The following is a 124,324-nucleotide window of genomic DNA, read 5'->3' as shown; positions in this document are numbered from 1 at the left end:
CTCCCAATCTTCTCTCAGTTGCCTTCAACTTGTGCAAAACGCTGCAGCCCGTCTTTTAACCAACGCAAACAGACGAGAGCATATCAGTCCTGTTCTTAACTCCCTTCATTGGCTTCCTGTCCAATACAGAATTGACTTCAAACTTTTAATGTTTGTTTTTAAAGCTCTTAATGGCCTTGCACCACCTTATTTATCTGAGCTTTTAACTGTTCGTGAGCCAGGTAGAGCCTTGAGGTCATCCAACCAACTCCTGTTGGAAGTGCCCAGGTCAAAATACAAACACTGGGGTGACCGAGCCTTCTCCATTGCTGCTCCCAGGCTCTGGAAGAAGCTCCCCGCTGAAATACGTCTGGCTTCTGATCTGGGACTCTTCAAATCTAGATTAAAAACCTATTTATTTAGGATGGCTTTCACAACCCAGTAGCGTGATGACATTAACTTTGTTTTAGTGTATGTTATTTATTGTATTTTTTTCTGTTTGGTTTATTGTTTTATTGTCTCTCATTGTTTTTACTCATTTTATTGTAAAGCACTTTGGTTCACCGAAAGGTTATTGCAAAGGGCTGTATAAATAAAGCACATTTACATAAATACAAAGAATTCTGTGTATTTATTCTATGTATTCAGTGACAGCTGGTGAAAAACATTCTTGGTGGGGCTGGTGTTCCAACAGATTTCCCTGCCTAATCTATCATAAGCATTCAAATGAACAGTCGGAAAATGACTACAGTTCAACAATAATAATTTAATTTCACAGTTTCAAAGAAAAAGTAACAATTTACAGCTATATTAGACTTTATGCTATCAAATACTATACAATACAATCAAGGGATAAATTCAGAACAAGGGTATGATTTCAGCTCAATCTATACAAATCAACAGTGTGAGTGAGTGGAGGGGGGAAGTGTCTAAGGTGAGTGTGGGTTGAGTTATTATATGAAGAGAGAATGAAACAGAACATTTCCTATTAAAAATGCAACATATACAAAGAATTGAGAACCAAGTTCAAAAATTAAACATAATGATTTTATTACCCTCTCTAATCAAGAAAAAAATGCAACATTTACTTGGAGAAAATACCATCAGTGCCATAGATGCAGCAAAATTTGTCACTGCATGTCACAGCCTGAGAGAAACAACAAAGCAGTCTGCACAACTATATTATTATTACATACGTTTTTTATCTACCTCTTCATTGTGCCTTCTTACAGCCATGCGGTGCCCATCATCTAGCTGCGTTGCTATGCTAATCTTTCCGAACACAGCTAGCTTTACGCAGTTTTCCATGTGAACTTTGGATCTCTCATCCTTCTTGATCCACTCGGAGAGGTGCTTTAAGTCGGTTAGTCCAGTCTTCGTCCAAGTCGAATCACATTTGTCATTTCTGAAGAGGATACAGGGAAACAGAAAAGTGCATAGGCTGCACCACAACTTGCCAGCTACGTCTTACAGTTGAACCAGCTCCAACAAAAACTCTGTTTGTACAGTTTATCTTTCTCCTTGGTTTGCTGGGAAATGTCGATTTCAGGCTTGTCAGGTCCCAGCTCCTTAACGACAAGTTTTTCCTCCATTGTCCGTCTCGCAAAAGGGTACATTAATAATGATTTCACCGAATTTGGTGGAAGCTGGCTCCTCACATAGCTCTAGCAATCCTAAACCTTCACGCATTTTACGTAGCAGTTGGGGCTACATTTCCAGCGCTCCACAGGCGTTAAATTTGGCAACGTTGATAGGCCAATTATTCATAATTTTTCCCTTGCAACCATAACCAGATATTTTATGCTATTTAGCTGCAAGTCAGGGCACTTTGTCGAGCGCCCCGTGAGACAATGATACACTGTCTGTCAGTGGAAATTCACTTTTTAATGACTGTCAGTTGGTGAAAGTGTTGTTTAAATGGTTTAAATTGCATGTAGGCACACACACACACACACACACACTATTAAGTAAAACTGACATTGATTAAAAAAAAAATAATAAAAAATATCTCCATCCATCTCTGCATCACAGATGGAGTGTTGTCGTGTAGACTATTGAGATTTTCTATAGTATTGTGCCTCATTTCATCTTAGCTCTGAGTTTCTGGGTAGTATTACCTCCTCTCTCACTGCTGAAGTACTACAACATGTCTTTGTCTGTTCATAGATGCCACAGCGCCTGTTAGGCTACGTTCCCACCAAACGCCTCAAATCGTGCCTCAAATGAAATCGCGTCGCGCCAGACGCTCCAGTTTTGACACTGGTACAAAAACCCCTTGCGGCGTCATCACGGCGCGCGACAAGCCCGCCCAACAATTCTCTCGTCGACTACGTCCGTACGTCAGCACGTCGATGACGATCTCAACGCTGATAGGCTGTCGCGGCGCGTCTTCACGCGAATCCGCCGCAAAAGTTCAATAATTTCAACTCGAGCGATGAAGCGATGGCGCGATGGGACGACACGATGAGAGCGATTTTCGTGGCCAACGTGTCCATCGCGCCGCGCAATCGCGGCCATCGCATCGCCCGGCAAAATGACGCTTCAAATCGCGTCTTTGCATTGACTTTGTATGTAATCTTGCGGCGCGATCTTGTTTCATCGCGTTTGGTGGGAACGTAGCCTTAGGGTGGTGGTGGCCCTGGACCTCACACCCCAGCAGTTCCATCAGGCACTCCAGGACAACATTACTGGGGTACGCTGTAGCTTTTCAGTTAGCTATTTTAAGAGTAATTACCTAACACCAGTATGTGTTCTGAAATATCAGCAGAGACTGAGACAGGAGTTGGTTAACAGTGAGATTTCTTTATTCCCAATGCCAGCAGCAGTACAAGCATACACAATGTCTTGCAGTGTGCCCTGGAGTAGCAATGTGAAGAAGGGCTTTCTGCAGAAAGGCTGACCATCCATTTGAGTCTCTGCACAGAGACTGAAGACTGCCTTCAGCTCCTTGTTCATTTTTCCAGATCTGAGGGACCAAAAGGGCCTCCTCTTTCCAGTGCATCACTGTGACATCAGTTAGCTAATCAGCGTGGGGTGTCTGCCCACAGAGTGGTGTCAGACATCTCTCTTCAGCTAATTAGAAGTTTTGATCTAATTCATATTGGTGGAAACCCTTTTTCCCCTTAGATTAAAATAGAAAGAGTATTGGGCTTTAATGTTTACCAGTACTCTCAATTGACTTCATACAGCTATCTTATTGTTTTAGTTGTTTTATCTGAGGGTTCTAATGGCATGTTTCAGACACTTTCACTTTGTGAGTCATACTTGACTTCAGTTTCCTATTGTTGTTAATTCTGCAGAAGGTCCTTCCCCGCCTGCACCTCCCAAGGCACACACAGACACTCCATGTACCTTACTGTTACACACCAGGTACCATATATGGGCTTTTCCTGGTACCATATATGGTCCTTCTCGCCCTCTCCTTCCTTTGGCCTTTCATGCCATCATCATGTGTAGGCACCTTTACACCATTGTCTTGCTTATGTGTTTACTGCAATGGTCTTTCATAAACCTATGGTTATACCAGTGACATTGCAGTAGATGGCACAGGTGTTTTTCTTTCCTATCAGCTATCCAAATTCTAATGATAATTTGTCACAGGTGCCTGATGAATTCGAACTTTGCCGGGTAAATGGACAGCGGGAGGTGGTGCCCCTCACACAGCAGTGCCCACTGGACATTCATACCCATCGGGCACTGCAACGGTCCAATTTATACCTTCGGCCAAAGGTCAGCTAATATATCACACAGTAAAGTGAGGGTGGGTGGTATGGCAGCATGGAAAACGTGACCTTTGTAATCATAGATATAATCACACACAACTGCTGAAGATGGATAAATTCTCTTCATTACAATGAAATGTCTAAGTGACTGGTCTGAAGTCATTGAGCTCACAGGGATTTTTAGGTTGGGTTATTTAATGTCCCCATGGGGGTAATTGCTTTCACACATCAGGCAAGGTTACATGTTACAGGGCAGCGTAACAAATAACAAACCCTCTCCCATACATACCACAGAAAACCATATAAGCATAAACATTCAATTCAATTCAATTTTATTTGTATAGCAAGCACTTGGCGACAGTGGCGAGGAAAAACTTCCTTTTAACAGGCAGAAACCTCGAGCAGAACCAGACTCTGGGTGGGCGGCCATCTGCCTCGACCGGTTGGGTGAGAGAGGAAGAGCAAGAGAGGGAGAGTGAGACAGACAGACAGACAGACAGACAGACAGACAGACAGACAGACAGACAGACAGACAGACAGACAGACAGACAGACAGAAATGCAATCAGAGAGAGACAGAGACAGAGACAGAGACAGAGAGACAGACATGCAGTCACAGTAACAGTGACAGTGGATGTAATAATAGCAGTAGCAGTTGCAGTGGATGTCAGGCAGGGCCAAGGCAGGAGATGCAGCTGAAATCCACAATCCAGATTCAGCAACTGTCCATGGGAACCTGCAAGACGACAAAGCACAGAGACTCCGGGGAAGGAGCTAAGTTAGTACCACGCCGTGGTAGGACATGAGAGCGTGCGGATGGAGAGGGACAGAAGGACAGAGGAGCTCGGTGTATCTTTGGATGTCCCCCGACAGTCTAATCCTATAGCAGCATAACTAGGGGCTGTTCCAGGACAAGCCTGAGCCAGCCCTAACTATAAGCTTTATCAAAAAGGAAAGTTTTAAGCCTACTCTTAAATGTAGAGACATGACATAGACAGTGTACAGGGGTGAAATATCAGGTCTGCATATTTTTGTTAAAGGCTTTGATGGTTGAGAGGACAAAACTTCTTTTAAAATGGGCCTTTTTCCAGTCCAGTACTCTATATCTGCGGCCAGATGGGAGAAGTATGAAAAATTGGTTCGGGATGGTCAGGGCTGATTACTATTGCATGTGCTACGCAGGTGATGCTGAGTTTATTTGCTTCATTTGCTACATTTTTTTTCTTTGAGATCAAAATTAGACATGCTCTGCAATTTTACTTTGAAGACATGCTGACAGGCATTAAGCAACAAGAACAGGGCTATAAAATTAAAATCCTTTCCTTCTTACAGAAGTTGCTTGATTGCAGATATTCTGACATTGGTTGTAGAATTCTCACAGTCACAAAAAAACTTACAGCTAGGGTAGACAAACCAAGAGTTGCTCGAAAGTAGTGGCCTACTGTTTACACTTTGTATTATGTAATGTAATATGTAGTGCATTAAATTACTGCTGTTAATTTCCTTTAGAATTCCACCAGTGAGGAACTCACAATGAGGCAAGTGTTTGTTTTTTTTTTCTTGTTGTGGCCTACTTCACTTGTTTGAGTAGTCACATTTGTTGCTGGTAATAAGGTTATAATCTGACTCATGACTCATTGTTATTGCTCTTCAGCAACTCCACCACCACAGAACACCTCGAGCCACCCGGACCTATAAGAAAGTAAGGAGTACTTCCACATGTTGAACTATGTAACTTGTAACATAGACAAGGAAATGCCTTTGAATTAATATCTAGAATCTTTGTTTTCTTAGTCCTGCCCCTGAGGATGAATTATCCCCTGCCATCCCTGAGATCCAGCCTACAGTATCATTTTCTACTCTCTGACTGTGGGTTTGAGTTTGTTACTGTGACCGTACTTTTCCCCCTACCATAGCAATGCATCTTCAATCCATGGAGGAGATCATGGAGCTATGCTAAGGCAAGTGATTATAATTCTATTCTAATATCTTCTAATGGTGAACACATAAATGAAGTCTCAAGTGTTGGTGTTGACTGCCATTATCATTGGCTGCATACTACACAGAAAGATACTTGATGAGACAAAGGGAAATGGGTAAATTGATTTCTACTTTTTGAGAATACCATTGTTTTATCTGTCCCAACTTGTCTCAGTCTGTCCCAAGCTCCCCATTGCAAACACCTACAGTTATATTTATTTTCTAGTATTGGTTTTATTTACAGATAAAACGTGATGCACATGAAGTTACAATTTGTGTTTCATCCAGATAGTCTTCCACAACAACAAATTGTGCTGTCTAATGCCTTGTGTGTTTGTCACCATGACAAAGTCTTTGACATTTATCTGTCTATACATGAATCTTTTCCCTTTTTTAGAGAGGACATTATCATGTTTACGTCTGATGAGGAGGTGGGGGAAGTCTTGCTTGGATCCCCCAACAGGAGTGATCCTGATGTAACCACATAAACCAGCATGTTGTGTTATTATACAAAGTGAAATTGTTGTTTGTTGTGTTGATATACTGTTAGGATCTAGAATGTTTTGGTGCTTAGTTCCTGTTTTATTTGGTAACCTTCTCTCCTGTGTCTTAGTTTTCTTTACTTCCTGTATGTGTCCCACCTTTGTGATTGTGATTGTGTCCACCTGAGGATGTTTAGTTCCCAGTCTATTTAAGGTGTCGTTCCTTTGTCTCTGTGGGATCATCCTCTTTATGTGTGGTTTTACTTGTTCCCTGTGACACTAAATAAGTAATCTGGTTTAGTCCTTTTTTTCCCTTTTGTTAAAAGTTGGTTGTTTTCCTAGTACCGCTTTGTTCTTAAATGTTGGAATGGTGGATTTTTGGTTGCCTCTATTTTTTGTCATAAAGTACTTGGACAGTTCCTGCTCAGCCTTTGGTTTGTTAAGTCTGCACTTTGGGTTCACTCCTTGTTTGTTGCTTGACCACAACCCATAACATATACAATGTGAAATTGTTATTTGTTAAACTTAAAGCACATACTCACAAAGTGCTTGATTCCATGATAGGATGATGTGGACCTCATGGCACTCCTCAACACCTTCAGACAGGGCAACGTAGATGCACACGACACTTTCACGGTGATTGCCAGGAGGCGATATATCTTGAGAGGTGCCTGTGCTGCACTGTCAAAAACATACTTCACTGGATCAGTGGAGTTTTTGTCAGAGATGGCAGCTGACTACGGTGGGCCTAGGAGGGAGTTTTTTTTAGGTGAGCAATAACTATTGATTGAAATTGCAAATAATGGTATCATGAGTAAGCATCATTGTGGTTTCATGTCATTTCATCCCTGTCAGGATTTTGGCCTAAATTCTTGTCTTTGACTTTTTGTTAGTAGTTTCTCATGTGTTTCTGTGTCTGTTCTTCCTGTCATTTCCTTTGTTAACCATGTGCTCATGTTTATTGTATTGCGGTACATTTTATATTGTTGTACATTCATTGAGTGGATATTTCTGTATATTTGTATATATTTACATATATCCTTAGTATTAATATTCTGTTTCTTTTATATTGCCTTTATATATATATTCCTTCTCGTCCTTCTTTCTAATTTTTATTCCAATCTATAATTCTGTTTTGCATGGAGCACTGCTAAAAACAATTTCCCCTCGGGGATAAAAAGTAATTCTGATTCTGATTTACCTTGTGTTCATGCCCCTTGTGTAATTCCTGGTTTTGTCATGTGATGTTTGTTTCCTGTCTCAGTTCCTGGTTTCCTTGTTTCACGTGCCTTGGTTAGTTTTCTGATTCCTGTGCCTTGTCAATGATTTCAGCTGTTTCTTGTTATTGTGTATTGTCTGCTTGTTTTCTGTATTGTGCTCACCTGTGCCTTGTTGTTCCTGTCCAATCATGTGTGTCCATTGATTAGTTTACCCCTGTTTTTAAGCCCCTGTTCATTTTGCATGTTTGTCACTACCTGTTTCTGTGCTTAGTAAAGTAAAGTTTTGTCTGGATTCACAAGCTAATTTTGTCCTGCACTTGGGTCCTATCTGCAAGATCATGACAATCACCCTATCATGTATGCAATTTGAAACAAATGTCCCTAAACATTTTGTTACAGGTTGCTGATGCTCGATGTCCAGAGCTCCCTGGGGGTCTTTGAGGGGAGGCCTGGAGAGCTGTTTTTTGCTTATGACCTTCAAGCCCTTGAGCAAGAGAAATTTTATACAGCAGGAAAACTTACGGCCTGGTCAATCATCCACAATGGACCAGGCCTCCGATGTCTAATCGGTTCTCTTTTTGCACTAATGTGCAGCCGGAAGGTGGACCTAACAGACTTTGACTTTGGCTGGTCCAAACTGAGGAAGAGACCTGGTGCAGGATAGACCAGTTAACACCATGAGTTCTGATGCACATTCACATTTTCTAGTGCAACATGACAATACAGGAAAACAACAAAATAATCTGCAATTCCCAATGCTCACCTTCTATGCCCCCCCCCCCAAAATATGTCAATCTCACTTCCTAAAGATTAAGACCTGCAGCACAGAGGAGGACCTGGAGGCCCTCAAAGAAACATGTGGAGACTGGATTACTGGCTGTGGTGTGCCAACGGTCTACACAGCCTGCTTACAGGTTCTCCCAGAAATACACGCCAGAGTTGTGGCTCATTTCATTTTTCATCGGTAAGATAGTATTACACTACTTTGTGCAAAATGACAGACTTTTTACATTATTGGGAGGTGATGGCCTGTATATACTTCCTTGAAAGGGTTTGTTGGTGTGGCCTGCATGTTTTACTGCTATTACTTTGTTCAGGAAAGTGTGGGTGGAATAACTAACTTCCACAGAGAACGTGACCATGTTTTTGTGTTTTCTTATGCTTTTTTTTAGTTAACTCTTATGAACTCATGAAGTAATGTGCAGTGGTTTACAAATACAATTTGTTGTATAATTACATGACCTTGCATGATTCCAAAATAAACTGGCTAACCATTTCTTCAACAGGGTTGCAAGCATGATTCAGCAGTTCATTGCTGGCATGAATGCATGTGGGCAATTCTGGGAGCTGGTAAAGGCCAACTGGAGGCAGTTCATTCCAGTGTTTACCAACACTGGGGAAAAACTGACTCGCCAGAAAATTCGGGCGCTTTTCAAACCTATGAGGAGTGAAGAAGGCAGCAACAGGTGGGAGATGGAGGAAAGCACCCTGTACTTGTTTGAGGACTGGCTGGTGGCCATTGAAGGTGCGTGGTATTGTTAATTTCAGAATCACTTTGTTGCATTGTCATTTAACTTTCGAGGAGCTGCTCATCTTTGTCACTGGAGCAGACCACCTCCCCTCTTGGATTTCCCAACCTGTGCTCCATCGAGTTTTATGATCAGGAGCCAGGAATGAAACGCATCCCGTTTGCCTCCACCTGCAGCCTCTCTCTGTCTCTCCCCAGGGGCATGGACTGTGAATCAGAGTTCAGAGAGTTAATGTGTCTCGCTCTGAGGGGGTCGCTGGGTTTTGGGAAGGTGTAAGTGCATGTAGCTTGTGGTCTTTTTGGTTGTACATAAGTTTGATTAGTATGTCCATGTTTGAGATTTCTGTCTTCTGTTTGTTTTTTGTTTTTTTTTGTTTTGTTTTTTTTCCTGTTCATCATAAAAATGGATTTTTCTTTTCTCACCCTTTTTCCTGTTTTTCTTTCATGGGTAGTGGCTTAATTTCTGTTCTCTACGTTGTTTGTTCAAGAAAGTTTATATAAATGATTTTTTTCTACATCAGTCATGTTTGGCCCAATTTTTCTATTACTATGACAATGGCAAAAACATTTTCTTATGAAGGTGCCTGATGGCACACTGCCCAAGAATATTAGAACTACCCTTGCAGATCAACTCCATTCTTCCTGTAACTTCAGCTAACATCAGTACATGCATGTTTTATACTGTTTATGGAGCAAACCTGATCAAAATGTAAGAATGTGGAGTTTACCATGTCGATGTTTATAGGCTAAGAGTAGTGCCATAAAAGCCTAAACTAGGATCATTATAGCAGGCTACACCTTTATTGTAATAGGAGTTTCTATTCAACCCTAAAGGTCTGATTTACATAGGCCAAATGATGACCATTAATAAACAATGTAGGGGGCTATCCTGTGTAGATAGTCATTGGAATGCAATTTACACATGTAAGCTAGGAGACACTGTTCAGGTGCACAGCCCTAATGGTCCGATTTACATAGGCCGAACAATGGCCATTAATGAACAATGTAGGGGGCCATCCTGTGTAGACGGTCACTGGAATGCAACTTACATATGTAAGCTAGAAGATGCTATTCAGATGAACACCCAAAGGTGTTAATGTGCCAAAGGGGCCCTACCTGCTCGGCCAGTGATATATATAGCATGCCATTTTTTGTCTTGGGTATTTTTTGGACAACAGTTTTGGGAAGGACTACCGCTAGAGACATATAGGCTACCTACAACAGAAAATTATGCCTCGGAGAATGTTCATCTTGCGTTGCAGGAACATTCTGAACGACTGCACTCGATATCTCCTAATGGTGTTAAGATCCTGGCTTCCTGTCTTTCCCTGTGTGTCTCCTCTCCCTTTTCCCTGTGTGTGTGTCTGTCTGTCTACCCCTGGATCCGTGGCTGGGCAGCCCCTCACCTGCTGCAAGCTCCTCCCACGGCAACTCACCTGCACTCACTCTCCCTGATCAGGGAGAGCATTTAAGGCATGGACCTGCTCCTCTCCTTTGCCGGATTATTCCTCATACTCCATGTCGGTGTCTGGTCATTTGGTTCTTAAGTACAAGTCTTTTTGTCTCCCTCTCTTGCTCAGAGAATTGTCATTTTTGTCCATTGTTTTCCAGCCACTAAGTGTGCTGTGTTTTTCTTTGTTTCACTGTCTGCCTGCCGCTTCCACGCGTGCCTTGTGTCATACCGCTTCGTCGGTGCTCCTTCTGTTCATCCACTCCGTTTGAGTGCGTCTTTTGTTTGTTTATCATTCGCTCGTTGAGCGTGTTTTCTGTTTCCCTTTTTATTAATAAATTCGTCTTGATTTTACACAATACCTGTCTCTGGTTCTGCATCTCTGGGTCCAAATACTATTCGGCTATTCAGCCTTAACAAATGGACGATGTTTGGCCTCATGCACTTCAATCAGTATTACACAGGTATTTGCTCAGATCTTTGATCTTGTTGGTAGTCCTCTTATTTGACATCTGAGGTGCAGAGAACTCACTGTCAACTTAAGGAAATTAGATTGTTGATGTTCTGCATAGTAAAAAGTTATTTTAAGTTATCTAGGGTGGTCAGACAGTCTTTTCAAGGTCTTTGTCTGATCCACAGTGCTCTATTTTCGGGACATTTGTCCGCATTTTAGACTTGTCCTTCAGAGGTAGTCGTAGTAGACCTATTGTAATTATTTACCCTTTTCAGTGCCTGGCTGGTGGTCAACCTATAGGCCACATGTGTGGATTAGGCCTGCAAAACACACTCTGTCATAATGTTGAAAAGTTGTAAATACCTGTAACATATATTTAAAAATAAACTTTTGACCTATTGTACCAGGTTGGAGATAATGCAGAGGAGCCTACAGTGGGCAGGGGGAACTTTGTTAAATGTCCCAGATGCTGACCGAATCCTAAGTGACCTAACAGAACTGATAGAAGAAGTCAGAATGGCTGGTAATCAAGGAGAGCAAGGTAATATACATAACATTTGTCATACATGATTGTAACGCATGTAGCTTGAACAGTTGGCCTCTTCTTGCTCTTCATGATAATGACCTATGATCTGTTAAATGACACATCGGTAAATCCAAGCCCAAAATTGTACGTGACCTCAAAAATCCTGTAACAAATTCTATAATATGTCTTGAAGCAATGTTAAATGACCCAAGTAACGTGTTGTTTCTGACGTGTTTTAATGCATTTCATTTAAAGCGTTTTATTTTTAAATCTGAAAACCGGAAGTCGAATAGAGACGAAACGGGAGGCGTACTAGACAAAGTAAACATGAAAAACGAAGTAATATTTCTGTCTAATATAGCACCTGGCTGACGAAAGCACAAGGTTTGTCAATGCTTTATTTTACATTGCGTGCATTTTGAGTGGCTTTATTATGCGTCTTTTGTTTGAGAGTTTGAGAAATGTGCAAGTTAAGCTAGTATATCGCCATATTAGCCCTGTTGTTAGCGTTATAAAGGGTTTTGTCTATATGAAACGCCTCTGTTTAAGAAATATGTAATTTCCAGTGGCAGAAATGGATTTGATATGAAAGAAGAATTACGAAGAAGTAGTAATTCATGCATAGCAATGCTGTTTCCTACATGTTAAGTTAACATTTTCTTTAATGTGAATAAATATGTAGAGGTAAAAATGTGTAGGACATTAAAGCAAAGGGATTTTAAGAAAACATAACAATTTCATTGTTGTGTGTAATTAAAATATTTTGTTTTGCTTTGTCACTTGCTCTTACAGTGTGTTCTAGTTGTGTTCATGGTATTCAAGGACAAGTTGTGGAACGATCAAATGATTATTAAAGCACCTTTGAACCATCAGTCAGAGAGCCAGACCATTATTCAGCCAGGGATGCTACAGCAATGATTATTAAGTTGATTATTGTATGTGGTTAGGAAATTGTGGAGATATATGTATTGTTTGTAAAATCTTCTCCCAAAACAGGATTAACAAGCTTTTCCTGTTTTTGCAGGTGGTTTGGGGAGGAGGGAGAGGAGCACCTAGTTTGTCCATCACTCGACAACAGCTGTTGTTTCTGAGGTCTTGTGGCTTCAGCGTACCTCAGATGGCTGATGTTCTTAATGTGTCTGAACGTACTGTTCATCGACGTTTGAGGCAAGTGGCCAAATCATGCTTAATTTTCTGTATTTGTTTTGCTCTGTCATTATGTGGTAAAGCTTTCCATCACTGCATTTCAATTTGTGTATGTATCATACATATACACACACAGATATACACACTAAAACAATCAATATTGATTGATAATGTGCTAAACATATTTTTTCCTTCTAATAACAGACAGTTCAGCCTGACCCAGACATTTTCAAGTATACCAGAATCTGAACTGGATGAACTAGTCACAGAACCGGATGGCTCCCAATGACATGGTGGGTCCTGAGTCTGTAAGAGCGGCGCTGCATGCAAGGGGACCCCGTGTACAACAAAGAAGGGTGCAAGAAAGTATGCTGCGTACAAACCCTGGGGCAGCCGCACTTAGATCTTTACTGCAGAGGGAACAACCATGGGCTAAGGACAGAAGGTCACATGAGTCCATTGCAGATTTTTGTTCAAGGGTGTCTCCAGCAGCAGGGAAGAAATTCATCTGCCATGCAGAACATTTTTGGAGGAACTGCACCTCCTCATGCTGCTGGCCCTCCACCTCCTCAAGCTGTTGGCCCTCCACCTCCTCAAGCTGCTGGCCCTCCACCCCCTCATGCTGCTGGTGCTGGCGCTCCAGCTCCTGCTGCCCCGGCTGCTGCTGCAGCTGATGAAGTTGCATGGCTAGTAGACTGGCCAGAGAGGGAAACTATGCCTCATATAGACTATCCTTTGGAAGGGGCAGTAATGGAGCACATTCAGTCACAGTTTGACCCTCTCAGTGGCCCCAGGGGACATCATGGAATACTAGTCATTCGGGGCCTGGTATCCTTTCTTTTTCTTGTGATAGGAAAAAGAAAAACCCCAACTCAGCAGGCCACTGGAGGTTGGGCAAAGTTACTCAAAGTTGCCTTGCAGGCCATTTTCCCAAAATTGCAATGTGCCTACTGTCCTTCTCTATTCTATTGCACCGTTCTCACATATTTGGGCCTATAATCAAGTTCCTGGGTTCTTTGGAAAGCTGAGACTCTGTAGATCTGCATGTAACAGACAGAATAACTGTGTCTAGTACACTAACAGAGGGACAGAGGCATGAATGTTGTTTTTCTCTTCCTGGCGTTTACAAACATTTTAGTAATATGGGTAATATAGGTTATGTAGTCATCTTAGAAACACAACTGAGCCCTAGCCTCAGACCTTGTAAATGTCTATGTCAAAGTAGATCAATAAGGAATGAAAAATGAAAATCTGGCGCATGTAAAAGTATGTCCAGTGTATTTTTGAAGATAGAAAAAAATACCCATTTACCTACAGTTCATATTGTAATCAAATAAGAACCCCTTTGAGTACAAGTACATTACCATCTTGGACAATACTGTTCTTTGCTGCAGCATGCCGAGGGAGCAGAATCAGAGCCGGTGACACCAACAGACTGAACAAACTGATCAGGAAGGCCTGACTGACTGACTGACTGCTCCAGCTTTGCTGTCACAAGGACCGCCTCAGGAAATCATTCCTGCCAGAAGCCATCACACTGTACAACAGTAACTTAAACAGTTAACCCACCAACCTCACAACCCCAGTGCTTTGCATTTTTATCTGCACTACTGCAATATTGCACAACATTTATTTATATTTACAGTATATTTCCATTTCCATTTAGTTTTATCTTGTATACACTGCTGCTTTTTCTGAATATATTTTTTTTGCCATTTTTTTGTTTCCTTTTTTTTTAAAATTCTTGTATATATTCTATGGTCGTCTGTATGTTTTTTTTTTCATTGCTATTGCAACAAAACAATTTCCCAGATTGGGATCAATAAAGAAGCAGTCTAAAGTCTAATACAGGACACCCAAATGGTCAAGTAAAACAGGGTCCCATCAGACAACAGCTTGATCCGGGGTCCATGTAGGGCTGTAGCCAAGAACCCAGCAAAAGGAAAGGGAAAGCCATGGCTGAGTTCCTGAAGCCCTACCTCAGTGGAAATGGTCAGTGTACAGTGTATACCCAGGAGGTTGACAATATAGGAGCCTGTAGGGTTGGCAGCAGCATAACGGTCAGGTTGCAAAGATGTAATGGGGCTACAGGTGGTAGAAGTTATTCAGCAACTGAAGGGTAGCAGGATTGAGTCCAGCCCAACACAGTCAAACTGTTTTAACAAGACACTGCCTTATCTTGATATCAATATGTCTACAAATCTCTACATAAAATGTAATGTGGCCCATTCTTATATTTGTGATCGTTTTCACTGGATCTGCTGCCTCATGCCAAATCACAGCTGTGCTGACATAACAGTGCCCCTTGTGATGTTATACTCTTGTGATAATTATTGAGTATTATTTTTTTGAAGATAAATTGGACTATGTTGTACATTTATACAGTGGCGGACTATATTGTACATTTGCTCAAAATTACAGGATGGAACATGGAAGAAAGGTGAAGCATTTTGGAGAAACAATCCAATTTTATCACTTTTAAGAATATATTGTTAAAATTGACCAAACACACGCACACTAAATATATGTCTATATATTCTAACAAGGCATGGCAGGGGAGTTTAAACAACGACAGAAATGAGGAGTGCACACAGGTTTCTGCCATCTTGTTTACTGACACAGGGCTGCAAAGTCAGCAGGTTTATATCCAAACAAATACATCACAATATAGCAGCGTGGTGCGTGACAGAGTAAAACAAACAAACAAAAACAACCAAAAAACCCCATGAAGGGTTCAAGTAAACAATGACACTCACGGGATTCGTACTTGCAAGCTAAAATGGTTTCTGCTTCAAAGTCCAGGGCCCTAACCACTGTACAACTTTTTCACTTCATGCTACAAGGAGTAACCCGTGAAAATTAACAATGACCTAAACGCATTGACCAGAAAAAAAATAAGCGATGCATGGAAGAGGAATTTAAAATAACAACAAAGTTAATTTATGGGATATTTTCCTGCTTATCACCCAAAATTAACCTACAAGGAACTACAAGGTAGGTTAGGACACACTTTGCCACAAAGGAGATCTGCGCTCCACTGATTTGGTCTGCTTGTCTTGATCAGCGATTGGGCGCAGACACTTCAAGTTGAGTGGCTGAGAGAAAAGAAGGGTGGAGATTATTATCATACTAGGAAAATGCCATTTTTACGCCGTTTTGTGCATCACAACCCGCATAAAATACGCGCGTTCTCTTCATTATGGCGTAAAAAGCTGCGTTCTTTTTGCGCATTACGGCGTAAAAAACGGCGTAAAGTATGAAAAAAACGTTTTTACGCCATAATGCAGTTGAAACGCGTCTGATTGTGGTGTATTTTTGGCAGGAACGGCTTGCCATATATTCCAAGGTGGAAAACAGGGGACAGTAAAACTCCGTGTTGGAACCACACTTAACCCTCTGGCTGACGTGCTGACGTGCTGAGGTAAGCGTATCGTCTCACTTCCTGTTTCTGGTTGCTGCCTTACGAGTAGTGTGCGTTTGTCGCTCTTGTTCCTCTGAGTGTAATTTGCTCTGTGTTTTGTTACAGCGGCCTTTTATCCGCGCTCTTGAGTAACATTAGTTCTGCTCAAGCACCCATAAGTCTGTTTATTTAGCAACCGTCAATTTTATTTGTCTACGCGCTTGTCTGCTCTGCTAGCTATACCAGCCTAGCTTAGCAGCTAGCGATGGCTTCTCTCTGTCCCTCTCCAGCTCTCTCCTGCTCGGTGTGTCACATGTTTAGCTACTCCTCTGCCTCCTTTAGTGATACTGGTACGTGTAATAAATGTAGTTTATTTGGTGAGTTGGAGGCAAGGCTTAGTGAATTGGAAGCTCGGCTCCGCACCATGGAAACAAAACCATTAGCTATAGTTAGCCAGGCCCCCGTAGCCGGTGCGGACCGACCAAGTGCAGCTCCGGCTAGCCGTCCCTCGACAGCTCCCGAGCAGCCGGGAAACCAGGGAGGCTGGGTGACTGTTCGAAGGAAGCATAGTCCCAAGCTGAAGCCCACAGGTCACCACCAACCGCTTCATGTTTCTAACAGGTTCTCCCCATTCGGCGACACACCCACTGAGAAACCAACTCTGATCATTGGCAGCTCCATTTTGAGAAATGTGAAGTTAGCGACACCAGCGACCATAGTCAAATGCCTGCCGGGGGCCAGAGCGGGCGACGTCGAATCAAATTTGAAACTGCTGGCTAAGGATAAGCGTAAATACCGTAAGATTGTTATTCACGTCAGCGGTAATGACACCCGGTTACGCCAATCGGAGGTCACTAAAATTAATGTGGAATTGGTGTGTACATATGCTAAAACGATGTCGGACTCCGTAGTTTTCTCTGGACCCCTGCCAAATCTGACCAGTGATGACATGTTTAGCCGCATGTCATCGTTCAATCGCTGGCTGTCGAGGTGGTGTCCAGCAAACGGTGTGGGCTTCATTGATAATTGGCAGACTTTCTGGGGAAGACCTGGTCTGATTAGGAGAGACGGTATCCATCCCACTTTGGAGGGAGCAGCTCTCATCTCTAGAAATCTGACCGATTTTATTTATGAACCTAACCCCTGACAACTCAGAGTTGAGACCAGGAGGCAGAGCTGCAGTCCTACACGCTTCTCTGCGCCTCCATTAGAGCAGTTACCCACCCAACACTCCATAGAGACTGTGTCTGCCCCCCGACCACGTAAACTAAGTAAACCAAAAGTACAGAGAAGAGGAGTTAAACATAAGAATCTAATTAAAATTAGAACAACCTCTGCAATAGTACAAGATAGGAGAATGAAATGTGGACTCCTTAACATCAGATTTCTGTCCTCTAAAGCTGTTCTAGTAAATGAGTTAATATCAGACCATATTGTTGATTTATTTTGTCTGACTGAAACCTGGCTGTGTCCTGAAGAGTATGTGAGCCTAAATGAAGCTACTCCTCCGAGCCATATTAATACCCACATTCCTCGAGGCAGCGGCAGAGGAGGTGGAGTTGCAGCCATTTTTGACTCAAGCCTTTTGATCAACCCTAAACCTAAACTCGACTATAACTCATTTGAAAACCTTGTTCTCACTCTTTCTCATGAAAAATGGAAAACAGTGCAGCCAGTTTTATTTGTTATAGTATACCGCTCTCCTGGTCCTTATTCTGAATTTATAGCTGAGTTCTCTGAGTTTCTATCAGGTTTAGTCCTTGAAGCAGATAAAGTAATTATTGTAGGTGACTTTAATGTACATGTCAACGTTGATAATGACAGCCTTAGCACTGCGTTTATCTCAGTATTAGACTCAGTTGGCTTCCGCCAGAATGTACATGAACCGACTCACTGTTTTAACCACACCCTCGACCTTGTTCTGACATATGGCATTGAAATCGAAGACTTAATAGTCTCCTCACAGAATCCTCTTTTATCAGACCATCATTTAATAACTTTCGAATTCATATTACCAGACTACCAGCCAGTAGGCAAAAATTCTTATACCAGACTCCTGTCTGATAGTGCTGTAGCTAAATTTAAGGATATGATCCCATCAGTATTTAATTCAATGCCATGTCTCAATACAACAGAGGAGTCTTTCAGGTTCACCTTAGTCCCTCCCAGATTGACTACCTGGTTGATAGTGCTACAGGATCGTTGCGTATGACACTTGACTCGTTCTACCAATTTGGAAGAATTTCGGTCCGCCTGGCAAGACAGTCTTAAAATATACAGGAAAGCCCTCCGCAGTGCCAGGGCAGCCTATTACTCTGCACTAATAGAGGAAAATAAGAACAATCCCAGGTTTCTCTTCAGCACTGTAGCCTGGCTGACAGAGAGCCATAATTCTGTTGAACCATGTATTCCTTTAGCTCTGAACAGTAATGACTTCATGAGCTTCTTTAATGATAAAATTCTAACTATTAGAGACAGAATTCATCGACTCCTGCCGTTAACAGGTACTGTTTTGTCTTCAAACACAGAAACCGTAGGAACTGTGACTGTGTCTGTCGCAGTTTTAGACTGTTTTACTCCTGTTGACCTTCACCAACTAATTTCAATAATTTCATCATCAAAATCATCTACCTGTATTTTAGATCCTATCCCGACTAAGCTGTTTAAAGAAGTATTACCTCTAATTGACTCTTCAGTATTAGACATGATCAATCTCTCTTTATCAACAGGCTACGTACCACAGTCCTTTAAAGTACCTGTGATAAAACCGCTACTTAAAAAGCCTACTCTTGATCCAGGGGTTTTAGCCAACTATAGACCGATATCCAACCTTCCCTTTCTCTCAAAAACTCTTGAGAAAGCAGTTGCCAATCAGCTGTGCGACTTTCTAAACAATAATAGTTTATTCGAGAATTTCCAGTCAGGATTTAGAGTGCATCATAGTACAGAGACAGCACTGGTTAAAGTTACAAATGACCTTCTAATTGCATCTGATAAAGGATTTGTCTCTGTACTAGTCTTATTGGATCTTAGTGCTGCATTTGACACCATTGACCATGGCATCCTATTGCAGACACTGGAACATTTCATTGGCATTAAGGGAACTGCGCTAAGCTGGTTTAAATCCTACTTGTCAGATCGCTCTCAGTTTGTACGTGTTAATGATGACTCCTCTGTGCTCACTAAAGTCAGCTATGGAGTTCCGCAGGGTTCTGTGCTTGGACCAATTCTATTCACCTTATATATGCTTCCTTTAGGTAAGATTATCAGGAAGCACTCAATAAATTTTCATTGCTATGCAGATGATACCCAGCTATATTTATCAATGAAGCCAGAAGAAACCAGTCAGTTAACTAGACTACAAGCATGTCTTCATGACATAAAGACCTGGATGACCTGCAATTTTCTGATGCTAAACTTGGACAAAACTGAAGTTACAGTAGTAGGCCCTAAACATCTTAGAAAGTCACTTTCTGATGACATAGCAGCTATGGATGGCATTGCGCTGGCCTCCAACACCACTGTAAAGAATCTGGGAGTCATCTTTGACCAAGACATGTCCTTTCACTCCCATGTAAAACAAATTTCAAGGACTGCCTTTTTTCACCTATGTAATATCGCAAAAATCAGGCATATTTTGTCTCAAAATTATGCAGAAAAACTAGTCCATGCATTCATAACTTCTAGGCTGGATTATTGCAATTCCTTACTATCAGGTTGCCCAAATTCGTTGCTGAATATTCTCCAGTTGCTCCAGAACGCTGCAGCACGTGTTCTGACAAAAACCAGGAAGCGAGATCATATTTCTCCAAGATGCCCAAACTTTTCCCAAGAGGAGACTGACATCCGTTTGTATTACTTTGCACACCCGTTTGTATATACTGTTTATTTTTTCTCAGTATAAATATATTGTTTTATATTCTGTTCTATATTTTGTGGTATATTTTGTTTATATATACATATATTCTCAATATAAATATTTTGTTTTTATATTTGCTTTATATATATATATATATAGTTCTCTCTTTTCTTTCTTTTATTTTCTTTATTGTAATTCCATTCTTGTAAGGAGCACTGCAACAACCTCCTCCTCATCCACCTCAAAGCAATGATGTACTCCATCTTTGTAGATAATGTTAAGCATTACTATGATTACATTTGTATTTGGAATGAAATGACATGGGTAATAGCGGACAACGATCATCACTTAAGTTTTTTCTATCTGTCTGTCTCTATCTCTGGAGTGCTCTGAGATAGATGCTGTATATATGCTCTGTAGGATTCCACGGCTGTTTCTGGTTGGCACAGCGACATTAATTGATTAGTTCGCGTCCCTGATTCAGCATGTGTACATTCGGTCAGGTTGAGTGACCATTACGAGTGTCGAACGCGCTTGCGATGTGGTCAGATGAGATACGGATCAAAATATATAAATATAGGTCTGACTGTATGTGCTGACTCAGATAGTTGCATTGAATCATGGCTGTTGCTAATTATTGATCGCAGTGAAATGCCAGACACTGTGGAAACCTGACTGTGAGGTGTTGGTGACGTGAGCTCACTCTACCGGTTTACGAAAATCCACTTGCCTGGCGGTGCACCGCTGGCACACAGAGTTGACCAGGTCTGGGGTGGTGAGCTTTCAGCGCACTTTTACGCAGCCGGCGCAGACCAAAATGGTCGAAAATCCCAATGCGCGGCTCATTATGCCAACACCCCCGCCCTACTGCGCTGCAACGCCCATCCTGGCGCACCTCTGTACGCCTTGGTTTACCAAAGTATCAAGTGCGCCGTGCGCCTGCCTGTGCTGCTCGAAAATACCACTGTGCTGGAGGTGAAGCCTGCGCCGCGCCAGCGGTGGAGTCGAAAATAGAGCCCCAAGTATTCATTTTTTTTGTCATCTGTTTTTGACAGTGTTAAATTGTGCGAGATTTGATTTATTTCAAATGTGAATGACTGTTCAAACTGAGAATGTTAGCGTGAAATATAACACTACACGTTGTTGTTTTTAATAAAAAACATTTGCACAAAGCAAGCCAATCCACTTTTCCATGTCGATAACAGTATCAAAATGATAATTCATGGGACATTTAGAATAGTTAAAAATGTGCGATTAATTTGCGATTAATCACGAGTTAACTATGACATTCATGACATTAGTCGCAATCAAATATTTTAATTGATTGACAGCACTACTTAGTGTAACCGTGGGGATTGATCTAGCACACAGGGGCTTCAGTTAAGAAGGCCACAACGGTCAGTGTGGGTCAATCATAGGCCGTTTATTTTACAGCAAATAAAACTCTAAGAAATACAGACAATGAAAGACAAGAGGACAGACATATCACGGCCGGGAAGCCAACCAGTCACTGCCTAGGACACAGGGAGTATACTAAATACCCAAATGAAATATAAACCCCACACACTTCAAACAAAAACACCACACTAATTCAACGTGTAACCACAAGCCCTATCACCATCTAGAGTGAACTCCCTGCGTCTTAACCACACTGGTGAGTGGAGGACCCCACCAGCCGCAACACTAGAAACAAAGGAGACAGAATGTTAAAATCCTAAAACTAACAACCTCAAGTCTAAAATAATAAGAAACAATAAAATCAATATGGTTCAACTATAAGCTAAAATAAACGGCAGTCAGTGCTATGCCTACAAACAAATGACAGACCCACAATTAAAATAATTAAAATACAGGCACCTCAGGGTGCATGCATGCACCCCTACATTACCCTAACAATTAAAATACTCATGATTATAAAACAATGCTAAAAACCCGAAAGGTCCGTCTTACCACGCAACAGAGAGTCCACAGTCACAGCCACGAGAGCACACAAAGGGTTTAAGGAGAGTGGCTCCTAACTTCACACCTGCTACTAATCAGCTTCTCCCCCAGCCCCCATCTCCTCTGATTGGTCTCTGCTCTCTGCTGCTTCCTGGTGACCCACTGCTACATTACAATACAAGAAAGTAAAAGTATTCTTTATGCATCCAATACCTAATTCCAGAATAATGTTCATTATGTTACTTTAATGTTGCAACTAGTAAAGTTGGAGCAATTTATTTACTATATACACAGCAGGGTAGCTTGTGAATTTCCCCCTGGGATCATCTTAAACATAAAATTACTTCATAATTTAATTTTTGCTGTGGGAGCGGTCTCCTTACTCTCCAAAATTAACTCAGAAAAATGAAATTGTAATCAATGCCAAAAAACTTTTGAGAGCTACACGTGTGGTGATGAGATCGAAGAGTGTCACAACTCTTTTTGTCTGTGCTGCTGGCCAAGACCATCAAGAAGAAGAGGAAGAATGTGCTCCATGCACAACCCCCTCATCGTCATAACTGAGCACCGCAGGGCACTAAAATGCTACAGAGAGGCACTGATTTTCTTCTCTCAAAAAGTTCATGAATACTGTCAACAAAAGTCATTCATTCCTGCTACAAGCTGTTAAACCAACTTTTTCTTGGTGGTCTAGCTTCCCTACATTTCCGGTCATGGAGAAAGCAAACCACTGCTCCTTTGTTTTTCCATTCTAACAGAACAATTTGCTTTTGAAATGGAAAAATCCAGGAATGCAAAATATATGGATTATTTATAGTCATATAACACTGTAGAATAGCAATCTTCACCAGGGTCAGATATATTCTGATTCCTGGCCACATGATTAATGAATGCAATAAGCACTTCAGAGGAAACTGTCTTCAGAAGTGAGTGAAGAGTAGATTTTATTGCCTTGAAGCAGGTCCAACAAAACCTGGTCACAGAGAGCAACTGAATCAGAAACAAAAATCACATTCATTCATACACACTTTTAACTTCTCCTAATTTGGAGCTTCAATCTGAGGTCATTCCCATCAATATTTGCTTTCGGCCTGACAAGCCACTATTTCACTTTAGTTGCTTTTCTCTGCCCTCAGAGAAAGAAGAAGCAGGTACACACTGCCGCACTCCTAGGTTCAAGACACCACTGTATTCAAGGGCACACTCATAGCATCAAACAAATTAATAATTATTAATTAGATTAATAATAACTATTAATAAGAATAATCATAGCAGTTGAGGTGACAATATAATTGTTTCCTGCTCAGTTTTACACAACAGCCAACACACAGCCTTCTAACACTGTTAGGCTGCAACTTGAACTTATCTAGACACCTTTTTCACTGTTTTCAAAAAAGTTGGGACACTGTAAACTGCAAATAGACACAGAATGTAATAATTTGCAAAACATTGAAACCCCCATATTTGATTGAAAATAGCACAGACAACATATGCTCAACATAGACTTAATGTAAGTTTGTTCCTTCTGTCGTTCCTAAAGAACTGATTTTCTGTTGTTACTTTATAAATCATTGTTTTTTGCCACACTCTGCTACTGGGTCCTGGTGTCCTTTGTGTGGCCGTAACAATTTAAGTGCTCATTTATTATGTTGAAAGTACTTTGAGTTGTAGTACTCCCACAGCACTAAGCTCATAATTTGTATGGCATTAATGCCTTTCCTATGTTCCTAGCCTGTAAAATGACAAAACTATGATCTTGCTTCTCATAAGTGTTTTTGTCCAGGTTTCTACCATGGAACCATACTGCCATCTAGAGACTAGAAGCGGTTAGGTTTCAAATACGTGACATGAGACAGTTATTATTAGTAGTGCTTAATTCACCAAATATAATCTGCCTTTCCTTGTTTTTTATGCTATTTAGTTATTTATACTATTAGTTACCATATAAGTTAGTATTGAAGAATGTTGCCATAAATCAATGAAATGTGCCTGATGTACATATATTTGTGCCAACATACATACCGTAAACAATGTTGAAGTTGAAGAAATTAAAAATTAATCATTTAAACTCTGCGACTGACCATAGCGAGAAGCAAATGAGTTCATCGCACACAACCGTTAGTTAATGTTTTTTGAAATAACAGCGTTTACCTGTATGTTATTCTAAAGCAAAGAAGAAGGCCTGGTTGTCACAGACAGAGTGCCAGAGGCTATATTCCCTGCAGCCCGCAGCAAAAATTCACTTTTACTTTTCTCTTGACTTCAGTTGTTGTTTTCTCAGTTGTTGCATTTACTTCACGTCTAGTGTTTTCCTCTTCTCTTCAGAAAAGCATTGACAAGGCAAATGAACTTTTTCCAGTCTTCTGGTAACTTCAATTTTTACTCACCACGTTAAACCGCGTAGGTTGATGGGTGTGAATATGCAAACGTGCTTGCTTGTTCTGGCTCGTATAGCAGCACCAGAGACCCAAAATAACACCCCAAAGTGAGTTTTTCATAATATGGGACCTTTAAAGGCTTTAAGGCTTTTTGGCTTTCTTTTGAAAATATTCAACAAGCTGGCTCCCCTGAAATCTATAGGTAATATGTTCCAGAGTTTTTGGGGCATATGTGCTCTCTCCTCTTGGCTCTGGGCCAGGAAATAGTGCATTACAATAATCCAGTTGGCTTGAAATAAACGCATGTATCATCTTTCTCCAAGCATTTTTATATATGTTAGAACCTGGCAGTGTGTCTCTCCGTTGTGTTTCCTTTTCTCTTTTCCCAGTGTGTTTTTGTCTGTCTGTCTTCCCCTGCCTGTGCAGCTGGATGTGTCCTACACCTTGCCAGTTCCGCCTACCTGTGCACACCGGCTGCTCATCAGGCTCATCAGGCACAGTATATAACGAGAGCTCTCTTCAACCTGTTGCCAGATTGTTCCAGTCTCCTTCCTCCCGAGATCCTTCCAGGCCTGTTTGTAATCCTTTATCGTAAGTAATTTCTTGTCTAGCTATTGTGAGCGTGCTATTGAGTTTGTTCTCCACCTTTAATGGTGTGCTTCTTTTGTTCCAGTTGCCTGTCTGCCACTTCCACGCATGCCTTGCCTCAGACCCATCATTCGGAGCTCCCTTAGTTATTTCTACTCTGTTAGAGTGCGCTTTTCGTTTGTTGTTTGTTCCACTCTTTTGAGTACGCTTTTTGTTGATAATAAATTTGTGTTATTTTTACCTGCCTTCTCTCTGGTCTGCATCTTTGGGTCCTGTTCTGAAAACCTTGGTGAAAACTGTAACAATATAAATGGTTGCATGTTTCTAAGGTGGAAAAATAAATTATTTTGCCACCTTGTTGGCCAGAGCTGCAGTCATCTCCAGTCCCTGTGCTGCAGCAATCCACTTGAGTTGCAGTTATCTCCTATGCCATAGTGCAGCCATCTCCTGAGCCAGAGATGCAGCTCCCTCTTGTCCTGCTGCCCAGTCACTGGCCTCTTGTCCTGCTGCCCAGTCACCAGCCTCTTGTCCCGCTGCCCAGTCACCAGCCTCCTGTCCTGCTGTCCTGTCACCAGTCTCCAGTCCTGTTGCCCTCTCACTAGTTTCCAGTCCTGTTGTCCTCTCACCAGCTTAATGCTTATGCCACATCTCCACTAGCGCGGCTCGACTCAACTCTACCCGGTTGTTTTGTGTTTCCATTAGGGATAGTACCTGGTACCCGATACTATTTTTAGTACCTGCTCTGGCGAGGTTCCAAGCGAGTAGAGGCGATACTATATGTGTGATGTCAACAGCCTGTCGGCCACTGATTGGCCGGAGAGTGTCATCACTGGTCTGCGATGTCCAACACCGGAAAAACAATCCTGCCCCCTCCATTGTAACGCTGGGCAACAGTACTTTTCTGTGATCTTTTTTCTTTTTTTTTTTTTTCAGTGTTCTGCCTTGCAGCCCAAAGCCTTTTCTGGATTTCTTCTCTTGCTTTGTGTGTGACAAAAAGCCACAAACCGAGCAGCAAATACAACATCGCCTCAATGTCCTCCATTGTTTGTCGGCTCTGTTTGCGTCGCGTACAAATTGATGTCATGGCAGTTTCGCGCAGCCGTGGTATGACGACCCCGCCTACGTTGAGGAGGTACTATGAAGTACTCAATTGTAATGGAAACTCAACCAAACCAAGTAGAGTAGAGCTAGAACTAGAGCCGAGTCGAGTAGAGCTGGAACTGTGTAATGGAAATGCGCCATTAGGTTCCTTGCCACTGGTTGTTGGCCCAGAGACAGCTTTTTCACCAGCTTTTAGAGGGGATCTGCCTATGCCATCAGCCTCCAGCCTGACTGATTTTACCTCAAGGTTTCAGCTATTGCCGCCAGTCTCCAGGCCGGCCTCCAGAGCAGTTCTGCCCTCGCTGCAAGTCTCCAGGCCAGCCTCCAGAAAGGACTGGCATTTGCCGCCTATTCAAGAGGGGTTCTGCCTGCTCAAGGAAAAAGGGGCCTTTCTGTGTGGAGTTTGCATGTTCTCCCCGTGTTGACCCGGGGTTTCCTCCGTAATAACCCCCACTAAAAACATGCAAGAAGATCACCACCTGACCAATGGTGACGAGAAGGGATGGGTCCCCGGGCGTGGGCACCAGCATCGGCTGGCAGCTGGCAGCCCACCGCTCCTGGTCTGCCGCGGAGGACCGACAGACTGAGGATGGGTCAAATGCAGAAAAATAATTTCACGGAAGCATGGCGTGTGCATGTAGTGTGTGCAACTATGTGTGATAAATAAAGTACATTTCTTCTTCTTCTTCTTCCTCTTCTAAAGGTCGCATGAAAAAATCACTTTTTTCTGGGATTTGAGGTGTTATTTTGGGTCTCTGGTGCTGCCACATGCATGCAAAGTGTGAAATAAGACCATCCATGCTTTTTTGAGTGAGATACAGATTTCTGAAAGCAACCTGTCCACAGCTTCCAATTGAGCCGATCAGATTCGGCGCTAATATATATATAAGCCGTGTCTCCCCTCTCTCATCATGGGCAACGTGCGGTCGCTGGCGAACAAGGCGGATGAGCTAACAGCACTCGCCAGGAGTCAAAAGGAGTACCGGGAGTGCAGTCTGATCTGTTTTTTGGAAACATGGCTGCATCAGGACATACCCGACGACAACGTCTCCATCAGTGGCTTTCAGACTGTTCGGGCTGACCGGGACTGCACGCAGAGCAGTAAGCGTAAAGGAGGGGGGCTTGCCGTTCTAGTCAACAACCGTTGGTGTAATCCTGGTCACATTACCATCAAGGGACGTATTTGTTGCCCGGATATTGAACATGCTATCATCGTCGCTGTTTACACCCCGCCCTCTGCCAACCCGATAGTGGCATGTGACGTCATTCACTCCGCCGTGGCCCGTCTGCAAACCCAACACCCGAGTGCATTCATCGCTATCTCGGGTGACTTCAACCACGTCACCATGGCAAGAACACTGCCCAATTTCATGCAGTATGTGAGCTGTCCCACAAGAGAGGAAAGAACCCTGGACTTGTTGTATGCTAATGTCAAGGATGCATACAGCTGCTCCCTCCTCCCCCCTCTGGGCAGGTCAGATCACAACCTTGTGCTCCTCACTCCCTGTTATGTGCCTCTGGTGAAAAGTCAGCCCACAACCACGAGGACAGTGAGGAGATGGTCAGAGGAGACATATCAGACACTGCAGGGCTGTTTTGAGGTGACAGACTGGCAGGCACTCTGTGAGCCGCATGGGGAGGACATTGACGGGCTCACAGAGTGCATCACGGACTACATCACCTTCTGTGTGGACTCCACTGTCCCATCCAAGACTGTCCATTGTTATCCAAACAACAAGCCGTGGGTGACAAAGGACATCAAAGACATCCTCAATCAGAAGAAGAGGGCTTTCAGAGCTGGCAGCGGGGAGGAGGTGAGAACAATACAGAAGGAACTGAAGGTGAGAATCAGGGAGGCTAAAGAGAAATACAGGAGGAAGCTGGAGTGGAAACTCCAGCAGAACAACTTGAGAGAGGTCTGGAGTGGTATGAGGACCATTACTGGCTTCAGGACGGGTGGCAGAGGAGTTGAAGGCAGCATTGACAAGGCAAATGAACTGAATTTGTTTTTTAACAGATTCGATGCTTCAGGCCTGGCTCATGCTGCCTCTGGCTCCTCTGCTGTCTGTACTGGATGACCATCATCACCCACTCCCCTCTCCTCCCCTCCTTCTCCTTCTCCCCCTCCTCCTTCTCCTCCTTCTCACACCCCCCCATCTTCCTGTGTGAGCCCTCTTCACACCTCTGCAGACTGCCAGACTATCCTCACTCACAGACCAGAGGATTACACTACACCTCCCCTACCTATCACCTCCACAGTGTGCTTCACTGCAAACCAGGTGAGAAGACAGCTGATGAGACTCCACACAAACAAAGCTCCAGGCCCTGATGGTGTCAGCTCCAGGGTGCTCAAAGCCTGTGCCCCCCAGCTGTGTGGAGTTATTCCACATGTCTTCAACAAGTCTCCAGAGGGTCCCCATGCTGTGGAAGACATCGTGCCTCGTTCCTGTGCCAAAGACATCACGGCCCAGGGACTCAAAGGATTATAGACCTGTGGCACTGACCTCCCACATTATGAAGACTCTGGAGAGACTCGTCCTGGAGCAGCTCCGGCCCATGGTCAAGCCACTGTTGGACCCCCTCCAGTTCGACTTGGAGTTGAGGACGCCATCATCTACCTGCTCAACCGTGTCTACGCCCACCTGGACAAGCCGGCAAGCACTGTGAGGATCATGTTTTTTGACTTCTCCAGTGCATTCAACACCATTCGTCCCGCTCTACTGGGTGACAAGCTGACAGCAATGCAGGTGGATGCCCCCCTAGTGTCCTGGATTGTGGACTACCTGACTGGCAGATCAGAGTAACCTGCAACACTGTGTGTCAGACAGAGTGGTCAGCAACACTGGGACCCCTCAGGGGACTGTCCTCTCTCCCTTCCTCTTCACCCTCTACACCACAGACTTCAACTACTGCACAGAGACCTGCCATCTTCAGAAGTTTTCTGATGACTCTGCGATAGTTGGATGTATCAGCAAGGGCGATGAGGATGAGTACAGGGCTGCTGTGGACAACTTTGTTACATGGTGTGAGCAGAACCATCTGCAACTAAACGTGGCAAAGACTAAGGAACTGGTAGTGGACCTTAGGAGAACCAAGACACCGGTGACTCCTGTTTCCATCCAGGGGGTCGGTGTGGACATTGTGGAGGATTATAAGTACCTGGGGGTATACATGGACAATAAACTGGACTGGGCTAAGAACACTGATGCTCTCTACAGAAAGGGCCAGAGTCGTCTCTATTTCCTGAGGCGACTGAGGTCCTTCAACATCTGCCGGACTATGCTCAGGATTTTTTATGAGTCTGTGGTGGCAAGTGCAATTCTCTATGCTGTTGCGTGCTGGGGCAGCAGGCTGAGGATGGCAGATGCCAACAGACTCAACAAACTGATCCGCAAGGCCAGTGACATTGTGGGGATGGAGTGTGACTCTCTGACGGTGGTGTCAGAGAGGAGGATGCTGAAGAAGCTAAGGACTATAATGGACAACGTCTCACACCCACTTCATGATGTGCTGGTCAGTCACAGGAGTACGTTCAGTGGGAGACTCATACCACCAAAACTCAGGACTGAACGATACAGGAAATCATTCAATTCAATTCAATTCAATTCAATTTTATTTGTATAGCGCCAAATCACAACAGAAGTTGTCTCAGGACACTTTCCATATAGAGCTGGTACAGACCAAGCTCTTTTATCTACAAAGAAACCAACAATTCCCCCATGAGCAAGCACTTGGCGACAGTGGCGAGGAAAAACTTCCTTTTAACAGGCAGAAACCTCGAGCAGAACCAGACTCTGGGTGGGCGGCCATCTGCCTCGACCGGTTGGGTGAGAGAGGAAGAGCAAGAGAGGGGGAGTGAGACAGACAGACAGACAGACAGACAGACAGACAGACAGACAGAAATGCAGTCAGATAGAGAGAGAGAGAGAGAGAGAGACAGAGACAGAGAGACAGACAGACATGCAGTCACAGTAACAGTGACAGTGGATGTAATAATAGCAGTAGCAGTTGCAGTGGATGTCAGGCAGGGCCAAGGCAGGGGACGCAGCTGAAATCCACAATCCAGATTCAGCCACTGTCCATGGGAACCTGCAAGACGACAAAGCACAGAGACTCCGGGGAAGGAGCTAAGTTAGTAACACGCCGTGGTAGGACATGAAAGTGTGCAGATGGAGAGGGACAGAAGGACAGAGGAGCTCGCTGTATCTTTGGATGTCCCCCGACAGTCTAATCCTATAGCAGCATAACTAGGGGCTGGTCCAGGACAAGCCTGAGCCAGCCCTAACTATAAGCTTTATCAAAAAGGAAAGTTTTAAGCCTACTCTTAAATGTAGAGACAGTGTCTGCCTCCCGGACAAAGACTGGAAGATGGTTCCACAGGAGAGGAGCTTGATAGCTAAATGCTCTGACTCCTGTTCTGCTTTTTGAGACTTTAGGAACCATAAGTAGACCTGCATTATGGGAACGCAGTGTTCGAGTAGGGCAATAAGGTACTATGAGCTCTTTAAGATAAGAAGGTGCCTGGCCATTTATGGCTTTGTAAGTAAGGAGGAGAATTTTAAACTCTATTCTAAACTTTACAGGGAGCCAGTGCAAAGTGGCGAGTATTGGAGAAATATGATCTTGCTTCCTGGTTTTTGTCAGAACACGTGCTGCAGCGTTCTGGAGCAACTGGAGAATATTCAGCAACGAATTTGGGCAGCCTGATAGTAAAGAATTGCAATAATCCAGCCTGGAAGTTACGAATGCATGGACTAATTTTTCTGCATCATTTTGAGACAAAATATGCCTGATTTTTGCGATATTACGTAGGTGAAAAAAGGCAGTCATGAAATTTGTTTTACATGGGAGTGAAAGGACATGTCTTGGTCAAAGATAACTCCCTTCAGCTTGGATTCAGCTTGGTGCTGACGTGCTGAGGTAAGCGTATTGTCTCACTTCTTGTTTCTGGTTGCTGCCTTACGAGTAGTGTGCGTTTGTCGCTCTTGTTCCTCTGAGTGTAATTTGCTCTGTGTTTTGTTACAGCGGTCTTTTATCCGCGTTCTAGAGTAACATTAGTTCTGCTCAAGCACCCATAAGTCTGTTTATTTAGCGACCGTCAATTTTATTTGTCTACGCGCTTGTCTGCTCTGCTAGCTATACCAACTTAGCCTAGCAGCTAGCGATGGCTTCTCTCTGTCCCTCTCCAGCTCTCTCCTGCTTGGTGTGTCACATGTTTAGCTACTCCTCTGCCTCCTTTAGTGATACTGGTACGTGTAATAAATGTAGTTTATTTGGTGAGTTGGAGGCGAGGCTTAGTGAATTGGAAGCTCGGCTCCGCACCATGGAAACAAAACCATTAGCTATAGTTAGCCAGGCCCCCGTAGTCGGTGCGGACCGACCAAGTGCAGCTCCGGCTAGCCGTCCCTCGACAGCTCCCGAGCAGCCGGGAAACCAGGGAGGCTGGGTGACTGTTCGAAGGAAGCATAGTCCCAAGCTGAAGCCCACGGGTCACCACCAACCGCTTCATTCCTCATCATTCCTGCCTGTGGCCATCAACCTGTACAACTCCTCCCTCTGAATGGCCCTGGGACTTCACTGTCACTGTCTGTTCTGTTGTATATCTTACTATTTCAGTTTTTGCACATTCAAGATTCAGTACATAGTACATAGTACATAGTAATTCTAATATATATTTTACATCTCAATTTTGCACATCCAATTGCGGTACATTTTATATTGTTGTACATTCATTGAGTGGATATTTCTGTATATTTGTATATTTCTTATTTACATATATCCTTGGTATTAATATTCTGTTTCTTTTATATTGCCTTTATATATATATATATTCCTTCTCGTCCTTCTTTCTAATTTTTATTCTAATCTATAATTCTGTTTTGCATGGAGCACTGCTAAAAACAATTTCCCCTTGGGAATAAATAAAGTAATTCTGATTCTGATTCTAATACTGACGTAAGAAGCCAGCACATTTGAATATTCCCACGCACCAGGCACCACCCCCCTCCCCATCTCCCCTCCCATCAAAGGAATAAGTGCGGTGTCTCTCCACCCATAGACATATACACATAGACTCCGCATTGAGCACTGGAGTCCTACGTCAACGTCGCCGTCATATTGAATGTGGCAAGAGCGAGCAGAGAAGATGCTGCATTCTTGTGCAGCGTGGAATTGTACCAACAGGTTTACACTCCAAACTCGATCGCAAGGGATTACCTTTCACAGGTAAGAGTGAAAAAAAAAAGTTTGATTGTATGTGGCCATTATAACATAACTTTACGTACAGAATATGCTGACTTTGTGGCTATAACATAAAGTCCTGCATATAAATACTGTGGATTCCAGCGCAAAACCAGCCTCTGAACAACATCTTTCCTGAATAAAGTGGCCCGAAGTAACTACGCTTGTTGTTAGTTGGTTAACTTTTCATATACTCTGTAGGTTTCCCAAAAATAAAGAGCTCAGAAAGAAGTGGGAAACAGCTGTCAGGCAGGACAGATTTTCTGCTAGTCAGTCATCCGTGCTCTGCAGTGAACACTTCAGACCAGAGGATTTTGACAGGACAGGTCAGACAGTCAGGATCAGAGACGGAGCTTTTACTTCTGTCTTCAGTTTCCCAGCTCATCTCCACAGGGTAGGTGTATAGGCTGTAAGGATTAGATCATTCAGTGCCACACTGATGTATTTAGTTTTACACTGTGAGACCATTTATATATTACATCCTTCACTTTAGCCCTTGGCTACCAGGACATCTCAGACCTCAAAGAAGGCACAGGAGACCTTGTCACCGCACTGTTCCCAGCTTGTCCAGGAGACCGAACCCCTGCCTGTGCCCAGTGTTGTGAGTAATAAGTGCTACCTATGCTTCAAACAGCTGCAAGCTTGTTATATTCAAACTTCTTGTCACTCCCCTGTGCCCTTACAACACCTACTACTCTCTGTCACTCTTTCAGACAGACTCACATACACATATGCACATACATTGAAACATGCCAGTATTGAATCTGCAATTGAACCTTCACACACACACTAACATGTGTGCAAACACACAGACACTGCTGGCAGTACAATTGAGCAGAGCTAAAACTAAGAATGTAAGAATGTGAAATATTGGACAGCACATTGTACTTGTAAAGATGTTACGGACTGTCACTGAGTGATGTAATGATGTACCATTTTCATCCTTGTTGTTCAAGCTGTTAAATTGGCCTTGATCAGTCACTTTGTCCAGGCTGAGATTGGTTCTGAGGATGTGTTTTTTCAGTTCAGTTCAATTCAGTATTCCTTTATTCGTCCTGCGAGGGGAAATTCCAATTCCAATTCCATTTCCATTTCCATTTCAAGATACAGTTTGGGATTGATAACCACCATTTTGCGCTGATGTCATTAGTCGTGTCTGTCTTCCATAAACTAAGGCTGCACCACATTGCCAAAATGAACACTCTTCAGCTGCAGAAAGGCAACACACGGAAAAAGCTTTGCAAGACCATTCTTTTCCAAGGCTTTTGGCTTATGCACAGACACACACACAGACACACACACACACACATACACACACAGTATAAATGTATAGATTGATAGATATATGTATGTATGTATGTATGTATGTATGTATGTATGTATGTATGTATGTATGTATGTATGTATGTATGTTCATCAATGCCACCCCTGTACAGATATATGTATAGATATATGTATGTATATATGTTCAGCAATAATTGAATATGAAAATGAATAATCAAAATCAGTGAAATGTAAATGTTTGTGCTCTTTATTCAGAAAACCCACATGTCACATTTAAAATTCAGGATCTGGTTATTATATATAGATGTTTAATCCATCCATCCATCCATTTTCTATGCCGCTTATCCCTTTCGGGGTCGCGGGGGGGGCCAGAGCCTATCTCAGCTGTCAGCGGGCGGGAGGCGGGGTACACCCTAGACCAGTCGCCAGCTGATCACAGGGCACATACACACAACCATTCACACTCACACCTAGGGGCAATTTACAGTCACCAATCAACCTAATGAGAATATTTTTGGTCTGTGGGAGGAAGCCGGAGAGCCTGGAGAGAACCCACGCATGCACGGGAAGAACATGCAAACTTCACACAGAAAGGCCCAACCCAGGAATCAAACCTGCAACCTTCTTGCTGTGAGGCACGCGCACTACCTGCTGCGCCACTGTGCAGCCCCAGATGTTTAATATTTCAATATTTATCATCACAATAACAATGTTGCATACATTGATAGCTGTAACAACTTAAAAAACATACCCTGGTTTGGTACTTTTGTACTCTAACGAAAAAAGGTCTATAGGAATCCTATCTCTTTAGTATGTATAATCAAGGTTTAAGGTCCATAATAGTTATTTAATACCTCTATGGTGTTCTATGGTACTGCTACCATCCCTGTATAATACTTCAAGGCTATAATTTGTTTCCTCCCGAGTGTTCCTGTGGTACAATCTTATATTGCTGTAGTAAAATGTCGCAAAATACTATAAGATTATAACCACTATCACAACACATTAAAAGTTACATATGATGTTTTTGATGCCTATTTGTTTCCAAGATATATTAGTGTGTGTGTGTGTGAATGGGTGAGTACAAGGCATCACGTTAAATCAGTTTGTAGAAAGCGCTTTATGAAGTTCGGTCCATTTCCTTGCATTAGTTTACGGAGCAAATCTGCCACATCCAATATGGCGGACACGCTGACGTATGCAACAACGGTCCAACCAGTTCAATGCGTATGTCTATGGGCGTCCACGTGTATGGTTTCACGCACGTACTCCCAGCACAGCAGATCCAAGTTAATAACATCCGGGGTCGCACAATTACCTAAATTTGTGTAAACGCGGTGGTTGCCCAAAGTCCTTAGGAATTGTCCTTCGTATCTTTGCTCAGTGGTTTTCGGCGCCCATCAATAACAAACACTCGATCGTCCGTCTAAATAATTGTCATAGAGCGACATTCTTTAGGAAAGATGTACTTTTTTTTTAAATGCACGATTTTTCAGCCATTCTGCTAGATGACACTTACACGAAGGTGTAGTTCCTTCCTTTAACGCAAACTGTGCAAACACTCAAATTGGGCAAAACTGCTGACGCAATGGCGTACAGATTTCTGTTGAATGACGTAAGGACGTGATATTGGTGCGCTTTCCTCTAGTGCTAACTATGCTAGTTAATGTTAGCACGTGCAAACTTGAAAGTTCGGCTTAATTTAAAACGTACGTTCTCAGTAAATTCACATTGGAATATTCACACCCACCGAAACACCATGAGCACGTTATGGATGGGGAACGTGAGTGTTTTACTTTCAACCTTTAGTGCGAGAAGTCATTGAGTTTGACCACCATGTTATTAGCGTTAGCTGTCTCAACATACAGTATGGCCCATACGTTATATGAATGGAATTTAACTGGAGACTTTAGAAAACCAGCCCTTTAATATTGCCTTGTTCGTTGTGTGTATCGAGTAGCTGAAACACAACTAGTCTCGGTTATTTGGCACTCTAAGAATGTAACACGGATCACTTCATTCCAGTAACGTTTTCAGTTGGTAAACACTTTGGAGTAGATGAGATGGAATTTGTTATCCAGTAAAGGTGCAGATCAAACCTAATTGTACTTATTAATCAAATCTGCAGCAAATTGGCATTTAGATTATCAAAGACCCCTTTGTCAAACCTGTATTCTGTTTGTGAAATCAATGATTTCTATGTAGATCAGCCTAATATTGTCATAAATAAATAAATCACTGAAATTGACTTTTTCAGTTACAGCATATACAATAAAAGATTGACACGTGTGAAATGGGCTATAACAATGTTAAGGCTGTTCTAATGATGTCTAGCGCCTGTTTCAGAACTACTGTTTATGTTGTTTAGTGTGGCGAAACTTCCCACTCTTTTTGCAAATTGGAGTTTGTGAACTGAAAGCCAGCTTCAGTCTAGGATTAACCAGTACTGTAACCGAATGATTCCTGAGCGCGTTTTAAGCAGTATGTTTTTCTGTTGTTCTGTAGCTAGAGTCCTACATGGATGAAAAGTTTATCACCCGAGCCTTTGCCACCATGGGTGAGCAGGTGATTAATGTGCGGATCATACGCAACAAGATGACAGGGTAAGAACTCAATTTACAAGCAGTTGTTTTTATTTTCAGTTGTTCTATTCTGATGTTACACTGTGTGTTCTCACCCAGGGGTGCTCTGGGTTACTGTTTTGTGGAGATGACAGACGAAGCCACAGCTGAGAGGTGTCTCCGCAAAATCAATGGAAAAGCCTTACCAGGAGCCAGTCCAGTATGAAGATAATTTATTATCCACAAAGGCCATGTTTTTTTTCTTATCACATTTGGTGGAGAACCCTGAGAAAAGGTGTCATGGATTTTAATGTCTTTTTCCCCACAGCCCACAAGATTCAAGTTAAACCGAGCCACTTTTGGGAAACAAGACAGCGGGTGAGTACAAATGAAGAAGCAGGACATCAAAGATAACTTGTCATCTTGTCTTGTCATTACAAGACAAGATGTCAGCTTCATTACAAAATTGGCATTAATTCCTCTTTTCATTGACACATTATATGTCTTCATGGTTGCGCAAAAAAAAAAACAGCTGCTGTTTTTTCTGTTGTTGTAGTCAGATGTATTCTCTATTTGTGGGAGATCTAACTCCAGAAGTGGATGATGGAATGCTATATGAGTTCTTTTACAACCGCTACCCTTCCTGTCGTGGTGGAAAAGTGGTGCTGGACAGCATGGGCAACTCCAAGTGAGTATTAACATGTCACAACACAATGTGGAGAAATTATATAACAAATGTAGGTATGTAGATATGGCCAGCATTGATGTAGATACTATATGTGTTGCCACCTTCCTCAGAACTTGCACCAAGTGGATTAGTTTCCATGAGACATGAGTCTCATCTTACGCACTTCACTTAACACTATCTGTTCTGCTCCCTTCAAAGCCTTTCAACTTTTAAACAATATTTACCTGAATTTTAACCCTAACCCTTAAATACTCTTCACACACTCAGAGTGTGTGAGGAATAGTCCAATTCAGAAAAATCCAGAAACTTTGAATATTCAGTTTTGTTTCACATGATATCCCCTGCTTCAGTGAAACTTCAGGTTTTCCCATTACACTTTTGTAAGTTCCATAATAGTAATGAATGACAGACGTCACAAAATTCTGCTGGTACATCTAGAAGTTATCCTGAGATTTACAGTGAGCTCAGAGAAATTTTCCTCCTTCAATAGATGAATGTGTAAACAGCCTTCTAGTTTCAAACTCTACACACACACACACACACACACACAAGCTCAGTTAGTTATATTATTCCAGTTGAGGAATAATATGGAAAATATTCTTGAGGGGAGAGAAACAAATGCATTCTTAAGGTAAGTTGGTAAAATAACAAAGAAATAAATAAAATAAGATGAAAATAAGTTCACTCATTCAGTCGTACTTCAAAAGTAAGGTGATTCCTTTGTTAGCTCGGTGTTTTACAATGTTCTGTCATGAATGTCAGAACAACCAACACTATCAGGAGCAGAGAGAGACAGGCTACGTTTACACTTAGGGAAAACGCATATGTTTTCATGCGTTTTGGCCTCTTGTTTACACGCAAACTGAGTTTTTTTTCACGGAAAACGATCAGTTTTAAAAACTCCGGCCAAAGTGGAGATTTCTGAAAACGCTGGTTATGTGTTGGCGTGTAAACAGGGTTAAACCGCGTTTTGGGTTCCGAAACGTCACAACATGCAACTGAAAATACTTAACATCATGTGAGCAACCTATGTTTAAATTCGCACCCATAGGTTTAGCATTTATAATGCATTTGACAGCGTATTTATCCGGGTTCATGTAAAGACAACATTTTTGAAAACGATGTTGCCAAAATATCCCTGCTACGTATAAACCCCCCCTCCCCTGTAATTTGAACACTGCGTGTGTGTTTCACTGTAGAGGCTGTGGCTTTGTTCAGTTCCCTGATGAGCGACTGCAGAAGCGGGCGTTAGAGGAGTGTCAGGGTGCTGTAGGACTGAGTGGTAAACCTTTGAGACTAAGCCTGGCTGCCAGCAAGTGAGTTCTCAAGTATTTTGCTACTGTTGTCCACAAGCAGGTTTATTTGTGTCTGGAGCATAAGCTAAATGATTGGTGGTATTCAGCAGCGTGTCTCTTCCTCCCCCTTGAGTTTAAGGAACAGGCAGCAGCAGCAGTCAGAGCACAGATCATGGCAGTCCAGCTCAGGATACAGAAACAACTATGAGCAGTACAATCAGTACCAGCAGCAGGCTGATCCGGGGTATTACTCCTGGGGCTACGACCAGCCTGGAGGCGGTTATGGCTACACCTATCAGCAGTATGATTACACACAATATCCCGCACTACAGGTAAGCTCTCTCTGTTGACAGCCAGTGTTGAAACCCTTCAATTTGTCACCATGTCAACAGACATGAATCATTAATTAATTCATTCATTTAGCCTGTTTTTTCTTTTTAGGAAAGTGAAGCAAGTCAGGATGATGGACTTGAAGGTGGGTACAAATTGCTGGTATTTTCATCATTGATTTAATGATTTTTATTCAGATTTTATTCATTTTTTTACTGGGAAAAACTGCTGTCATATTTAAATCTCTCTGGTCATAATGACTGTTTTCAAAATCGTATACAATACTAGCAGTAAGTACTGGCGTGGCCAAACTGTAGCATGTCATATGCAGTATGCAAACCTGCATGTCGTGCCAATTCAGCAAAAAAATCTCCAGTATGCTTTGGACCAGTCTACTGCGTGTGCTGTGTCCCACAATTCAAAGTGTTTCATATGCTATTTCATAACTAAATGCACTTCTATATTCAAATATTTTTATTGAATTTTTTGAAATATGAATACAGAGATAAACAACCTGGTCACAAACAGTACACGCCTATAAACATATTACATACATACCTGTTTATACACACACGTATTAAAAGGAAAAAAAAGAAAAAAAAAAAACCTACAACATGGAATGAGGATGGGAGTAGGGGTGGGGGGTGGGGTTTAATCTTGTGCAGGCATATAGTTCTTGAAATAATCCACGAATGGTTGCCACACCTCATAGAATTTTTTAGTTCAGCCTTGAGAAGAGTACCTCAGTCTTTCCAACATTAAATGGGCCATTACTTCCTCGAGCCAGCGGAAATGTGTTGGAGCCTTAGCCCTATTCCAATTGACAAGAATTAATCTCCTGGCAAGGAGTGTAGTGAAAGCAACAGCATCTGCTTGATTTGTTGAATTTGTAATCCCTTCAGGTGTAATACCAAATATTGCTGTTATTGGGCTAGGGTTAATTCTGGGCTTAAATTCCGAAGGAGCCCACAATTACTGGATTATTTGTGTGATGCTGCTTACTAATCGCATTGCTGCACATGCCAGGGCAGCCAATGAGCTGGGTAAGCTAGAATGATGCTCCATAAGTAACCACACCGGCGCCTCAAGTTCAGTGATGTCAGATATCCAGATGCATGAATGTTAGCTGCCCAGTAATAATGCATCAGGTTTGGTAATGCTAAACCTCCGTTCTCTCTCGGCCTCTCAAGAAATGCCCTCCAAATTATTATTCAAGGTAATTTTTTTTCATTTATTTTTAAGTCCTTGTATTTCTCAGTAACATGGACACCTAAATACATAAAAGAGTCATATGTAACCTTAATAGGGAGCATGGCAAATGAGCTCTGCTTTGCAGATGCACTTAGGGGGAAAATGAAACTATATAAGTTTGCTGGCGCGTTCTCCAGATTCATAGTAATTTAAGCGGGACTTCTGATGGAGGTCCTCAGCCCAGTCAGTCATTATGATGTCATATTTGGCTTGTAATGAAATCCTTTCCCAATATTGATTTTCAGAGGGTGTCAATGAATGTTCTTGATCAATGGCGTGAATTTTCATCTCTATTTCTGAGAGACATTTTGTTTTCTCCTTGTTAGCACTAGCAGTAAAGGATATTATTAATTAAATTCACTTCTGACAATTTTTGAAGCGAGAAATCAACTATGAAGATTTTGAGTATTGGTAGTTTTGCAAAAATTGCTGGCTAATTAAAAAAGTATTTCAATGTTTACAGTGTGAAGCTCAACAAGCACCTGCAGGGGTAGCTACCTAGCTAGCCAGCTGCCCAGGCATGCTTACAACCGGCTTACCCCACAGTCACACAGACCACTGCAGCCAACACAGCAGCAGAGGAAAGCCAGGCCCACAACTGAAAGATATTTTATATCTAACCAGCATGGGCATTAACACCAAAAAAAATACCATCAATCAACAAGTTTTAAGAAAAACCACCCAGTTTGATTGTAGCAGGCATTACAAGGATAATGTTGCGTTTCCAAAGCAAAGGAAATACTGCAAGATTGCATTTGACAGTGAAGTAACGTGACAAAACGCTCGTGAATCTGGTTCCTTTCGGTCGTCAGGTAGATGTTAACCAACTCAGAGGTAAATGTTTGTCTTTAGTAAAATTGTGAAAATCCACATATATAATTTTGTCTTTTTTTACACCATGAGGAGATGCTGCACAGAAGCAGTGGTTTGCCATTTGGTATGTGATTGTTTACTTCTGGTTTCCAAAACTTGAAACCAGCTAAGCCAGGCCTTTAAAATCCTTCATCGAACTTGATGAACCAATATTGAACATTGTGGAACCCCCATTAACAGACATAAAAATACAGAACTATTATTTCCCCAAATCACACATTGCTGTTTATGAGACAGGTTTGAAACCATTTACAGGACATACCAATATCACAGTGTCCTCTGCAGGAGCATAGCATGATTAAATACTGTGATTGCATGTCTGTCTCTCTCTATCTCTCTCTATCTCTGTCTGTCTGTCTGTCTGTCTGTCTGTCTGTCTGTCTGTCTGTCTGTCTGTCTGTCTGTCTCACTCCCCCTCTCTTACTCTTCCTCTCTCACCCAACCGGTCGAGGCAGATGGCCGCCCACCCAGAGTCTGGTTCTGCTCGAGGTTTCTGCCTGTTAAAAGGAAGTTTTTCCTCGCCACTGTCGCCAAGTGCTTGCTCATGGGGGAATTGTTGGTTTCTTTGTAGATAAAAGAGCTTGGTCTGTACCAGCTCTATATGGAAAGTGTCCTGAGACAACTTCTGTTGTGATTGGCGCTATACAAATAAAATTGAATTGAATTGAATTAAATCAGATACTTTTATTCAATGTACAGAGGGCAGCACAATATTTTCCTTTGTCAGTGACAGATACAGTATCATTTGTAACCAAAGTAATACAAGTGACAGCACTGTCTTTGTCTCTGAAAACACATTGTGGTGGACCTAATACAGAATTTCTTGAGAGGAATGATTTGAGCTGATTTAGCAGGACTTAAGCATGGTATGACAATTTGGAAATTGACAGATAATTGTTAAGATCTCTTGTCACCACCCTTTCGCAGCAGAATGACGTGCAGATTTCCAGACCTGAAGGATGAATGGGATACAGGGCTTTAAAAAAAGTGAGGGTCCAGTTTATCCTTGCCAGTTGCTTTTCTGCAGTCCATAGCTTGAAGTGCTTCCCTAACAGCAGACAAACACAGGCCAACAGCTGACTATTAAAAGCAACAACAGCCCAAAACATGATCAATTCACCCCTGTGCTTGACAGTTAGGGAGGTGGTGTTCTTATGGAATTCTGCACCTTTTTTTCTCAAAACAAACCTTTGCTCATTGTAGCCAAAAAGTTCTATTTTAACTTTTAATCAATCCACAGGACTTGCTTCCAAAATGCATCAGACTTGTTTAGATGATCCTTTGCAAATGTCTGACACTGAATTTTGTGATGAAGACAATGTTTTCGTCTGATGAGTCTTCCCTGAAGTTCATGTATGTACATGTGTTGCTGCACAGTGCACCACTATTACAGAGCCTGCTAAATCTTCATGAAATTCTTTTGCAGGCAAACGGTTAATTTGCCTTTCTAGTAATCCAATGAGCAGTTCATAAGAAAGAAAGTTTTCTTGACCTCCACCTTTCCTTACAGAAACTTACATTTCTTAATTGCATCACAGACTTAGGAAACAACTACCTGAAAATGCTTTTGCTATCTTTTTTTGTGTTTTAATGTTTAAGAGAATGTTTCACCAATAACTTTATAACTTTTGGAGATTAGTCGAGTTTCTATTCACTTAACTATTCACAGTAACAGAAATTTTGACCAGGGGTGCCAAAGGTTTGCATGCCACTGCATTCCTTAGTTGTCTAAAAGCCAGCCAGTGTGCTGTGTCACAAGTATGCCCAGACTTTATCTCTTGCTTTGAACATCATTGATAATTTTACTAAACCACGAGCTTGATCTATCTTTAACCCTAAGCTTTTTAAAAGTCGCATGTCTATCAACGATTGCAGGCAATAAATTTGTAAGTTATTACAGTGCCAAAGCTACTTCTGGTATTTCAGATGTGTTATGTATATTACTGTGAGCAAGTTCTCCCAGAAAAGCCTGTTCATTGTTATTTTTTATTTTAAATTTCTTTTTGATAACAGTTCTAGACCTTGAGCTTTCTTGTTAAGTACTTTTAATGCAGGCTACAGAGCAGTGGTCTGTAGCAAAAACTCCAGAAGCAGTAATTTTGTCTTTCCTATTGCACAGAATCAAATCTATCAATGTTGATTTTGAAGGATCTTTCAAAAAAAAAAAAAAATTAGGTCAATCAGCTGTGATAGATTGAGATTGTCACAGAATAGTCTAAGAGAGCTACTGGACTCATTTGTCTACCAGTTTAGGTTAAGGTCACCTAGTATCAGCATGTCTGAGTTACTGTACTGAGCAAGTAAGCCTGTTAATTTATTAAATGCACTGGAGACAGCAGACGGTGGTCTCTGTACACCCACCACATTAATTGAATTATGACTAGATAAGTCAATTTTCAGTGCAAATTCAAAAGAATGAGGTACAGTGATGGCATTTAAAACAGGAACAGATCAATATGACTTCACATACACATACACATATTCACTGTATCTAACTCGTCCACCTCATGTGTTGACCCTGTACCCACAGCATTTTTGCAAGTGGATGTTTGACAGTGCTTCAATTCATGTCCTGGAGATGATAAATACATCTCTGCAAACGTCTGCCGTAAAACTTTTGCTAAAGCAACCCAACTTGGATAGTAATGCACTCACCAACTACAGGCTGATATACAACCTTCCATTCATCAGTAAGATGCTGGAAAGACAGTTTCAGAGCAAATTAATTCCTGTCTTGAAGAAAACAAGATCTTTGAGAATTTCAGTCCAGCTTTGGAACAAACCACAGCACTGAAACTGCTCTGGCTAAAGCAATCAGTGACCTCAGATTAAATTCTAATGAAAATAAGGTCTCAGTTCTTGTCTTCTAATACTAGTGCAGTATTTGCTATGCTTGACAATGATACCTTAATCAAGCATCTTGAACAGTTGGTTGGTCTTTCTGTTTCAAGCATACATCAAAGGTGTAGGTACATACTTAAGTTGCGTCATGTAACATTAAATCAACCCTTACTTTGGTTTTAAGCAAGACACGAACCCCAGCCTGCTTGGTGAAAGTCCTGTTTTTTACCCATCCATTTAATGATTTTCAATTGGAAAAAGTACGTTTTTGTCATTCTCACTCTATTTTCATATTTTGTCTTTAATTTGTTTTATGTTTGTGTGACTGTGTCTTTTCTTTGTTTTAGCTCCTCTCATATCTGTGAAGCACTGTATAACCATTCAATTGTCGCTATGTTGCAGATCCCAGTCTTGAGCTGGATGTGGTGGAGGCCAACAGAAAGTTCATGGAGCTCAGTGAGGAACTGTATGATGCTCTCATCGAGTGCCACTGGCAGTCAGCAGAGTTCTGTATAGAAGAGGACTATATGATCTCCAGCCTACCAGAGCCCATTTATTGCTAAAACTGAACACATTTTCTTCTCTAGAATTTACCTCATTTTTACTTCATTTTCAGTCATGTTGTCATGCTAAAATGACAGTATGGACTGTGTTTGTAAGGACATATAATGGAAATTAGTCAGGTAATGGATCTTTTTCAAGTGTATAAACCGATTGAAATGTATTGTAAGTGCACACAATTCTGAGTTACAGCAAAAGATATCAGTTTATTTATGGAGCTTCAAAACACACTGAATCCAAAGGATAACATGTTAAAGTAAGGAGTCTTATTTCCAACATAGTCCCAAATGTTAAGAGACACAAAAAATATCATGAATAATTAAGCAATCAAATCTTTAAAATCTTAACTGACATTGCAGCTCCCATGTGCAGAAAATGTGTGTGATTATAATAGCACATTATAGCATTCATTGGTGAAAATTGGTGCAGACTGTCTTGATTTCAGCCCATTCATTCTCGTATTGACGTCTCTTTTGATACCGAGTCACTAAAGGATAGCTGCTATCAACAGCGGATATAATTTAATAGGTAAGTAATGCCAATGCTAGTAGAAAATCAGTTAGGCCAAGTATCATTTTGTTTCTACACTCCTGACAAGTTCTGCCTAAGTGTTAATGACAAAATTGGCTATTTAGTAAAATAGAGTAGAGTTTTAAGAGTCAATCTTAAATATAGTTTGATACACAAAAGAAACCGTACCATTACTGTAATCTGTAAGACTAATGGAATCAGAAAACATGCACATTTTGACATATAAATCTGTCATTTAAACATTAAAATGAATGAAATGTGGCATTGCATACGAGAATTGTATGTGATTGGATTGAGTGCTTCATAGTATTTAATCCCTAAAATTGAATCTGCTGTATGAGAGATTTTGGCAGTTTTAAAAGGTTCCAAAATGTGTAAGGTGGGTTCTGGGCATTAAATGCACAAGTGTGCTTCTGCAGTGAAAAAACATTGTCTGCAGCCATAGTGCCAGCTAATCATCATCAGCACTCAGCTGATCAGATGTGTGGTCATTTTGTTTAAATCAAGAAATAAAGTGCGGTTATTCAACACCTAACATATGCGGGCCGCTTGAGGTAAGGATGCTGCAATATTTATATGGGGCATGATTGTGAAGTGGTGCACGATGAAATTAACAGCAACGTTATGCGAAAATCTAGAAGAAGCCAATTGAACGAAGTGGTGAAATGAAAAATAAATCTTTGTTAGTCAATTTAAATGTTAAGTTTCCCATTAAAATATCTCCTGAAACACTTCTGTCATCTGCCTGTTACAGCTTCTCTTGTAGACAAACACCACAGTATATATTATAAGGGTGTCAAAATCTTCAAAATATCAACTTTTTTTTTTATTTTAATAAAGAAAAAGAAAATCCAGCCAGAAATTAGATTTTTTTCAATAATGGTCAGTGATGTGATGGCTGCAGTGGACAGAGAGCTGGCCTGACATCTTAATGTATTTTTATGGGTTGTGTCCTCCAGGCCAAGTACCCAGAAAGAATGAAATACAATTTTGAGTTCATTCACAAATTCTCCTCCAGTAACAGTAAAATAAAGGTTTTGCAGACTGGTAGAAATTGTCGCCGTCGTCGTCGTGCTAGATTTATATTACATTCGATTTTTCTTTAAAACGTGTTAAAAAATAAGAATAAGATAAATAAGAATTTTTGGAAATGCGAAAAAACAGCAAGCACAAAGCACACTATCAATGAACAACATAAATAATCCATGTCCAAAAAGGAGGAAGAAAAAGTGAATGACAACAAAATGAAAGAGTTTGTATGAACAATAAAATGCTCTGAGACACTGTACAACTTTTCCAAGTAGAGAAATGTTTGTGAACGTTTTTATGTTAGATGTAGTTTTATTGAGTGTGAGGCATTTCCAAAATGAGACTTTTAGATTAATTTCTAGTTAACACTTCTAGTAGATAAATGTGGAGACAGTGAAAACATCCAAATGCATGGTTTGGTTCACATCAACTTTGGAGCATATTTACAGCAGTATGAGTAATTACATTGACATTATAGCATGTTGTACACAACCAAATCTATAGGTTCCATACACAAATGTTTTGTCTTTTCATTGCCCTTAACAGTAGTAATGTAAAAACGTCAAAATTAAGTATAGAAAGTTCAAAGTATAGTTCAAAAAGTCATTGTAAAAATCTGTCAACACAATTGAACAGTTTTTGTTTAACAATGGTAAATTCAGTATGTCAGTGTGCTTGCACCCTCTGAAGATCGAGCGGACGCTGCCATAATCCTCCCTCATCATTGGGGACTCCATTGTGAGGCACGTCCGCATGAGGGGGGTGTTCACCCTGTTCTTCCCCGCGCACCGTCATGGACATTACGGGGAAAATCCCGGACATCCTGAGCTTGCATCCGCAGGCGAAAAGGATTATTATCCACGCAGGAGCGAACAACATCGTCAGGTAGCAGTCCGAACTTTTAAAGCGGGACTTCTGTAAAGTTCTTGTTTGTCCAGTAATAAAACATAAAATAGAACTTTATGCTAGCTTCAGCTAGCTGTTTATTCTTGAACTCACGAGGGATGACTCATATGCACTTCTTCCTTGCTGTCACAACATTTCTCTTCATGTGGCCTACTGATGTTATAGTGCCACCTATGGGTCACACCTTTGTTAGCACTTATCATTACAACTTAGCCCTGCTTTTAGAAGAAGAGTCAGAGGGTTTGCCCTTTATTTGTCACACAACACTTGCACATGCACACACAGGCCAGGTCTAACAGGTGACAGGTTATAAAAGACAAATATGACAGGACAACCTGAAAAGAAAACTTGAAATGCAAGTGCCATGGCCGATTTTGCACTATTAGAAGATTTGCAAAACCGTGTGCTCCGCAGGGAACATGTTTTCAAAGAGCATGCTGATCTATTCAGCAAGAGCACAGACTGGCTTGTCACCAGGTACCGCTTCCCAAAAAATGTTCTCATGTTGAGAACGTGAGACAAAAACGCACCAAAGCCATCGTGGTGCACATACAGCTCCTGTCTACCCTGGGATTTTTGGCCACCAGAACTTTTCAGCAGGAGATTGGAGACATATGTGGCATTTCGCAACCAACACTGAGCAGAATTATGCCGGCAGTGTTGAATGCAATAATTTCTCTGGCCCCAACTTACATCCAGTTCCCATACAGACCTCACCAAGAAGCCGAAATTAAACAAGGATTTCAAGCCATCTCCGGATTCCCAAACATAATTGGAGCCATGGATTGCACTCACATCTCAATAAAAGTACCATCACACAATGAATTCAGCTATGTGAACAGGAAAGGATTTCATTCAATCAATACACAACTAATCTGCGATGCACATATGTCTCTGTTAAATGTTTGTCGCACAGCGGAGGTTTAAGTTATCCTTTGTGTAATTATTTTGTTGTATTGTGCATGATTTTACATTCTTCCGCATGTTTTTGTGTTTTGTCTGCATGATTTTGTATTTTGCTTGCATGGTTTTATTGTGTTACTAGTTGTAGTGATTTTGGCTATATTTTGTTGCATGGTTTTGGGTTGAAGGGATTTTGAGTTTGTGTTACTTCCGGCCGGGGCCTTTTGTCATTATATTTGATAACTTGCACCTGTGAAGCGCATGACCGCTGTATAGGCTGACCAATAGAACTGGAGAACTTAACGGTGAGCAACCAACTGGGAACGAGGAAGAGGGACTTCACGGGGCGCACACGGAAACAAAGGCGCGACAGGGGAGCAGGTGGAGCAGGGGAGACAACACAGTGAAAATACATGAGCGGCAAGCGCGGACAGGAGGACAACAATACCGACACAGCAGGCAGTGGGGAGACCAAAAGAGGTGGTAGCAACAGCCGAGCCGAAGGAGTCGGGAGTGTTACGACGCGACCTTACGGCAGCGGCAGAGTGAGGAGCTCTGCCTAGCCGCGTAGTTCAATTCAATTCAATTCAATTTTATTTGTATAGTGCCAAATCACAACAGAAGTTGTCTCATGACACTTTCCATATAGAGCTGGCACAGACCAAGCTCTTTTATCTACAGAGAACCAACAATTCCCCCATGAGCAAGCACTTGGCGACAGTGGCGAGGAAAAACTTCCTTTTAACAGGCAGAAACCTCGGGCAGAACCAGACTCTGGGTGGGCGGCCATCTGCCTCGACCGGTTGGGTGAGAGAGGGAGAGCAAGAGACAGACAGACAGACAGACAGACAGACAGACAGACAGACAGAAATGCAGTCAGAGAGAGAGAGAGACAGAAATGCAGTCAGAGAGAGAGAGAGAGACAGAGAGACAGACATGCAATCACAGTAACAGTGACAGTGGATGTAATAATAGCAGTAGCAGTTGCAGTGGATGTCAGGCAGGGCCAAGGCAGGAGACGCAGCTGCAATCCACAATCCAGATTCAGCCACTGTGTAACCTGCAAGACGACAAAGCACAGAGACTCCGGGGAAGGAGCTAAGTTAGTAACACGCCGTGGTAGGACATGAAAGCATGCAGATGGAGAGGGAGAGAAGGACAGAGGAGCTCGGTGTATCTTTGGAGGTCCCCCGACAGTCTAATCCTATAGCAGCATAACTAGGGGCTGGTCCAGGACAAGCCTGAGCCAGCCCTAACGATAAGCTTTATCAAAAAGGAAAGTTTTAAGCCTACTCTTAAATGTAGAGACAGTGTCTGCCTCCCGGACAAAGACTGGAAGATGGTTCCACAGGAGAGGAGCTTGATAGCTAAATGCTCTGACTCCTGTTCTGCTTTTTGAGACTTTAGGAACCATAAGTAGACCTGCATTCTGGGAACGCAGTGTTCGAGTGGGGCAATAAGGTACTATGAGCTCTTTAAGATAAGAAGGTGCCTGGCCATTTATGGCTTTGTAAGTAAGGAGGAGAATTTTAAACTCTATTCTAAACTTTACAGGGAGCCAGTGCAGAGTGGCTAGTATTGGAGAAATATGATCTCTCTTCCTGGTTTTTGTCAGAACACGTGCTGCAGCGTTCTGGAGCAACTGGAGAATATTCAGCAACGAATTTGGGCAGCCTGATAGTAAAGAATTGCAATAATCCAGCCTGGAAGTTACGAATGCATGGACTAGTTTTTCTGCATCATTTTGAGACAAAATATGCCTGATTTTTGCGATATTACGTAGGTGAAAAAAGGCAGTCCTTGAGATTTGTTTTGCATGGGAGTGAAAGGACATGTCTTGGTCAAAGATGACTCCCAGATTCTTTACAGTGGTGCTGGAGGCCAGCGCAATGCCATCCATAACTGCTATGTCATCAGAAAGTGACTTTCTAAGATGTTTAGGGCCTACTACTATAACTTCAGTTTTGTCTGAGTTTAGCATCAGAAAATTGCAGGTCATCCAGGTCTTTATGTCATGAAGACATGCTTGTAGTCTAGTTAACTGACTGGTTTCTTCCAGCTTCATTGATAAATATAGCTGGGTAGCATCTGCATGAGTGCTTCCTGATAATCTTACCTAAAGGAAGCATATATAAGGTGAATAGAATTGGTCCAAGCACAGAACCCTGCGGAACTCCATAGCCATAGACTTTAGTGAGCACAGAAGAGTCGTCATTAACGCGTAACGTGTAAGTACCCCTTGGGACTAGTAACACTCCGAAACGAGGAAGGGAGGCATCTTAGTTTTCTGTGTTGTGTACCCCCCCCACTGCCGCTGTGGTTGATCTGTTCCATTGATCTGGTCGATGGTCCGTCCCCCTACGGAGTGAGACAGGAGCAGGGCCGTGCAGAGACCTTTGGAGGGACAGGTGCTCAAAGTTAAAAGGGGGCACATGGAGCACGAATTTGAAACACCATACAGAAACATACCTTGCAATATAACTGGTTAAATGGTAGCAACCCATATTCATAAAGAATGTAACATGGAATCACAACACACCGTCATTGTCCACACCTCATATATCTGTTTGAGGCCAGTGCAAAGCAAAATTAGTCTCTGTTTTACCTGATGGGGTACATTAAACAGCTTCTGTTGAGGGGGTTGGTGAGGAGGCTGCTGCTGGTCCGCCTGGCAAGACAGTCTTAAAATATACAGGAAAGCCCTCCGCAGTGCCAGGGCAGCCTATTACTCTGCACTAATAGAGGAAAATAAGAACAATCCCAGGTTTCTCTTCAGCACTGTAGCCAGGCTGACAGAGAGCCATAATTCTGTTGAACCATGTATTCCTTTAGCTCTGAACAGTAATGACTTCATGAGCTTCTTTAATGATAAAATTCTAACTATTAGAGACAGAATTCATCGACTCCTGCCGTTAACAGGTACTGTTTTGTCTTCAAACACAGAAATCGTAGAAACTGTTACTCAGTCTGTCGCAGTTTTAGACTGTTTTACTCCTGTTGACCTTCACCAACTAATTTCAATAATTTCATCATCAGAATCATCTACCTGTATTTTAGATCCTATCCCGACTAAGCTGTTTAAAGAAGTATTACCTCTAATTAACTCTTCAGTATTAGACATGATCAGTCTCTCTTTATCAACAGGCTACGTACCACAGTCCTTTAAAGTAGCTGTAATAAAACCGCTACTGAAAAAGCCTACTCTTGATCCAGGGGTTTTAGCCAACTATAGACCGATATCCAACCTTCCCTTTCTCTCAAAAACTCTTGAGAAAGCAGTTGCCAATCAGCTGTGTGACTTTCTAAACAATAATAGTTTATTCGACGATTTCCAGTCAGGATTTAGAGTGCATCATAGCACAGAGACAGCACTGGTTAAAGTTACAAATGACCTTCTAATTGCATCTGATAAAGGATTCGTCTCTGTACTAGTCCTATTGGATCTTAGTGCTGCATTTGACACCATTGACCATGGCATCCTATTGCAGACACTGGAACATTTCATTGGCATTAAGGGAACTGCGCTAAGCTGGTTTAAATCCTACTTGTCCGATCGCTCTCAGTTTGTACGCGTTAATGACGACTCCTCTGTGCTCACTAAAGTCAGCTATGGAGTTCCACAGGGTTCTGTGCTTGGACCAATTCTATTCACCTTATATATGCTTCCTTTAGGTAAGATTATCAGGAAGCACTCAATAAATTTCCATTGCTATGCAGATGATACCCAGCTATATTTATCAATGAAACCGGAAGAAACCAGTCAGTTAACTAGACTACAAGCATGTCTTCATGACATAAAGACCTGGATGACCTGCAATTTTCTGATGCTAAACTCGGACAAAACTGAAGTTATAGTAGTAGGCCCTAAATATCTTAGAAAGTCACTTTCTGATGACATAGCAGCTATGGATGGCATTGCGCTGGCCTCCAGCACCACTGTAAAGAATCTGGGAGTCATCTTTGACCAAGACATGTGCTTTCACTCCCATGTAAAACAAATTTCAAGGACTGCCTTTTTTCACCTACGTAATATCGCAAAAATCAGGCATATTTTGTCTCAAAATGATGCAGAAAAACTAGTCCATGCATTCGTAACTTCCAGGCTGGATTATTGCAATTCTTTACTATCAGGCTGCCCAAATTCGTTGCTGAATATTCTCCAGTTGCTCCAGAACGCTGCAGCACGTGTTCTGACAAAAACCAGGAAGCGAGATCATATTTCTCCAATACTCGCCACTTTGCACTGGCTCCCTGTAAAGTTTAGAATGGAGTTTAAAATTCTCCTCCTTACTTACAAAGCCATAAATGGCCAGGCACCTTCTTATCTTAAAGAGCTCATAGTACCTTATTGCCCTACTCGAACACTGCGTTCCCAGAATGCAGGTCTACTTATGGTTCCTAAAGTCTCAAAAAGCAGAACAGGAGTCAGAGCATTTAGCTATCAATCTCCTCTCCTGTGGAACCATCTTCCAGTCTTTGTCCGGGAGGCAGACACTGTCTCTACATTTAAGAGTAGGCCTAAAACTTTCCTTTTTGATAAAGCTTATAGTTAGGGCTGGCTCAGGCTTGTCCTGGACCAGCCCCTAGTTATGCTGCTATAGGATTAGACTGTCGGGGGACATCCAAAGATACAGCGAGCTCCTCTGTCCTTCTGTCCCTCTCCATCCGCACGCTCTCATGTCCTACCACGGCGTGTTACTAACTTAGCTCCTTCCCCGGAGTCTCTGTGCTTTGTCGTCTTGCAGGTTCCCATGGACAGTGGCTGAATCTGGATTGTGGATTTCAGCTGCGTCTCCTGCCTTGGCCCTGCCTGACATCCACTGCAACTGCTACTGCTATTATTACATCCACTGTCACTGTTACTCTGTCTGTCTGTCTGTCTGTCTGTCTGTCTGTCTGTCTGTCTGTCTGTCTGTCTGTCTGTCTGTCTGTCTCACTCTCCCTCTCTTGCTCTTCCTCTCTCACCCAACCGGTCAAGGCAGATGGCCGCCCACCCAGAGTTTGGTTCTGCTCGAGGTTTCTGCCTGTTAAAAGGAAGTTTTTCCTCGCCACTGTCGCCAAGTGCTTGCTCATGGGGGAACTGTTGGTTTCTTTGTAGATAAAAGAGCTTGGTCTGTACCAGCTCTATATGGAAAGTGTCCTGAGACAACCTCTGTTGTGATTTGGCGCTATACAAATAAAATTGAATTGAATTGAATTGAATTGAAAATTGAATTACCTCACGGACAGAGCGACCACAATGAGCCGGTCCTGAGCGGAGGGCGAGCAACACCAGCCCCCGTCAAACAATGCTGCGTACTGCGGACACACAACACGGACGAATAAGCAGTGTGTGTTGGCGATCGGACGAGCAAAAAGGGAAACGTGCTTGCCGTCAACAATGCCAGACCCCCTCTATTAAAGCAAGTGCCCCACGAGCAGACCAAGCATCCCACGCTGCCACCTCACCTCGACCGAGCCACACCACTGTACAGGCTTGAGTAGTCAGATATGTAACAGGTGTGTGTCAGTGCGTATATATATATATATATATATATATATATATATATACTGCTCTCACAGCGCCGCCTACTAATTAAGGTGCCAGCTGTGAGAGAGAGAGAAATAGAGAGCAAGAATGAGAGAGGGCAGAAAGGACAGAGCAGGGCATTCCATTCGTCCTGCTACATAGAGGAAAGCCAAACCCGTTGCCCAGCGTGGTTCTGGGCACCAGAGTGCAACGTCTATCTGCTACCCTCTTGTTGAGCTCGGCGGTGCGTAGAAGAGCTGCCCTCACATCCCTCCAAACCTTGCGGCACTGGCCAATGTGATTCTGGGCTGAAGTCACCGCAATCCTCGATTCCTGATCAAGAAACAGTGGAGGTTGAAACCCCAATGAAGCTTCAAATAGAGAGAGGCTGGTTGCCGAGTTGGTCAGGGCATTGTATCTCTATCTTAAGGGAGATGCTCCGCCCAGTAGGAGGGCTTTTGGGCTGCCACACACCGTAACGTAGCTTCCAGGTCCTGATTAGCATGCTTGGTCTGTCCATTAGAATGTGGATGATAACCTGAGGAAAGACTTTCAGGGGCACCAAGAGCAGAGGAAAAACATCTCCAAACCAGAGAAATAAAATGTGGGCCTCTGTCAGAAACAATATCAACAGGAATTTCATGAATGTGGAAAACCTTTTGGACTAAAAGGCCAGCAGTTTCTCTAGCCGATGTAATGCCTTGCCCTGGCCACAAACTGCACATGCAGCGACAAACTCCTTAACATTCATCTCCATGAAGGGACAAACACAAATGATCAAGGAAGTCTCTCAAGACATCAAAGCCTGGAAGACTGGGGGGGCGTTAGTCATTCCAAAAGGCATAACCAGGTACTTACAATGCCCCAACGGTGTATTAAAAGCTGTCAAAAAGAAGTGACAAGGGGTATTTCTTTTTGATGGTTATGTTGTTTAACAAGTTTGCATGTTCTTCCTGTGCATGCGTGGGTTCTCTCCGGGCACTCCGGCTTCCTCCCACAGACCAAAAAACATGCTCATTAGGTTAATTGGTGACTCTAAATTGCCCCTAGGTGTAAGTGTGAATGTGAATGGCTGTCCATGTGTATATATGTTGCCCTGTGATCGACTGGCGACCGGTCCAGGGTGTACCCCGCTTCTCGCCCCTTGACAGCTGGGATAGGCTGCGAGGCAATACAATGAAAGCTGTATTTCATTTGGATTTACTTTTACTGGGGCTGCAACGACAGCGATTCTGTGCTTGGTGTGTGGTGAAAAGCTATCCAACAGTGCTATGGTCCCAAGTAAGCTTAAACACCATCTCCAAACAAAACACCCTATGCTTCAAAACAAGAATACGGACTATTTTGTTCACCTGCGTGAACACATAGAGAAACAGGCAACTTTTATGAGAAAAACAGCAAAGGTAAATGAGAGAGCCCTTAAAGCTAGCTACCACATGACTGAACTTGTAGCTAGATCAAAAAGGTCCCACACTGTGGCAGAGTCATTAATACTTCCCGCCTGCAAAGCCATTGTAAATGAGATGCTCGGACCTGAAGCAGTTAAAAAAATAGCCAAAGTCCCTCTCTCAGATAACACTTTTTCCAGATGTATTGATAACATGTCTGCAGACATCTAAAGTGTGGTTTTGGAAAAGATCCATATCAGTAGGAAATTTGCGTTGCAACTTGATGAGTCTACTGATATTAGTGGACATGCTCAACTCTTGGCCAATGTGCGTTTTGTGGATGGAGACGCAATCAGAGAAAACTTCCTATTTTGCAAGGCACTGCCAGAAAAAACAACAGGAGAGGAAATTTTTCAGGTCACATCAGAATATCTAGAAAAAGGAGGACTGAAGTGGAAAAACTGCACAAGTGCCTGCACTGATGGAACTGCAGCCATGGTGGGGCGCACCAAAGGCTTTGTAAGCAGAGTAAAGGAAGGAAACCCAGATGTAATTGTTACGCACTGTTTTTTACATCATGAGGCCCTTGTAGCGAGGACTTTACCAGCAGACTTAGTTTCTGTGATGGACGATGTTGTGCGCATGGTAAACTTCGTGAAGACACGACCTGTGAAAAGACGCATATTTGCATCTTTGTGAGAGGAAATGGGAGCGGAACATAAAGCCTTGCTGTTCCATATGGAGGTCCAATGGTTGTCGCGTAGCAAGGTGCTGGACCGTGTGCATGAGCTGCGGGAGGAACTTAAAGTGTTTCTGACAAATGAGAAGTCCGATTATGCAAAACTGCTTGCAAGTGATGAGTGGTGTGCAAGGCTGGTATACCTGGCAAAATCATGATTTAAAGCTAAGCTTTGCTGATCTACCTTTGAACAGTTTTTGTTTGGCTGCTGCCAAGGAGTTCCCCATTCTGGCAAACAAAGCTATTTTGACATTGCTCCCATTTTCCATGGCATATCTGTGTGAGCTGAGCTTCTCAAGCCTGACTGCTATAAAAACTAAAAACAGAGAGAGACTGAGAGCTGTTGAGGAAAATTTTGTGTGTGTCTTTCTTCAATTCCCACCAGGATATCAGCTCTGTGTTCATCCAAACAGGCCAAGTGAGTAGAAATATGAAAGATCATAAAAGACATTTTTCTTTGTGTTTATTTGATTCCTGTTCAAGACACTTTGAAAACTAAAAAAATAAAAACAAAGAGAGACTAAGAGCTGTTGAGGAAAATCTTTGTGTGTGTCTTTCTTCAATTCCCGCCAGGATATCAGCTCTGTGTTCATCTAAACAGGCCCAGTGAGTAGAAATATGAAAGATCATAAAAACCTTTTTCTTTGTGTTTATTTGATTCCTATTCAAGACACTTTGACAAGAATGACTTTATATACAGAGTTTAATTCTTTAACATTTTTGGTTGGTGGTGTGCCTTGTGATTTTTTCAATGAAAAAAATGTGCTTTGGCTCGAAAAAGGTTGAAAAACATTGGGTTAACCTCTTCAGTACCAGGCATATTTTGTCTGCCTCTTCTCCCAAATGACCTACCCAAAATAAATAGAGTATATCTTCACAACTACAAGGGCTGTATGAATAACCTTGGTCTCAAAGAAAGCTAAGACCTGTGAGATTACTACAGAAGTGTCAGAATCAAAATATATGTTACTATGTCAGAGTAAATTCATCTTGAACACAGTAGAAATTATTAATAAAAAAAACATTATTTTGAGTAAAAACCACCTTTAAATCATGCGATGAAGGCCAAATTCTTCCACGAATTAGTAAAGTCATATCTGATGAGTAATTGTGCAAAAGTATATGCCAAAATAATGAACCTGAGCAGTTTTATGGAGGTTTTCCCACAGGCACTCATCTGGAGTACTGGAGTACTGTTATCTGTCTAAAGGCTCTCTACCAATCTTCTCTATTGCAGCTGTTTTCTTTTTTCTGTTGTTTTTATCCTCATGAAAGGACGAAATACAAATAAAACAGTAAAATAACACCTCAGCCTGCTTAGCAGGGTCGTCTGTGAGCCTCTGTAGGCGCTCTGCCTATTCACTTGTGAATGACATGGAGAAGTGAAACTAACTGCGCACTTAGTCAGTAGACAGTAGTCAGCAGCAGTCAGTACAGGGATGGAGCGTTTTATCTTTTTTTTTTTTTTTCAACAAAGGAAAACCCATCACCAGGTGGAGAGGAAGAGGGCTGAATGATGCCTGCAGCCAATCTCCAACTAATCCACATAATAATAATAATAATAATAATAATAATAATACATTTTATTTATAACGCACTTTACATTCCCCGGAATCTCAAAGTGCTACAGCACACATTACAGTAAAAACATAAAAAATATAAAAAGAGCACTTTAAGTATATTAAAAGCCTCTTTAAAGAGAAAGGTCTTTAAGTGTTTTTTAAAAGCAAGTGACTGGGCAGGGAGTTCCACAGACATGGTGCAGCAGAGCAGAAGGCCCGATCTCCCATGGTTCAGAGCTTGGTTCTGGGAGTGTGAAGGAGGTCTTGATCTGCAGAGTGGGCTGGGGTTTGCTGGGTGAGGAGTTCTTTAAGGTATGGTGTTGCGTTTCCATAAATGCACTGCTGGGTGATGAGAGCGATATTGTAATTTATTCTGGCAGTGATGGGAAGCCAGTGAAGCGTGCGGAGTACTGGGGTGATGTGTTCATGTTTCCTGACTCTGAGTAGGATCCTGGCAGCAGTGTTCTGAATTAGTTGTAACTTGTGGAGACTTTTGCTGGGGGTCTCAAAGGTTAGGTGAGGGTCCAGTCTCACACCGAGGTTGATGACAGCAGATGAAATGGGGATATTTTGTCCAGAAAAGGTGATGGTGGTTGTGGAGGATGATTGGACCTGGTGGGGGGTGCCAATAGGTATGGCTTCAGATTTAGAGCAGTTGAGATGGAGGAAGCTCTGACTCATCCACGCCTTTATCTCCTCCAGGCAGGTAATGAGTGTTGAGAGTGGTATTGCTGTTAATGGTGACAAACCAGTTGAATCAGTCCTGAGGTACAATTGGGTGTCATCAGCGTAGCAGTGGAATGAAATTCCATACTGCTGATGACATGACCAAGGGGGAGCATATATATAATGAAAAGTAGTGGACCAAGTACAGACCATTGAGGGACACCGCAGATGAGAGGAATGGTTGCAGATTTTGCAGAGCCCATGCTGACAAAGTGGGACCTCCCAGAGAGGTAGGATGTAAACCAGTCCAGGGCAGAGTTTGAGAGTCCAATATTTTCACGAAGGCGCTTGAGGAGAATGAGGTGGTCGATAGTGTCAAAAGCAGCTGTCAAGTCAAGGAGGATGAGGAGGGAAGGAGAGCCAGCATCCGCTGCCATAAGAAGATCATTTGTGACACGGATGAGAGCAGTTTCAGTGCGGTGAGCAGAGCGGAAACCTGATTGGAATTTTTCATACAGGCCGTGAAAATGCAGATGGTCTCGAAGCTGAGCTGCTACAACCTTTTCTAGCACCTTTGAAATAAACAGGAGGTTGGAGATGGGCCTGTAGTTGGCTAGGACTTACGGATCAAGGGAGGGTTTTTTCAGGAGTGGTTTGATGACAGCTGCTTTGAGTGCAGATGGAACATAGCCAGATTTTAAGGAGAGGTTTATGATTGTAGTGATGAGAGGACTTATAGCAGAGAGGTTTGATTTGATCAGTGTTGTGGGAAAGGAGTCCAGGAGGCAGGTGGTTGGTTTCATTTTCTTGATGAGAGCTTCTATTTCATTCTGCATGACCTCAGAGAAACACTGGAAAAGATGAGGGACTGTAAGCTGTGAGCCGGATGACAGTGTAGCTGGAGCTGGATCTTAGAAAGATGAGAGTGAATGGTGTCGATCTTAACTTTGAAGATGGAGAGGAATTTATTGCACTGCTCCTCTGAGTATTCTGCGTGTGTTTGGGACTGGGGTATAAGGAGAGGATTTATTATAGAAAAAAGCTGCTTTGAATTTCCAGGACTGCTATTGATGATAGTTGAATAGTAATTAGACCGAACATCCTTGAGTGAGTTGCCATAGGCTTTTTGATGGTCTTTAAATGCCAGCCTATGGACAGTAAGACCAGATGCTGTAGCACGTCACTCAAGGACACGGCCGGCAGTCTTGAGTTTCCGCAGCTCACAGGTGTACCAGGGTGCTGAGCGTGAGAAAGTGACAGTTCTGTTTTTAAGAGGAGCATGGAGATCCAGGAGATTACTGAAAGATTTGTTGTAGTAGTCCACTGACTCATTGATTGAGGAGAAGCTGGCAGAGGCAAGATGCAGGAGATGTGAGGACAGGACATCAGGATTGATGTTTTTGATGTTACGAAAATGGATTTGGCGTTTTGGCTTGGAGGTGGGGGGCAGAATGGAACCTCGAAGGAAATGTCCTGAAATGGTCTGAGACACCAAGGTCATACACTTGAAGGTTCCTTATGGAGGCAGAATCTGAAATGACAAGATCAAGGATGTGTCCCTTAGTGTGGGTAGGGGCATTAACATGCTGCTTCAGACTTAGGCAGTCCAGTACTTGTAAGAATTCAGCAGCTTGATGGCAGGGGGGGGTGTTGATGTGGATGTTCAGGTCACCAAGAATGATAGTATTTGCAGGTGTTGAACAGAAAGTAGAGAGGAGGTCTTGTATCTCTGGGATAAAAGCTGAGTTCAGTTTGGGTGGCCGGTAAATAAGCAGTATTGTTGTGGGGAAGGGGGGCTGACATTTGAAAGCAAGGCATTCAAACGAGGAAAATGCCAGAAGAGCCAGAGGAGACAGTCTGAGTTCATTTTGGTGGATTACCAACAGGCCTCAACCACAGCCAGTGCTGCGTACTTTCTGCAGGTTCTGCAACTATAGCTAGGAGGACAGGCTTCATTCAAGGTGGAATACACATCAGGCTGGTGCCAAGTTTCAGTAATGCACATCAAGTCAAGCCCCTTGTCCAGAATGTGGTCATTGATGAGGCATGTGCATTAAACAGTTCCATTTTGATGTGCGAGATGCTGGGGGATCTTTGTAGAGGTCTGAGTAGACTGGAGTCCACTCTGCGTTTTCCAGCCAACTTAGCATGTAATGGGCTCGCGCTACTACCAGGTACAATAGTTCCAACAGTGGCAGCGTTCTGATGGCATGTTAGAGGTGTGACGGTGCGACCGGCTGACCAGATACACAGGATGGATTTGCTCCCGTGCTGCAGGTAAACAAACTTGCACTGGGAGCTTCTGTGCACATATCGTGGTCTGCGTAGGAGCCCAAGAAGCTTGATGTTTTCAATACACTCTGGGATGGAGCAGTAGTTGTATTTCAACAGCTGTGCGGTGGAATATGTCAGCATGGTTTCAGCCACAGAGGGTGTTAGCCTGGTGCTAGCCACTAGCCCCGAACAAGATGACCAGAGATGGAAAGCCAAGCAGAAAAGGAGGATCCACAGCATGGCAGAGGGGGATGACACTAGAGAAAGAAGTTCTCCAGGTGGACTGAAGAACAGTTGGTAGACTGGCCATGGTTATTGAGAAGCGTCGTCACCGTCGTTCTGTTTAGCGGCGCCCAGAGATGGAGGACCGTGAGGTGGGCAAAATGTCAGGTAGGAATCAGTTTCAACGTTTGGTAGCTTTGTGAATATCTTGCTGGCAAACAAAGATATCACAGGAACACAGTCCAAACAACAAAGATATCACAGGAAAAAAAAAATCACTAAGACACAAAAATGTGGACTGGAGAAGCGGCGAACAAACAGCGCCAGCGTCCTCTCCAAACAGCTCCATAAGACTTAGACTTTACTGATCAGGACTAGATTTGTTGTCATAACTGGATATCACCAATGGGATTTTAAAAAGTCTAATTTTCAATTTCCAACCCAATTCTCTCCAAGTTGGGCTACTTAAACATTTATGCCACGATAGCCAAGACCCTCCCCAATCCTCATCATCAATTATGCTGTTGAGTTCCAATTTCCATTTGCTCGTTATATCTAATGTATTGTCAGATAAATCCATACCTATCCTATTGTATAAACAAGACATAATTTTCCTTGAGTATATTTGGTTTTCACTATCCCAATCCAGTATTTTTCAAAATTGTTTGGTAATTTTGTCCCATTCCTTGTGTGTCACTAAATAATGTTGTATCTGGAAATATCTAAATAGTTAATTTGATGCAATGCCATAATTGGCCTGAAGCTGAGAAAGGGTTTGCAAATTTCTATAGACAATTCATACAGAACTACAGCTCCATCACTGCCCCCCTCACAACCCTCACATCCTCTAAGGTGACTTTCTAGTCTACCCCGATGGCTGAGAAGGCCTCCCAGACTCTCAAAGCCCAGTTCACGTCAGCACCCGTTCTCCAACTGCCCGACCCTGAGTGCCAGTTTGTCGTCGAGGTGGATGCTTCAGATATGGGAGTGGGGGCAGTACTGTCCAAGCAGTCAGCCACCAATCAGAAACTCCATCCATGTGCCTGTTCTTCTTGCAATGCCAGTTTCTCTCAGGCGGGGGCCTGAGAGAAACTATGACATCTGCAGCCAAGAATTGCTGGTGGTCAAGATGGCATTGGAGGAGTGGCATCACTGGCTTCCAATATCCCAAGGGAACACCACCATTCTGATGGTGGTGGATCGATATAGCAAGATGGCTCACTTTGTGCCTTTGCCCAAGCTCCCATTGGCCGAGGAGACCACCAAAGTTATGCTACATCACATCTTCCGCTTCATGGCCTCCGAATTGATGTAGCTTCTGACAGAGGGCCTCAGTTTTCATCCATCTTCTGGAGGGAGTTCTGCAACCTACTAGGAGCCATGGCCAGTTCATCCTCTGGGTTTCATCCCCAGTCCAACGGCCAAACTGAGTGGATGAATCAGGGGATGGGGACGGCTCTTTGCTGTTTGGTCTCACAGAACCCCTCCTCTTGGTCACATATAGTACGCCCACAACATGCTGATCACTTCCACCACAGTCCTGTCGCCTTCCAGTGCGCCTATGGGTTCCATACAGGCTCATCACCCACTTCCACCAGCAGCATCCAGATCAGCCCACTAGAACCCCTGCACTCTCGAGAGGGAGGCATCTGAGGACTATCATGACACCATTGTCAGACTCCTCAGATGAAGAGGAACTGCCCTTTGATGAGGATGAACCCAACTCTGACGAGGAGGACATGGAACTGTCAGAGGAATATTGCTTTCTTTGGTGACAACATTCCAATTAGCATTACTAGTGCCTTTGTTTTATTCTGTAAATTAAACAGGGAGTTGTGTACTGGCCAGTGGGGCTTAATTCATGTTCACTAAGTTTCGGTTAAGATTTGATAATTGTGTTGCAAATATTTCACTACATAACACTACACAGGGCATTACAGCTTTACAGTTTTAGTTCTCAGTTTTAGTACAATATTAACATAATGGGCTCTATTTTCGATTCCGGTGCAGCACAGGGTGCACATCCCGTGCAGTGGTATTTTCATGCAGTGCGGGCACACAGTGCACTTGGTATTTTGGTAAACTGAGGTGCACAGAGGTACGCCAGGATGGGCGTTGCGGTGCAGTAGGGGGAGGTGTCGGCATAAACAGCCTGCGGATTTGGATTTTTGGTCCATTTCGGTCCATGCCGGTGGCGTAAAAGTGCGCTGAAAGCTTGCCACCCCAGACCTGGTCAACTCTGTGCACCAGTGAGTCGTGTGCTCACGTCACCAATACCTCACAGACATGTTTCCACTGGCATTTCACTGCGATCAATAATTAGCAACAGCCACGATTCAATACAACTATCTGAGTCAGTACATACAGTCAGACCTAAATTTATATATTTTGATCAGTATCTCATCTAACCACATGGCAAGCATGTTCAGCACGCGTAATGGTCACTCACCTGACCGAATGTACACAGGTGAAACAGGGATGTCTGGTGATCTGTGACTCAAATTGACTCTGGTGACAAACGTGTATGCCGTGTATGCCAATTTCCCTGGGTTGTATGTATGTATGTATATGTATGTTTGTGTGTGTGTGTATACACACACACATATACATATATATATATAGAGAGAGAGAGATATGTACATACATATATGTATAGAATTTGTGTGTGTGTGTATACACACACACATATACACACACACACACACACACACACACACACACACACACACACACACATTATGTTGTGTGTGTTGTATTATTATTGTTATTCATGAATTTTCAAATTTACTGATTTACAATAAAACTGAAAAAATAGTAAAGCACATTATTATTTCTTGACTAATATGTCAAATTATAGTTATTTACTTGCATTCCTGAACAAAAAAAATTTGTTTTAGTGGTTGAATGTTATGCTCGATTAATTTCTGACATCTCAGAGAAGCCCAGTGAGCCAGCTCAAATTTGGGTATAAAAAGGTAATTTCAGTTCAGAAATTCAGAAATTCCTCATTCCTGTTCAAAATGGTAAAATGTTGAGAGCTCACTGAAAATGTCCGCAATGAGTCCGCATAAAAGCACTTCATGATGCTGGATAGGGAAAAAAATTAGAATGAAATTCCTGAAACACATTTCCTTAGCACTAAGAGGATCCAAACGGCACATCATGGCTGCCACTTTGACACTTCCAGGTCATTTCACTCAGTTAGGAAACCTCCAAAGCAAAACAGACTATTCAACTGCAACCAGTATGTTTGACCTCATCAGCGTCATTGATTTTTGCGAACATATGCTTATTCTGAATGTGATGCAGCAAACAAACAAGTTGGGGCATGAGCAACAAAAGACTGGGAAAGTTTTGGAATGCTCTAAAAACACCTTTGGAACATTCCACTGGTAAACAGGTTCATTGGTAAGAGGTGATAGCATCATGATTGGGCACGAAAGGAGCATCTTTGAAAGGTTGTTCACAAGCGAGGACGGAGTGAGCAATAGTGCCTTAATAGTAATTTGTACGTGTTCACTGGAGTTTATTGGCAATTACTGAAACTACAGGATGAAGTCTGAATCTGGAAACAGAGCACTGAAGACTCCTGAGGAAAAACACAACAAGGTCATCTACATGTTCCACCACAAACTAGATAAATGATTCTGGCTTTGATGACCTCAACAAGACTTGTAGAATGTTATTTATAGCTTTAAAATGATACATTTATAGGTGTACAATCCCAATGTTCCTTATGAGTGACACAAAGAGTTCACAGACATAAAAGCACCAGCACAGGATTACAACATCATTTGCAAACTTGTAACACAAATTCTAAATTCTAAAACTCAGATTAAAAACAATATAAATAAAATGGCTGCATCTGTTTTTTCACCTATTTGTATGTACATAATAGTTCCATCTTTGTTCAGCTTTACTGCCCTTGTTTTGTTTGTTTCAGCAGTATGTCTATTTCCAATTACTTGTAAATTGTTCTTGGAACCGTGAGTAAGTACATTGAGAACAACTTAACACAAGTCAGATTCCTTGTGTGTGCGCACATTCCTGGCCAATAAAACTGACTCCAATTCTGACCTCACTGTCCTCAAAGGAAGCCAAGGCCTTTTGAACAGATACAATGTGTGGCTGCTGTACAGTGAAGTTTGCAAATCATGCTATAACATAAACATCTCACAATGCACCTTGGTCGAGCAAGTTTAGGTCAATGTATGTCACAGTAATGCGCCATTGGTTCCATTATTATGTTTCCATGGAAAACAAATGGAAAAGTAGAGTTGTTATAATGATCATGTAACTCTAGAAACTTCAGGCTACTTTAAACCTGCATAAGTCCAGTTATTGACGTAGCTTTCTAGCAACTCCACATACAATTTCATTTCATTTGCTGATACAGACCATAAGACACAGTGCAATGTCTAGTCAGTACAGTGCACCTGAAGTTCCAAAAGATGATATATATATTTTGTATTATTATTGTGAAACACATTAATGTATTGTGTTATGAACTCAATGTTCATCTTGTGTTCATGAGCTATTATCAAGTACAAGCCATCTTTTTCCAGTTATCTTGAAGTGTTGTTGTTTACACAAGTCATTATCCTGTTTACAAAAGTTACCATATTGTTTACACAAAATCTCTTGCACATTCATCCTGTTTACACAAGTTTTCATCTTGTTTCAACAAGTTCATACAAGTTATCAATTAAGTGGACCTTGGCCGATACTGTCAAACAGCTACATGGTTCTTACCATGACAGATGACATCTTTGCATGATCAGCCAGATAAACCTTTTACTAAGTTAAAGACCATTTGAGACCGAGCCATTTAATCATTGACCCAATGGCTTGTACTATCTGTTGGCATGATTTGATATATGAGATAATGTTTACAGGAATTCTCGAAAACACATAATTGAAAACTAAAACTACACAGCTTGTATGTGAAACCATACACAAAACAAGAAAAGATGGTGGACAACTTCCCGAAAAATACAGCACATCTTAAGTCAACATTAGAGGAAGGTTTCAAAACCCAATCAGATCTTTATTGATTATATGAAAGGTTCACATGTCAGTGCCCTCTCCACTGAGGAACAGGAGGATTTGGACTCATTCTCTTCTAGCAACACAAACCCCAAACCTCTGTGAGGAAGTAGGAAAATGAACCATACTAAAAACATTAATGAACAGGTGCACAGAGGGCAATGGAAGCTTCTGTGGTTACTGATGCACTTTCAGATCTGGGATCCCAATTTAATGACTAAATAATCATCTTGAGAAAAAGAGTTTTGCCCATAACATAATTATCATGAATTCTCAAGATACAGTGACACACTATATTTCAGTGGTGATCTCTAAGTTTTTCTAAACTGCCATAACAAGAAACTGAATGAATTATCTTGTAATACAAAGAAATCAAATGGTGGTCATAATGGTAATGTTATGTGTAAATGTTCTTTTTACCTGTTCTGGTACACCTTGTCCATTCAAAAAATGAGAGGAATGATTAATGATGAAACCCACGTAACATACCATGATAAAACAGCCTGTTAACACAACATTATGAGACAGTCCTGATGACCACAAAACTACGTCTGGTATCTCCATATATCACTAGAATTAAAGCCACACTGTGTAGAATATAAAATGTTCTAACTGTGGCTTGCCACCAAGGCGTAGTATCAAAAATAAAAGTATGACAGTGTGGCAAACAGCAATGCAAGCTGCCATGCATCAACCCAGGGACAGTGAGATAAACAGGCTTACACAGAGACAATTTGAGTCAGAACTGGTGCAGTCTAATTTCTGTTTGACAAACGAATTATCCTGATTCCAGGCCTCTGAATAGCCATTCATCTCCAGTTCGTTAAGAAATTCAAATTAGTCTGGTGTTGTGGGTGATAAAACAATCAACTAACACTGCTACTGAAGATGGAAGGAGCCGCCAAATTTTCCGAAGAAATCTAATTTTCAGTTAACTCCATCGCTGTGTTAGTCGTGTCTGGAAGCAATTAAGCTTTTTCATGATGATCAAAAAAAAATGCAGACTTATGTCCGTGAAGGTGACTTACAGACATAGCGGAGTTGATCTCTTCCACCTGCATCAACAATGTTCTAGCAACTTTTCCGTTACCATTTTTCATGGATGTAGCAAAGTAGCTAACTGAAGATGTAGTCAGACAACTTCCTCATTCTTAAACTTGCCTACAAAGCTCTACATAGACCAAATGTTTCTTCACAGATTAAAAAAAAAAAAAAAAAAAAAATCAAAATCGAAAATGAGAACCTCACCAGGCCTGAGTCGCTGAACAAAATGAAGACATGGTACATATGGTATATGGTCTCAATGCTCAATGCAGGGGTCTGGAACCAGGCTAAAAAAACTAGCAACAACAGACACTCAGATTGGACAGATTACTAACATTCAATACAAAGGGATATATCATTTCATCGTTCTCCAAAGTGCATAATTAGCAGATACTCTTTGAAGTTATCTTGATAGGAAGACATACTGCAGTTACAATTACATACACATTTGCCAAATATTTATGTTTGATACATAAGTTTGTAAGGCTTGTTACATTCAAAACTCATGTAAATACTGTTGAGTTGTCTGTTCATCAGTCAGATGCATCACAAATGCTTCAATATTTGCATGTTTAAGTGCCTCATCTTTGAGTGTGACAGTTGAGGTTAACTGACATTAGTAACTCTTTTGGGATGAATACAATTATGTTAAGCAATCAACATTTTTATATCAACAATGAAACAAATGACTGTGTAAGGTGACAAGGGTAATTCTGACAAACCCACAGTGAATTATCACCAATGCTTAACCACTATAAAGCTTTTTAGCTTCATTCAGCTCTGCAATTAAAAAAACCTATGATAACCCCTTATGCACTACCTGCTCAACACCAAATGAACAAAGTTGGTGACTGTTGCTAACATGTTTGCTTTAAGCAGTGACAAATAAGATACTGTTTTTTCAGTTTGTTGTGTTGCCAGCAAGTGGTCAAAAGAAACAAAACAATTAATGCAGCTTTAAAGCTTCAGAACACCCATTATCCACCCACACTGATGTTTTAACATTTGTTGCTTTTTTAGACCTCTTAAGACTGTGGACATGTACCACCTAGAACTTGACATTTCCCTCACTGTTCTGTTGGTTTTGCTGTACTTTAGAGTGGGACATCTTACAACCTTTATCATCTTGAGTTTGGTGACATCAAATAATTTCCAGTGCAGCTCCATCCAGCTGCAACCTGACTGGAGGTCTAATCAGATAGATTAATAGAAAACCTTGAAAGAAAAGTTATGTAATGAAGCTCAGGAAAAAAAAATCTTGCTATAACATTGTTAAAGATTCAAAAGTGTTAAAGATGGTAAGCCAACGAGACAATGAGCAATAGTGTAGAAATTATATTTTTGATGGATACTACAGACCACTGAAACTGTGACACATGCCATCACAGACCCTCTGTAACTGACAGCATAACCCCAACAAAACCAACAAACCAGCAAAAACAATCACAATAAAGAAATGTAGGAAATTTAATGTAAACCATGTGAAGGGGCGTGTGCAGTACAACAGAAGAAAAAAGACAGATACACAGTGTTTTACACGGCAGCACAGAGGCAACAAATCAGACTAGAGTCCAGACCTGGAGAAGAAGTCAGTGAAGATGACGAGGTATGAGCCTGCTGGCTCAGCTACTTCTCGCACGCACGCACGCACGCACGCACGCACGCACGCACGCACGCACGCACGCACGCACGCACGCACGCACGCACGCACGCACGCACACACACACACACACACACACACACACACACACACACACACACACACACACTCTCTCTCAGTCCATCTTCTCCTTGTGAACCAGTTTGGGGGCATCCACAAAGTCTTGGCCATTGAACAGGATGATAGTGGCTGTGATTGCACTTGCAGCCCCCCAGAACATCACATAAGCCAGGGTCTCTGTCCATGTGTCGCCTGGAAGACAAATAGCAGTCATTCTTCAGCTAAAGGCCTGTCTATACAGGAAATGCTTTAGCCATGGTTTTGTGATGATGTTGGCAGCAGGGTCTGTGTCACGGGGTGTTGGAATATGTAGCAGCGACCTCTACAGCACAGTTTAAGTGTGTAAGAGTAACTATACATTTATTAGAGCCGCGACAGACAAAACGCTGGAAAGGCGAGAAAATAAGTGACTGCAGGAAATGCAGTAAAATTTGATATAAAGTGTGTTTTGTACATTAGTAATTAATTTTACACATAATTTTACATTTACACTCTTAAAAGAGCTGGAATTCCCATCACTACTAGTCAGGTATCATTAGCCTTTTACTGACTCATAAATGATGATGGTTAGGTAAAAAATTGTGTCCACACTTGTAATCAAATGTGACGTGAGTGTAAATTATCTAACGTTAATGTTTTATGTAATCGTATAAGACAAGTAACATTAGACAGGGAAGAGCAGTGGAGCAAAGTGAAGGAGAGCAGAGTACAGCAGGGGGAGAGCCAAGTGAAGGAGCAGGAGAGCAAAGTGATGGTGCACAAGAGAGAGAGATGACAGCAGAGGAGAAAAAGCTAAAGGGAAGCACAGGCTATCAGGCTGGGACCCTAAATGGGTTGAAAAAAATAGCCGGTTCCACTCAGGACTCTACCACACTGATAATGGTGAGCGTTGATGAACCTTTTTTTCCTTTCTTATTTTTTTGCATAATATGCATGTCAATATTTCTGTTAAATAAATAAAAAATAAAATAATAAATATGTGATAAATAAGTGTATTTCCATTGTAAGACCATTGATCAATAATGGCACTTTACTACTATAGGAATGTTCTGCCGCTTAAGTTGGCAGCATAAGCATTTTTTATTTTTACATTCAGCCTTTAAAAAGCAATTTTCAACTGGCCATTCAATAAACAGGTTGTAAAAGTAAAATCTGCAGTCAAGTGCCCCCACTGCTGAAAAAAAAACCTAGAGGAAACACTGTTCTCTTTTGGAGGACCTTCGCCATTTTAATGCCAGGGCTCGCCTCCCCATGTGCAAATGTTAGACCAAAACAAGTTACTATTACAAGATACTACAAGATATTATTTTGCCTGGGCACCGTCGCTGCATTCAGCACTTTTAATTTTTCAAAAAGATTAATGGCCTTTTACCTCTATTCAATAGTGCAGCTGGAGAGAAACGGGAAAGGGGGGGGGGGGGGGGGGGGGAGTCGGATGACATGCAGCAAAGGGCCCCTGGTTGGAATCAACTCCTTAAGGCCTTTGCACTACCCAAGATGACTGTGATTGGTTTAAAGAAATAGAAACAAGCAAGAGCATTTTTTTACCCTAAACCAGAATGATAGCCCCAGCACTGTGGAGATACAGTAGGTCTGGCTGTGGGAGACTACCCACAACCCTACGCTCCAATTTCCCCTGAATTCAAATTTGTCATTGAATGAATATCCTGTAGCTTTGGATTCATTTTTCACAGACTAAGATGTTCAGCAGTGCGACCATATTACGACTAGAGAAATGACTGTAGAGTGATGAGCCAAGAAGAACTTACCAGCCATTAGAAGACAGACGATGCACATGGAAAATGCCACCAGCATAATGATTGGCAGCTGCAAAAACAAATAAATTAATTAATTAAAAAAAAAAAAAAGATTCAAAGGATTACACTAAGGCCTGGTTCACATGCACATTTGTATTTTTTAAGAGAAGGGTTTTCCTCTGTTCTAAAAAATTCTTGTCTGCACAATTACTGAAAAAAAAAAAAAAAAAATCTCTGTCCATGTGAAAATGCACAAGCACAACTGAAGTGCTATAAAGAACACTTCAAACCAAATGCAGCAACATAACCTGAACCCAAAAGCCATGTTGGTCAAGAATCCTGAAAAAAGCTATTACCACTATTACCTGCAAATAAAGGTCTAGCCGGGTCTTATCCTAAACTGGTCGAGGTTGGCAGCAGGGTCTATGTTGTGGATTATGTGTTGGAATATGTACCAGTGACATGTGTGTGTAAACATGTCCTGTTAACAAGGTTAGCACCAGCACTATTGTACGCCACTACAACATGGCCGAAGTGGTGCATGTGAACAAAGGTGATAACGGTGCACACTATGATGTCCCAAGCCAACTGTTTTCCCTCTCTACATGTTAAACACTGCATAGAAAGTATCTGAATATCTTCACCTTGGAAGGAGTGTTCCAAAAGGTCAGTTTTCAGATACCTAAAACTACATTTGTGTGTGGACAAAAGGCCAAACCACACAGAAAAAGCTATGTTTTAAAAAAAAATAGGCCTAACTGTTGTAACCAGTATGTGCTACCACTAAAAGGGTAACTGTTGAGATTGGACCAGATTCAGAAGGTTTTAGGAACGACGCAACTGCAGGTTTTAACGGCATATATTGCAAAATCTGAACAGATTAATAGCAGTTCAACAGGTAAGTTCAAAGACAAGTGTATATTGTCTTTATATTCCACAGGTTCACTTAGAAAATAACAAACAAAAAAAATAAAAATAAACTGTGCGCACATAAAAAAAATTAAAGACAGACACGGGTCTATTGTTCACTGTTTATTAAGAGTCACAGTTCGCAGTCCAACTCCAGTGTGGGACCGGTACGAAGAAAGGTAGGTATGGTCTCTGTATGTGTGTGTTCAGTACAATTTTACAGGTGGCGCTTGTAACAGTCAGAGTCTGCAGCATCATTATTGTAACACTGAATAGCGCCGCATGGTGGTGGTGCCTCCTTTTGTTGCACATGTAGAACCGTTTTAGTTGTTCGCTGATGTCTCACGCCCTACGGACACTCTCGAAGAGGAAACTCCATAATGAAGACCCGGTAATGAGCTGGTGCTGGTCGTGTCGCCTACGCTTTACCAACATGTATGTTTAGTGAGCGAAGCACCGTGGAGACCTGGCGTCGTATGGTCGAAATTCCATATTGTGAAAATAAAATGGTTGAGTAAAAATCCCAACTTCACCGCCTGTCGACTCTGAGTTAGCCTACCACCCAGAGCCTACGCTAACTGTTCATCCTGTTAGCCTCTCCGCCTGCACCTACACTCATTACACACTCTCTGCCTCTTTTATCCACGCACTTTCGAAAAAATTGCTCTCATCAAGGGATCAGCCAAGTCTGGCTCTCTGCAGCTTTCGCGGCGCTAGTGTGACCAATCAGTGGATGGCCAGAAGGTGGGTTTAAGCCCATGATTGGCTGAAATGGAAGTGATCTTCATATTTATTGGCTGTTTGCCAACTTGTCAACCAAACGCTCTCGTTTTTGTTTTTTCAATTTTATAAACCTTTACAGTTGAACATACTAACTTGTGCCTTTTATTAAGACTGTACTTATTCAAATGAAATAATATGAATTGAATGAAATGATATTTATTTAAGAACGTAAATACAGAGATGTATTTATTTATCCATCTTTTTTTTTTTGTTGCTTATTTAACCCTCTGGGCTACATTGTCACTTTCATTGCAGATACTGGTAACAGAGAAAATACTGATATACTGACTGTGAGGAACTTCCAGTCCTTTTGCACACGAAGAGGAGTTGGTCCATCTGACTCATCGACAGCAAAGTTCCCCAGAAACAAGTCAATGGAATCCTGAAACCAGAAAAACTACACTGACGCCTGGACTCTACATTTTTCATCATATACACTTTTCCAAAATCATATTCATTTTCTTACTGGGGTTCACTTGATGAGCAGTTTCATTGAAATGTAAAATATGAAAGGTTAAATGGCTAAAGCTTCCTATGTGTGTCTAGGAGCTTATAATGTGACAAGCAGTGGATAGACAACTTGAATAGTTTACCACAGTCTTGTTAAGACAGTCTGCTGTAGAAAGGATAGGTAGTCACTAAATAATTATGTGCAGTTACTATAAGCATTTTTATTAAAACTGTTAATATGCAACAGGCAGCCTCCACAGGAGAAAAATTACACCTAAGTGGAAGCGCCAGAAACTGCAGTTCCTGGAATGGCCATTTGAGGCTGGCTTCAGAAGAGAGTCAATCCCCAGATTAAAATGTCAAACTTTACAGCAGAAATAAACATGTTAACAGTCTGGGACAAAAAAAGGTTTTGGGAACTGTAGCTGATTTTCCTGTTAATGACAACTGTGCAGGGTGTTAACTGTTGTGCAATTCACTCATTTGAATTAGACTAAGGCCTAAAGTTCTGCATAATTGAGGGTGTGGCTGCTTTGAGTGACAGCTACTCGCTAGGTTTCAGAAACCAGGTTTCATTCCTTGAGGCCTGCCTCGCTTATTTTCGTTCTCACCCTCTTTGCCTATTTTTGGATTAGCAAGAAGTTAGTTTGACTGAGGCACTGGCAAGATGGCGTGGGCTGGAGCCACTGTCACTGAGCATCATAATGGGTCCTTAGAAACCTATGGGTGACATCACCGTGACTATGTCCATTGTTTTTTTGCAGTTTATGCTGATTATCTTATTTTATTTCTTCACTGCCAATATCAAAGATGCTTTCTATTTAGTCTACAGCAGATTTCTCAAAGCAGTGTAAGATTGGGCATTAATACTGAAACACTTGGTTTTTCTGGTACTATACCAAGTTGTTCAGTGGTGGTGTGTCTAAAACAAATCATGTCATAGACGTCATACCTGTCTGAATCCATCAGAGAAGTTGTTTTTGTAGTAGCGGATCATGGAGTTCCAACCATCCATCAACAGCCCCCACCTGGTCCTTTTCCCCGTCCTATTGGACGGGAAAAAAATTAACATTGATTAAACAACAGCTATAGTAACAATAATACTGTAGGGGTACTCCAAAAAAACACAAAAAACGTGTTAGTCAACTGACGTGTGTCAACAGGGTGTTACAGTGCTTGTACCTTGTGAAGTCTGTTTTCAAGGCTCCGGTTCCTGCATACTGTACAGCACATGCATTGGCATTGTCAGCCCATGCTGGTTAGAGATCACATATAGAGGACAGTGAGGGCACATTCTAAGGCTACAGTTTCTACCAATGACACAACACATGCTCACAGTCGAGAATAAAGAAGTCAATACCATTCTTGTAGATCTTTTCAAACTCAGCCTGCTCCTCAATCCTCTGACCCACATTCAGAACCCCCATCCTCTGTGGACACAGGCACAAAACATACCATATACTGGTTAGTTCAATTGAAGTCTATCAATGTAAGCAGGATTTGAAATACCTTAACCTTTTATCTTTGCAAAATAAACAACCAAATCAATGACAAATGTGATTTTTTTTCCCAAAGCTGGCTGAAAACACACATTTAAAGGGAGATATCATCATTCAAAATTGACACAGTTCACCTATTTGCGATCATTTTCTTTGATCAGTATCTTTGAAACATTAAGAATTTTGCCAAAATATGGCTAAAAAGTTTATCATCCATTATCTATACCGCCTATCCCTTTCGGGGTTGCGGGGGGCTGGAGCCTATCCCAGCTACAATGGGCGAGAGGCGGGGTACACCCTGAACCGGTCGCCAGCCGATTGCAGGGCCACATGCAAGGACAAACAAACACACACCTACGGACAATTTAGAGTCATCAATTAACCTAATGAGCATGTTTTTGGTCTGTGGGAGGAAGCCGGAGTACCCGGAGAGAACCCACGCATGCACGGGAAGAACATGCAAACTTCACACAGAAGGGCCCCGCCTGACCCGGGGATCGAACCGGCAACCTTCTTGCTGTGAGGTACGTGCACTACCTGCTGCGCCACCGTGCAGCCCCAAGTTTATCATTAACATTGTAAAGAATCATATGAAAAATCAGTCACAACTAATTCACTTCACAGTAATACAGCAGAGTATGTTTTTGAAGTTTCAAAGTTTTAAATTTTAGATTCTGAGATTTAGTTTTATGCTAAGTTCAAGAGTGTCACTCTGTTCATTAATGAAGAAATGAAAGCTATCAAGTGGACTTTAAGTTAGCTTTTTTTTTTTCCCCAAATAGTCAAACTACTATTTCCAAGGCCAAGAATGAGCTCGCTGAATGGCTTGTGAGCTCACATGCAAATATATCCATCTACATGGCAACTGAGCAAAGTCTCTACTCTGGAGACAAATAGTACATGGACCTTAGCTGGGATTGTTTGATCAAAAAAGATTCTAACACTATACATATGGGTCAGTACATCCTCCCATATTACCATATCAAGTGACATATTTGCACTGTTCATTCATTGTTATTGAATTTCTGCTACAAAAATTTATTAAATGTGCCAACACTGGCAATAAAAAAAATCCCCTCTCTGATTTCCAAAATGTTACAGAAATTCAATACCCAGTAGGAACCCTAATGTTGGGCAAAATGATAAAAAAGACTAGAGGTCTGAAGCCCAAGAGCATCTCCGAGGGGATGTAATTACCAATAAACCCTACATTGTGCAAGTTTTTAATCACAATTTTGCTATTCTAAGAGGCTTAGAAGTAGTGGGATTGAAAAGACCTGCAGCTGAGACTGTAGGGAGCGCCGGGCCAGGAGGCTCTGGATGACGTTAGTCCTGTCCAGGCAGTCCATGCAGTTACTGCGGAAAACTCCGTTCTGCTGGGCCATTGTCTTCTCCTCTGAATTCACCATGAAGTAACTATACACAGAGAAAAGTCTGAATACTCCTTCTCTGTACACAACTATATATTAGCCCAGAATAGCTGCTGTTTAAGGTACCTGTATTCATCTTGTGTCTCAGTGACGGTATCCACCAAGATCTGGAGACGGTCCCATCTCATGTGGCTGCACTCTTTGTGGAAGTCGAAGGCAATGTAACTGAGGACAGATTAGAATGTCACAGAGCGGAAGCCCTATAGTCCAACTAACAGGAGATGTTTTGATCAAGTCTTCCGATCAGTGGGCCATTCTCTGAAACTAACACAAAGTATCCTCTAGAAGTTTAAATAAGTTTATCTCCACCATTGAACATTCCACTATTTGTTAAATGTATACACATCTGTGCTGAGAGGAAAATCTCCACTCTGCCTGCCTGCCTATCACTCCACTGTCAGTCTACTCCAACAGACACATGCAACATTAAAAAACTGACTGGACCAACACAGCATCTTCTACCACTAATACAAATAATACTGTCAAAATAAGAAAGTGCCGCTTCTAAACTAAAATCAGGGGTAGGGGAGAAATCTGCAGGGATGGAAGGAGAACTTGAATATTTTATTCAATTACCTGTGTCAAAATTTACTTTAAAAAGTATGTCAGTTAACACCACAAAGGCCTTATATGCAAACCAACAATATATTCATTTTCTACAGTAGCACTTTACAGTTTGTGAGTATAATTGATAATCAATTATACAACCACCTTCCTCAGCAGAGAATTATCCATTTTAATTAATTAAATGTATCATGTAATGTATAATTTTATTTCATTCATCAATTAACTACAATTAACCAGAAAAGAGGACAAAACTCAGACAATTAAAAAAATGACCAACAATAAATAGGATGAGCTATGGCCATGACAGAGGGTGCAATAAGCATTATTAGGCTACAGAAATTAAATAACCTGCCACTTCCTATGGAATCAACAGTAGAATAAACATCACTAAGGCAGACAACACAGAATGTACATATAAACAAAAAACATAATAACTCCACAGTGGCTGCATCGCAAAACACATTTATTACAAAAAGTGAGCTGCACAATGTGTAGTGCACACATACGCATACTCAGACACACACACACACACACACACACACACACACACACACACACACACACACACACACACACACACACACACACACACACACACACACACACACACACACACTATCATGTTTCTATCATTTTTGGGGACATTACATAGACTTTCATTCATTTCCTGGGGACTTCCCTTAACCATTGCCACTACTTCACTAACCCTAACCTTAACCTACACACGTGGACAAAATTGTTGGTACCCTTCGGTTAATGAAAGAAAAACTCACAATGGTCACAGAAATAACTTGGATCTGACAAAAATAATAATAAATAAAAATTCTATGAAATTTAACCAATGAAAGTCAGACATTGCTTTTCAACCATGCTTCAACAGAATTATTTTAAAAAAATAAACTCATGAAACAGGCCTGGACAAAAATGATGGTACCCTTAGAAAAGACTGAAAATAATGTGACCAAAGGGACATGTTAATCCAAGGTGTGCCCACTAATTAGCATCACAGGTGTCTACAATCTTGTAATCAGTCAGTGGGCCTATATATAGGGCTACAGGTAGTCACTGTGCTGTTTGGTGACATCATGTGTTCCACACTAAACCTGGACCAGAGGAAGCAAAGGAAAGAGTTGTCTCAGGAGATTAGAAAGAAAATTATAGACAAGCATGTTAAAGGTAAAGGCTATAAGACCATCTCCAAGCAGCTTGATGTCCCTGTGACTACAGTTGCACATATTATTCAGAAATTTAAGATCCATGGGACTGTAGCCAACCTCCCTGGATGTGGCCGCAGGAGGAAAATTGATGACAAATCAAAGAGACGGATAATATGAATGGTAACAAAAGAGCCCAGAAAAACTTCTAAAGAGATTAAAGGTGAACTTCAAGCTCAAGGAACATCAGTGTCAGATCGCACCATCCGTCGTTTGAGCCAAAGTGGACTTAATGGGAGACGACCAAGGAGAACACCATTGTTGAAAACAAATCATAAAAAAGCCAGACTGGACTTTGACAAACTACATGTTGACAAGCCACAAAGCTTCTGGGAGAATGTCCTATGGACAGATGAGACAAAAATGGAACTTTTTGCCAAGGCACATCAGCTCTATGTTTGCAGACAGAAAAATGATGCATATCAAGAAAAGAACACTGTCCCTACTGTGAAAAATGGAGGAGGCTCTGTTATGTTCTGGGGCTGCTTTGCTGCATCTGGCACAGGGTGTCTTGAATCTGTGCAGGGTACAATGAAATCTCAAGACTATCAAGGGATTCTAGAGAGAAATGTGCTGCCCAGTGTCAGAAAGCTTGGTCTCAGTCGCAGGTTATGGGTCTTGCAACAGGACAATGACCCAAAACACACAGCTAAAAACACCCAAGAATGGCTAAGAGGAAAACATTGGACTATTCTAAAGTGGCCTTCTATGAGCCCTGACCTAAATCCTATTGAGCATCTTTGGAAGGAGCTGAAACATGCTGTCTGGAAAAGGCACCCTTCAAACCTGAGACAAATGGAGTAGTTTGCTCATGAGGAGTGGGCCAAAATACCTGCTGAGAGGTGCAGATGTCTCATTGACAGTTACAGGAATCGTTTTATTGCAGTGATTGCCTCAAAAGGTTATGCAACAAAATATTAAGTTAAGGGTACCATCATTTTTGTCCAGGCCTGTTTCATGAGTTTATTTTTTTAAATAATTCTGTTGAAGCATGGTTGAAAAGTAATGTCTGACTTTCATTGGTTAAATTTCATAGAATTTTTATTTATTATTACTTTTGTCAGATTCAAGTTATTTCTATGACCATTGTGAGTTTTTCTTTCATTAACCGAAGGGTACCAACAATTTTGTCCACGTGTGTAAATCTAACTTTGTAAATCTAACTTTACCCTTACCTTAACCCAAGTCTACACCCTAAAATGTAATGATTTACAGTGCTTAAGAAATTTATTAGAAAACCTGTCATAAAAATGAGAAAACATGAATATTTTAGAAATCTTTCAAAAACTTGTTTGAAACTAAAAACGTTATTGTTATTTATTTGGAAAATAACAAACTGAAATGACGAAATAGTCCTTTTTCACAACATAATAACCAAAAAACTTGATAACAGCTTGCATTCTTGCTAGTATTGTTTTCAGAATCAGAAATCAGAATCAGAAAAGCCTTTATTGCCAAGTACAATTTTACACATACGAGGAATTTGCTTTGGTGAAGTTGGTGCATTTTTTTTACATCTAGTAAAAAAAAATAACCTATTAAAGTCATAAAAAATGTAACAACATAAATATTTATACACAGGTCTTTCCTTTTTTTTTGGAAACAGTCTGTTTTTTCAGAAAGAAGTCCAAGCTGAGCGTTAATGTAACGCATAGAGTTGAGTGCCTCAAAGAGTTTGTGTCTGGGGTGAGAGGGATCAGCCACAATCTTTCCTGCACGCCTCAGGGTCCTGGAGGCGTACAGGTCCTGAAGAGACGGGAGATTGCATGACACGCTGCAGTCTGCCCTTGTCCTTGGCGGTGGTAGCAGCATACTAGATGGTGATGGAGGAGGTGAGAATGGACTCAATGATGGCTGTGTGGAAGTGCACCATCATTGTCTTTGGCAGATTGAATTTCTTCAGCTGTCGTAGGAAGTAAATCCTCTGCTGTGCCTTCTTGATGAGGGAGCTGATGTTCAGCTCCCACTTGAGGTCCTGGGAGATGATAGTTCCCAGGAAGCGGAAAGACTCCACAGTGTCAACAGTGGAGTCACAGATGGTGATGGGGGCAGGTGAGGCTGAGTTCTTCCTGTAGTCCATAACCATCTCCACTGTCTTTAGAGCGTTGACCTCTAGGTTGTTCTGTTTACACCAGGTCACCAGATGGTCAACTTCCCACCTGTAGGCGGACTCGTCGCCATCAGAGATGAGTCCGATAAGGGTGGTGTCGTCCGCAAACTTCAGGAGCTTAACAGACTGGTGACTGGAGGTGCAGCTGTTGTGTACAGGGAGAAGAGCAGAGGAGAAAGAATGAGGCCCCGGGGGGATCCGGTGTTGAGGGTCTTTGCATCAGAGATGTGTTTCTCAGCTTCATGCACTGTTTCCTGTCAGACAGGAAGTCTGTAATCCACCTGCAGGTGGAGTCAGGCACGCTCAGCAGGGAGAGCTCCTCCTGAAGCAAAGTTGGGATGATGGTGTTACAAGCAGAGCTGAAATCCACAAACAGGATCCTAGCATAGGTTCCTACGGAATCCAGGTGCTGGACCTTTAAGGTGGGCATTGGTGGAGGTGACTGGAGCTGGAGTTGTTGGGAGGTGTCGTGGGGGATGGTTGCTGGACTGTCCCTTTGTGTTTCAAAGCGGCAGCAGAACTCGTTTAGGTCGTTGGCTAGGCGTCGATCGTTGATGGAGTGGGGGGCTTTAGGCTTGTAGTTGGTGATCTGTCTGAGCCCTTAGAGTTGTTAGCTGAGAACTGGTGTTGGAGCTTCTCACAGTACAGTCATTTAGCCTCTTTCACCGCCTTGCTAAACTTGTACTTCGACTCTTTGAATGTGTCCTTGTCCCCACTCCTGAAGGCCTCTTCCTTTGCCAACCTTAGCTGTCTGAGTTTGGCTGTGAACCAGGGTTTGTCATTGTTGTAACTCACCCTGGTGCATGATGCGTGACAGCAGTCCTCACAGAAGCTGGTGTAGGACGTCACAGCCTCCGTGTACTCATCCAGACTGTTGGTAGCAGTCCTGAACACATCCCAGTCAGTAGAGTCCAAACACGCCTGGAGATCCTCCACAGCCTCACCGGTCCACTTCCTTGATGTCCTCACTACAGGTTTACAGAGCTTTAATTTCTGCCTGTACGCAGGTGGACCATGACGTGGTCAGAGTGGCCCAGTGCAGCACGGGGGACGGCGTGATAAGCATCCCTGACAGTGGTGTAACAGTGATCCAGAATATTCTCCTCTTTGGTCGGGCATTTAATAAACTGTCTGTATTTAGGGAGTTCGTGGGTGAGATTACCTTTGTTAAAGTCACCAAGGACAATAACTTAAGAGTCCAGGTTGGTCCGCTCCACACGCAGTATTTGGTCTGCACGTTGGTCTGCACGTTGGCCTGCAGCGGGATGTAAACGCCGACCAGAATGAATAAGGCGAACTCATGGGGTGAATAAAAAGGCTTACAGTTAATGATAAAAGATTCCAGGTCAGGAGAACAGTACTGCTGGATCACTGTCACGTCGTTGCACCAACCACTGTTGATGTAGAAACAGATTCCTCACTCTGGTCTGCGAGCATATGCTGTGCGTCCTGCACGTTGGCCTGGAGCGGGATGTAAACGCTGACCAGAATGAATGAAGCGAACTCACGGGTGAATAAAAAGGCTTACAGTTAATAATAAAAGATTCCAGTTCAGGAGAACAGTGCTGCTGAATCACTGTCACGTCGTTGCATCAACTATTGTTGATGTAGAAACAGATTCCTCCACCTTTAGTTTTGCCGGAAAGTTCCGTGTCTCTGTCCGTGCGGAGGAGTTGGAAGCCAGCCAGCTGCAACGCAGAGCCCGGTATTAATGCACAGAGCCACATCTCGATGAAGCACAAAACCGCAGATGAAAAAAAGTCCCTGTTTCTCTTATGTACTTTTCGACAGTCTCTTATGTTATTGAGTTCCAAATAGTTTCTAGCTGTTGCCACAGACTTGCTTTAGATCAGAGATACTCATAGCACGGCTCACGAGCCACATGCAGCTCGTCAAGCTTTAACTGGTGGCTCGCATAGTAGCTTATAGCAATATGGCAACACAGCAAATACATTTTTTTTTCCCAAATCAGCTGCATAAACATACAGTGAACACTGCATAACAAAAAGGCAAACATCTCCATTATACTTCTCCCTTCACCTTAATATTGAAGGTATTAATTAAGGCTTAACGGTGTTTCCTAAAGGGGGCACTGCCAAACCTGGCAACACAGCCCGCTTTTTGCATCGTTTACAACACTGTCACACTTGACCGCAGTGCACGCTAGCTCCGCTAGCCAGTGTGAGATGCAGGCACAAAATGGATCGTTTTTAATAAAAAAAAGGGCAAAGACCAGCACAAAAATCAGACAGACAGACACACAGTGTTGTAACGAACAGTTACAGAGGAAAGCAAACAAAAATCAGCATGAAGACGCCGGAGAGGGGACGAGCAGGCAAACACTGGGTATACCCAGTAAAAAAAAACGAAAGGTACGAAGCATACAAGATGAGCACAGGAAATTTCAAGAAAAGTAAACAGACGAATTCTTTTTTATTCTTCATGACATCAATCCTCTGTGCTTGATATGCAAACAAACCTGCGCCTGTTTCAAACAAAGCAACTTGGAGCACCATTTCAAAACTGCGCATCCAAATTTCAATGAAGGTTATCCCCCTGGCAGTGAACTAAGAGAGAGGAAAATAGCACAGCTCACTGCTTCATGTTGTGAGCATCAAAATCTTATCCACAGGACAAACTCCACTGCAGAGATTTTAACAAATAAAAGGATTACAGTTGTCTGATTCAACAATAATGAGGTGGATGGAAGACATTGGAAAGGACGTTCATGACCAGTTGTTGGCTGACCTTCGCACCGCACCTTGTTTCAGCATCACAGTGGATGAAAGCACAGACGTCACCAATGTTGCTCAGCTGTGCATTTCGGTGAGGTTCCCAAAAAAAACTCTTTTTCGCGAGGAAATGTTGTGCTTACTACCACTCCATGGCCAAACACAAGGTGAGGATATGCTGAATGCACTTTTGGTATTTTTTGAGAAAAATCATCTCAACTTGCAAGTGTGTGTACTGATAGTGCCCCAAGCATGCGAGGCAAAGAGAAGGGTCTTGTTGGCCTCAAGAAAAATAAGAGATGAAATGCCCAATTTCATCAGCTTCCACTGCATCATCCATCAGGAGGCACTGGTATCAAAGCTCAGAAACAATTATTTCCAAAATATGATGCAAAGAGTTGTGCATGTTGTCAATTACATTGTTTCAAGAGCACTAAACCACCGACAGTTCAGACAGTTAATTGAAGACTATGACACAGAGTACAGCGATTTAGTGTTACACAGCGAAGTGAGATGTTGTCTCATGGAAAGGTGCCGGAGCGGTTCCTGAGCCTCCTTTCTTGGACAGCAAGGGGGAAACACCAGCTAGAGTTGAAAGACCCACACTGGATCATACAGCTGACCCCCCTTACTGACATACCCTACCCACCCTAACCTGTCACTTGAACGCTCTGAACTTGCAGCTCCAAGGGAGAGACAAGCTTCCAAGTGACATGCTGAAGGAAGTCAGAGCATTCCAAAACAAAATAACTGCTCTGTGGATATCTGACAGAGAACTCATCCACTTCCCAAAACTCAGAGCAACAACCACAAGTGACCCATTTCTGCAGCAGCACTTCAGTTACAGAGGATTTGGAGGAGCTGAAGGGTGAGTTTGAATCCAGATTCAGTGATGTGACTGAACATAAGGAGATTTTCAATTTTATTGAAAACCCCTTCCATGTGGATGTATCCTCATTCACTCCAACCATCACACAGCTCTGCACTGGTTATCGTGCCGCTCTGGAGAGTGAAATAATACAGATGGAGCGGCCTCGAAATTCCCCTCCAGGCCAGAGGCCATCCAGCTCCCAGCCGGCTCCCAGCCGGCTGCCAGCCAGCTACCAGTCCCCCCCTCCTCTTGGGGGTGTGCCCAGAATCCACTATAAACACGCCTCTTCATTCAATTGCAGGGTGTCACCAGGAGATGGCGTGTCCCTCACAGGAACACATCTCAAGGGCAAAGATTTTTACTCCACTACATTCATCTGCTTTAGTAGGCTTATTTGTACTTAGGCAGTCACAGTTACTCAACTATTTTACGTTGATTATTTAGATCAACTTAGAAAAATATTTCTCGCACAAAGTCTTAAAAAAGTCTTAAATGTGTGTTTCCATCAGCCTGTTTTAATGCATATTTTCGATTTGCAAACAGAAAATTCCTAAGTTTTTCTCTTACAATATACTGTATGAATGTTTTTGTGATTGTTGTGATCAAAAAAAAACAAACTCATGTAAAAAAGTTGTATATAATCACTTCCTATATGACAATAACCATACTTCACATTACAGAAACAGTCGAAAAGATTCAGTTCCCATCTTTAAAAAAAACCAAACAGTTTTAACTTGAGAATGAGAAGTATCAGCTCAAAATTACGATATCATGTGGCGGAGATTTGGCGCAGTTGGTAGAGCCTCCGCCCCATATGTGAAGCTTTCTGCAGTGGCTACGGGTTCGATTCTGTCATTCAGCCTTTTGCTGCATATTATCTTCTTCGAAAAAAAAAAAAAGTTACAAAATCATTCCTGAGTCATAAAAGTGATGTACCTTTACAAAACAGCCTGTGACTCCAAGAATAAACAGGCTCCATCTGTTTACATAGAGTTTGCTTTTGATAATTATCAACAAAAATGATGACCTAATTTTACTTTACATGCGCTGGAACAGAGACAGAGCTACAGGAGCAGAGCGCGTCATCTGGAGATTCCAGGGCTCGCCTATGTTTTCCGCAACAGGCGCGCGGCTCTCGGCAAAAATAGACCAGGAAGCGGTCAGTAGACAGTCATATTAGTATTGGTTGAATATGCGCCAATTTTTGCGATCGCAAGATTTCCTGGTCGGACTGATAATATACATTTTGATGCATGAGGGAGGTGGGAAAGTTGGCTTATCCATAAATGTAATTAAGTGTAATGGAAACATTTAGTGAAGTCTATAAAGTAGCCAGCGACACAATATTAATATCTGTGGCACAAATTGATTTTTAATTACTGGGGGTACGCGCTCCCCTCAGCCCTCCACCTATTTTACTGGCCATAGCTAGTCTGTGGGACAGTGGGGGCTGGGAGCCTGTTTGGCTGGCGACCATCCATTGAGTTAGAACAAAGGATACACTGTAATGCAAATAATGACTTTTCAGCCAACAACGCGGCCGGCTCGACACTACACATGCCTGACAGAGTGACAGACAGGAGAACATCATGACGCCCGTTGTGATGATGCGCGATGTGTCAGTGAAACTACAGGTTTACTCAGCTCTGAAATGTGCCGGGAGTTAATCGCTTCAAATGCACAAATGCAGTGAAGTTCACAAACCACCAACAGTTTATAGAATAGGATGGACTGTCTATCAGTGGCCATTAGAGTAGCTCTCTAATAATTAAAATAGATGTCACACTGTGCGGAAGAGCTTAATAAGTTAACAAGAGATTTGGCCACGACAGCTGAAACAATGAAACAATTGGATTTATACTTTATCCAAAATCGGGGTGAAATATTGCATGCCACGGATTAGATAGATACAGAAATCATCATCTGAGAAATAGTCATGATACTGATTTCACTGTTTCTTGGCCGTTTTCGTGTGTGTGTGTGTGTGAGCTGATTGGCCAATAAAAACAAGTAGATTGGCCCATCTACATCGGCCCATTGGCCCTTTATGCCCCACAACATTGTTTTTATTTCATTGGTCTGATTGGCCCATTAGGATTATTCATGATGAATGTAGGTGTCGTGCGGGGGATGAGGCTCGCTGGCTGCGGAGGGAGAGTTGATGTTGTAGTAAGAACCCGTCTGCCTGGTCTAACATGATGAAGTCATGTTGAACATTTCCGTTTCCCAAAAAAACATTTATTTGAGGTGCAGCGGCACAATATTAATATCAAACACGCGTGCACAACGCCTGACGTAAAAAATGCATTCTTGGTGTGCTTCTGAGCACTATGTTTACCCGCGACTATAACTTTTTTTAATAGTTACTGTTTATATACATCGCGTGAACAGTCTGAAAAAAGAGACAGAGACACAGAGAGGAGGACACAGACAGTCACACAGACAGAGTGATGAAAAAGATCAGTGATAATTAACTACAGTATATTAAGCCTATGATGTTGAACATCGCAGTGCGCAGTGCGAGCCGTCTGCTGCGCTCCGCAGCCGCCTGTGAAGGCAAACGAAATCTGGAACCTTTCAGCTCAATGACATGACTTTGAAAGCACCAAGTGACTTGTTTTAACGAATTTCGTTAGATTAAAATATGTAGAACTGTAAAATATCACTTCCATGAGGCTGTTCAGTCAGACATTAACAGATCACAGGCTGAAATTGGCATTTCATCCTCCCGTCCCTCCCTCTTCAGCGCACTGTAAATGATTTCTGTCCAGTAATATACAGTACACACACATACAGGACTCTGCGTATTGCTGGTCACCGCATCAAATAGCGACCCGCAAATCTAAAATGCGCTACAAACAGGAAACCCACCAACTGAAAAGTAGAATGGCTCCGCGAATCAGGCAGAGTATTAAACATTTAACTGTTTAGCAGTTCAGAATGCTAGAAGAACGCGACGCACAACTTCTGTTATTCACGATTAATTTTCTGGGCACAAATCACTCAGCACGCGGAGATGCGCTGGGAGCCTCTCCAAAGGTGGAGAGAGATGTGGAGGAAAAGGCAGGATGGGCAGATGAGCAGATCCAAGAAGTTTGTGAACGAGCACTACAATAATGTGGATGATTAAGCATAATTATATTTAAAAAACTGCACAGGGTGCTCTACTAGACAAGCAGTTTTTCTTACAGCAGTAGAGGCTATGTGCAGATCTAATGAACTACTCAGCAAAGCTGACACGGTAATAATGACTGCTCCTCCTGGTGGACTGATTGAGCGAGTGCAGGTAGTTTCCGCAAATGGAGCTTAGGGGCGTTACGAGTTGGCCCCGCGCCGATGACATCATCGCGGGGGATCTCATTACAGTCACGAACCCGCCTACTGCAGAGCAGGGACCGGTCACGGACCCGCCAGGGCCACAGCATGAAATTGGGGGAATTTCGAGGCCGCTCCATCTGTAGAGCTGCAAACAAATACCATTCTCCAACTTGAACTCAGAGCAGGTGTTGGCCACTTCTGAAGATTGGTCTCTGAAGCAGACTTTCCCAGTGTGAAACCACTTGCACAGAAAGTGATGTCTCCATGAGCACATACACCTGTGAGTCAACATATTCAACCATGAACACTATCAAGAGGAAACAGAGAAACCAACTGACCCGTGCTCATCTTGAATGCCTCACTGTGATTGCAACAACAAACTACAAATACTACAAATACAACATGAAGAAAGTCAAGGACATGCATGCCAGCTTCTGCTCATTCCAGTATTAAGGTAAATATGGTCTTAATTAAAAATGCATTGGCTGTGTTTTTTTTGTTTTGTTTTTTTTTGTGGGATGTCCAATTTATATGCAGAAATGCACATCTGCAAAGGTGACTTGGTATGTTGTAGAGATCGACCGATATGGATTTTTCAGGGCCGATACCGATTATTAATAATCAAGCGAAACCGATAGCCGATATTTAGAACCAATATTCGTTTGCAGCAAAAATGAAAATTCGGTGTCAAAATTTAGATTAACACACCTGGGACTAGAATGAATACAGTATAATGTTTGTTTGTTTGTTTGTTTGTTTGTTTGTTTGTTTGTTTGTTTTGTGTACACTGAAAAAAAAGATCTTAACTTTTTGTAAAATAACACACACCCAAAATCTTAATTGAAATGCCTTTAAGTTTAATTATTTTAAAATAAAAAGTAAGTAAAAGATTAAACTTTCAGGGGTTCCCAGAGTTTTTCACCTATAGTTCCTTATTTATTATTATATTTCTTAATATATATTTAGAGTAATAAAGGCATATTCTGAATCTTAGAACAGTAGGCTAGATGTAAACTCTTGTGCTTATACTGTATGTCGTATTACATAAACAAGAATAAGGCACTTCGCAACTGTAAATGCAAACAATAAAGGCTTCATTACACACGTGAGTTGTAGACGCGACAGTAAATTTATTGATTGAAAATAAAACACACTGAGAACATCTCCTCGACGTGTGCTCTCTGCCTGACTCATATCCCTGGACTTTACGAGTGACAGGCAAAAAGACGATCATTTAACACCAGTAGTTGCGTTGCTGCACCATAGTGTAGTGAGAGCACGAGCGCTGAGGGAGAGGCGACTGTAAACAAACAAGGACACGTTAGCGTGCAGTACTGTTAAACTTATTGGCTATAATCACCTCCGGTGTTGTTTATTCATAAACCAGGAGCCGCCCCACGGGCTGAGACATGTTAGGAGATTTATTATTCCCACGAAGTAACGGTAACCGAAAGGGCCTATATTATTATTGTGTGTCTGGCCACAGGTATAAAGCGGTTACAGGTATAACGTAGCGGTGGGTCATCATGAAATACGCCATGTTGAAGTTGTGAACAGTTTCATCTCCAGAGCCAAACAGCGGAATTCAGCAGGTTTTCCTCCCTTATTCTTGCTATAGTCTACCTACCGGTATGTCAGGTGAAATTTCAACTCTGGGCTTGCATGTTATCACTGAAATTAATCATAAGGTTGTGGTGTTTTTAAAACTTCATCATAGAGCGTTTTTATTGCAATTTCGACTGACTCTGTTGCCTTATCTCCGCTGGATAACCGGAGCAGTTGTCTGCCTCTCCTTGTCTGTGGCGCTGCATGTAGAGGCTTCAGTGTCAATTGGCTGTCACTGACTCACTTGTGCCATGTAGCCAATCAGTGAGGGCTGTGGGTGGGACATCGTTACACAGTCACGATTGGTGACTTCGGGCGGAGAGACGGCTACATCAGAGCCAAAGGAGCACGTTTTAAAATACATTAATTAACTTTATCGGTTATTGGTGGAAAAAACAGCCGATGCCAGGCCGATAATTGGTCGATCCCTAGTATGTTGTCATAAAAGTGGCGCTCCCCTTGATTTTGCTCTGCCAATGTGGCTCTTATGAAAAAATAGTGAGGATCACTGCTTTAGATTAAACTTTTGTGTGATAAATCTTTGAATCTACTAAATCCCAAATTTGTTCAATAGGATTCAAATCTGGACTTTGACTTGGCCAGTCCATCAGTTCCAGTACTCCAGATTCCCTTTTCTTGGTCAAATAGTCTCTGCACAGCTTTGAAGTATGCTTGGGGTCATTGTCTTTGTTGGTACATGAACCCACGCCCAATCAGATTTAGTCCAGAAGGGATTCCATGATGCACTAAGATGTTGTGGTAGATGGTCTTGTTCATTATACCGTTGATTTTCACTAATTTGCCCACGCCGTTTCCACAAATGGAACCCCATACCATAATGGAATCTCCACTGTGTTTCACTGTGGGTGCAATGCATCTGGCAACAAAATGTTGTCCATCTTTTTCTGCAGACATAAACACAACGATGCTGACCGAAGAGTTCAAACTTGGACTCATCTGTCCAGAGTACCTTTTTCCAGTCATCAACAGTCCAGTGTTTGTGTTCCCTGGCAAATCTGAAGTGTTTCTGGAGTTTTGCAGGCCTCAATAATAGCTTCTTAGCAACTATTCTTCCCTTTAAGCCTTGTTCAGTCAGCCATCTGCTTATGGTCATTCTGGAGACTTTCTCAGACTCTGATATAGAAGCATTCATCTCTGCCTGAAGATCAGCAGTGGTCTTCCTTCTGTCTCTAGTCCTTAAAATCTTGAGGCGTCTGACATCTGCTTCAGCTAACTTTCGTTTCCTGCCTATTCCTTGGATTCCTTGGCATTTTGTAAGTACCAGTCCCGGCAATTGACTCCAAAGCATACTTAACCACACTGTGAGAACACTTTATGTCTTTCCCTATTTGTTTAAGAGATCATCCAGCATCATGAAGTGCTTTAATGCAGACTTCATTTTCAGTGAGCTCTCAACCTTTTACCATTTTGAACAGGAATGAGGAATTTCAAACTGAAGTCACCTTTTTATAATCAGAACAATCAAAATATGCCTTGGATGGCAAATTCAGTTAGTAATCGAAGCAAGATAACATATGATCACGTAGATACAACCACTCTGGAGTGTCTACGTATTCTCGCAGCACTTCATCAGCAAGACCCAGTGGCCTACAGTGCAGTGGACTCGCCCAGCAGCACAGGCTGAGAGAGATCCAAACGGAGGCGGTATGACCGGAGGCAAAAGCGTGGGTGCCAAGGTGGGCTAACTGCCGAGCTAAAAGCCAATCCCTATAAAATGCCGCTTCCGTCTATCTTCCTCTCCAATGTTCGCTCCATGGAGAACAAAATAGATCACATGCAGCTGGAACTTACATTGAAACGGGAGATGAGGAGCTGCTGCGCAATTATTCTAACTGAGACATGGCTAAACTCATCAATTCCGGACAATGCTATTAGCATCGAGGAGCTAGTTACAGTCCGTGCCGACAGGAGATGCGCACTTCTATCTGTGAGTTGCAATCCACTCACACTGCGGGCTTCTTAATTGCTGCTGGGGATTTTAACCAAGCTGACATGAAGTCAGTTCTTCCACATTTCATTTCCACCAACATGTGGATTGTGCAACCAGGGGAGTGAACACACTAGACAAGGCCTACACAAACATCAAAGATGCATTCAAAGCAGGCCCCCGCCCCCACCTTGGCTCTTCAGACCATTTGTCCGTTATGCTAATTTCTGCAAGCCCTGCTGATCAGAGAAAAACCTTCAGTGAGGCAAGTGAGGGTGTGGTCTGAGGGGGCTATGGAGGCACTTCAGGACTGTTTTGAGTGCACTGACTGGGATATGTTTAGGGAAGCTGCCTCCTACAATGATCACACCAATATTGACAAGTACGCCATGTCTGTGTCAGCCTACATCAAAAAAATGCATGGATGATGTCGGCACCACAAAGAACATTATCACCCGGGCCAACCAAAAACCCTGCATGACTGTGCATGTGCGAAATATGCTAAAGGCACGGAACTCAGCCTTCAAGTCAGGTGACGCGGAGGCACTGAGAACAGAACAGCCAACTTGAACCATGCCATCAGACTAGCAAAGCGTGCCCGCAGCCAAAAAATCCAGGATTTTTTCCATGATGCTTCCAACAGCATTAACATGTGGAAATGCATACAGGCTATCACAAATTACAAGATAGCCCCTCTTGTGTGCGAGGATGATGCTGACTTCCTCAACGATCTCAACATCTTCTTTGGGAGGTTTGATGTTCTGAACAGCACTCCTGTGGTGAAAGCTGTTCCCCAGCAGTAGGAAGAGGAACTCTGTCTCGACACAGCTGATGTGCGGAGGACTCTGAGGAGAGTCAATTCAAGGAAGGCTCCAGGCCCTGACAATATACCTGGGCGGGTGCTCAGAGAATGTGCAGATCACCTGGCTCATTGCATCAAGCCAAAGTCCCATCATGTTTCAAGTCTGCCACCATCATCCCAGTGCCTAAAAAACCTCAGATCACATCACTCAATGACTTACGCCCCGTCGCACTCACCCCGTCATGATGAAGTGCTTTGAGAGGCTGGTAAAGGCGCATATCATCTCCAGACTCCCCCCACATTTGACCCCTTCCAGTTTGCCTACCAGCCTAACCACTCCACCGAGGACGCCATCTCCTCCACTCTCCACCTGAGCCTCGCTGACCTGGAGCAAAAAAACACTCATGTGCGGATGCTGTTTCTGGACTTCAGTTCAGCTTCCAACACCATTATTCCACAGCATCTGGTAGACAAACTGGGACCCCTGGGTTTGAGCACCCCCTTGTGTAACTGGCTGCTTGACTTCCTCACTGAAAGACCTCAGTCGGTGCGTGTCGGATACAACACCTCCCGTGTCATCACCCTCAGCACAGGCTCCCCTCAGCACAGGGTTGAAAATAGTTATACATATATATACATATATATATATATATATATACACACACACACACACACATATATACATACACACACACACACACACACACACACACACACACACACACACACACACACACACACACACACACACACACACACACACACACACACTTTTTAACTATTTTCAACCCTGTGCTGAGCCTGCTGCAATAGAAATTTTGTTTGGTGTACACCTGCTGTTTACTGAATGACAATAAAGTTTGTCTGTCTATGTCTGTCTATGTCTTATACCCAAATTTGAGCTGGGTCACTGGGCTTCTCTGAGAAGTCATAAATTAATCAAGCAACATTCAATCAATAAAACAATTTTTTCTGATCAGGAATGCAAGTAAATAACTTTAATTTGACATATTAATCAAGAAATAATAATGTGCTTTACTTTTTTTTTCAGTTTTTTTGTAAATAAGTAAATTTGAAAATTCATGGATAACAATAATAATTATATTTTAGCATTAAAAAGCAGCTGTGTTATAAACCTTTCTTCCATAAGGAAGCCGAGTTCCCACAATGTGACAGTGTAAACAGATTTGTCTCCATAACATGAGTAATATATGGCCACACACACACACAGATGTTTGCTCACTCACACATTCACACACACACACACGCGCACACGCACACACGCACACACACACACACACACGCGCGCAATGCTAACATTCACCTCCAGAGAGAGAGTTACAACTATCACAGATGTACTCACCTGTCCGAACAATGTTCTGTCTGCCTTGAGCACTGCAAAGTCCTCCACAATCTGCTCTGGGTTACTTCTCTGCTTGATCATAATAGTGTATAACCAGTGCACTCACTGTGTCCCACTTTAACCAGTGCACTCACTCTCTCTGTCCCACTTTAACCAGTGCACTCAGCCTCTCTGTCCCACTTTAACCAGTGCACTCAGCCTCTCTGTCCCAATAGGCTCTTTAAAGTTTTCAAACATTGTGAGCCAGAACAGGCTCTGAGGTCACAAATGTGACAGGTATTATCGAAAACAGCAGAAAGGCTTCATTTACAGAGCTCAGCACAGCTTCTTCTTCAGTAACAGCTGCTGCATCCAGTGTGTAAGAAAAAATGCTAACACAGGTACTTCATTCCTACAGCTGTCAGACTGTTTAACTCCAGCATCATGTAATGTAGCACTGTGTTGATGCTGTCTTTCTCAATTCTACATCATAAACCTACTTTTTTTTTTTCTGCACTACTGATATCAGTGCTAATATATGCTTACATTATCCATTACATCTTGTGCAATTTTTAAGATTTTTCTCAACTGTGCAATAACACTATTTACTATCCATATTGTAAAAAATTCTTTATTTTACTGAACTGTTGTGCTGTTCACAAACTGCTGATCTCGGCCCAATTGTGACTGCACCTCTCACACCCACTGACACTCAGCTACAGACATTAAGATAACACATAAACATTACAACTTGGAGTGTTTTGCAGAGTCAGCTGAGTGCTCAGTGCCCCCTCTCTAGACTTGGAGCACTCTATAGCTCTGCCCTGTGGTCAAAGACTAATCAGCAACATTGGGCTCTATTTTCGACTCCGCCGCCGGCGAGGCGCAAAGTCAGGTCCACTGCGCCGATGGGGCGTGGCGACGCAGACTTTGGTATTTTCGTGCGCTGCGCCGATGGCGCATCTCCTCCTCCTTCTCATCTCAGTCCCACCCAGCGGGGCAACTCGGAAAGAGGAAGGGGAGAAGGCGTGGAGTGGGTTTGACACAGCCGAGTAAAATTTCACCATGGCAGCTCCTTGCCTCACCTTGAAGAACACCACTGGCCAGGCGCATGGCAAGTGGCAAGTCCGACGCTCAATATAAATATTTTGTTTTTATATTTGCTATTTATATATATAGTTCTCTCTTTTCTTTCTTTTCTAATTTTATTCTAATTCTATTCTTGTAAGGAGCACTGCAACAAAAACAATTTCCTCTCGGGGATAAATAAAGGATTTCTGATTCTGATTCTGATTCTGATGTCAGGGAAGCAAACAGGGAAAGCTGAAAAAAGAGAGAGTTGGCCGCGGCGGGTGGCAAGCGTAGCACTGCGTCTGACAACAAATACCTTCAGTGGGTTACTCATAAGGTGACAGAGATTAACAGGTAAATTGTTATCCAAGTCTTCAAATGTGCAATATTGTGTGTAAAGTGTACCAGTAATTGGTGGATCGCTCTTTTACTTGCATGGTATAATAAAAACATGTTAAACCAGAAAACATATAAGAGGCTCATCAGATCAATAAGAGACAGAGAGATTAAGCAATAACCAAATTCGTGTTTAATAACTAACAAAAAACTATTTACAATGACAGAGGTTTATCATTTTCCAATGAGAACTGATTAGCGCTTCATTTTTGATTTTTTTTGCAAGACCTCTGAAGCATTGCGCCTTGCAGCGTTCCTTTGTTTTGCTGCATGCCTCTGGCGTGCTACTTTCTCCAGTTCTTGTGCCGTCCTTTCGGCACTTTTGGCACTCACAGAACAGCTCCTGCAGCCATACTCCACCTGGAATCCAAATGACTTTATTAATATGATTAGGCTATACAATCATAGTCTTGTCAAAGAACAAGGTAGCAACATAACATCAAGTAACAAAAAATAAGGTATAATAAATTAATAATAGCGATCACTGTTTGTGGTATTTGTGTACGGAGTACATGTTGTACTGATTGTGTGAGTGTGTGTGTACACGTGTACTGTAGGTTCAGTGTCCACTACACCTGTCTCCTTCTCTTCTCCATCAGCCTCTCTGCTCTCTGTGCTTTGTCTTTCCCTCCAGCAGCCCTCATGTTCTGGCACAGTTGTCTGTCTACAGCAGCAAACTTTTCATCTTCTCTCCTGAACATTGCAGTTGCTGTCATTCCCCTAGCCTTCATGTAGTACTTTGTTGTCTGGATGGCATTGAATGTGGTAATGTTCATGTTTGAACTTTTAGGGTTGATGATGTCTCCCATTAGATTGAATGAAGACTCCACCTTGAGTAATTTATTTCATCCCTTTTTGTCAACTTTTCTAAAAAAGTCTGACAACGGGAAAGTGTGCTTGACCTGCTTCACCTCAATTGATGTGTCTAATATCATCCATGACCATCTCCAACTGCTCTTACAACCTGAATCCAGCTCTTTGACTATGTGTGCGTCTTTCTCCCTCATTCTGAAAATCAATGCAGAGTTGATAAAGTTAGCTAACATAATGTCTAAAAGCAGCATGATTAAACAGTTAGCAAGTAGCACCCCACGAGCGTTACCATAGCAACACGCACACACACTGCGTGTCGCGTGTGGAGAGAAGCAGCTGACTAACGTTACAGTTGCTGCTTATAGCCTATAGCCTAGTTATTGTTGTAGTTACTGTTCATTGACAATTAATAATCACACTTAAATGTGCAACGCTTACCTCAAAAGTCGTCCCTCCGAAATCAGTACAGTCCTCCACTACGTCCTTGCGCGGCATCGACCACGCCCCCCCCAAACAAAAAATCTTCAGATCTGCGCGATTCACACAAGTCACCTTTTTGGAAATGAAAAAAGTGAATAGTGCTTTTCGGCACCGTGTTTGCATGTCTGTGATGTCTAAATATGAGGCCCTTAGATGGTAAATCCTCGGCCTCCTCTTCATAGCGGATAACGATCATCACTTACGTTTTTTCCATGTGCCTGTCTCTCTCTGTCTCTCAAGTGCTCTGAGATAGATGCAGTATATATGCTCTGTAGGATGCCACGGCTATTTCTGGTTGGCACAGCGACGTTAAGCGATTAGTTCGCATCCCTGTTTCACCTGTGTACATTCGGTCAGGTTGAGTGACCATTACCCGTGCCAAACGCGCTTTCGATGTGGTCAGATGATACACTGATCAAAATATATAAATTTAGGTCTGACTGTATGTGCTGACTCAGATAGTTGCATTGAATTGCGGCTGTTGCTAATAATTGATCGCAGTGAAATGCCAGACACTGTGGAAACCTGACTGTGAGGTGTTGGTGACGTGAGCGCACGACTTTACGAAAATCCACTTGCGCCGCTGGCGCACAGAGTTGACCAGGTCTGAGGTGGCGAGCTTTCAGCGTACTTTTGCGCCGCCGGCACAGACCAAAATGGTTGAAAATTCCAATGCACTGGCTCATTATGCCGACACCTCCCCCCTACTGCGCCGCAAAGCCCATCCTGGCGCACCTCTGTACGTCTCAGTTTACCAAAATTCCAAATGCGCCGTGCGCCTGCCTGCGCCACTCGAAAATACTACTGCGCTGGCGGCGTGGCGCAGGCTGCGGCGGCGGCTGAGTCGAAAATAGAGCCCATTGTCTCTGCTGCAGCTGCTGATCTGGCTCCTGTCTTTTGTTTCATGCTCACACAGTTTATAATGACCTTTTCATGTGACTATGGTTTTTACTCTGCAATGAATTCAATTTGAAATGTAGCCAGTGCAACACTTACAGTACAATACTTGAGATAAATCATACTTAAGTAAAAATATTGGTTTTCAAAAATAATGCACCTGCTGCAAGTATACACAAAATTTACAATAACAGGTTACTACAACGCTTGTAAATGCACTGAATGACACCATAAGTGACTGTAAACTCAGCTGACAAAAAAACTGGAGGAGGCATGGAGTGACACTTACTTGAGCATACCACTGTTCATGCCAGACACCATCTTGGCAAAGGCCTGTTCCAGTGGCTTCTCTGAACCCTTCTGATTCACCTGGAAAAACAAAACAAAAACTGGCTTCTTAAGTCTTTGCTTATATTTGCTCTTACAATAATAATGAAAAAAGGTAAATGGGTCCTCACCAGATTCAGAATAGTTTGCTTTCCGTAGATGAGAATCTGAGAGTCAAAATGCCTCTGGAAACCATCCATCTTTAAAAAAGTTTTGAACTGATTAGCATCAGATTTTCATACACATCACTATTTTAAAGGGGCACAGAAACATGAAAATGCCTGCTCTTACGTGATTGGTGGTTTTGCTGATTATAGGTTTAGGTTTGTATTTGAGGTTGGGCCTCTGACTCCAGTAAAAGGGCATGGAGCCTCGTGTCTGGGGATCAAAAAAGGGTTGTCTTCAAAGGCAATTTCTGAAATCTTCTACTTCTCAAACCTATGCGTTTTAACATCTCAACTAAAGGTTACACAAAAAGATGTAGAAAAAGCCAGTTACAAATGTGCCACAATTCAAAGTCTTTATAAGTATGAGTGGGCCTAATACTTGCCTGGACAAATGAAGCCTTTGCTCCCTCATACAGAACTAACTGCTCAGTCTCCACAAAGTTAGCAGCATGGCCTTCAGAGTCAATGCCTGTGTGGACAGCACAACAAAAAACATCCATGAAAAGTCAGTAGTGTCAGTAGTGAGGTCGACAATATTACCTTCTGCAATGGGTGATTAGAGTAAGAGAAGCTGATCTGTATTGGCCATCAGGTCCTTTGCCCTCCACAAGATTTAACTCCTTTAACAATGCTTGCTTGCTTAACAATGCAACAAAGAAAATGCTTTAGTGTCATGCTTAAGGTCTTTTTTACCTCTAACATAGTATCTAACACCTGCCCGGAAGCAGCTTCTTCTGGAAATGAGAATCCACTCAAATATCTTCCCATTTATACGACATGGCTTCATGATGATGACTAGACCACGATGGTGAAGGAAAGGCTTTGCTCAGGAACTTATCTCATCTGCAGTGTGTTTTAGGCAAGATAAAATGCTCCAAGTTTCAATAGCAATTTTGAAAATACTTAACATTCAGTGAAAAGGATACATCCGTGGACAACAGGAAGTGCAAACTTATGAAGCTATGGGGAGATAGTGACATTGTAATAAAATATTCCAAGTACAAAAACACTACCATGACTGAAAAACAAATGAACGACGAGATAACAGTCATATGTGTTACCTCTGGCTGCGAAGCCAGTTCTCTTAGGAGGTTCCCATTCCACACAAACCTCTGATCTGCCTGGAAACAAGAGGCAAAGTGATTAACTAAGACATCACCACATTATTCGTCTATCACAGAAACAAAAGCATACAGCAATACTTTCTGATAATAAGAATTTTTAAGTCATTAGTTTATTAAAATTAAAAATTATTTATTGATGAAAAATGAGGGGGATGGGGTTCCATTTACATATTTTAAATATTTGAAAGAATATGTAAAAGAATACTATTTCCAGTGCGTAATTTCTATTTTTATACTATTGATAGAAGGTTACTTCTTTTTCACCATTTTAACCCTTGCACTCTTACTGAACACACACCGGCTTGCCCCACAACGCCTTGCCTCTTTCCGCGTCTTTTTTATTGAACATGTCTGCTCTGTTTACTTTCCTCATTAGTACAATCTTGCAAAATGTTGCCCAAACCCATGTCATTTGATACCGAAACCAAACACTGTATCAAATAACATCAGCACCACTTACAAGTTCATCAACAGTGTTATTCTCTCAGATGAGTAAAAAAAAATAAAGAAACAAATGTTAAAATGTGTCACCAAACATACTTAAGTGGCCATTCCTATTCCTAGGTACTGTTGTAGGGTTTTTGTAGGGTTTTATGTTAAAGGCATTATGTTAAAGGCAATTGCACTGGAACTATAAAGATCTTATTACACTGAAAGTATGATGTTATTACACTGGAAAAATATGATGGAAAATGATGTGTAACTTTAAATTATGCATTAAGTTGAGTAATCACAGCCAATTAAGCCACAAAAGTTGAAAATGTAAAAGCAGGAACATAAAGACAAAAGCAAAACAGCTTCAGTTTGCCACGATTACAAAAAAACCCTACACTGTCCCTCTCCCTACCACAGGTAGAGCACCACTGTCCATCTTGAAAAAATTAGCTAGAGACTATCCACCACGGGTTGAAATGATATGGTCTTGGCCCCCAGAGATAAGAACGTAGTGGTGGCACAGCTGCATCTGGTAGGTTTTTAAAAAGGGATGGGTTGTGGTTTCTCAGTTTTTGAGAATGCTAAGTCAGCAGTTTTTGGAGTATATAAAGAGCTGTAAAAGATCAAAAAAAGTAGCAGAGTAGAGCATAGAGAGAGTGCAGCCTATTTTTTTGAAACCTTCATGAAGACACCAATAATCGAGCCAGAAGTTTTTTTGAACTAAATGTTGGACAGAGAGAGAGAGAGAGAGAGAGAAATGCGGTCAATATAAATTAGTTGTGGCCCGACAGTGGAGCATATTATTTATAAGAATGGCAAAGTATGCTATAGTCATGTAGTCTCACCTCTATTAAACTTAGAAGTTACACACAAACAATCTGAGTCAGTGATTTGTGCAGAACAAAGTCACTAAAATGGTGACATCATGACAGTTGCATCAGCATCATGAACAGCACTGCACATCAAACAAGCAGGACTACCACAACATGCAGTACAGGGGAAATTTTATTCTACTGTCTTACATATTTTTTACTTGATATTGACAAACATACACTGAAAAAGACCCAATATTTTCAACTACCTAAAAGCTGAAAGACAATTTACCAAAACAACTTCCATAAAAATGTACGATTAAAATAACTGTAGCGTAGTTAATGTACGATTAAAATAACTGTAGCGTAGTTACTACACCTCTGGCTGGTCCAAATAAAGAAGTATCATGAAGGAAATCTCAGTAAACTCTAGTCTTTCTACTCTGTCTTGCATTTCTCCTCGGATCCTTCTAAAAGCACGCATAAATGAGCTTTTTGGGAGTCTGATTTGGTAGAGCCACATTGGAAAAACTATCCAGGACTACTTGTTTGGGTTCATTCAGCCTCGGTCATTTGAAATTATACTGCTTAATTCTCCAAGATGAGTTTGGTGAAGGATTGGGAAAAGACACACAATTGCCATCAAGTCCTAGGTAGCTGCTGGTGGCTGAAACGGTGTTCTAGGCCCCAGTATTGGTGGTGGAGGGGAAGGGAAAAATGCCACAGTGGTGGCTGCACTTGTCCCTGTTGCAGCTGATAGCTTGGTGGTAAGGTCAATGCAAGCTCCTTTCAATTTTGGAATCTACAAAACTGCTAGCAGTAGCTGGTTCTTGTACTGTGGCTGCAACTGCTGAGTGACCATCTTCATTTGATGAGCTTTTCTTGTTGGCAACCCACCAACCCAAACACAATTGCATATACTTAAATCAAGCTAGCCAGAAACTGGCTGAGTGAAGCTCCACACTGACTTAAACAACAAAAAACACACCAAAAATCCCCTCGCAAAACTCAGGAGGTTGATGTTTTAATAGTTCTTGGACAACAATGAAACTCTTTCTAGCAGAGGAATAATACATCAAGCAAGCACAATATTTGTTAGCAGGTTAAATTCATTGTTGGTTTGGGTCTGCAAATGGGGATTTGCTCACAGTAAGAAAAATACACTGTATCTCCATAACCCTAACATTTGACTTAACCCTGATAACCTGTAGAGTTTTTAACCACTAGTGGACCTGAAGGGTAACGTTTTGATATGTGGATCCCTGTATTGTTCATATGTCATGCTCTACCAGAATGTGCACAAGAACACGCATATATGCCACAATAGCAGGGGGAATGTGATACAACCATACAAGCACTTCAGTTTTAGGGTTTATTTCAGCATTGACAAAAAATACTTGAATGCACTTCTGTATGACAGTTTATTACATGTCTCACCCTCTCCAGCAGACTCATTTCCTTGAAGTCAGGGCTGGTGTTCGCCAGCCGTTGCAGAGTGTGTGTCAGGTCATAGTCAGTGCAGAAGTAGAAGCCGTCTGTAGTCAGCACATTGTTAATCATGGACAAGAAAGTCTTGTTCTCCTGAGACTAGAGGGGGAAAGAGAGGGAAACAGACTTATTTTTCAGGAAAACTCATGACAATGTACTTTGCAGAATGTAGGGATCTGCATCACTCATATGTTGTGGTAATGTTTCTTTGAAATGTCATACATTTCAAAGAAAGAAAGAAAGAGATTATAAGAGAATAGAAAAATTAAATTAAAATACAATTAGGAAAATTAAAAACAGAAGCCAGTAAAAGACAATAATTTAGCAATTAGAATGATTAAAATCATTGAGCAGATATATTTAAGTAAAAGGTGTAGCAAATAATGCTTTCAACCCCGATTTAAATGAGCTGACAGTTGGTGCAGACCTCAGGTGTGCAGGGAGAATGTTCCACAGGTGAGGAGCATAATAACTGAAAGCTGCTTCACTTTCTTTGGTTCTCATTCTGGGAATACACAATAGACCTGTCCCTGATGACCTGAGAGGTCTGGATACTTCATACGGAGTTAATAAATCCAGAATATATTTTGGTCCTAGACCATTTAATGCTTTGTAGACCAACAGTAAGATTTTAAAGTCTATTCTTTGACTCACAGGAAGCCAATGTAGTGATCTGAGGACTGGTGTGATATGGTCCATTTTTCTGGTGTTTGTAAGGACTCGTGCAGCAGCATTTTGAATCAGCTGTAGTTGTTTAAAAGTTCTTTAGCACATCCATCTTTGAGATTATTAACATGAATGTTGAAGTCACCCACTAACACAACACAGTCAAAATCAATACAAACAACAGACAGTAGATTGGCAAACTCATCTGAAAACTTTGCATTGTATTTTGGGGACTTATAGATGGTTACGAAGACTGATCGACAGGGAGACTTTGATTGAATGGCAACATATTCAAAAGATTCAAACTGACTGTAAGAGACTCTCTTGCACTGAATGCTATCATTAAACAAAATGGCAACTCCACCTCCTCTCTTATGCATTCTTAGTTCACTGTAGCAGAACCGGCCTCCAAATGACCTCTTCCTTTCCCTCCTTTTCTGGTGATACTCAAGGGAAATGGAGGTGTAAACCCGCCAACTGATTGAATTATAGACCATCTGGTTTACCTACAATGCAATCTGATTTCAAAGAGAGACAGGATGTCTGGCTCAGTAAACTACTTTGCTAACACACTGAAGAAAGAGAGCCAAAAGGTCAACGCCTATCTCCAAACCAGGATGTCCCACTCAATGCTAATTACTCCCCCAATAGCCCCAAGGACTCAATACAACAAGGCTGCCTGAAGAGACAAATGGCATGCCTCAGAGGAATCCACAAACATCAGCAAATGCTGATGGGTCGTAAACCGGACATCCATTGAAGCAACTAGTGACACATACCAGACTTTTATGTTAAACTTAACTTTTCATGTTTTCAACTTGCAGGACTCGTTGTATGCATAATATTGATGTTTTCCCAGTATCTCTGACATGAAGTATGACCAAGTTATGATTTTAACAGTTTTATAAAAGTTTGTCTGAATTGTCACCACAAAACCATACTGCCATCCAGAGGTTCCTAACCGTCAGATTGAATATGCTTGACTTGGCACATTTATCGATAAGTAACCGTAATCGTGATAATCATTTTTGGCAAATGTAGTCTGCCTCTCTTTATTCCTATCTTCATTTTTGTATTAGTGAGTCACTATACATGTTGGGATGAAACTGTACCATGATTATCATTTAATGTTGTCACCCAACCATAGAAAGTGTCTAATGCATGCTGTGAACAATGTTGAAATGTCATTGAAAATTTGTCATTGAAATTATATGTGATTGACCATAGTGAGAAGCAGATGAGCTCCTCGTATGAATCATTGATTAGTTCAGCTCCTTGAGGCGATCGCGTGTCACAAAGTGTCTCACGTGAATCGATGGCCTGCCCTTTTGACACGCCCCGGAGCGACCATTAAAAACTGCGTGTAGTGCGCGTTACTCAGTTAGTTAGTTTTAGTTCTGTTTTTGTTTTCTTCTTTCTACGTCTAATTACTCTCAGCTGAGTTCTTTTTCTTACTTCTTTGTCTTAAGTTTTGCACAGTCGTTTTGCTCTTTAAGTTTTTCGTCTTCGAGCTACTCAAAGCCATTCCGAGTAGCGTAAATTATCTTCAGAAGACGTATTCTTATAATTTGCCGTAAGCTTTAAAGTTAACTTTCTATTTAGCCAAACGTTTTGTTTTTAACATCAGTAAATTTAGGCAAGTAATACTAATTTTGTAGCCTTCTTCTTCTTCAAAGAGACTCTTAATTTGTACTATCAGTCTAAAATAATCCGTCACGGACTCAACCGAACCAAACCCTGCAGCCAGCTGTTGATCCTTGGTCCAGTTCACAACCATCCGGAGCAGTCCCTCATCTGTAACCGACACCGCAGAACCAGTTCCAGAGACGCCCCGTTCAGCATCAGCTCGTCACCTTGGTGCCTGGGCCTTCCACTAGACCACCAAGCAGATCGAGCCACGGACGAACATCTGGAACGTCTTCGAGTCAGTTCGGAGCAGAGCACAACGGGACGCCAGCAATCAAGTAGGCACGCTAAGCGGGTTTGAATAAGAGTTGGTCCGTGAGGTTAAGAGTAGGTCAATTCGTCCAAATTCTCTCCATTAATTGTTCATTCCCTTAACTCTACGTTCGCGTCCCCATTATTCCCTTTCAATTACCTCTCACTATCGCCAATTTATTTACCATTGTGTTGCCATAAGTTTCTTGTGGGCTCTGTCATATCACCTCACATATTCTATTGTATTATTCATGGTACATTACCCATTATCCACAATTCTGCTTAATAAAAGTTATTTTGATTTAAGTCCTGGTTAGACGGTGTCCTTTTGAACTGAATATCTACGATCCCTGTATCCAGAATTTACGCTTCAGGTTATCAGACTGATTTACTTTTGGTCCATTCGTTAGTATTTTATCAGCGTTATAGCAGTTAATTTCTGCAGTCCTTCTTAGCTGAGGAAGGTGGTGCCCCGACATTTTATCAACGAATGCAACATCAAATTAAGGTAGTACACACTACATCACTTATGAAACTGAAATTTGGAGGGGCTGACTCATTGAGAACTGCTGTGCTGTTATCTTGTCCTAACCAAGTTTCAGTTAAAAACATAAAATCAAGCTTGGGCTTGAAAGTCATTGATTAAGAATGATTTGCCTGCCAAAGACCTAACATTTAAAAGAGCTAAGTTAAATGTGCTAAAAAGTCTAACATCCCCATGTTTTAGAACATACTGTGGCTGACATGGAATACATGTTAAATTCGATGATGTGATATTTCTGGAGAGATAGACCGATCTCCTCCTCCTACCTATGGAGTTTTCACATGCCATCATCGTTGCTGTTTACATCCCCCCCTCTGCCAACCCGACGTCGGCATGTGACGTCATTCACTCCGTCGTGGCCCGTCTGCAAACCCAACACCCGAGTGCATTCATCGCTATCTCGGGTGACTTCAACCATGTCACCATGGCAAGAACACTGCCCAATTTCATGCAGTATGTGAGCTGTCCCACAAGAGAGGAGAGAACCCTGGACTTGTTGTATGCTAACGTCAAGGATGCATACAGCTGTTCCCCCCTCCCCCCTCTGGGCAGGTCAGATCACAACCTTGTGATCCTCACTCCCTGTTATGTGCCTCTGGTGAAAAGCCAGCCCACGACCACGAGGACAGTGAGGAGATGGTCAGAGGAGACATATCAGACACTGCAGGGCTGTTTTGAGGTGACAGACTGGCAGGCACTCTGTGAGCCGCATGGGGAGGACATTGACGGGCTCACAGAGTGCATCACGGACTACATCACCTTCTGTGTGGACTCCACTGTCCCATCCAAGACTGTCCATTGTTATCCAAACAAGCCGTGGATGACAAAGGACATCGAAGACATCCTCAATTAGAAGAAGAGGGCCTTCAGGGCGGGTAACAGGGAGGAGGTGAGAACGATACAGAAGGAACTAAAAGTGAGAATCAGGGAACAACATGAGAGAGGTCTGGAGTGGTATGAGGACCATTACTGGCTTCGGGACAAGCAGCAGAGGAGTTGAAGGCAGCATTGACAAGGCAAACGAGCTGAATTTGTTTTTTAATAGATTCGACACTGGAGGCCTGGCTCATGCTGCCTCTGACTCCGCTGCTGTCTGTCCTGGACGACCATCATCAACCACTTCCCTCTCCCCCCCTCCTTCTCCTTCTCCACCTCCTCCTTCTCCTCCTTCTCACACCCCCCCATCTTCCTGTGCCCTCTTCACACCTCCTCAGACTGCCAGACTATCCTCACTCACCAACTTGAGGATTACACCACACCTCCCCCACCTGTACCTCGACAGTGTGCTTCACTGCTGACCAGGTGAGAAGACAGCTGATGAGACTCCACTCCAACAAAGCTCCAGGCCGTGATGGTGTCAGCCCCAGGGTGCTCAAAGCCTGTGCCCCCCAGCTGTGTGGAGTTATTCAACATGTCTTCAATATGAGCCTAAGTCTCCAGAGGGTCCCCATGCTGTGGAAGACGTCGTGCCTCGTTCCTGTGCCAAAGACATCACGGCCCAGGGACTCAAAGGATTACAGACTTGTGGCACTGACCTCCCACATTATGAAGACTCTGGAGAGACTCGTCCTGGAACAGCTCCAGCCCCTGGGCAAGCCACTGACTGACATATTGACAATAACCTGGACTGGGCTAAGAACACTGACGCTCTCTACAGGAAGGGCCAGAGTCGTCTCTATTTCCTGAGGCGACTGAGGTCCTTCAACATCTGCCGGACTATGCTCAGGATTTTTTATGAGTCTGTGGTGGCAAGTGCAATTCTCTATGCTGTTGCGTGCTGGGGTAGCAGGCTGAGGATGGCAGACGCCAACAGACTCAACAAACTGATCCGCAAGGCCAGTGACATTGTGGGGATGGAGTGTGACTCTCTGACAGTGGTGTCAGAGAGGAGGATGCTGAATAAGCTAAGGACTATCATGGACAGTGTCTCACACCCACTTCATGATGTGCTGGCCAGGCACAGGAGTACGTTCAGTAAGAGACTAATACCACCAAAACTCAGGACTGAACGATACAGGAAATCATTCCTGCCTGTGGCCATTAACCTGTACAACTCCTCTCTCTGAATGGCCCTTGAACTTCACTGTCACTGTCTGGTCTGTTCTGTTGAATATTTTACAATTTCACTTGCACATCTGATTCCATTTTGCACATTTTTTGCACATCCAATATACACAGTATATTACTTATTTTTATTACTGTACATTTCATTGTGTTGCATATTTTGTGTTGTATATTTCTTAATTTGTGTTGTATATTTCTCATTTACATATATCTTTAGTTTTAATATTCTGTTTCTTAATATTGCTTTTATATATATATTTATTCCTTCTTGTTGTTTCTCTCTTTTTTATTCTTATCTGTAATTCTGTTTTGTGTGGAGCACTGTACAAAAAACAATTTCCCCTCAGGGATCAATAAAGGAATTCTGATTCTGATTCTGATTCTATTGAGACATGAATCAATGAAGCTTCCGGCACAATGGGCCCTGGCTTTTCCTTGGAAAAGTCAGGCATAACATTTGCGTTAAAAGCTGGACCCAGAACACATCAGTTACCAACACAAATAGGTGGCTGTGCTGGGCTCTTACAAGGGGACTGGAGTAAGTTTAGATCAAGCCGTGGAGGGGGTGGAGGTGGTGCCCATCGGTGCTGTGGTGGTGGAGGGGGACAGGGTGGTTGTAGGGGGCGGGATGGAATTTGGGGGGACAGGATCCCAGATGGGCAAGGAGTAAGCCTGATACCAGCGCTGACAAGTTTGTTCATTTGGTCAATAAACTCCAGCAGGGGGGAGGAGGGTGATGGGATACCCAGTGAAGATGATGAGCTCAATGGAGTTTGGGCAGTTGGAGATGGTGGCCTAGGTGGAGTTTTAGTGGATAGAGTCGGTGAATTCTCTCGAGCAGTGGCCTCTGGTGGAGGACATGAGGCATCCCCCTTTTTTGCTCGCATCCCTCAGGGTTAGAGCATACAGGTGGGGGGAGAGTTGGTTCTCCTTCATGTTTTAGTGTTCGCTGCTTTTGTTTGGATTCCTCTTGTCTCTTGTCCTTGGGAGTGGGAACAGTGTGACGCAGGAAGAAAGATAGGTTGGAGGCAAAAAGTTTTACTCCTGAATTGTTTAGGGAAAGTCTGTCTCCTTTGAAAAAATGTCACATGCAGTTGAAAGCCATCTGTTTACTGCCAACAATCTGCTGAATCTCTCTCCTCCTCCTCTGACTGGTGGTAAAGGCCCACTGAAGAAGACTTCAGCATTCAGAGAACTCACTGCATTTAACAGTTTACCTGAATCTCGTTGGAGCACTTCAGATTGTCGTTTCACAATATCATTTGCCCCTGTGTGCAGTAAAAGGTATTTCAGAGTTGGAATTTCTGCAACAATACTGAGGATTTTGTCAGTCATGTTGGAGACTGTATCATCAGGAAAGCACAACACTTTTGTGTTTCTGCTGGACATTCGTCCCACATCTTTAATAGCAGAATCACCAACAATCAGGGTCTCAGGACCAGTCAGTAGCTTTCCTTGTAGCTTTCTATCTTCTGACTTCCTGTCAGGCCTTACCCTTCTCTGTGAGTCCGAGAAGTTATCCAGGTTTTCAGTTGGAGATCCATGGTCCTGCAGCAGTGGAGCAAACCGATTTTGTAACTGCACCCTAGCTGGTTTGGGAGCGTTGTTGCTCATCTTCCCTTTGGCTTTTATCCACGACTGTGTCTTACTCTGCACAGGTGTTGAGGAAGATGATAATGCAGGCCAGCCTGTCGCATCACAGATCTCAAGGCGCTGGGTTCTACCTGTTGGACGTCTCCCCATATCAGCTGATTTACTCTTGGACTTTGCCCCGAGAGCTTTCCAGGGAGGACTAATAATGGCAGATTTATTACCCAGTACACAGCCCTTTAGTTTCGAGGGAGCTGTATCAGAGCTAATTAGCTGGATGTTAGCATTCTCCAGTCTGCTGTTTTGAGTCAGTGGCAAAGTGCTGTCATTTCCACAAAGTCCGTTCACTTCTGCGTTTATTTCCAGACGCTGGACTTTAGTTTCCAACACTGCAACCTGCTGCAGAAGTTTGTAGAGGTCATCTGTGGAGAAAAGAGGCATCTTGGTGCTAGTTAGCTTTAGCTGCCAGCAGGCTTTTTCTGTTGGTAGGCCGAAGCAGGCTTTTTCAGTGGGAGTCAGTAGGCCAGTGCAGAGTGTATCCGTGAAATATCAGAGGTCGCAAGGGTCATCCACAACTTTTAAATATTTGTCCATAAAATATGTCTTTAGATGTCCAATTCAGCCAAAAAATTAAACTTTCAAGTTTAAGGAAAATTAAAATAAATACAGAAAACAAGATGGGAAATCACGAGCCCAGACAGAAACCAGCTACCAGAGGAGGAGGAGGAAGAGGAGGAGGAGAGGCTATATGCGTCTAGAGTAGAGTCAAAAAAATCCTAATAGAGTCAAAAGAGTTAGACTGGCAATGAAGCCTCCACTACCAGGGCTTAAATTGCACCTATCAAACATGTTTTATGACAAACTTGACAAATTATTTAGTTGATTCATTTGGAAAGACAGGAAAAACTAGAGTGCACCTTAGGCTATTTTATCTGCCTTAGTACTATATGGCTGCCCAACTGACCTCAGCACCATATTATTTCTGTACAAAGGCACCCCTAACCTGGGTACACACTGAGCAAAAGTCAATTCCAGATGTACCACAACATTTGTATCTGTACTCAATGAATGTTGACATATTGATGAAATGTACAAAAATTCCTTTTGCTACATATACCATTTCAGTTTGGCACGCTGCACAAACATATTACTGTAGGTGATATGCCTGTACTGTCTCAATTTACACCTACTTGGGGTAACAAACACCTGCTAAAAAGGGGATGGGAGGATTTAGGTCATGGAATATAAAAGGTACTTTTTTATGAAAAAGTTTTGATTTCTTTTGATCAATTATGTCAAAGATATCAAATACAGAAATAACTCCTCTTTAACTATTTACAGTTACGTGTCATCGAAATGTCAACAGATAATATGCGTACCGCCGTTATCAAAACTTGAGAAATAACACTTGTAAATTCAGAAGGGAATGGCCATGTATCTAAATAGTACAGCAAACTGAACTGACAAGACAGAATTGAATGATGCTTGATTAAAAGCACAAAAAAGAACAATAAATACAAGGTTCAAATTATGTAAATATAAGTGGTTAATGAAAATGTACATAACTTCTGCCAAGTATCATAAATATTCTCCTAATGTTCCAGATATCTGTACCAAATGTTTGGATGAGAAAGTATATATATATAGTGTAGTATGACATGCCAAACAACATGACCCCAACAAAAAAGACTTGTATGTGAGAACTGTTTTGTCTTGACACACTTAGTGTGACATCCCCTACAACATGTTCCTGAGCGTTTACTAATCAAATGTTTTTTGCAAAGTTAACCATGTTGAAGAGTAGGAGGAAGAGGATGAGGATGAGGAAGAGGGATGCTGAGGTTGCTGCTCTCAGGTGGGACAACAAGAGAGGAAAAGTTCATTGAGCTGTGGCAACAATATCCCTGCCTAGTAGAAGTTTCCACGAGTAGGTATCATGATCAAGTAAAAAAAGACAAATATTGACGAGGGAAGGAACTGTAGGGGTGATGTGGTTCAGGGAGAGTGAGTGTGTGGTGAGCAAATCAATCAATCAATAACTTCTGCCAAGTATCATAAATATTCTCCTAATGTTCCAGATATCTGTACCAAATGTTTGGATGAGAAAGGTACCCTGTTTCACCCTCTTTGGGACTGTCCAAAACAGCAGCAGACAAACTGTATACAGTATGTCATTTCTTTGTTTCATGTATTCATTTAAAAGATACAGTCTCCTCATTGCTCCACACAAATCTGATGTTTTCATGAAGCAACATCTTCACATCTCTTTCAAATGGAGTGGAAGCTTCAGTGGATGTTTAAGTCTGTTTCTCTGGCATTTTGTTGCATTTTACTTTTATGGTGGCACGGTGGAACAGGTGGTAACACTGTCGCCTCACAGCTACAAGGTCCTGGTTCGAATCCTGCTGTGGGTGCTGGTGGCATGTCCTCCACCATGCTGCTCGAGGAAAGATGCCTTTCTATGTGGAGTTTGCATGTTCTCCCTGTGCTCACCTGGGGTATCCTCCATAAAAATACCCCCACTAAAAACATGCAAGAAGATCACCACCTGACCAATGGTGACAACAAAGGAACTGGTCCCTGGGCGCCAGTCGGCTGGCAGCCCACCGCTCCTGGTCTGCCACGGAGGAAGGACGATTAGGATGGGTTAAAAGCGGAGAAAGAATTTCACAAATGCATGGCGTGTGCAGTTTCCCCCCTTAACTCTGCATGTAGTGTATGTGACTAATAAAAGGATTTCTTTTCAATATTCCTTTACTCGTCCCGCAAGGGGAAATTCCAACGCAAGGGGAAATTCCAAATCTTCTTCTTCTTATCGATGCACTGAACTTTTCCGCCTCAGCCAAGTGTAAAAACTTGGCCATAATTTTATATTATTTCTGAATTTTCAGGGTTTCCACTCAGGGTTTTTATGCACAAATTGAAGTCAACTTTGAATAAATGGTCTTGCTGACCTGGATCTCTGAGAGATGCAGCACTGTCTTCTTATAAGAGATCACATCAAAATCCACAGCCTTCCACACAGCATGGCCAAGGAGGCTGCCCACATTCCTCTTCCTAGTGATGACGATCAGGTACATCCCTGTATGGTGTTTTAAGTCACAATTGTTTAATTGTACAAGCTTCAGAAACATGCTCAACAGAGCACTGACAACAGTCCCGTTTCACCATGGTGCCTACCTGCTACCAGGCGAATGGTTCCCATGATGCCACATATAGGCCTGGTGACTGCTGAGGGAGGGACATCTTTTTTAACTGTGAAAGCACAAAAGGATAATTAAAAAAAAAATAGAAAATAAAAAAATGTTAGTTTATAAAATTTATAATAATTTAAGGTTAACTATTTAATCTAGATTCTCAGCATCCTCCAAACTGCTTCAACCATTAAATGTCAGGCAGATGGATACATCAAAAATGTTTACCTTGATATTGATTAATCGATTATATGTTTCAAAACAGGTTTGAAAATGAATCAAGCTGCATGACAACAAAAGTGAATAACAGGATCTGCTGAAAGATTGTGTCTTATTCTGGGATCGGACTACAAGAATCTTACCTGATTTTGAGACGATTTTGTCATGGCCAACCAATTACCAGTATTATGGCCGATCATGGACAGCAAACTAGCAAACTGACATCCATATATAGTGTAGTATGACATGCCAAACAACCTGCTGGGCAGTGTTTGGGATGCCCCTAGACACCCCAACAAAAAAGACTAGTATGTGAGAATTGTTTTGTCTTGACACATTTAGTGTGACATCCCCTACAACATGTTCCTGAGCGTTTACTAATCAAATGTTTTTTGCAAAGTTAACCATGTTGAAGAGTAGGAGGAAGAGGATGAGGATGAGGAAGAGGGATGCTGAGGTTGCTGCTCTCAGGTGGGACAACAAGAGAGGAAAAGTTCATTGAGCTGTGGCAACAATATCCCTGCCTAGTTGAAGTTTCCACGAGTAGGTATCATGATCAAGTAAAAAAAGACAAATATTGACAAGGGAAGGAACTGTAGGGGTGATGTGGTTCAGGGAGAGTGAGTGTGTGGTGAGCAAACAGAGTCTCGATCAGAGGACATCAATGCCAAGGAGTGGAGTGATGGAATTAGGCAAGGGAGAAGGCAGGTTTCGATGCAACACCATCAATCAATCAATCAATCAATCAATCAATCAACCAGTGGCTTTTATTTATCTTTGATTTGATCTTTGATGTTTCTGATTCGGTATTTGTCTTTGTCACAGCTTGTTTGCGTGTGCTGCCTCAGAAAAGAGATAAACAAAGAGACAATACAATTACAATTGGTCAATCAAACAAGACACAACAAATAAGTCCATACAATTCACAACTAAACAATCAAACCGTCAAGCAACAAACAATCGTCTTACATGGCTCCTGGCACATGTCTGGGAACAAAGAGATTAGGGCAGCAGAGCACATGTCAGCAAAGCTACCACAAAAGGCATACAAATGAAACAGGGTGAGCAAACAATTTATAGTCTCCGACCCCTTACCCAGCAGGTAAGGTGGGCGTGGTCAGGTGGCAGGAATCCTTTGGTTTCACTCTGGCAGATTCAACATATTTGGAAAGAAAATGAACTGAGAGCACATAATCCAGGGAGTCTTTTCAGCGAGAAATAGCAGAGGCGCTTCATCAGCCCAGCAAGTAGCTGGCGATACTGTCAAAACATTATCCCTGATCCTAATTGCAGGAATATGCTTATCATTACTAATAGGGTGTTTGCAGTCATGTGTTAAATTCAGACAAAGGGCTGGAAGTGAAAACTGCAATGGATGAGATGAAGGAAAGTTCTTACTGGGCAAGTTTAGATGAAATTATGAGAGAAAGGTACAAACAGAAAATCAGAACATATGTTGGATACTATGTTAATACTGATTTAGTGCTTGCTCATGGGGGAATTGTTGGTTCTCTGTAGATAAAAGAGCTTGGTCTGTACCAGCTCTATATGGAAAGTGTCCTGAGACAACTTCTGTTGTGATTTGGCGCTATACAAATAAAATTGAATTGAATTGATTTAACAAGTGTTAGTTGTGTTGCTTGTAGCTATTACTTTACTACTTAAATCTATCAGCACAGATATAAAACAATAGCTAATGTTACAACATTTCCACTATTAGCTGACTCGGCTCCACCTGACCGTAGACAGACAAGGCATTTTTGTCTGGTGTTTTTCAGTTAATTTCTTATTCTTATTCTTCATTTGGTACTCAGTAAAAGCTCCTTGTCTTTCTTGGTTTGATCGATCTGAACAACCATAAACTACGCAAATCAAAGGCATTGACTGTGTGTTATGCGCTTCCTATCTAGAAAATCCCCTCTGGCCCACCATCTGCACGCCACAACAAAAGATTGACTGCAAACAACCTATTCCATATCAAATGTTAAAGTAGTCTGTTAGATGCAGCCAACACAACTAAGCCTGCACTTGTACCTGTCGCAATTGTTTTTGTCTTTTTCTTTTTTTTTTTCGGTAGAAAAGACGGCCAGCATCACACAACGCGTCTGACAGCTGCTTAAGCCGCCTCCCCAATGACATCTGAACTCGTCATGCACGAGTTCAGATCGTGAAATGAGGCATGCTGTAATTAGTCTTTGTCATTTGTGTAGTCCTGCTAGTCACCCGACCAAGACATGGCAACAGTTTATGGCACTGTGATTGTTAGATCTGACACAGTGATAATCATCAAAGACAAAAAATATCGTGTAGTCTGATCCCGGCATTAAACAAATAACTACTGAAGAATTACCAGCAGCAATCATCGTGTTACAAAGACAGGATAAGGTATGTGGACGTATCCGAAAAGCACTGGCGAAAGCTTTGATTGGACAGTAGTCCTAATGTATATATGTGTGGACACTGACATGTCACATTTTTTTTGCAGAGTCCAGTTCCGTTGATGATCAATCTACAAGCATTAGCTTTGTTTAGTTTTACAGTACAGGAATTGACATTACTGGGGCTCAGCATGTCCCATCAATATGTTTCTTATATCACTGGAGCACTGACACTCCACTCTGTCCCATCCATCCATCCATTTTCTATGCCTGTGCTTATCCCTTTCGGGGTCACGGGGGGGGCCGGAGCCTATCTCGGCTGTCAACGGGCGAGAGGCGGGGTACACCCTGGACCGGTCGCCAGCCGATCGCAGGGCACATACACACACACACTCACACTCCATTATTAAGTATTTTCTCCATGAATAAAGTTTTAAAATGTACGAAAACCACTTTATTGTCTATTTTAACATTGTTTCAATGTGTAGTGGTCATTTTCCTCGTAAAAAATCCCCCGAAAAAAATCGATAGTAGTCGAGGCTTCAGTTACGTGGTTACCGTTGCCAGCCTGAATGCCACTAGCGGTGCTCTGTGGGCAGCCCTGATGATAATCTACAGTGGTGACGTTATCAATAATAACTTCGGGCAACCTCGCTGCTGGTATTCGGTTACATTGATAGCGTTATGGGATACAACATGCAGGAATGTCATACACAAATCGAATGTGACGGTAGCATTAGCCTGTAACTCCATTGAAGTTGTGTACGAATTGCGACAATCCGTGCTAACATGTTATATGGATGTTGTAACCCAAGTAACGTTAATATCACTGGTTTATATGAGATCAGAGATCATGAGATCACAGTTATCCATGTGTCCCAATAGCCCACGCAACAGAGATTACCACAGCGGCAGACGGCATGATTGCCCGAGATCTCCGGCAAACGCTTGTCACATCTGCCTACGTAAGAGGCATCGGCGACTACTGATGACGTACGCGATTGTCGAAGGAGTGTCCCAATTCGGAGGGGTTGACTTTCGGCCCTACCCCTTGGCACTCCGTTTCAAGGGGCAAGGGACAAGGGGTAGGGTTAAGGGGTAGGGGTAGAAAAGAGAAATGGGATTCACCCTTAGAGTCACCAATCAACCTAATGAGCATGTTTTTGGTCTGTGGGAGGAAGCCGGAGTGCCCGGAGAGAACCCACGCATGCACGGGAAGAACATGCAAACTTCACACAGAAAGGCCCGACCCGGGAATCGAACCTGCGACCTTCTTGCTGTGAGGCACGCGCACTACCTGCTGCACCACCGTGCAGCCCACTCTGTCCCATTTAATCAAATATTTACTGTATGTTAAAAGCCTGTGGACATGCAGGAAAAAAAACCATTCTTCAAATTATGTTAAACTATCTAGTTGGGGAACAAATCGACCAAAAAGGCTTTAGTTTTTGAGATACCTCTGCCAAAACAGAACAAAGCACAACAATATTTTTTCAGACATTTCATATGTCTAGTTTTTGAAATGGGTGGTTATATAAAAAAATTTGACAGCAACATAAGTCTATTTGGTCGATGTGTGGATACTCCACAAAACTGAAAATTGTGAAAATTTAGACTTCTGCAAAAGGAACAGCATCTGCCTTATCACATGTATAACAGCATCTGCCTTATCACATGTATCTCTGTAAACAATTCTCAGAATGTCACCAAATCCACTTCAAGCGTGGATGACACTTACATCCTTGTGTTGCCCTTGTATTATGCGAGTAGCAGCAAATTTGGCTCAGTTTCAGTCATAAAGCACAAAGGCTGTCCTGGGAAAGAGAAGGTTGTGCCAATCAATACAATCTGCAAAAAGCTGGGGAAAGCTTTGCGACAGTGTCTTCCAGCTTGTCATGCACTTACAAGCTGGGATACGACACGTAGCTTTTTTTCAAAATAGGAAAAACACCTGCTTCAACAGTCACTTCAGCCGAAGAACAAATTTTGAGGAGTTATTGTCTGTGGGCATCAGACACATTTTGTATGGCCAGAAGAACAAGAACAAAGGCTATCAGTATCCCTTTATATGTCTTGTACAGACAGTGTAATTGACAATAAAGCTGACTTTCACTTTTATACCAGTCTGAGTGAGTTGAGTAATGTACTGGCATCCACCTCAGACATGCCTGCCTCTCAACTGCCCCCAACTGAAGATTATTTTAGGCAGCATGTACTAAGAGCTACTGCTGTTTGGTACCACAGCCATCACAAAAAACAAAAACAACAACAACAACAACAACAACGCAGTCAAAATTTGGTGACATTCTGCTAATTATTTCCGGAGATACATTTGATAAGGCAGAAGATGTACCTTTTCAGAAACCAAAATTTTCAGTTTTCACTATTTTTGGTTTTTGGAAGGATCCAAAGATCAACCAAATAGACTAAATTTGAAGTAAAATATTCCAGACACCCATCTATTTAAAAACATATTAATAACGTTATGAAAAAACATTGTTGTCCTTGGTTCTAACTCTGGTGCTTTTAGGGCCTTAGTTCCTCTACTAGTTATAGAACATTTAGTACCACTCATGTGGCAATAGATGGCTAGCTGCATCTATGAGGGTCTGAAACGTATCTTAAACTATTTTATTTTTGTAGTGTCCGTCATGTACAGCTGTTAAACTTTGAAAGACTTTCTACCTGTGAGGGTCATCTCATTTGAGACCCTGTCGATTGCCAGCACAGCATCAGCCCCCTCATCACAGGCCTCAATGAAGAACTTCTCTGGGGTTGTGTGCCTGGGCAAGAACAAGGGAGATGGTAAGTTAGCTGAGTTTTTCATCCAGGGTTAAAGTTACAACTTGGAAAAGTTTAGTCAGGTTCATCAAACATCCCAAAGTGTTACAGATAAGGCCTTGGGGTGCTAATGTTCTCCTTCAAAACAAAGGTCAACTGCTAGTGTGGCAGCAGCAAAGACAGCAAGAGGTCAAATGACGCAAGGAGCATTCATCACTGCTTTGCAATACAAAGTTTCACCACTTAAAAGCTTACCTTAAATTCACTATAATGTACTTTTCCACCGCACTTATTCATTCAACAGAGTCATGCCAAGGTCACCACTCTGCTGAAAACACTTTGTCCTTTTAAAAGAAATACTGTCTTAATTCATTACTTGCCAGCGCCTCCACTTTGATGTTTTTTCATCACTTTTAAGATGCAATGACACTCAATACTTCCTGCACAGATGTTTCACAAAAAAATCCTCAAAAGCAGCTTGACATCATAATCTCTCGCTTTCCTAGTAGTCCTTTAATTTGAAAAATCTGTAGTGGTTAAGGTACTGGCAGTACCTTAACAGCATTAGAAAGTCCAGGCATGAGTGTGACATGTACTGATGAAATCAATACTGTAAAAGTGTATGCTAATGCTTAATTTATCATGTGATGCAGTAGAGTAGAGGTGATTTCACCCCTCTTAACATTTTTGGTGCAACTATAAGCACCTAGAAGTTTATCATCATGTCCAAGAATTTTTTCCTAGCGGCACCAGTTTGTTTTTAGAGGTCCAAGCAGCATCACTCTTGAAAACTCTTGTATTTGCCAATGTTATCATTATTATTATTAATCATTATTATTATTATTAGAGAGTTAACTTGCTAACTTGATAGGTTATGCTAAAAGCTAAGCTTGGCAATAAGCTAGAGTATTGTTCATTAAATTTAAATGGTAAAGATGACATAAGAGACCTAATTTTGTTTTGTTCCGCATAATTCATTATTAAAATGAACAGGAGCATAGTAGCATCCCCTTTTTATTGCCCATTTTTTAACATCATCGTAGTCTTAGTGTTGCCATGTTGACCCTGGATAATTTGTTTATGTTGAATCAGGACCATCACTTCCATGTTGACAATGGATAATTTGCTTATGGTGATCCAGTACCATCATTGCCACGGTAATCCTGGATGGGTTGGATATAAAATTACCAAACATATTATGTTTTACAATGACAAAACCACTGTTTCTGTAAATGAAGGCTGATGGCGTTGGCAAGAGCAATATTTTACCGAAAATATTATTTTGTTTTCACATAATTTCAGTTATGTGTAATGTCACATCAGATTAAATTATTAATTCTAATTAAAAATGTAACTTTTCTAAATTAATGTTGTATGTTTATGTATTTTATTTCAGCAGATGAGTCAGTGGTCAGCATTAACATCCAATCAGGAAATAATATATTTATATCTAAGAATATTGGGAACGTTTTTTGGAAACAACTGTGGATTTGTATTATTGGTTTCAGCATTTGTTTTCTTTCTTTTGAAAGTATTTTGTTAAATGACATTTAATATCTTTGTAATTTTAACATTTTCTTAACAGATTTTTTTTACCTTTGATGATACAATCTTTACTTCTGAAGTAGGAGGCATTCGACTGGTCCATTTTGTGTAGAGTCAAATGCCACAACAAAAGTGGGAATGCGCAGAGTCTGATGAAGAAAACCTTAGTTAACAACGAGAGTTAATTACTACCGTTGTGATACCTGCTATGTCTAATTGGGGTTTTAGGTTTTGTCAAGCCACCTCATGCAAAGAAAGCTTGGCTATGTTGAACTTGCTTCGTAGCAGTGGTGACGGAGTAAAAATCAAGTTTACTTTTTTGGAATTATCTTGAAAATGCCTTGGCTCAAGTCAAAATTCTTTCATAATTTGAATCTCTCATTTCATATGCATCATTGCTTACATGGTCTTCTGCTGTAAAAATGGCACATTTTTGCAATTTCACCTCCAAACTATATGTTCGACAACTCAACAGAAACGATTGGGCCAATCATCCTGAAACTAAGTCTGGGTCAGCTACAGATGTTGCTGATCCACAGTTTTTGTTTCTTTAAGTTCAATTTTAGATAAATGGTCATCAATCAAAATTGGCCAAAGCAATTGTAACCAATCTTGGTGTACACCTTCAGATCCTAGGTTCAAGCTTATGAGCCATTAGGGGGTGGGACAAATGTGAAAAAAATGTATTTATGGACACCATTTTCACTTTGTTTTTCATTTCATAATTCAAGTGACTAATGCAGACGGCAATTGTTGAAACTGATCCAGTATTGAAAAAGAGCATTGCAGCTTTCAGCCACGATATGGGCATTTGTGTACATCATTGCATTACACTGCAGCTTTCAGCCACGATATGGGCATTTGTGTACACCTTCAATGTACAACATCTAAAAGTGCTTGTTTTTGCCACTGACATGCTCAGATGGTGTCTGACAACATTATGGAAAGGATCTGTACACAGTTGTACATAGTTTGCTAGGGAGTAAGATTTTTGTTTAACCAAAAACAGTAGCTAATAGAGGAAAATAAGAACAATCCCAGGTTTCTCTTCAGCACTGTAGCCAGGCTGACACAGAGCCATAATTCTGTTGAACCATGTATTCCTTTAGCTCTGAACAGTAATGACTTCATGAGCTTCTTTAATGTTAAATTTCTAACTATTAGAGACAGAATTCATCAGCTCCTGCCGTCAACAGGTACTGTTTTGTCTTCAAACACAGAAACCGTAGAAACTGTTACTCAGCCTGTCGCAGTTTTAGACTGTTTTACACCTGTCGACCTTCACCAACTAGTTTCAATTATTTCATCATCAAAATCATCAACCTGTATTTTACATCCCACCCCGACTAAGCTGTTTAAAGACGTATTACGTTTAATTGACTCTTCAGTTTTAGACATGATCAATCTGTCTTTATCAACAGGCTATGTACCACAGTCCTTTAAAGTAACTGTGATAAAACTGCTACTTAAAAAGCCTACTCTTGATCCAGGGGTTTTAGCCAACTATAGACCGATATCCAACCTTCCCTTTCTCTCAAAAACTCTTGAGAAAGTAGTTGCTTATCAGCTGTGCGACTTTCTACACAACAGTAGTTTATTTGAGGATTTCCAGTCAGGATTTAGAGTGCATCATAGCAGAGACAGCACTGGTTCAAGTTACAAATGACCTTCTAATTGCATCTGATAAAGGATCTGTCTCCGTACTAGTCTTATTGGATCTTAGTACTGCATTTGACACCACTGACCATGGCATCCTACTGCAGAGACTGGAACACTTCTTTGGCATTAAGGGAACTGCGCTAAGCTGGTTTAAATCCTACTTGTCAGATCGCTCTCAATTTGTACACGACTCCTCTGTGCTCGCTAAAGTCAGCTATGGAGTTCCGCAGGGTTCTGTGCTTGGGCCAATTCTATTCATCTTACATATGCTTCCTTTAGGTAAGATTATCAGGAAGCACTCAATAAATTTTCATTGCTATGCAGATGATACCCAGCTATATTTATCAATTAAGCCAGAAGAAACCAGTCAGTTAACTAGACTACAAGCATGTCTTCATGACATAAAGACCTGGATGACCTGCAATTTTCTAATGCTAAACTCGGACAAAACTGAAGTTATAGTAGTAGGCCCTAAACATCTTAGAAAGTCACTTTTTGATGACATAGCAGCTATGGATGGCATTGTGCTGGCCTCCAGCACCACTGTAAAGAATCTGGGAGTTATCTTTGACCAGGACATGTCCTTTCACTCCCATGTAAAACAAATGTTAAGGACTGCCTTTTTCACCTACGTAATATTGCAAAAATCAGGCACATTTTGTCTCAAAATGATGCAGAAAAACTAGTCCATGCATTCGTAACTTCTAGGCTGGATTATTGCAATTCCTTACTATCAGGCTGCCCAAATTTGTTGCTGAATATTCTCCAGTTGCTCCAGAACGCTGCAGCACATGTTCTGACAAAAAACAGCAAGAGAGATCATATATCTCCAATACTAGCCACTCTGCACTGGCTCCCTGTAATGTTTAGAATAGAATTTCAAATGCTCCTCCTTACTTACAAAGCCATAACTGGTCAGGCACCTTCTTATCTTAAAGAGCTCATAGAACCTTATTACCCCACTCGAACACTGCATTCCCAGAATGCAGGTCTACTTATGGTTCCTAAAGTCTCCAAAAGCAGAACAGGAGTCAGAGCATTTAGCTATCAAGCTCCTCTCCTCTGGAACCATCTTCCAGTCTTTGTCCGGGAGGCAGACACTGTCTCTACATTTAAGAGTAGGCTTAAAACTTTCCTTTTTGATAAAACTTATAGTTAGGGCTGGCTCAGGCTTGTCCTGGACCAGCCCCTAGTTATGCTGCTATAGGATTAGACTGTCGGGGGACCTCCAAAGATACACCAAGCTCCTCTGTCTTTCTCTCTCTCTCCATCTGCACGCTTTCATGTCCTATCACGGCGTGTTACTAACTTAGCTCCTTCCCCGGAGTCTCTGTGCTTTGTCGTCTCGCAGGTTCACAGTGGCTGAATCTGGATTGTGGATTACAGCTACATCTCCTGCCTTGGCCCTGCCTGAAATCCACTGCAATTTCTGTCTGTCTCTCTCTGTCTGTCTCACTCTCTCTCTCTTGCTCTCCCTCTCTGACCTAACTGGTTGAGGCAGATGGCTGCCCAACCAGAGTCTGGTTCTGCCTGAGGTTTCTGCCTGTTAAAAGGAAGTTTTTCCTCGCCACTGTCGCCAAGTGCTTGCTCATGAGGGAATTGTTGGGTCTCTGTAGATAAAAGAGCTTGGCCTGTACCAGCTCTATATGGAAAGTGTCCTGAGAAAAATTTTGTTGTGATTTGGCGCTATACAAATAAAATTGAATTGAATTGAATTGAATTGAATTGAATTGAATTGAATTGAATTGAAGTGAAGTGAAGTGAAGTGAAGTGAATTGAACTGAATTGAAATTGAAATCACTCCCGCTAAAGCCACCAGATGCCATTTATAGAAACAATAATTTTATCATTGTAAAACACATTTCATTCAAACTTGAAAGAAATTAAATGAAACTCACCAAAACCTTCTTGGTTCAATTTTCCACTGTTCCAACAGTTTCCAACAACTCTGGTTTGGTCAAAATCAACCCTCAAGTCACAGAGTTAGATGTGAAAATATCAGGAGAGGAGCGTAGGGAGGGCAGACATCACAGAAACGGTGGGGGAAACAGCGTGAGGAGTCAAAATATTTTCACATCTAACTTGTATTTTCACTGGACCAAAGTATCAACATGTAATCTCATCAAATAATTGTGATCTCAATATTGCACAAATAAACAGGATTGTGATTTTTGCCATAATTGAGAAGCCCTACCTGGAAGCAGGGTGTGTGATTGTGAAGTCTCTTTTGCTTGCATGGAACAAATACTTATTATGCCAAACCAACAATCATCTCAGCTTATGAATCACAATTAAACACAAACAAAGAAAAAGAAAGTGATGAAATGTGGCAGAGGTGCATACTATGTACAGTAATCACAACAGCCCCTGTATAATTCCACTGGGGGACCTTCTTTCATGTTATCCTCTTACTTTTTGTCCACCTTTGCTGTTTCTCTATTGTCAAACTGCTGAATAAAAGTTTTTTTGTTTGTTTGTTTTTTTTAAATCTGAAAAGTAAAAGCAGAAAAAAAATGCTGGAATGAGAAAAAACAAACACAAAGTCAACTGAGAGGAAATATTGATTATTAAACTTAAGCCTGCTATGCCAGCAGCTGTTCTATAGAGCCTGTTGATTCAGTATCTTAAACTGACCAGAAATCTTAGCAACAGCTTGAGTAACACACAGCTTTAAATCCCAGCAGAAGAAAAATGTGACCTCCTGTTAAGTTTGGAGCTCAGAATGACATATTGAAAAACTTAGCGGCTGTAGTGACACAACCACACAAACACTCTATTGTTGGCTGTCCATAATCTACATCACGCTAAATGTGTCTGTGGTACACCAAGACAAAGTAAACTGAGAAGCGGACTGTTTAAGGACCACCTGACTGTGTGCATGGTTAAGCCAGTTCAGTATAAACCATGTATTAATTGACAATGCAGCTGTGTTGACCATGATCCAAAGCATACTGAAGATTTTTGGATCGGTTCTGCCTACATTTCAAGAAACCACTGTTTTTTATTGTTTAAGTATAGCACAAAAAAACAACTGAGAAAGATTGGAAACTTGCTTGAGGTGGGTCCATTACAGTGAACATCATGACTTTATTGTTGTCGTATTGTGAACTGATTAAATACCCCTGATGTAATAATAACATAGGACTGAAAATAACAAAGTAGACATGATACTTACTGGAATGAATGAAGTTTCAAAACTTCTGAAAATGCTGAACACACCATAGCAAAAGGAGTAGAAGACAAAGACTGCCTGGAATGCTAACAAATTTATCTAATTGTCAAATACGTGAGTGCAGGAGTAATTTGAATGGCTCAAAAGATTATGCTTCAGAGCTGAGGCAATTCATAAATACAAAAAAGAGCTGCTAGCACTGGACAAAGAAAAATTGTTCCAAAGTGTCTGTTTGTCAGGAAAAATTCACAGAGATGAAGAAAAACCTGTTGTGGAACTCAGTGGTAGCAAGTGTCTGTGCGAATTGGCCTTCATGGTGGACATTACCAAGTACATCTCAGAGCTGAACCTCAAACTCCTCCAAGCTTCCCAGCTCTCTGCTTTCAAATGTGAAATCATCTGAAGTGAATTTAAAGCTGTCATAAGTGCAACGAAAGAGGGAACACAACAACAAACACCGACCACGGACTTGGTTCTTCTCAAGACTGACTGACCTGAACTAGGAAAACCAGCTGCAATTACCATCATCACTATCATCTAACATCAGACACCTCGCCAAAGAGAAGGAGTTCCATTCATCTCTGAAGTTAGTGTAATTAATGTGTTCAATAATTTGGTATGGCAAGTGAATCTGCCAAGAAGGGGGTCAGAGGGGCCAAGTCCACCCTGATAGAATAGCTGGCCCCCTAAGTGAGCACTTCCTCCCCTCCATCGCGTATGAATAATAAGCTTCTTAGGCTCAATCACCAATGACCCCAACCCCACCCTGATGATAATTTCTGGGAGCACTGCGAAGAATGGCCCTTGAAGAATGTTCTAAATTTTTAATTGGCCCTTGATAGGAAAAATGTTCCCCACCCCTGCTTTAAAGCAGAGGTGTAGACATGATTAAGATAAACACTGAGGTCATGAGTCCACAGTTTTTCTTCACATTTTATATTAATTCAACTATTAAATTCTACTTTTCTAAATTCTATAACGGACTAAATGTGGTTTCAATGCCTTCTCCACAAGGCTAAGATATATCAAATGGAGAAATATAAAACCCCATTATTAAAACCATATTGGGGCTTAGAGATGGGCCTTAAATCTCACATTGTGTCATTTTATGTCACTGTGACGAGTAACATGCAAAACAGTTGTATAATCCTTTAAATTCTCAGTCTAAAACGTGCAGTGGCTGAGGGACACTCTCCATCTTCAACGACTGAAACTATCAAGGTAACACTAACAACACACTGATCGGTCCAGTGACACAGAACAGATCAGAGGACAGACCGGTAAGACTGCGTAGCTCGCACTTTCAGTGGGGTGAACAGGGTGTGTCTGGAAAAGTACCGAGAGTTGTGGCGACTTTCATGACTTGTTACTGTGTTACTGTTACATTTTACCAAAATTCAGTGTTTGGTTCACAAACAACATTAGTCGAACCTAAACGACTTGCGTTTCAACGAAACGTGTGTCCTAAAGCAACTATCACATTGCCACCCCTGAATGGAACTGACAAGTACATGAGGTAAATTGCCGACAAACCCATGAACAGCCATTTGCTTCAAGCTAGGTTCAGCGTACTAACTTTCTACATCCTTGTTCGCATCTAACCATAAAACCCCTCGTCAAGCCGTTTTGGCGATTAAAGACATTAAAGATTTGACACCCGCAACATTAGACACTTCCTGCCAAGTCTACGTAATGGTACTAACTAAGATATATTCTTCATTATGAATGAGAGTGGAGTGAAACTTGACTGGTTTCTGCTGCAACGTTCCCAAGCCTGTCAGCGAACCTAAGCCGCTATGTCATCAAACTGAACGCTGCTTTTGAACTCCAGCTCCTGTTTTACCTCAGTCACGATCTTGACCTCTTGTTTACCATTTATCAGACTAGGAAAGGAGAAGGGGGATTAAAAACACGATTGACTATAGTCCATTTACTTACAAATTGTATCTCTCGTAGGCCGTCGCCATCTTCGCTCGGTCAATCTGACCTCAGTGACGACAGCAGTGACGGTGCACGCACACCGTACGCGTCGTGTGAACTCGTCCACTATTTTTTTTTTTTTAATTCTTTATTTATAGTTGGCAAAATTACAATTCCAAACATCGTAAAAACAGTTCAATACAAAATTCAATATTTGAAATCAAGGTAATAAAATAAAACAGGGAAGAACAACAACAGGGACATAAAATAACTTAAATAATTTAAATAAATTATGCAATGCAAAACTTTACAGGGGTTTTCTTTTATATTAAAAAAACAAAGTTTAAACAGTCATATCAGTGGGAAAATTCTTTAAGTTATCATATAACTTTTGTTCCTTCAAACCAGTTATTGTTTTAAGAGATGTTAAATACAATTTAAATTCGTTTATGAAAACAACAAATCTAGGGGATGATCTCATAACTTTATTCTTATGGATGAAAAATTTGGCAAGACATAAAATTACATTGCAACAGAGTTCATCGTTTTTATTTGGTAGTATCATTCCAAAAGTAACATTATCTAGAGAGATACATGGTGGAAATGCTGTAATTTTTTGTTTAATCCATTTGTGAATATTACCCCAGAATGTTTGTGTTATGTTACATGAGAAAAACATATGGTCCGTCGTTTCGGTATCATTTTCACAAAAGGTGCACAGGTTGTCTTCTATATTAAATCGCCGTCTGAGTAGATCCTTTGAGGGGTAGATGTCATTCATAATTTTAAAGTGGGTTTCTTTTGTTTTGGGAGGTATTGGGAATTTTAGAAACATTGTTCGTAATTTGTTGGTTGATTTTTGATCAAATTTATGTAATATATCAATTCTGTTTTGTCTGCCAGGGAATAAATTTTCCGTGAGGCAACTTCTTATGAAATGATTATTGAATTTCTTATCCATGATTAGCATTCCTTTTATTGCTAATGACCTATATCCATTAAGTCAACAACAGACCATATATTTCTCTCATTCCAATCCTGATAGTATAGTGATTTATTTCGGTGTAGGATGTATCTATTGTTCCATACCATGGTAGTGTGGGGTGAAAAATTATGTACAAATAACATTTTCCAATATAAGAGTATTGTTAAGGCTGAATAGCCGAATAGTATTTGGACCCAGAGATACAGAACCAGAAACAGGGATTGTGTAAAATCAAGACAAATTTATTAATAAAAAGGGAAACAGAAAACGCATTCAACGAGCGGACGATAAACAAACAAAAGACGCACTCAAACAGAGTGGATGAACAGAAGGAGCACCGACGAAGCGGGTATGACACGAGGCACGCGTGGAAGCGGGTGGCAGACACTGAAACAAAGAAAAACACAGCACACTTAGTGGCTGGAAAACAATGGACAAAAATGACGATTCTCTGAGCAAGAGAGGGAGACAAAAAGACTTGTACTTACAAACCAAACGACCGGACACCGACATGGAGTATGAGGAATAATCCGGCAAAGGAGAGGAGCAGGTCCATGCCTTAAATACTCTGAGTGCAGGTGAGTCGCCGTGGGAGGAGCTGGCAGCAGGTGAGGGGCTGCCCAGCCACGGATCCAGGGGTAGACAGACAGACACACGCACAGGGAAAAGGGAGAGGAGACACACAGGGAGAGACAAGAAGCCAGGATCTTAACAGTACCCCCCCCCCCCCCCCCAAAGGTCGCCTCTCGGCGGCCTAGCAGGACGATCTGGGTGTGTCCGATGAAAGTCGTCGATGAGGGATTGGTCAAGGATGAAAGACCGGGGTACCCTGGAGCGTTCCTCCGGCCCGTAACCCTCCCAGTCGACGAGGTACTGGAAACCCCTGCCACGACGTCTGATGTCCACCAGGCGGCGGACAGAGAAGACTGGATCCCCGTCAATGAGTTGGGGGGGAGGAGGGGGGGAGGGCTAGAGGAGACTCAGGGAGCTTGAGAGTTACGGCTTGTGGGTTAATGACCTTGAGTATGGGGAACGGACCGATGAACCTGGGGGACATCTTACGTGATTCAGTCTTTAACGGGATGTTCCTGGTGGAGAGCCAGACT

At 41.9% G+C, this 124,324-nt stretch overlaps 4 protein-coding genes and 1 pseudogene across 5 annotated transcripts; 2 read left to right on the top strand and 3 right to left on the bottom strand.

Moving 5' to 3' along the window:
* Positions 1–30,034: 30,034 nt before the first annotated feature.
* LOC139345484 (uncharacterized) lies at positions 30,035–31,765 on the bottom strand (annotated as a pseudogene).
* A 3,117-nt stretch (positions 31,766–34,882) lies between these two features.
* On the top strand, positions 34,883–46,198 carry LOC139346339 (tRNA selenocysteine 1-associated protein 1-like). 2 transcript variants are annotated; one of them, XM_070985365.1, is made up of 9 exons: positions 34,883–35,060; positions 35,783–35,880; positions 35,959–36,058; positions 36,167–36,216; positions 36,395–36,526; positions 37,726–37,842; positions 37,955–38,153; positions 38,263–38,296; positions 43,519–46,198. In XM_070985365.1, exons 1-9 carry the CDS (start codon positions 34,944–34,946, stop codon positions 43,677–43,679), a joined length of 1,008 nt encoding a protein of 335 aa, XP_070841466.1. In that variant the 5' UTR covers positions 34,883–34,943; the 3' UTR covers positions 43,680–46,198. The 2 variants fall into 2 exon arrangements, with proteins under 2 accessions (XP_070841466.1, XP_070841467.1); XM_070985366.1 differs by having other exon boundaries at positions 37,961–38,153; positions 43,519–45,041.
* Positions 46,199–47,345: 1,147 nt separating this feature from the next.
* LOC139345483 (uncharacterized) lies at positions 47,346–49,591 on the bottom strand. The gene is made up of 3 exons (XM_070984093.1): positions 49,586–49,591; positions 48,311–49,162; positions 47,346–47,363 (listed from the first exon to the last, which is right to left on the bottom strand). Exons 1-3 carry the CDS (start codon positions 49,589–49,591, stop codon positions 47,346–47,348), a joined length of 876 nt encoding a protein of 291 aa, XP_070840194.1.
* Positions 49,592–50,702: 1,111 nt separating this feature from the next.
* LOC139345633 (uncharacterized) lies at positions 50,703–51,599 on the top strand (the record flags this gene model as incomplete). Its single annotated transcript, XM_070984376.1, has 1 exon — positions 50,703–51,599. A coding segment is annotated over one exon (897 nt), but the record flags the coding sequence as incomplete, so codon positions are not given.
* A 12,813-nt stretch (positions 51,600–64,412) lies between these two features.
* On the bottom strand, positions 64,413–122,342 carry sacm1la (SAC1 like phosphatidylinositide phosphatase a). The gene is made up of 20 exons (XM_070984006.1): positions 122,252–122,342; positions 113,842–113,939; positions 108,546–108,620; positions 108,320–108,447; positions 98,513–98,662; positions 95,766–95,825; positions 95,631–95,664; positions 95,398–95,499; positions 95,088–95,173; positions 94,829–94,915; positions 94,669–94,737; positions 94,500–94,579; positions 74,111–74,209; positions 73,892–74,030; positions 72,476–72,545; positions 72,298–72,370; positions 72,068–72,161; positions 70,955–71,047; positions 68,986–69,043; positions 64,413–67,408 (listed from the first exon to the last, which is right to left on the bottom strand). Exons 1-20 carry the CDS (start codon positions 122,278–122,280, stop codon positions 67,272–67,274), a joined length of 1,761 nt encoding a protein of 586 aa, XP_070840107.1. The 5' UTR covers positions 122,281–122,342; the 3' UTR covers positions 64,413–67,271.
* Between the last annotated feature and the right edge of the window lie 1,982 nt (positions 122,343–124,324).

Source organism: Chaetodon trifascialis, chromosome 17, assembly GCF_039877785.1.
Source record: "Chaetodon trifascialis isolate fChaTrf1 chromosome 17, fChaTrf1.hap1, whole genome shotgun sequence".
Taxonomy (NCBI): Eukaryota; Metazoa; Chordata; class Actinopteri; order Chaetodontiformes; family Chaetodontidae; genus Chaetodon; species Chaetodon trifascialis.
The sequence above is the reverse complement of the archived record's forward strand: the minus strand, read 5'-3'. Positions and strand labels throughout refer to the sequence as shown.

What these genes read in the sequence shown, in the direction of transcription:
- LOC139346339 (XM_070985365.1), top strand. Translation starts at nt 34,944, where the DNA reads ATGTTAGCACGTGCAAACTTGAAAGTTCGGCTTAATTTAAAACGTACG. An exon ending in TTTGGGAAACAAGACAGCGG is followed by an intron (nt 36,217 to 36,394) that starts GTGAGTACAAAT and finishes CTGTTGTTGTAG; the next exon opens with TCAGATGTATTCTCTATTTG. An exon ending in CTAAGCCTGGCTGCCAGCAA is followed by an intron (nt 37,843 to 37,954) that starts GTGAGTTCTCAA and finishes CTCCCCCTTGAG; the next exon opens with TTTAAGGAACAGGCAGCAGC.
- sacm1la (XM_070984006.1), bottom strand. Translation starts at nt 122,280, where the DNA reads ATGGCGACGGCCTACGAGAGATACAATTT. An exon ending in AACTGGCTTCGCAGCCAGAG is followed by an intron (nt 95,665 to 95,765) that starts GTAACACATATG and finishes ATCTCCCCATAG; the next exon opens with CTTCATAAGTTTGCACTTCC. An exon ending in TTGAAAACAGACTTCACAAG is followed by an intron (nt 72,162 to 72,297) that starts GTACAAGCACTG and finishes CCCGTCCAATAG; the next exon opens with GACGGGGAAAAGGACCAGGT.